The sequence below is a fragment of the Lampetra fluviatilis genome, chromosome 49 (genome assembly GCF_964198595.1).
Source record: "Lampetra fluviatilis chromosome 49, kcLamFluv1.1, whole genome shotgun sequence".
Lineage (NCBI taxonomy): Eukaryota > Metazoa > Chordata > Hyperoartia > Petromyzontiformes > Petromyzontidae > Lampetra > Lampetra fluviatilis.
In genome coordinates, this window is record NC_136323.1 from 5,285,122 (window position 1) to 5,404,869 (window position 119,748).

Sequence of the window (119,748 nt, forward strand, 5' to 3'; positions counted from 1 at the left end):
ACCAGGCAAGTCCTCCTGGGGGAAGCTGCGTGCGCCCCTCCGGTAGAGAAAGCGCCGATCGCGAAGCCACCGTTGTTCACATTCCAGTTTAGTCATTACAATTACATTGCAATTGTCCAATCGGCGTCATGTCAAGGCGATGAAGACACTTCCGTTGAGAACTCTGGAGCTAGCGGTGCATCACCCTGTGTCGGGGAATACCCATCCCCCCTCCCCGAATATGATATCACAGACCTACTTCCGAAGTCACTTCCAATCGAACTTATTGCCCACACGAGTGGCAGACTGTATACATGCCCTGCTCAGAGTGAATTTGGCAAGTGAATCACGCAAAAATGTTCTTGTTTTAAATCTCAGAGCTTGATTTTTTTTTGCCACAGAAAATTTTCGAAATCAATTAAATGTTTGCGTGTGCAGGCATTTCTATCCAAGCCAAAACCATCAATCCTTTCCACTTAAGGCTCCAGTACAATCTCCGACAGCTGCTGAAACCCAGATCCAAACCCCGGATTTCAGCGTTTCGGCGACCTGACCATCGAGTCCACCCACTCATCTCCCATTCCAGATCTTTCAATTAATCCGCTCGCGCAAGCCACCTGGGGCCGGCAAACCCAAGCTGGAGTTTGTTGCCTCGTCAAACTGGACCTGCGAACCTTCCTCCACTGCGAAACCGCCTGCCACCCACAAACACAGGGCTAAGCCACCTTGCTCCGATGACATTCGCCCAAACACTATTCACCGCGCACGTGAAAGGTTGCGGCTCCCCGGGTGTAGATAACGAGGTATGATATATAGATGTATAAAAGAAGGGCGGCTTAGGAAGTAGTTCCGTCACGACATCTTCTGGGGACCGTTCTCTCCGACACGGGGGTGGGTGGCACTGCCAGCCGGGGGCTGGCACAAGCTGCGACGGCAAAACCCCGGGGAGATGAGCAGAGCCGATCGTCGGGGGCTCTTCCGCCGGTCTCTCTCACGAACGCCGATCGAATCTTCTGCTCGGCGCGAGCCGGGGATGTCTCAGCCGGGGCACCCTCCGCATCGCTCGGGTCCACTCGTCTGCCCCCATGGTAAAACCCATGGTGAGAGCCAGGGCTTGGGTCCACACCCCCCCAGCAGTTTTACGCACGTGCGCACGCAGGCACGCACTCGTTTCAAGTTTACCGGACGTCAATACGGTACACATCCGGGTTGCGGGCGCATTACCGTTTTTTTTTTGGGGGGGGGGTCCGTCAATGCAATTCTGCACGCGGCCGCCAATGTCTTTGCAAGTTTTTTGTTTGTTTACAACACACACAGGGCCACACAGAGCCGGGCGAGGGCGGGGGGATAGCTGGGGGGGGGGAATTTGCTTCCAGCCTCACACAAAAGAGCTCCCCCCTCCCCTCCCCTCCCCTACACAACGGGCCTGTAGACCCCCCCCCCACCCACGTGGCATTCTGCTGCAGGGCCTCCAGGAACCTCTGGGAGGCCCTGGACACACACACAAAGACAAAGATCCCCCGCATAGCCTTTAACAGACTGTTGGCGCAAGTGCTGTTAGCGAGCACATACGAAGGCCGGCACGGCACACGAGGGGGTGGGTGGCCAGCACCACGCACGGCCGCCTTTGTCTCCCCAGTGGCGATGCTTTACACACCGCACCAGGTACTCATTTGAGGCTGAGTCGACCGAGGGGAGGCCCAAGACCGGTCCAGATAATCGTGTCGGAAGGCTCTGGACATACACACGCGCGCGCACACATGGAATGCTCCACAAAAATCAACGTGTGCATGTCGCTGTTCAAGCCATCGATTTGTGCATGCATTCGTCCGTCGTGAAACAAGCGCAACGAGCGCGCTGTAAACAACAACAACAACAAAACTACGCGCGCGCATTTCAAAACGGGCCGCGCGGTACGTACAACGCGCGAGCGGGTGTGTTGCGGCACGAGGGAGGCAGCGTCGCCTATGACATGCGCACACGTCGACGATGACGACGACAATTTACACTTGACACGATAAGGCTCATGACATAATGAACGTCTCAGGAGCACAGGATTAGCGGAAGAGTCACCGAGCAAGGGAGGGAGAGCAGAAGGGAGCGAGCTCACTCACCAACCCACACGCTCACCCACCCACACGCTCACCCACCCACTCAAATGCTCACCCACAGACTCATCCATCCACCCACCCACTCACCGACACTCTCATTCACGCACTCGTCCACCCATCCACTCTTTCACCCACCCACTCAATAGAAGAAGCAACTCACCCATTGATTCACCCACACTCTTACTGACCCACCCACCCATCCACTCTCTCACCCACCAAACTCACCCACTCACGCACTCAAGCGAAGGAGAGAAATGAAGCAATGTAGGGGATCTCTGAAAGTGTGGCATTGACAAGGAACATTTTCGGGACAGCCTTGAAGGCAGTGAGAGAGGGAGAGAGGGGACCGGGCTGAGTTGACTTGAGCTGAGAGTTCCAGAGGATGGGGGGGGAGGGGAGCAGTGGCTAGAACGACGTCCACCAGTGGTGGAGCAGCGGATCCGGGGAGCGAGGAGTCCGGAGTCAAGATGGTTTCGCCTAGGACTATGTTCGGTGTGACACGGCGTTGCTACGAAATATCGTTCGGAATAAGATCCAAAGATATCGGATGGTTCGTTTTGCAATTTTTTTTATCATTACAGCTGGCCGTTTTTTTGTTCGTTCCTGACGTGTTTGATGGCTTGACAATGTAGTTACTGCAATTGCAAATCAATAGATAGATATTATCCATGAATATGTATTCTTTATGAGGTGGGGACCCAGCTTTACAGCCTCCTGCCAAAACGAATCGGGATGGGAAAGTCTGTGGCGGACAATTTCTGCTTCTGCAGCAACCAGAATCATGCCTCATCTCACGCTCGCACCTCACCCCACCCCTCCTCACACCTCATCCTCCCCTAACAAATCATCCCACCCTCACAACTCATCTCATTTCAACTCCGTCCATCGGCCAAAACCCTGCTAAAGTGGCACCGAATTGTGTGGCTCCGGAGAGACGACATGTCACGAACCTCGACCAATCCGGATTCTCTTTTGCGATGTAAAGGCCGTAACGCTCCATCTCAATTGCTCTTCCGCTCCCAAACCGGATTCTCTGCTTGGACATTCTTTTGGGGCGGTCACTCTAAGCTCTGCACAGATGGATTCCATCCTCCGATAGACTCAACTACCCGACTCTATATATATACAAACTGAGCCCCTTGCTGTACTACCATCTCCTGACCATCTAGCAGCCCCACGCCGCCTGGCTCGCGCTCGTTGTCACACCATCAAAGCGGGGAGCAGGCTCGCCCCACCCGCTTTGCTTTCCGAGATCCGACGAGGCGGGATGCAAGTTAGCGCGATGGTGTCTACTGTGATCCCGCAGCAAAAAAAAAAAACACCACCCGGTTCCCCACCGTGGGACCCCCCCCGGCGTTCGCAAACTTTGAGCAGCACCGGCAAAAAAGGTTCACGCCGCGGTTTTTCTGTCTTCCCGTCCGACGATCGTGGCGTCCCTGGCGCAGCATCGGCTGTCGGCGAACGAGCGCGCAAAACCGCAACCTCCGGTCCGTTCCGACGGAACAGGAGAGCAGCTTCGGTGGGGGAAGGGGAGGGCGGGGGGAAATAATGGTATTCATTATGGTAACGGTGATGTAAACGGGAGATGTAGGCGTGGAGAGAGATGGTCGCGCTGTGGACGTTCGTGTGCGCAAAAAAGTGTTCCAAGTTGGTTCCACAGCGTTTCCGGATCATCCGGCGCCAATATTCTGGATTAGTTCCAGCGAGGTTCGTATGTTGGCTGTCGACACAATTTACAGGCCTGCCACAGCATGCACGACGGCCTCCCCTCCACCCAATGGCCAGTTCGTTTTACCGCACGCCGCATCGTTGGCACGGGTCGGTGAACAGTTTAGAACGTCGCTCTAGCCACCGATGACGGCCCGACACCGCCGCACCGCTACGGCTCCACCACCTACAGCCGCACCGACAGCCGCACCCCTCCGCGTCGACACGTCGCCGCGTCGAATGACGACGGCTCCGTTCGCTCGGCGGTCGCCGCGCACGACCCCCCTCCCCAGCAGCTGCATTCGCTAACGCTGCACTATGCTGCTGATGTCGCGCACGCACGCCAAGAGGCCCAACGGCGCCGGGCACCCCGAGTTGCCGGCGGGCGCCCCCTGGAGTTCTCGGAGGCCCGCGTCCAGCCTGGCGACGGCTTCGCGGAAGGCGAAGCGCTCGCGCGACTGCGGGATGTGGTCGGCGTAGCGGCCGCAGCACTGCAGGAGGTGCGCGACGCACTCGAGCAGCGCGCCCGCGCCGCTCCCGGCGGCGGCCGGCGGCTGCTCCTGACGGCCGGCGCCGAGAGCCTCGCGCAGCGAGCGCAGGCGCTCGAGCACCACGTCCTTGGAGACCTCGTCGCCCGCGGCGCCGCCGCCGCCGCCGGTCCCGCCGGTCCCGCCGCCCTCCCTCGAGTCGTCGTCGCCGCCGCCGCAGCCGGCCGCGTGCCGGGCCCGCCGCAGGGGTGTCCGCGGCGCCGGCTCGGCGCCGTGCGGGGAGCAGCCGGCGAACGCCGAGGTGGAGGGGGAGGAGGAGAAGCGGCGCGGCGTCGGCGCGGCCTCCGCCGCGTCGGGAGATTCCGGCGCGTCGCCAGATCCCGCCGCGGGCCCGTCCTGGCCGCCGCCGCCGTCGCTGGAAGAGTCGCCGCCGCAGCTGTGCCGAGACGGAGACGGGGAGCACCCGGCCGCCTCTCCGCCCTCGCGAGACGCCGCATCCCCGCAGCCGGGACTCGGCCGCTTGCCGGGAGCGGAGGACGTCTGGGCGAGTTTGAAGGCGAGTTTCACGCCGGCCGGCGACGCCGATGCCGGTGGCGTCGTCGCTTTCCCCGGCTTGGTAGGCGGCAGTAGCGCGACGCCGCCGCCGCCGCCGCCCTTCCGCTTGTCCACCGCCCCTTCCGAGGCTCGCACGCCCATCACGGGGATGCTGCGCGGCTTCGGCGTCTGCGCGTCGGCCGGGAAGATCCGCACGCTCCCCGCCGGCACGCAGTCCACCTGGCGGACCAGCGGCCAGCACTGGCGCTGCTGGAACACGGGCGAGTCCGACGACGAGTCGACGCTCCGCTCCGCCGGCGCGCGGCCGCCCGCGCCGCCGTTCTGACCGGCCCGCCCGGGCCTCGACACCGCCGGCCTCAGCCTCTCGGACAGCATCGTCCGCTCAAACTCGTCGTCCGAGTCGTCCGAGTCGTGCTCCTCGTCGCACGACGATGACGGAGCGGAGAGGAAGCTGCGCAGCACGACGGGCGCACCGGTGGCGGCGGTGGCCGTGTTCGACAGGCTCCGCTTGTCGTCCCGCAGCAGCAGCAGCCGCCTGGAGAACACCGAGATCTCCGGCACCTCCGCGATGGAGGAGGCGGCCGGGTCGCCGGCTCCCGGGCGGCCACGGGGTTTGAAGGGGCAGCGGTTGTCGCGCATGAGGCTCACGGTCCTTCCGACGGGGAACTCGGCGCCCGACTGCGCCGAGGACGCGGAGTACGAGCGCGTGATGACGCCCTGCTGCTGCTGCTGCTGCAGCAGCAGCAGGGCGTCTTCACGCGTCATCACGCGCTCCTCCCGCTTCAGCGCCAGGTCGCTCGCCGCGACGCCCATCGGCTTCTTCATGAGCCGCGGCGTGAACAGTCCGGCGAGGACGGCCAGCCTGCTCCCGCCGGCTCCTCCTCCGCCGCCGCCGCCGCCGCCCGCGTGCCCGTTGCTCACGCCGTTGCCAGAGTTGCACCGCGCCCTGCCCTTGCCGCAGCCGGCACCGCCGATTCCGCCGAACGACGACGGCTGCGGCTGCTGCGGCTGCGGCGGCGGCGGCACCACACTCACGTGCACGAAGCCCTCGCCCGCATCCGTGCCGCCACCGCCGCCAACCCCCGTCGAACCATCCCACGGGCCCCGGAAGGAGCTGCTGCGCTTGGGCGGCGCCGGCGTCGGGGTGCAGCGGAGGCGGCGGATGAACGAGCCGAAGATCCAGCTGCTCTTGCGCTGGGGCTGCAGGCGCTTGCCCTCGGGGCTGCCCTGCCCGTTCATCACCGAGCTGCTGCTGCTGCTGCCCTTGTTGTTGTTGTGGGCGGTGGGCTTGCCAGCATCTCCCTTGGGCGATGAGTGGTCCGCCTTCCCTGCGAGCGGTCGGGAGGGGAGTTTAAAAAGTTACGTATTTTTTTTATTTTGACGATTGATTAGCTGAAGAAGGCCTCGTTGAGACTCGACTGGTTTTTTCAAGAGGGTTCAGCCACGATTTAGCAGTAGGGGGCGATCTTGCTTTGCATGTGATCCGCACTGAGTAACATTGCAGGGCATTTTTCAGCATTGGGATGTTTGGCCCAATACTAGTTAGGTTTTACGGATTTTTTTTGCTTTTGGGAGGAAACCGGAGAACCCAAAGGAAACTAATGCAGAACAGGGAGAAGAACATACAACTCCATACAGGAAGGCGAACCGGGTCGGGAATCGAACCCAGGCGCTGTCAGGCACATCCTTGCCGCCCAAATGAATTAACGGCTCATTGTCAATCCTGGCGGCATGAGATTGATTCCCATCCCGGGCTAATAATATGACTGGCGAGGCAGATCTGAATTGGTCCTGTGTGTCCCGCCTACACCCTCCAGCACCGATCAGCAAAGCGAGCTGATCGGTGTTTGTTAGCCATATACACGTATGTTGGACTTCTTTCGCACCATACATATCCAACTGCAATAATTGGAGGTGCGGGGGAAGGACAACAAACTAAACACAAAAAAGAAGCTACAATGAAATTACTTTTCAATCGAAATTTAAAAGTGCACAGCTCCAGTGGCTTCCTAATATCACAAAGAAGAGCGTTCCAGACGGCCGCAGAAGCGCATCTGAAAGCGCTGCGAGCATGACCAGAGTTTGCGTGAAGGTCGTAACTTTCGTAGCTCATCGGATTTCTCCAGGGTAAATAAAGATTCTGATTCTGCGCATAGTGCGGTCAAACATCCATCTAATGTCGCACGCAGCTTGGCAATTAAATGATAGGGAGGGGGGGTCAAGTTTATTAACCACCCCGCCCCCCACCACCACCACCTCTGTCTGCCCAGTTTGTTGTCCTTCCCCCTCACCTCCGATTAGCATGGTTGGCTACGTACGGTGCGAAAGAAGTTCAACATAATACAAAGAGACCCATAGACTCACACAGAGACCCATAGACTCACACAGAGACCCAACGTTTTCTTGTCCTTTCCCCGCACCTCCGATTAGCACGGTTGGCTACGTTCGGTGCGAAAGAAGTTCAGCGTACATTCGTGCGTACAACCCCACACCGATCACATCTCAAACGAGCATAAATGGGCACGATTGGCAGGCTGCGCGTGGTGGGGTATAGTGTGGGTACTCCAATGTGTGAGTAGGTCAAACTCTCTCTCGAGAGAGAGGGGGGGCTGAGGTGGGGAGAGGGATGCTTACTCTTAGTTTTTTCGGTAAAGTCACGTAGGTAAAAAAAATGAAATTAATTCATACAATTTTTTTTTATTTTTATTAATAAATAAAATAAAAATTATTTTTTATCTTTATTAATTTTAATTTCATTTCAAAATGAAATTAAAATTTATAAAAATAAGAATTATGTTTATTAATAGATAAAATACAAATTCTTTTTATTCTTATTAATTTTAATTTCGTTTTTTTTTTTACCTACGTGACTTGCACCGAAAAAGCTAAGAGTATGAATCCTTGCAGTCACGAAAGCTTCAAATCTAGAGAGGGATGCTCTCTAAACCCCCCCGGCCATCCCACACCTATGTAGTTGCCCTCACTTACGGAGCTCGGAGTCGACCCTGGCCTCCAGAGAGCACTTGTCTCCCTTCTGCTCGGGCGTCCGCCGCGACTTGGTGGGCAGCACGGGTGCCTGCAAGTCGCTCGGCTTCTTCTTGCCGAGCTCCTTTTCAACTTCTGTCAAGTGAGACGGCGTCGGCGGCGAGGCAGGTGCCCCGGTGCGGTTGGGGAGATAAACAAAAAAGCTGGTGTCTTAGCATTCACAATTTTTTTTTACCGTTCCAAAACTATGCGTGGTTTTGTGCGATTAAGAAAAGCTCCTTCTTCGACCGACGCGTTCACCGAGGTCACGTTTAAGTAACTTTTCCCCGCGTGAAGGCAGAACAGAAAAAGGCCACCCCGCCCACTCCCCACGCACGCACAACAGACACGCATCACAGGCAAAGATCCCACCCCCGCCTAGGCTTCAACAGACTGTCGTGGCAAGTGCTGTTAGCGAGCGCCGTTGAAGGCCGGAATGGCGCACAAAGGGGAGGGTGGTCAGAGTCGTGCCCGGGGCCGTGTTGGTCTCCCTCGGGTGCCGATGTCGTTTACACGCCGCACGCGGTCCTCGTGTGAGGCTGAGTCAACCTAGGGGGAGGCCCCAGCACCGGTTCAGATAATCGTCAATGATGTCGGTCGTGATGCTGGGAATCGAACGCGGGTCGAATCTCGCGCAGTGACGTGGTCAGTTCGCCGTGCCGTGAACCCGGCGACCAAAGTTCGATTCCCGCTCACCACCAATAATTAAGTGGCGGATATTTGAACCGATGCTGGGCCTCCCCTAGGTCGACTCAGCCGTATAAATATAACTGCTGTTGCTGAGTGTAATAAACATCAGCGCTGGGGGAGATAAATGTGGCCGGGCATGGTGTAGGCTGCCCCGTTCCCCCTCGTGTGCCGTGCCGGCCTTGTTAATAGGTGCTCGCGAACAGCACTTGCCCCAATATTCTGTAACGGCTATACGGGGTGGGGGGGGAGGATCTTCGTCTTTGTTTTTAATGCATCGGTGGTGCAGGCTGTGATGTTTGGTGGTGCCAAACGAACCGTCTGAAATGCTCGAGTCGTAGAACATGGTCTCGAAGGCCTGGTGGGTCTCGCTGAAGGAGAGGCGATCCTGCGGGTTCCACTGCCAGCCTGGAACACAGCGAGCCAATAAACACAATCGCCTACCGCACAAGCGCTGTCGGGCGAGTTATCCTTTAATTTAAATAATAATACATTCAACTTGCTACGCGCCTCCGCACCGTGATTGTTCGCCCTCGTAGAGAGGCAGACGATTAGAATCAGAATCTTTATTTAGACCGGGAAAGGAATCCGATGAGCTATGAAGCCTCTTTTTTTTAACCGATGTCCAGGACGGGCCACGGGGTCAGCGATTTACAAAAATACAAAAATACAACAAAAAAACAACGACCGAGGTGAAAGGGCGAAACGGCAGACAGGCGGAAAAGGAAGCTAGGTGGTAAAGTTGGCACCAACTCTTGCCCAAGCTCTGCCGATATTGTACATATCAAGTTGTTTTCAGCAAATCATTGAGTTGTCTCTGCGTGTGGGGTGAATGGGAAGCACCCGGAGAATAGCGAGGGGGCAACACTATCCCTCCGTGTACGGATTGGAAACAGATGGTCGATGAGTCATCTTGGTGTACTGCCGTCTCCTGGCGAGCTATGGTGGCGTGGTGTGGCGCCTCGCCACCCACGCAACATTTGTGCGATCCGCCAACCCTCGCCGCCTCCGCAGCGATGGATTGTAGGCGCGTGAGTGGCCGCCACCGCCCTGCGAGTTCTCAAAGGGCAGGCGTGGTGCGCAAGGCCTTGGCGTGGACTAGTCTAACGTCCAGCCGCCCCCTGTGTCCCAAGTGCTGCTGTGTTCACGTAGCACCCGGCACGTGTCTAATGTCGAGTCAGCCTAGAGGCCTACTTGTTCCCGGCGGGTCAGATGTCTCGGAAGGGATGGGAGTACCGCACCACTTGACCTCGCCGCGCACGCACGACTTGCTGATTCACGAAAGTTTACACGTCGGACAAAAAAATAAAAGCAGCAGCGGTCAACCACCCTCGCAGGCAGGACCCTCTCTCGCGGGAGCCTCGAGACTCATCGAAGCTTCGGCAACTCACATGAGCGCATGAGCTGGTAGACCTTTGGGGGGCAGCCCTCGGGCTGCTCCATGCGGTAGCCCTTCTCCAGGAGGTCGTACACCTGAGTGAGGTCGATGCCCGGGTACGGCGACATCCCGTACGTCGCAATCTCCCACAGGAGCACGCCGAACGCTGCGCACACGCACGCACACGTACGCACGAAAAGACAAAGATCCCCCCCCCCATAGCCTTAACAGACTGTTGGGGCAAATGCTATTAGCGAGCACCTATGAAGGCCAGCACGGCACACGTACGCCGAACTTATTTCACACCGCACGTAGCCAACCGTGCTAATCGGAGGTGTGGGGGAAGGACAACAAACCAAACACAAAAAGAAGTTGTAAAGAGATAAGTTTTCAATCGAGAATTAAAAATACATAGCTTCAGTGGCTTCCTAATAGAACGCACTGATGCCAGGTTGTCATTTAAAACTAAGGTAAGGCCCACTGAGCGAAATAGTTCTTTTTCAGAAGCGACCTGGACACAAATGATAGCTCAATTAAGTGGCTCATCATGTAGAAATTTAAACGCACGTTTCTAAATGTGGAGGGAAAACCCAGAGGACCCGGAGAAAAATCCACGCCACCACGGGGAGAGACACACGCAAACTCCAAATATAGAGCAGCAGGCATCAGGGTCGGGATCGAACCCACGACCTCCTGTATACCAGGCGAGGTAGTTAACATCTCCTAGCCACCGTGACGATGATGAGAGGGAGAGACACGCAAACTCCAAATATACAGCAGCAGGCGTCAGGGTCGGCGTCAAACCTGCTACCTCCTACACACCCTGGGGTGGGGTGGGGAGGGGGCAGTGGGAGGCCCAGCACAGGTTCGGACATTTCGAGAGAGACGCAGCGTGACGCACGGACTCACCCCACACGTCGGACTTGATGGAGAACTTGTTGTAGGCCAGGCTCTCAGGCGCCGTCCACTTGATGGGGAACTTTGCGCCGGCGCGAGCCGTGTAGATGTCACTCGTCATGAGCCGGCTCAGCCCGAAGTCGGCCACCTTCACCAGGTGGTTCTCCCCGACCAGACAGTTGCGCGCCGCCAGGTCCCTTGGAGCCACACGGAGGGGGGGCGGGGGGGGGGGGACAGAATTGGACGGAATCTTGATTTGGACCAGAGGAGCGGGTAGGGAAGGGAGGGAGGGAGGGAGGAGAGGGAGGAAGGAAGGAAGGAAGGGAGGAGAGGAAGGGAGGGAGAGGGGGGGAGGAAGGGATGAAGGGAGGATAGGAGAGGGAGGAATGGAGGGAGAGAGGAGAGGGAGGGAGGGAGGAGAGGAAAGGGAGGGAGGGAGGGAGAGGGGGGAGGAAGGGATGAAGGGAGGATAGGAGAGGGAGGAATGGAGGGAGAGAGGAGAGGGAGGGAGGGAGGGAGAGAGGAGAGGGAGGGGGGCGGGCGGGGAGGGGAGGGAGGGATCCGATGAGCTGCAAAGCTCTTCGTCACAGGTGACCTAGCAGGGGCGGCTGGGTCAGCGAGTCACAATGTACACAAAACGATAGGAGTGTAAAATAGAGAAATTGTGAGCAAGTCTCTAAAAGTAAATAATTACAAAATATGCAAGGGATGACACGGACCACGGCGCGTGACAGAGCGGCCACCCGGTGAAAACCTCTCCAAGCCGTACTCCGCTCAGCCAGGATTTTAAGGTCAACCGGAAGGACTTTTTTATTTTTTCCCCAAAAATAAATGAGAAATAGATGAGCACGGTCGGCTACGTACAGTGGCGAAAGAAGGTCAACATACATAGAAACAATTGAGAATTTATTAAAAAAAATTTTTTACAAATCATAATAATTTTTTTATCGGTGATGCTCACCGGTGGATGAGGTTGCGCCTCTCCAGGTACTCCATGGCGGAGGAGATCTGCGTGGCCATGTACAGGAGCACCACGGCCGTCACCTCGTCGCGGTCGCACTCACGCAGGTAGTCCAGCAGGTTGCCGCGCGGCATGAACTCCGTGACGATGTAGAAGGGCGGCTCGCGCGTGCACACGCCTGCGGGAGATGGAGCCAGCCTCACCGACTGTCCCTCCGGTCTGGCCGCTAACCCCCCCAAACCACACCACTCTCACCAATCCCAGCGATTCGATGATTCGGTCGCGTTTTGGGGGTTTTGCGATTCGATTCGAGGGTGGAACCGATCGCTTTGCGTAGGTTTTGTTTGCCCGTTGTTGTTAATCTCCACCACGCTCACCGTTGCAATGAATGCCCACTCATTGATTCACTGCGGCCACTCGCTCACCGACAGGCAGTCACCTTCTCATAGCTCTTCTATCTCTACTATCGTGGTCAACGATCCCACGAACTTCACCCATTGATTCCTCCACCCCTACCATACTGACCGTTTCGCCTCACCTTGCACCGCGTTAAACCACCACCACCACCACACCGCATGTCACAACAACACACTCACTCAGTCAACCACTCGCTCACTCTATCATTCAGTCAACCACTCACCCATTCATTCACTCACTCACTCGCCCACCCACTCGTGTGGTTCCCGACGCTCAAATGGCTCCGCTTCGGAATTCCCTTCCCTATCCGCACACTGCAGTGGCGCAGCAGCGGTTGGCAAAGGCCCTGGGTGCAACGGATGAACTGGGGAGGCCTCCTCCCGTCCACATTGGGCACCACGGTGGCGGGATGTTAACTACCTCGCCCGGTATACAGGAGGTTGTGGGTTCGATCCTGAGTTTGTGTGTCTCTCTCCCCGTGGTTGCGTGGATTTTTCTCCGGGCCCTCCGATTTTACCCTCCATATTTAGAATCAACGTTTTTGGCCACTATACGTTTTCCACGTGATAAGCCACTTCGTTGGGCTATCATTTGTGATCGCCAGTTCACTTCTGAAAAAGGGCCTTACCTGGCAAAATAAATAATAGTTCATAGTTGTTGTTTAACTTCCCCACCTCTTTGCAGCCCGGCGCCCGGACACACGCGGCGGCCACTCCACTGCCGCACCGCACGCACCGCACGCACCTGATAGTGGATAGCGTTCGCCTGCCCGGCATGTCGAGGTGCGGCACTAACCCAAGAGCTGCACGAGGTTCGGATGTTTAATCTCCTTCATGACGGCCGCCTCGGTCAAGAATTCGTCCACCTCCATCATGTCCTCCTGTGGAAGGCCACACCACGCCAGGGGCATAACAATTACGAGGTGCCGCCCCGTGCCGGGCAGGGCCAGCCGCCACTGGGGTGGAGGGGGTCCCCGCTTGGTTCGACTGCAGCAGTGCAAGGGGACGGTTGACTTCGAGGCATATAAGCACACGCGCGGATCCCTCTCCCTCCGAACGCGTTATTATGCAGCTTACAAAACAAGCATTTTAATTCATTAAAAATATCAGCAATGCGGAATATAATGAACATACGAGCCATGTTGTCACGAAGTATATCATGTATGTTAAATGCTTTCGAATGTCACATGGTGTATATATATGAAATTGATGTTACATTGCACTAGAAGAGGAACTGTGGTGTCCGTGCGCACTGGCATACCGGCACCGATTTCGCCTCTCCGCTATGATGCAGGTGCATTGGGCAAAAACCTCGCCAATTTTCGAACAAGAAACAGTTTTCCCTATAGGCCAGTTGATACGTTGACTGTTTACACTTATTTACCCAGTTACAGCCTCATCGCCGTCTACCGGACGTTTGTGAAGAGAGAGCATCGTGGCAAATCGGATTTCTCCAGGATAAATGAAGATTCTGATTCTCAGGACTTGTGTCCTTGAGGCTGTTGCCAGACTTATGGCGGCAGGGGGGCGGGCGATCGCTACGCGCAGTGCGGTATATTCCTTCGTTAGTCACCGCACTCGCTGTACGCGATTCTGCCGATCCGCGAGTCGCATCTGGAACTCTACGCGACTGCATCGAGAGAGTGACGAGATAAAGCGACGAGAGGGAATGCGACGCGAGAAAGTGATGGAATGAAGTGATGACAGATAAAGTGATGATAAAGTGATGGGACGCTTAAACTGGTAAGAACCTCCTGGTTACACCAGCCCACAGGAGATTATTGTGTCCGTCCATCTGTCCGTCCGTCGTGCATCCAAAAATGGGAGGGGTGGGGCTGGGTGGGGAGGGGAGGGTGGGGAGGGGCTGGGTGGGGAGGGTGGGGAGGGTGGGGAGGGTGGGGATGGGCTGGGTGGGGAGGGTGGGGCTGGGTGGGGGGTGGGAGGGGTGGGACTGGGTGGGGAGGGGCTGGTCACCCCGTGGTGCCCTTATAAAACTCAACGTTTAACCTACTCACGCCGGCTTGTGCCCGCCCGCACAGTCGGCCAAATTTGCGGAATACACCACGCCGCTGTTGACCCTGGCCATTGACCGAGCAACCCAACGTTCCTACCAGCTCCCTCTGCAGGACAATGTGTTCACGTATTCAATATCGTTTTTATTTAGGGTCATTCGTGGGCCAATACGGTAATCCACGAAGTTTGCTACTCACAGGCATCTTCGGAACGTACATCCCTCGTGAATAACCATTGGCCGCTGACCAACCAACACTTGAACCTCCGCTGATCATCGCAGCAGGAGCGGCAGTGGATTTTGGCTCGCCGTCGAACACAAGACGGCGGCCGAAATCGCGTGCAGCGCTTTCAGATGCGGTTCTGCGTCCATCGGAAACGCTCTTCCTCCCGATATTAGCAAGCCACTGGAGCTATGCCACTTTTGAACCATCTCGATTGAAAACGCATTTCTTTAGGGCTGCTTTTTGTGCTTAGTTCGTTGTCCTTCCCCCGCACGTCCGTTCAGCGTGGTTGGCCATGTACAGTGCGAAATAAGTTCAACATACATACATAAAAGGTTTTTGGGTGAGATCGCATAAATATATAAATGTGTCGTTAAACTCGCCACCACCCGACACAGACAATTAGTAAAAGTTTGTCACGTAAACAAAACGTGCCAATTCGTTACGTGGTGGAGAGTAAACCCACAACTTTTACAATTCGAGTCTTGACGTGTTGCCGGTGATTACAACTAGCACCATCGGGCAGACAGCCAGAGTTGTGGAGAAATTCTCCCGTTTCGGTCTTAAATCGAGGGCTAAATGTGATGTCGTCACTTGCGAGCAAATCAGGTGCGAAGGCCGGGATGGGGGGTGGGGGGTAATCTTTACATTTACAAGCAAATTTCTCTCTCCCACTCGCACTCCCCTGCTCGCTCCTACATTAGCATGAGCTGCCCCGTCCATCTCTAAACCTTTATCAACAGCCTGCCTCAGCAGGTTCCCCCTCTATGCTTGTGTGGCGATCGAAACGTCGTGATCTATTCTTTTTTCTATCTACGTGACTTTACCGAAAAAACCAAAGCGTATGGGGGGTGGGGGGGGGGGATAATGTATAGATATAAATTACAACGGATATCCATTACCAGTTGTGTCGTTCACATGGTAATCAACATACATGATGTTTTTGGGTGCAAAGAATTTTTTTTGCAACATCCGTTGTCATCTGCTCACAGTTCAACATACGTACGAACATACAACGCACACACAACGTACACACAACGTACACGCAACGTACACGCAACGTACACGCATCGTACACACAACGTACACACGCGCCCACCTTGAGCGTCTTGACGGCCACCGTGAGGTTGTACCTCCTCCAGTGGCCCTCGTAGACGTCCCCGTACTGGCCGCCGCCCAGCCGGTGGCGCATGGTGATGTCCGTGCGCTCCATCTCCCAGCGGTCGTGCGTGGGTGACACGCCGTACACCGTGGGCTTGGTGAGGCGCGGCGCCGGGTAGTGCAGCGTGGTGACGAGGCCGTCCGGCACGGCCGAGTGGTGGTGCACCAGTTCGGCGAGCGTGCCAAAGCGGCTCTCCGACGTCACGTACACCTGCGCCGCGCGACGGACGGGTTACGCACGGCAAGGTGTTGCGGTGATCTCGTCAGGGAGCAGAAACCGAACTCCGGTCGTAGCTCGCGGCGGCGGCTTTTTGGCTGGCCGTCGCACAAAGACGGCAGTCACCGCACCGCACGGCGCTTTGGGATGCGCTTTCGCGGCCGTCTGGAACGCGCTTCCGTCCGATATTAAGAAGCTGCTGGAGCTGTGCACTTTTAAATCTAAATGGAAAACTCATTTCTTTCAAAATGCTTTTATGTTCTTAGTTTGTTTTCCTTCCCCCGCACCTCCAATTAGCACGGTTGGCTAGGTACGGTGCAAAAAAAGTTCAACATACGTACGTACAGTCATGGACGGGCCGACCGACTGACTGATCAATCGACCGATCGGTTCCCTTAGACCAGTGTTGTTCAACTTTTGCCGATGAGACTTTATCAGTGTGAGGGCCACCACACATTTGAAACCATTGGGTTTGGCAGCAGCACGATGATGATGGGGCGTTTGAAACATTTGTTGGGTATTGCCGGGGGGGCGGCACGTGAGGGGCCGCACTAAAGGCCACCAGAGGCCGCCAGTGGACCCTCGCCGGCCTTGCGATGAAGAACTCTGCGCACCTTGGAAGCTCTCGGCACGTGGGATGGAACGTCGGACGTCGCGAACCAACAACGCACGACGCAAAAAACCGACGACGCATCGGGAGTTCCGCTCGTAAAAATCATCAAATCCGTCGTCGTCAAATCGTTCATTTGGTGTCCGCGCCGTTCGTACAGCACGAGGCCGTCACAGCGGCGCCGCAGTTCCACGTCGCCTGCAGTAGTTTCACAACGGGAGGCGATGGATTGCCGCGCGCGAGCCCAACTGAGTGACCTGTGTGGAATCGTTTTTCACGTTTGGCAATATGGAACATTACGCCGGTATGCACGGCCCCCAGCTTTTTTTCTTCCGATAACGTCACGGGATCTTTAGCATCCGCCGCAAAGTAGACGCCGCGTATTTATGGTTAATTTACTGTTATTTTTATTTCACCAGCTAAGGCCCACTGAGCTATATAACTCATTTTCAGAAGTGACCTGACCACAAATGATAGCTCAATGAAGTTGGCTTAGCACAATTCATAGCAGCCAAACACTCTAAATGCACGTTTCTAAATGTGGAGGGAAAAACGGAAGGAACCAGAGAAAAATCCAGGCGATCACGGGGAGAACATGCAAACTCCAATGAACAGGCATCAGGGTTGGGATCGAAGCCACGACCTCCTGTATACCAGGCGAGGTAGTTAACATCTCACCACCGCAGGGCTCCAATACAGTATTAACCAGGGCGGCCGCCGTGCGGTTTGGCAACACGCGGCAAAATGCCCGACCGCCACGATACCGCCCCCAACTCATGCCTCTTGCCATGAGGTGTAGAGGGGAGGTGTAAAAAAAAAAGTGTCGCACGCTGGCACACGGGCCAAGCTGCTTCTAGGAAACGCTGCTGGCCGACGGTTATTTTTGGGCGAGAAATAAACCTCCGTCGGTAAACACGAGTGACCTCGCGGTCACATTGGTCCCATAGCAAACAAAGAAAGGACAAAGATCCCCTGTATAGCCTTAATGGACTATTGGGGCGAGTGCTGTTATCGAGCAGCACCTATCAATGACGCTGGCACGGCACACGAGGAGGACGGGCGGCCAGCAAAACGCCATGCTTTGTCAGTTGATTAAATTTGTTTCATGTTGTTCAAAAAGCTGGCAGAATGGGCACCTTCTTTAACCGTGGTGGCGATTGCAACACAATCGTCGCAAACACAAACAAAAGTAATATTAATTCCCGACTATAAAAAAAAATCATACAAATCGCGCTATTCCCCCCCGCCCCATCTACCTTTTAGGCCCCAATTACTCCAGCAAAAGAGGGCATTTGAAGAGAGGTGACATCAGAGAGCGAAAGAGAGAAACGGCCGATGATTAATGCCAGGGTCTTGGGCAATTACCCAAGGGCTTGATCCCATCACCCGATATCCGCTCTAGTTTTGCTGGCAGCGAGTTGTGGCCGGGTTGGGTGGGTGGAGAGGGAGTCGGGAGGATGTGGATGTGCGGGGGAACGGGTGGCTGCAAAGCCTGCGTCTAATTTATATCTAAAGATAAAACACCCGGGGGGGGGGGGGGCTATGCTCTCTATTCGTGCCGCTAGCGAAGGTCGGGGGGTGGGAAGTCAAACTATAAACTATTTTTTATTTGACCAGTTTCCACTGCGCCGTGTAGCTCTTTTTCAGAAGCGCCCTGGCCACAAACGATAGCTCAACGAAGTGCCTACTCACGTGGAAATGTATATCAGTTAAATACTCTAAACGCGTGATGTTGACTCTAAATGTGGATGGAAAAACCGGAGGGCGCCATAAAAAAAATCCACGCGACCACGGGGATAATACGCAAACTCCAAATATACAGGTGTCAAGTTCGGGATCGAACCCACGGCCTCCTGAATGACAGGCGAGGCAGTTAACATCATCGCTCCCCCCCCCCCCCCAGCGCTTGCGCAACAGGAATCTCTCGTGTGAGACGATCCGAGGCGTCTCGACAAGCCGTGACGTAGAGCGGTCACGTTGACCGGTGATCCAGCGGTCGATCAGTCGCCTCCTTATCCACCTTCTATTGCTACTACCGTGGTTCCTGTTCCCATGTGTGTATCTATGTACGTTGCGCTTCTTTCGCACCGTACGTAGACAACCGTGCTAATCGGAGGTGCGGGCGATGGACAATAAAAACTTGAACTTCACTCGCTGATTCCTCCACCTACGCTGGGGGTTCGCTCTCCTAGACTGACTGTTTTGTCGAATCCACCGCACTGCAGCTCATGCCACTGCTCTTTCCGCTTGTTCTCTTGCACCGCTCGACTTTGAAATTCCCCGCCATGGCAGCAAACCCCTAGGCCGGAGTCGTCGCCACCAAAACTCTGCGCGGAGGCGACGGGTCGCGGAATTCGCTGAGACAGCGGTGGCGGCGTCAGGTGACAGGCACCTTTGCGTGTGAAGGAGAAGTTGAGAAAAAAAAACACGCGCATACACACGCACACACACGTAAACCCACCAAACCACGTACGCGATCTCTATCTCTCAGGCACCGCGGATCAATGGATCGGCTTCGCATGCAGCAGCCAGCATCTTGATGCAGTGCTCGATAGCGCCGCGGTAGGAGGGGCTTTGAGGGTGGGACGTTGAGTCTGTGTTCGCTGAGGCTTGCCATGCAGCGTGTAGCTGGCAACGCTTTATGTGTCCGGCCTAGCTCAGGAGGCTCTTAACGGCCGGACGGACGGATGGATGCATTCACAGAAAGACGCAGGGACAGATGAACAAATGGACAGATGAACAAATGGACGGATGCAGGGGCAGACACACGGAGGGATGAACGACGGACAGATGCGTGGACACAGATGGAAGGATCGCTGGACAGAGGGGATGGACAGATGGACAGACGGACGTGAAGACAGACACACAGGCGTGCGGACAGACTGATGGATGGAGGGACATGGAGGAAAGGATGTACAGACAGCGGGACGGAGAGATGGACGGATGAAATGCCGGACGGACGAGCGATGTTCACGACGTCACTTGTTGTTGGATCGAAGCTCTTGTACGAGAGGCAAACAAGGTCAAGATGATCGGCAATAGACAGAAAGGGAAATCAAGTAATGAAATGCAACAAATGAACATGAATATTATCATCATCAGCAATGATCTATCTACGTCTGGAATAAAGCATCGGCGTGCTGGAGCAATATCTCATGGTCCTGCGATGCAGCTGAACTCAACGTTCTCTCGGGAATTCATCTCTCCTTTGCCTGCCGATCCATTGTTAGTCTCGACCATCGTCGCTTCGGTTGCCGTACACTTACATTTCTCAGCTTACTGAATGTACTTCTTCTGTCTACAAACTAAGGCCTATCAGGGCCCCCATGATGAAAACAAGAGCAGTCTCCAACTCTCTCCATCTGTCTACTGCACCTCCCTATGTATGTGCCATGAAGAAGGGCCGTTGCCCAAAACGTCTCCAATTACACATTTGTTTTTCTTTTAAGGCCACACACGCCATGTTGTTACTGACGAATGTTTAGAGTTACTCTCCTTAACAGTCAATATGACGTCCATAAAATTGAACACCTAGGCTTTCCCTACCAATATCCTGATTCTCGATTGATTGTTCGCTCTGTAGTTTTCTGACACGGACGATGGGCCCCGTTTAGCCAGCTGTCGCCCGGGCTCTTTTACACGGGAGATCCTTGGTGCGTGAGCATAGCAACGACAAAAAATGTCAACATTGCAGATCATGAGCGCAGGGTTCTTTAAGGAATGTTTCACAACGGCACCCAACGCTGGCTATTAATAAAGTTAAAACGATAAACTATTTTTTTTACCAGTCAAGGCCCACTGAGCTCGACAGCTCTTTTTCAGAAGTGGCCTGGCCACAAATGATAGCTCAACGAAGTGCCTTAACATCATTTGGAAATATATAGCAGCCGAATACTCTAAACGCACGTTTCTAAATGTGGAGGGAAAAACCGGAGGACCTGGAGAAAAATCCACGCGACCACGGGCAGAGAGAGAGACATGCAAACTCCAAATATACAGCATACGTCAGGGTCGGGATTGGTCCCACGACCTCCTGTATACCAGGCGAGGTAGTTAACATCTCGTAGCCACAGCGGCGCCCAAGTTAAATGCTGCGCATTGCTCTCCCACATTACCGGTGCCGCTGCCGCTGCTGAAGCAGTAATAAACTGGCACGTTTGTTCATCACGTGACAACTTTATCAATCGGCCACGTCGGGTGGAGGAGGGTGTACGACACACATTCTGCTAATGCGGCGATCTGACCCAAAAAAAAACCATCATGAATTAAAATGTCTCGAACGTTCGTATGTTCTCTAATCTGTGTGTTCTTCTTCCCCCCTTTCTCAGCGTAATTCGCTCTGGTGAACATAACAACATTATTATTGTAATTGTGACCTCGAACATTAATGCCCTTGTTGCATGCGTATGCATTCCTTTCCGCTGGGGGCTGGGATGCAGTGTAAACTAAATTCCCGATGAGTTTTCTCTCGCTTCTTGGCTGCCTGGGTGGGTTAGGCTATTCCCTAAAATCATTAACCGCTGTAGGTTTACGCCACTTTCCCACAAAGCAGCAGTGTTTACTGATGCTGATTGGACGGCTAAAAATTAACTGACATGGGGGGGGGGAGACACTGCTGCAGATATTCATCAATGCCTCATGACAAGACAAAGATCCCCCGTATAGCCTAAACATACTGTTGAGGCAAGTGTTGTTAGCAAGCACCTATGAAGGCCATAACGGCACACAAGGGGGTGGGTGGGCAGCACCACGCCGGGCCGCCTTTGTCTCCCCAGTGCCGATGTTTCCTCCACACCGCACCAGGTACTCATTTGAGACTGGGTCGAACTAGGAGAGGCCCAGGACTTGTTCAGATAATTGTCAGTTATTGGTCTTCAGCGGGAATCGAACTCGGGTCGCCGGGATTGTAGCACAGTGCGCTAACCGCTACACCACCGCTCTCCAAAGAACACGCATGACAAGAACACACACGCACATGAACGGTTTGGAATGTATGTTGAACTTATTTTGTGTACGTACGTAGCCAACCGTGCGAATCGGAGATGCAGGGGAAGGACAACGAACTAAACACAAAAAGCAGTTCTGAAGAAATGAGCTTTCAATCTGGATTCAAGAATTACTGTCTGCATTTCCGTTTGCGTTGAACAGAGCCAAACATTTTAGACTTCACTGCTCTCGCCAATGACCATCTGGTAATCTGACAGCATTTGTTTAACATTTAATGACTGTGCTGATGAGATCAAGAAGGTTGAAACAGGTCCAGATGTTTGCTTGCTTAAACCAAAAAACTGCCGCTTGATAATATTCATCTGTAAAGGCAATATGGTGATGGACTAAAAATACCTTTTTTATATTTCACTTGGGGTAACAAAAGCTAATCCGAGCATACATAATATATATAAAACAATTAAATTATGATCGCTTCCCTCTGGCAATGGAGGGAAGGGAGGGAGAGAAGAATGGGGAATGGAGGGTAAGGACTTAGCCCACACAGCATTGGAACAAAAACAGAGAAGTTCCAAGCAGTCTGGGAAGACTCGGAACTTTGGGCGTTACCGTCGTCATCATCGTCATCATCACCGCTGCTCGCTTTCGCTTTGTAATTACCGACGCAATTTAGGGAGCAGCCCATTAAGTGCTGCATAAACAAAAACAAACAGGAAAATCAATGGTGAAATGCACCAATTTAAGCAGCCTCCATTAGCATGCCGGCGGGAGTCTCAACACAGTTTCTCAGTGGAATTGCGTTGCGTTAACGATGCACGCTGTCCATCACGCGTTACTCCGAAACGGTGGGTGAGTGGGTGGGTGTGTGCACGAATGGATGGACGGGTGGAATGGTGGCGTGTATGCAATTGAGCGAGTGAGTGAGCGAGTGAGTGAGCGAGCGAGCGAGTGAGCAAGCGAGTCAATACATGGGCGAGTTGGAGAATTATTGTAATGGTCGGATGGACGACTAAGTAAATAAGTGGGTGGATGAGTAGCTGGGTGGGTGAGTGGGTGGGTGTGTGCACGAATGGATGGACGGGTGGAATGGTGGCGTCTATGCAATTGAGCGAGTGAGTGAGCGAGCGAGTGAGCAAGCGAGTAAGCGAGTCAATACATGGGCGAGTTGGAGAATTATTGTAATGGTCGGATGGACGACTAAGTAAATAAGTGGGTGGATGAGTAGCTGGGTGGGTGAGTGGATTTCTGGATGAATGGATGGGTGTGATGGTGTTGAGCGCAAGTGATTGGATGTAACTCATTTCTATGGAACTGCTTTTTGTGTTAGTTTTTTTGTCTGGTTAGCTACGTACAGTGCGAAAGAAGAAGAAGCTCAACATTTGTAATGGTCAGTAACGTTGGTGGATGAGTGATTGGCTGAAAGAGTGAGCGAGCGAGTAAATTAGTGGCAAGATGAGTGGGCGGATAAACTGCTGCCCTCCATACCAGCTTCTCCCACGCAGCTTCCATCTCTGTGGGATACACCAATCTGCCGGCAACATCACCTGACGTGGCCCTCAAAGTTGAAACCACTTACGGTACGTCAGCTTAAAGAAACGCCGTTATTTAATGCGAGTCCAAAAGGCCCACACCGTAGGCTGACTGGACATGAACAAAACAATAATATTGTTGTGCAGCAAGAGAGACTCTCATACGTTTGAGTTTGACCGTATGCAAGTACACGTGTTACAGCACTTTTGTTAATCCACTGCTGGATTAGGGCATCCCCATGCTGTACAAGTGTTGGGAGGTCATTTGGCCGTTCTCTCGCGAGCGATTCGACAAGACACGCGATAGCGGCGGTGCGCATCGCCCATGCCACCGGAGCCGCCGAAGGAGGGCGGATTTTTAACGATTGCAAGCGATAGGCCCTTGAACGGCGACGGTCGAAAGGTGGTGGTGACATCACCCGCTGCCGGGGGTCGTTGCCCCACGCTGGCGAGATGTTCATTTCATCGCCTGGTATGCAGGAGGTCGCGGGTTCGATCCCGACCCTGACGTCTGCTGTATATGTGGAGTTTGCGTGTCTCTCTCCCCGTGGTTGTGTGGATTTTTCTCCGGGTGCTCCAGTTTTTTCCCTCCATGGGGAGAACATGCAAACTCCAAATATACAGCGGGTATAAGGGTCAGGATCGAACCCACGACCTCCTGTATACCAGGCGAGGTAGTTAACATCTCCCAGCCACTTTGGCACCCAGAAAATCAAACGCTCCCAAGCTCAGGCCTCAGGGCTGGGCCTGGGCGAGACATTCCCCTCATTGTCAAAATCGCTTAGAAGAAAATAAAAATAATAATCATCATAATTACATGAAAAAGAAAAAAACAACGCTGAGACTTGAAATCAAGGTTGAGCGTCGCCCCCCCCCTCTCTGGGTTCCCTAACGCTCACGACGACAGATGTCAAAGGTCGCGCTGGGAACCAGGCCCCCTGGACCCCAATGGGTGGTGGTGGGGGGGGGGTTCCTCATCCCACCCCCCATCCCCCTCCCGCTGTCAATTCACGGTAATCCTCGTGAGATGAGAGAATGCGAGCAGAGATACCGGCGTGAGATGGAAACGTATTGAGATTTAGAGAGAATTCAGGAGAATCGTGGACAAACGATGAACCGAGATGGCGTGAGGCGTGAGGCAAGGGATACAGACGAGAGACGGATATTCCCAGTGAGGTCATGGACAGAGGGGATGTAGACAAGAAACAACTGGGCAGATAAGATGTGCAGTGAGATGAGAGAATAGAGATGCAGAAGGGACAGAGATGAGAGAGATTCATCGGCTCGCTTATGCAAACTATTTTGTTACGTTCAATCGGGATTCGAATCCGTGCTGGTATTCGATGCAGCCCTAGATCCATTACGATTCCTGGCCACGAACATTTTGCTTTGGCCAAGCGCCTCCGCCACAGCCTGAACCGTTAGCAATCGCCCCGGCACCAAAAAAGACAAAGATCCCCCATATAGCCTGAACAGGCTGTTGGCGCAAGTGCCGTTAGCGAGCACCTATGAAGGCCGGCACGGCACACGAAGGCCAACACCACGCCCGGCCGCCTTTGTCTCCCCAGTGGCGATGTTTAGACACCGCACCAGGTACTCGTTTGAGGCTGAGTCGACCTAGAGGAGGCCCAGGACCGGTTCCCAATATCGTCACCGGTGTTGGCTGTGAGCGGGAATCGAACTCAGGTGCCGGGTTCGGAGCGCAGCGCAACGCAGACCGCTGCGCCACCGCTCGCGATCGCCCCGCCACCATCGTCTCCACACCGCCTCCCCGTGCCGCGATGCAGAGACGCCACTCCCCCTTCATCCCTGCGGCAAAAATCCCTCGAGTGACGTCGCCGGCACCACCACCACCGCCGCCAAAGACAAAGAGCCCCCGTGTAGCCTTAACAGACTGTTGGGGCAAAGTGCTGTTAGCGAGCAGCGCCTATGAAGACCGGCACGGCGCACGAGGGGGTGGGTGGCCAGCACCACGCCCGGCCGCCTTTGTCTCCCCAGTGGCGATGTTTAATACACACCGCAGCAGCTACTCATTTGAGGCCGAGTCGACCTAGCGGAGGAGGCCGACGACAAGTTAAGATAATCGTCACCGGTGTTGGCCACGAGCAGGAATCGGACTCGGGTTCGCCGGGTTCGTAGCGCGGCGTAGCGCTCACCGCTGCACCACCGCCCCCCCCCCCACCCCCGCCGCAGTAAAAGGGCAGTGCAGTGGTCATCTCACGGGGCCACTCCACGCGGCTTCCTTCGGGAGGCGCAACCAGCGGTGGCGCTTCGGCACCGGCAAATTAACGCAAATGCTTAGGGCCCCCTAGCAGCTCAGAGTGGTTCCCGGATTCGTGAGGAATTTAATAAATGAATAGGGGCGATGCGAACGTCGTCTTCAATCCAAAACGTCGTGGACATCAAAAGCCACTCATCATGAATGGTCATATTGTTCTCACTCAACTCCATCATCTGGTGTTCAGCAGCTCTCTTCACTCATCTCACTCCATCTGTCTATTGTCCACATCTCTCTCATCTCACTACATCTTTATCTGCTCTCTGCATCTGTCTCATCTCACCAGATCTCTGCATCTTGTCCACATCTCTCTCACGTCATTACATTTTTGTCTAGACGGAACATCTGGCGGCGGCGGCGGTGTCGCCGGTCGGCACCGGCGGTGTAAACGTGCCGTCGCTCGGAGCGCGCGGATCAGCCCCCGCGACCGCGCGCGAAACGCCAGGGTCCGGCCGAAGTGAGGCCCTTGACAGCGACACACACAGCGCATTCTCTCGACAGATCCGTTACATCCGGCGCGGAAGCAGGTGACGGGGGGGGGAGATGTCTACACCCCCCTCCGGGGAGGAGGAGAGCGCAGATTTACAACGCCCCCCCCCCACCGTGCCTCCTGCGCATTGCAGTCTGCCGCAGCGCTGCCACGAGTCCCATTGATAATTTTAAACGATGACATAATGGGCGACGCACGGGGGGCGATTTAAGGAAGTCAGGTTTAAGATTCTTTCTTCGACCCCCCACACCCCACCCCCCCCCCCGGTTCCCCCCCTCCTCACCTCCCCCCCGTGCCACGTGGGTGGGCCAGTGAGCCCCCCCAGGTCCCTGTCGCGTCGAACTCGGGGGGGCTGCTGCACGCGGAATTTCTGACGTGCCGGCGGGTAATGTCTCTCACCTTGCCCGCCGCTCGTCGTGTTGATGCGGCAGTGGTGGCGGTGGCCTCACCTTGCCACGGCTCACCGTGTTGATGTGGCAGTGGTAGCGGTGCTAGTGGCGGTCGTGGTAGTGGCAACGGTGGTGGCGGTAGTAGTGGCGATAGCGGTAGTGGCGGCCTCACCTTGCCACGGCTCACCCGTGTTGATGTGGCAGTGGTGGCAGTGGTAGTGGCGGTTGTGATAGTGCTGGCGGTGGTGGCAGTAGTAGTGGCGATAGCGGTAGTGGCGGCCTTACCTTGCCACGGCTCACCGTGTTGATGTGGCAGTGGTGGTGGTGGTAGTGGCGGTCGTGGTAGCGCTGGCGGTAGTGGCGGTAGTAGTGCCACGGCTCACCGTGTTGATGTGGCAGTGGTAGCGGTGCTAGTGGCGGCCGTGGTAGTGGCAACGGTGGTGGCGGTAGTAGTGGCGATAGCGGTAGTGGCGACCTTACCTTGCCACGGCTCACCGTGTTGATGTGGCAGTGGTGGTGGTGGTAGTGGTGGTCGTGGTAGCGCTGGCGGTGGTGGCGGTAGTAGTGCCACGGCTCACCGTGTTGATGTGGCAGTGGTAGCGGTGCTAGTGGCGGCCGTGGTAGTGGCAACGGTGGTGGCGGTAGTAGTGGCGATAGCGGTAGTGGCGGCCTCACCTTGCCACGGCTCACCATGTTGATGCGGCAGTGGTGGCGGTGGCCTCACCTTGCCACAGCTCACCGTGTTGATGTGGCAGTGGTGGCGGTGGTAGTGGCGGTCGTAGCAATGCTGGCGGTGGTGGCGGTAGTAGTGGCGATAGCGGTAGTGGCGGCCTCACCTTGCCACGGCTCACCGTGTTGATGCGGCAGTGGTGGCGGTGGCCTCACCTTGCCACAGCTCACCGTGTTGATGTGGCAGTGGTGGCGGTGCTAGTGGCGGTCGTAGCAATGCTGGCGGTGGTGGCGGTAGTAGTGGCGATAGCGGTAGTGGCGGCCTCACCTTGCCACGGCTCACCGTGTTGATGCGGCAGTGGTAGCGGTGCGAGTGGCGGTCGTGGTTAGTGGCAACGGTGTTGGCGGCAGCAGTCGCGATAGCGGCAGCGGCGGCCTCACCTTGCCGTCGCTCGCCGTGTTGATGCGGTAGTGGTAGACGCGCCCCTCGCAGCGCAGCGAGATGGACAGCTGCCCCGGGCTGCTCTCGGACTCGCGCAGCAGGAAGGAGCCGTTGATGCCGCTGCTGAGCAGGTACTCGGCGGCGCTGCGCGAGATGGGGCCGTGGTACCACGCGTGCTTCTCCAGGCTGTGTACCGGCGTCACGTAGTTGCTGGGCACCCATCCCTGGCCGTTGCGTGTGCGCGCCTCGCACCACTCGTGGTTGTGGTTGTAGCCGAGGACGCGCAGCTTCTCGCCTGCGCCCACCGGGAAAAATGAAAATAACGCGGCAATTTATAGCGTCATCTGGTCCAACACCATGTGAGACTAGCTCTAAGGAAAGCTGACTCGGGTGTGGACCAATAACTTCAAGGACAGTGCATACATTATCAGAGTTATGTTTTTTGTTTGCATTATGGCTGCAGGTATTGTGGTCTATGCAAACATGACTCCTTGTAAAAAAGGTGTCAGTTTTGTTGCCAGATAGAAGGGTAAAAAAACAATTATCATAACATGTTTTTAGTTTTTTTTTTGTGCCGATTGCTATTTACTTCATTGCTGGACTTTGCGTCGTGAAGCCGGCCCGCCCTCGCTTGTAGAATCTTTGCATTCATGGTGTGAATACATGAATATTGTGCGTTTAAAAAAGAGTTTGCTGACACACGAGAATATGAATTGCACGCTCCATAAATGTTTAATGAGCTTATCTTGTTTCTCCTATGTATCATGTAGGGTGCATCCTATCTGCACATTGATTTTCATTTCATTGCACACGGTTATCATTTATGGGATTTCATTTTTTTAAAGTGCCCTGCGCTTTGGATTTAAAGGAAAGTGCTCTGAAAAAACTGGCATCTACGTAGTATGTTGAACTTCTTTCGCACCGCACGTAGCCAACCGGGCGAATTAGACGTTTGGGGGAAGGACAGCAAACTAAACACAAAAATTAGTTCAAAAGAAATTAGTTTGCAATCTAGTTGATTTAAAAGTGCATCGCTCCAGTGGCTTCCTAATATTAAAAGAAAGAGCGTTCCAGACGGCCGCAGAGGCGCATCAGTAAGCGCTATCATCCCCAGACCCCCGTCTTTCCCAGAGCCCCACGTGCCCCGGATCCCCGCCCCCTCGCCAAACCTTTGGTGATGCTCAGGGTGTTGTCCCCGCTGGCGACAAAGTCGTAGAGCGCCACGAAGAGGTTGGGGTCGTTCTCGGGGAGCCCCAGCGAGGAGGGCCCCTCCTCCAGCGCCAGCCCCTCCGATTCCGGCACCAGCGGAAGCGGCCGGTGCAGCGCCTCTGTGACATCATCGCAGCACCGGCAGAGGAGGAGCGGGGGGGGGGCGGCAGTAATGGCCGCTTAGCGATCGGGTTTGAAATGGAGGGTTGGCTAGGGGGTAAAGTGTTTAGTGAGCGTGCTGATGTATTCATTTGTCGATTGATGGAGTGAGGAAAAAACAAGTAACGTTGGGGAAAAACGAGACAAAGTAGAATTTGATTCTTGAACTATAACGCAGCCAGTATACGTCAATGTGTTTGGATGTTTGTATGTATATATGAGAACAAGTGCGTGAATGTGTAACTACGTATAAGTATGTTTAAATTGACGAGATGGGAAAAGAAGTCCGGTCCGTGTGCAGAAATTTGATAAATTATCTCAGTTATCGTGGCCCCCCTGTTGCGGACAGACACACAGATGGACCGGATCAAGCCACGGCATTCACGTGTTTGAACATTATTTGGAAAGCATTAAGAATAGAGTCACAAATCAGAGGCACATTTCGGAGCTTTTGTTCGAAAGAAACTGATGCCCCCGCCAAGTTCCGTTCCCACCAGGAGGACGCCATGGATGAGTGGGTCCCAAGGTGAGAAGGGAAAAATTAAAAGCGCCTGCCTGCCTACGTTTTTGGGGTTACGGTTTCTGGGGTCACGGTTTGACCGAAGAAGCCATCAGGTTTTCTTGTCAAATTTTGTTTCCGTCAATCTTGATTTGAAGCTTTCGTGACTGCAGGAATCCATACTCTTCGGTTCTTTCGGTAAAGTCACGTAGGTAGAAAATAAAATAAATCACGACGTTTCGGGCGCAACACAAGCGTCTGTCATCAGATGGGAAAGCATGATCCGCTGCTGAGGCAGACTGTTTCAAAAGGTTTGAAATTCCCGTCCCTCCGACGCGCCCCAGAAATTGCGCGCCGCGTGTTGCTCAGCGCAACGTCCCGACGTTTCGCTCCGCGTGCCGGCAGCCTCGCATTGGCAGCCGGGTTTTTTTCTCTCGGAAACTTCCCAAGGTGAGCTTCTTCAGTTCCTTGAAGAAGCCCCCCCCCCCCCGGCCCGCCGACACACACGGAGCGAAACGTCGGACGCGACGTCGAAAGACGTGCGTCACAACCTGGAAGCGCCCGTGTGCTGAGCAAGCCGTGCAACGGCGCAAAACCGCGAAAACCTCCGCAGTCGTAACGCACCAAAAAACGAAATCTTCGGGAGGACGCAACCGCGTCAAACGTCCGCTGCCGAGGCCGCACCGATTGGCGGTAATGGGAATCACATGGCCGGAAGGGAGCAACTAATTTGCCGCTAAAACACATCCAGACTGCGTGCGGAGGAGGCCGCTCGCAAGTGGGAGGAGGCGCGAGCGATCCCGGTGCGGTTACGGTCAGGGATGAAATGGCTCCTAAGTCAGCCAATTACTGGGTTGCAGAAGTTTTGCTCAGTTTAGCTGCCAGAGTCACATGTTTATCTGTATGAACGTAACTGCATTTAGAAACGTGTTTGTGTGCGTGTACTGTAGTGGGCCCTCAGGCGTGGTGCTGGCCACCCACCCCCTCGTGTACCGTTCCGGCCTTCATAGGTGCTCGCTAACAGCACTTGCCCCTACAGTCTGTTAAGGCTATACAGGGGATCTTTGTGTGTAGTGGGCCCATGACCAAATCAGCCAGATTGCGCTCGATCTCACCAGATCTCGGAAGCTAAGCAGGGCTGAGCCTGGATAGCGCTTGGATGTCATCGAGCCTGTTTAGGGTTTACGTGGTAGGTTGGGAGAGGGCAATGCAGCAACATATATCGTTGTACCGTACTTCTATATCCCCACGACTCAAAAATATTCTCGCTTTCACAGCCAGCACTGCCCCAGCAATGAAATGCACATCGGGGGAGGTGCTAATTGTGCAATTAAATTTACGAAACGGCTGTGATCGCACGGGCACGAGACCACGGTGATGTCTGGCCAAGCGCGTGCACGGTTCGTTTAGAGTGCAACGGGCTCGCAATTTCGAAGCTTGCGAGTTTAAATCCCAGCTGCGTTTGACTCTTCCTCCAACGTGGACACCACGACTACCATGCGGTGAATTTCGATTTAAAGCTTTCGTGACTGCAGGGATTCATCTTCTTGGTTCTTTCGGTAAAGTCAGTCGACAGACCTGTTCTCCACCTGAAGACGGCTGCTTGCGTTGTGGCCGAAACGTCGTGAGAATAATTTTATTATGTTTTATTTTTATTATTTTATTATTTTCCTTCTACGTGACTTTACCGAAAGAACCAAGAAGATACCATGTGGTGGTTTATTCCGCGGGTGGACTTCCCGCACACACCCCCGTCGCGGTAATGTGGAGTTGACCCCCACTGGCTTGCCGGGAGATGATCAGGAAGCCGATGGCATTTTTTTGGCTTTCGCCACCACCGCACTCTTGAACGAGGCCCATTAACACCTCATTAGGAATGGGGCGGCGAGACCCAAAACAAAGCCTCAAACGTCGCGCGCCGCGACCCAGCAAAAGAAAAAAAAGCGGACCCCAGTTGGCACAACTCTGCGGCGTCTTTTACCCAAAACATTCTGACCTCAAATACGCGCGCGAAGATACGCGGGGATCTATTATAAAACATACAGACGCCTCTGGCCACTGCCGCCACCACCACCACCGCCGACTATTGCCATCGCCGCCACCACCACCACGGCCGTGCTTATAAATAGCCTGGCACTGTGTGAGCACGGTGGTCTGGCCGACCCAACGAGCCGGCTTAACAGCTGAGCGGAGGCTGAATCTTGCCCCGGCAAGGGATAGTGTTTGCCCTGCGGGGAACGGGACACGCATCTAGGGCGGATGAGGTGGCTGGTGGGGGGTGATGGGGGTGATGGGGGTGAGGGGGGAAAGATGGATGAGAGGAGAGCGAGAGGGCTGTGTTATCAGGGGCACGTTACACACTAGCGTTCAATACTGCGCAGTTAAGGGGAGTGGTGTGTACTCATGTGTGTGTGTGGCCGTGCGTGTGCGCGCATTATCGCCAGATTCATAGCGCAGTGCAATAACTACTGCACCGCCACTCCACCCACGGGCAAAGACAAAGATCCCCCCATGTAATTTGAACAGACTGTTGGGGCAAGTGCTGTTAGCGAGCACCTATGAAGGCCGGCACGGTGCACCTATGAGGGGGTGGGTGGCCACCCCCTCTGTTCACACACCACAACAGGCACTCATTTAAGATTGAGTCGACCTACGGGAGGGCCAGGACTGGTTCAGATAACCTTCATCGGTTGTTGGTGGCCGTGAGCGGGAATCTAACTCGTGTAACGGTCTGAAAAATGTTGTGGGTTTAGTCTCCAACACACCGGTGTGCCGAACTGGTAACTAATTAGCGCATTTTGTTTAAATGACAAACCTTACTAATTGGCTGTGTCGGGTGGTGGCGGGTTTAACGACACATTTATATATTTCGGCGATCTAACCCAAACAAAACCCCTCTATTATCCACTGCACTACCGCTGTCAACTCATACGCACACACGTGCTCATGCCCACACATGTACAAGAATAGGTGAAGGTGCAGCCCTGCAAGTGCCTTCTCGTGGCACTGCTGGTGAAAGGGCCTCCCGACTATAGATAGCACTCGAGAGCCTCTCGAGAACAATTTGGCCTCCTCCTTTTCCACCCCGGTCAGATGTCTAGAGAGAGAAGTCGGAGTACCCACACTTTACACTGCTGCATTCGAGCTGCCAATCATATAGATGCAATGCACCTCATAATGTAGTTGAAGATTATACATTTAAATATATTTATTCACATTTTTTTGTCCAACTGCGCTATCACATCGCGTGATTGCCAAGTGTCCTTTTGGAGCTCTCATTGGGCGGTGTTCGTAAACAGCCCCGTGGAAGGAGATAACACAGAACTACTTCTGACATCCCTTGAAGTGGCCTCTAATCCACAACAGGGGTGCGGGAAATTTCCCATGTGCCACGCTGGAGCGATGTCATCGCGTGGCGGTTAAATGGGAAGAATCTTTTTCCACTTTCGTTTCAAAGCTGGAAGTTTATCCCAATCGAGCGGGGAATAAACAATTTAAAAAAAATGTTGTACAAATTAATTGGTGACTGTTCTGAGACCATTGACTCGCTATACTTGAGACACCGATTTAATCACGGGCAAGTGGTTGAATAAGTAATATATATAAAAAAAAAACTTTTTTTAAAAACACGCTTTAATGAAATGTGCCGTACTAGTAATGGAAGAACTCCACGACTCCAGGAAGTGGCCCCGAAGCTTGCCATAACGTAAGGGGCCGTGGTGATTTACAGCCAACGTCAGTTAAGCGTGGACAATTAGACCCAAGCCGAAACATAACATATAAAAATAATTTTTCGCAATATTTTTATTTATAGAATATAGTACTGTATTGTAATCAGTATGACATAAGTATACCAGTTTGTAGTCGATACCACATTGGGAAGTGGGTTAAAATTGAGTTACAAGATTTGAGGATACAACAACAACAGAGTGAGTGTAAAAATAAAATATTTAAAAATACTTTTTTTTAAAACACGCTTTAATGAAATGTACTATCCGAGCTGCCCGTACCCCTGCCCCCTTCCCCCATCGCCCCTCCCCTCCTTCCACATCCCCCGCCCCCTGGGCGTGGCTCCCCGAGGCTTGCCGTGACGTAAGGGACCGTGGTGATTTATAGCCAACGTGAGATGAGCGTGGTCAATTAGAGCCGTAAAAAAATTGTTTAAAATTTTTATTTTTTATTTTTAATGATAGAATATAGTATTGTCATCAGTATGACATATCTATACCAAGTTTGCAGTCGATACGACATTGGGAAGACGGATGAAATTGAGTTACAAGATTTGAGGATACAACAACAGAGTTAAATAAAAAAGCGTGTAACATGTTTAAAAATATATATTTTTAAATTTTAATGATACAATAAGTATACCCAGTTTGCAGTCAATAGCACATTGGAAAGTGGGTAAAAATTGGGTTAGAATTTTTTTTGAGGATACGACAACAGACGGAGTGAGTTCAATAAAAGCGTGTAATAATAATAAGGGACTTGAACCTCTCTCGCCAGCCGGCCACCCACTGAAACCAATCAGCACTCACGTGAGCGCTGTACGGTGAGCGGTGATTGACGACGATTCAGGTGATCGACAAGAGAGTGCCACGTCACCCCATGCAATGGGACCGGCTGCCCCGTCTAGTTGATCACCGTCTGTCTGGCTGATGGGACGTGTAAAAATACGACTTATTTTTGTGTTGTCTGCGGAGGGACTAATACGAGGAGGAGGTGCATAGTCTGCTTATTTATTGTGTTACTTATGTTCTGCACAATTAGGCTAAATATTACTTTGCGTTTGTGTATTGCATAGTTTTGCATCTAACTAGGACCCGTTTGCCAGTATCGAAAATGATGAAAAATAAAGAATTGGTTTTTACCCTTTCGGGCTACAGGATGTGTTAAGATGTTCAAACAGCAAATAGACACCGACTGCAGAGCACCAAGTCTGCATTAGCCACACATAGCTGTGGCACAACATGCAAAGAAACAGGCTCTGCAAAGACCGCATTGCCTTTGAAACGGGTCAGTGTCACTAAAATATGTGGCAGCATTGGTGCGAGCACGCTGACGAGACGGTGAGAGTCGAAAACCGGTCCAGACATTTGCTTGCTATTGAACCAATTTGTGCCGCAAAGAATTCTCTCCCGGAAGATCGTGGCGGCCGATAAGACGTGCAAAAAAATTAACCCGTAAAAACAAAGTTTTTCACTAAAATCCTTTATATGCGTGGCGGCTAGAGTCCTCTCGTCCTCTGGCTTGAGATGGCTGCCACCTATGGGTCAGATGATTGCCTGCCACTATTAAGCAATTGGTAATTAAATAGAATTTATTTTTTCCTAAAAAGTGTAAAATTTTGGAAAAAAAATTTCACGAAAATAAATTGTCACGCACAACGAGTCTGTGTGCAACATGTCAGCTCGATTGGATCACGGGAAGTGGGTTAAAAAACGACCGGAAGATTTGCACGGTCGTAAGCGCGCAAGCAAGCAAGCAAGTGAACTTAATATAAAGGATTTTAAAAAAATACTTTCGATGTGCAGCAATTTTTTTTGTCCGAAGGGGCGTTCTGTGCGTCGAAGTACCCCATATGCGGCACAAACACCACGATTTAGCCGGGCAGCAAGCGAGCGCACGAGGGGGACCCACATTTACGCGCCCCACAAAATGAGTCTGCCCGATCTGAGCCGATCGTTATCAGATGTGCAGGGGAGGGGGGGCAGCTAGATGAGCAATGCAAACAAAAAAAATTGTAAATAAAAGAATCGGCAGCTAGCAACTGTCCTTATCTCTGCCCAGATGTAATCCTCACGAGAGCAAGAGATGTCACTCTGCAATGCAAACAAAACCACTCCACCCAGGATGCCCCCCCCCCCACAGTGCAATAAAACCCACGTCTGTCTCTGCGTGGCGCCGGCCGCGGTGGCTCTTTAAGAGCAAAGTGTCTCAAGAGGAGACGTGGGGGGGGTGGTCAGAGATGCTGAGCCGCCAACACCGTTGAGACGCTAGGTTCGAATCCTGCAGAAGGGTCGGCTCTGAAATTGCCTTCCTGTGTCATCGTGCCTCTCTCTCCCTTTGGTTGTCCACCGCATTCTAGATTTGAAGCTTTCGTGACTGCAAGGATTCATACTCTTAGTTCTTTCGGTAAAGTCACGTAGGTAAAAAAATGAAATAAAAAATAATAAAATAAAACAATAAAAATCACGGAGGCAACACAAGTCTCCGTCATCAGGTGGGACCGTCACAGCCAGATTAGCTGCATCAAGTGATGCAGACTTGTGTTGCCTCCGAAACGTCGTGATTTTCATTCTTTTATTTTATTATTTTTTATTTCATTTTTTTACCTACGTGACTTTACCGAAAGAACTAAGAGTATGTCCACCGCATCTCTCCTCGCTCTCTCTCTCGCTTTTAAAAATAAAATACCAGGTAAGCCCCACTGAGCTAAATACCGCAGCTGATTTTCAGAAGCGACCTGGCCACAAATGACAAGCTTAACAAAGTGGCGTATCACGTGGAGTTTCATAGCAGCCAAATACTCTCAACGTATATTGATTGTAAATGTGGCGGGGGGGGGGGGAACCAGAGGACACAGACACATTAAAGCACACAACCACGGGAGAGAGACAGGCAAACTCTAAATAAACAGCCATCAGGGTCGGGATCGAACCTACAACCTCTTGTATACCAGGCGAGGGAGTTAACATCTCCTAGCCACCGTAGTACCCTTCTCTCCTGCCGCCTTGCACGACAGCTCACGGTGGAGCTCTCCGCAGCAGCAGTCAACCTCGTCTCTACGACAAGGACCTAGACCAGGGGTGGGGAACGTCCGGCCCGCGGGCTGTATAAGGCCCGTGATATCATTCCGTGATATAATTTGGTCTGGCCCTGCCAAGGCAACCGCAGGCGGGACTCGAAATTCAATAAATCTAGGATCAAACCTGGAAAAGCAGTTGTGAGTTGCAACATCATCAATACCAGCTAACATCACACGCCTCGCTAAAGAGAAGCAGCTCCAGCCATCGCATTAGGGGCGAGTTAATTAAATGTTTGACCAAATATAATAGGCTAATTTTTTCAGTTGATAATTTTGTATGGCCCGCGAATGATGTTATAAATATCCAAATGGCCCTTGCCAGAAAAAAGGTTCCCCACCCCTGAGTCCTAGACCGTCACTACCGCGGGCATCGTTTCTCCGTGGCAGCCCCCCCACATCTCTCCTTGCTCTCCTGTCGCCCTGCACTGCATCTCACGGTCGAACTCTTCGCAGTGCCACTGGCAAGCCAGCGGCTAACGACCTCGATGCCCACGGGGGAAGGGGGGGGTTTCCAGAGGTCGCAAACGGGTTTTGATTCCTTACCCGTACCCGGCCGCACCAGGGTCGCAAACGGGTACCCGTACCCGGCCGTACCCGTACCCTACCCGGCCGGGTACGGTACGGGTATCGGGTACCTGATTGCGACCTCTGGGATGAAGCCATGTTGCAGGCGCGGGTGGGTTGATTCTAGGAACTTGAATTGTGAGAAGAGACAAGACGTTGGGTAACGAGTGACAAACAGTTACTCACCGGTGACTCACGGTCTACCCTTACCCGTACCCGGCTGCACCAGGGTCGCAAACGGGTACCCGTACCCGTACCCGGCCGGGTACGGGTAGCCGGGTATCGGGTAGGGTACGGGTATCGGGTACCCGTTTGCGACCTCTGGTTTCGCCACATTCGTGTGATCCGCCAACCCTCGCTGCCTTCATAATGGTGGATTACACGCGTGCGTAGCCACCAGCACTGCTCAATAGCGAGCTGCCTGCCGGAGACAGGAGGTCGACTGAAGGACCTCAGCAGTGGTTCTGTGACGTTTCTTTCCCAGAGTCGTTCTACGGGCGCATGGCGATGGATGTTACTCCGCTGAACGCTCGGGGTCCGAGTGGAAATCTCTTCATCTCGTGACACGAATCCGATAGCACAATTGTAATGTAATTAAGATGGGGGAGGGGGGGTAGTGGAGTGGAAACTAACAGCCAGCATTTGAATTTATTTTTGAGATTGGCAACTGCCCTTGTCCACCTCGGGTCATTTGCCAGATTGCCGCTCACAGCCAACACCAGCGGCGATTATCTGAACCGGTCCTGGGCCAATCATAGGTCAAATCAGCCTCAAATGAGTACCTGGTCCGGTATGTAAAAACATCGCCACTGGGGAGACAAAGGCGGTTGGGCGTGGTGCCGCTAACGCACCCCCTCTTGTACCGTGCAGGCCTTCATTGGTGTTGCACGCGAACATCACATTCCCCAACAGTCTGTTAAAGTCTTCTTGGTTCTTTCGGTAAAGTCACGTAGAAGAGAAATAATAAAATAATAAAAATAAACCAATAAAATAATTCTCACGACGTTTTGGCCACAACGCAAGCAGCCGTCCTCAGGTGAAGACCAGGTCTGTCGGGGAGACAGCGTCTGACGCTGTCTCCCCCGACAGACGCTGTTCCCCCGACAGACCTGGTCTTCACCTGAGGACGGCTGCTTGCGTTGTGGCCAAAACGTCGTGAGAATTATTTTATTGGTTTATTTTTATTATTTTATTATTTCCCTTCTACGTGACTTTACCGAAAGAACCAAGAAGATGAATCCCTGCAGTCACGAAAGCTTTAAATCGAAAAGTCTGTTAAAGGTTAGACGGAGGATCTTTGTCTTTGCAACATGAAACACAGACACACACATGCAAGATTTCTACCTTCGTTTAAATTAGTGCTCACTGTGTAATGTGGGACGCAATAACAACAACGGTGACATCACCGCACCGCACGTGCCAGACTAGGTGTACTTTGAGGCCATATAAAGTGAGAAGGCTCGTTGGCAGGATGCCACGCGACTGAATCTGAACAATAAACAAGGACACAGATCCCCCCCATGTAGCTTTGACAGGCTGCTGGGGCAAGTGCTGTTAGCGCGCACCAATGAAGGCCGGCACAGCACACGAGGGGGTGGGTGGCCAACACCACGCCCGGCCGCCTTTGTCGTCCAAGTGGGGATGTTTATGCACCGCGTCAGGTACTCATTTGAGGCTGAGTCGACCTAGGGGAGGCCCAGGACCGGTTCGGATATTCCGTCACCGATGTTGGCCGTGAGCGGGAATCGAACTCGGGCTGCCGCTCCCCATGCTGCTATATAAAAACACGCACACTCACGCAAACTACATAAACTATACACAAAGCGTGGTTCAATCCCCTTGGGCCCCCTTTATAAAAAAAATGGTGTTAGGGTGGTGCAGTGGTAACACTCGTGCCTCGTAGCCGCAAATCCCTGGGTTCGACTCTCCACTGAGCCGCCAATCGGCGTGGAGTTTGTTATTGCTCTACACGCATGCTGCGTGGGTTTTCCTGTGGATTCTCCGGTTTCCTCCCAGAGCTAAAACAAAAAAAAACCGTGCAATGCAACTGGCATTGGCCAGAACATCCCCAACGCTGAAACATTACCTGCAAATCCCTCGGTTGGGATCACACACAACTGCAACATCGCTAGCCCTCCTCCTGCTAAAAACTTACAAGGACCTTCCTGAAAAATAAAAAGTCTTGGGCCTCTACTGGGTGAACACCCGTCAGAATATCACAGAACACAATTATAAAACTCGCAGCGACACCCGTCACCCGATGCTCACGAGGGGTGGCGGGGGGTCTGTTGGGAAGGCGAGTTGAGTTTACTTTGTTTAAACGAGGTGAGCACTCCGGAACTGGACCGGCGTGTAAGCGTGACCTCGGTCAGCCGAAATGACAAAGGCGAAACAAACACAATAAAGCAGAGCGGCTGGAAATCGGAGCAAAAAAAACAACTGCGTCAAGGAGGAATCGAACATTTTTTGCGCGATCGCAATTCGATGTGAAATTATTCATTTCCCCGGAGCGAAAGTCGGCTCGGGCAGATTTTTTTTTTCGACTGACCGTGGCGCAAATTACAAAATTTAGTTCCAGACACATTGAACAGAAGTGCAGGCTGACTATTGTACCAATGTGTGAACAGACGGGGGGATGTACGAGTCAAATGCAATTGCAAAGGAGGAAGACGCGGAGGTCACGTTCGGGTCGGTATGATCCTGCGCAAACAGGAAGGCAACTTCTACGGCGAGCAAACTACAGGGGGTGGAGTGGGGGAGGTGACACAGAGCGCCCCCGTTTAGCAGGGCTCTGATAACAGAACGGGGTTCTGATAATAGAACAAAACAGAAACGTCTGACCCTCCCGCCTGCGCAGCCACCCGCAGCTACGGGACGGGTGACTCGGTTTCGCGTCGTGGGTCGCGATTCGATTCACTTTAACCAAGGCCGTAGCCATGGAGTCAACGTTGGGGGGGACCAAATCTTCCAGGGGGTCTGGGGTCCCCCCCCCCCCCCCCCAGAAAAAAAAATCTAAATTTGAAAACGAATTTCCTGCCTAAAATATTAAAAAATTCACTCACACATAGGATGGACTTTTTTTTTTACAAAAATGTCTAATAGTGTACTGTATTACATTGCTCTGTTTTTTTTTATCGTATCTTGCTTCATTGTATGTAAGGGTTTAATAAAGTACAACCATAACCACAATCATATAAACAGAAATCTATTTTATAGCAATATATTGGGGGGGACATTTTGAGCATATTTGAATATTGGGAGGGGATGTGGCCCCCCCCCAATATATATTATAATTACGGCCTTGGCTTTAACGACGCCCCGCAAGTGAATCCTATCCCTGGCAGCGGCCAAAACAGGGGTGATAAAGAACCGATTACAACTTTCTGTCTAAATCAGCCGAAGCCTCGGCGTAAATCTCCCGGCTTCTGTGTGGCCACCCTCACTCTGAATTCCACCTCTCTCATCGATATATCGCCCTGTCTCTATCTAAATAAACCAGTTCAAGCCTCCTGTAAACCACGTGACTTCCGTGTGTGTCCACCACCGCTCTGAACCCCTTTCCCCCTCTCCCGGCCACTGCCCACTGTGAAAACAGACGCCACTCCTCCTCAGTGCAGCAGCTCCCTTCTGCCTCACTCTCATTCCTTCTCTCTTCTCCCTCTCTTCCCTCCCTTCTCAGCATCGTCATCATCACCACCCTCTCATCATCATCACTACCCTCTCATCATCATCACCCTTTCATCGTCATCATCATCACTACCCTCTCATCATCATGACCCTCTCATCGTCATCATCACCACCCTATCATCTTCATCACCATCCTCTTATCATCATAACCACCCTCTCATCGTCATCATCACCACCCTCTCATCATCATCATCACTACCCTCTCATCATCATGACCCTCTCATCGTCATCATCATCACTACCCTCTCATCATCATGACCCTCTCATCGTCATCATCACCACCCTATCATCTTCATCACCATCCTCTTACATCATAACCACCCTCTCATCATCATCACCACCCTCTCATCATCGCCATCATCGTCACCACCACCATCTCATCATCATCCCCTACATCTTGGCCTGGTCATCCCTCCTCCTCCTCCTCACTCCTCCCTGCTGCTGCTGCTCATCTGGATCAGTGCCCACCTCTTTGTCCGTCTCGGGGACTTCCGTGCCGGCTTTCCCTCTTCCCCTCCTTCCCTTCCTTCCCTTTCTCTTTGTCCATCCATTACATCCTTGACTCTACTCCCCTCCGCACGGTGCGTGCCACGTCTACACAGTTTTACGTAACATATACGAGCTGTATCGTGAGATTGACCATCGATTTATGGATTGTAGCTTCACAAGACGGCAGCAGTGAGATGGATTTGTCGGCTTCACGAGAGAAGGCGCGGATGCATGGAGGCCTTCATCCAGCAGTGGACAGACCATGGTTTAAGATTATGAGGATGATCATAGCAAGCGGTCTGATGATACTGCACTTGGGCCATTGGCATGAACAAAACGAGGCGCTGTAAATAATACAAATGAGACAATAAAAACGAGACAAAAAAGATTGTTGATCATCGAATAGCGTCGCAAACCTTGATCCTCACAATCAAATCGCTAGGAGGGGCTGGGTGTGGATCAATATATGCCTCCCACCCTCGCCCCTCCTGCCACCCCCCCCCAAAAAAATATCAAAATATTTAAGCAGTAGTGGGTAAACCAATCTGCCACCGCTCTCCACTTACACACAGACAAAGACCCGCACCGCGTAGCCTTATCGACTCTTCGCGCAAGTGCAGTCAGTGAGCAACTATTGCAATTCGCGTGCCACGCAAAGGAACTCAAGGTCGAGCTGGCCTTGGGGAGGCGGCGCAGAACAGATTCTGAGATAAAAAGTTGAATAACGCGAAACAAATTTTTTGACACAGCGATGGCGAAGTTCGAAGGGCCGCGACATTTGAAGCGCGCCCCCCGACCGCCGTCAGCTGACCGTGCGGGCCCCTTGCTCGCCGGTCAGCCGACGGCCGGCAAAGCACTGGCTCTCGATGAAAAAAGAACACGACACATCGGTGAAATAAATATAAATCAAATTTTTTTTATTTATGGTGACACGAATGATGCTGCAGTCAGAAAGAGCCGTGTGCTCGTGAAGTGGGCTTCGAACAACGCACGGCAATCTATAGATAAAAAATGGAAATTTGTGAATGTTTGTCTGTTCAAAATGTTTAGCATACTTCCCGACATGCAACAAACTTGAAATTTGGCATGTGGGTAGCTTCCAGACTGTACACAATGAAAAAAGTATAAAAAAGATACTTTAGTATTTTTTTTGGGGGGGGGGGGGGCACAATAATGGATATATTTTGCACGGCAAGTGAGCGGTGACGTCACATCTGTGATATCACCCGCATGCGGCAGTGTCACGCAGTGTGCCTGCTGACGTCTCGCATCCCCCCCCAACCCTCCGCGTAGGGCCGTAGGCCGTCTATTAATCAAGATTCCAAGTCTCGGGCGAAGCCGGGTAGTAAAGCTCGTGTGGTATAAATAAAAGCACGCGGCCCCTCCCCTCCGCGCGTTGTTTTCTAAAAGAATCAATCGGCAATCGCAGAAGAAGTGCACTGCGGTCAACTCTCGTTTTCGGGCCACTGTCGCAAAATAATTGCGCGCAAACGTGACACTGGTTGGCAGCAGCAGTGCACGTATGTGATCCGTCGCCTCCTTATCACTCTTCTATTGCGACTATCATGGTTACCGTTCCCATGTATGTATGTACGTTGAGCTTCTTTCGCACCGTACGTAGGCAACCGTGTTGATCGCAGGGTGCGGGGGACGCGGTGATAGACAACCGTGGACCGGTTTCGTCTTCATCGGCGCGGCACAGTCACCGGGGTCTCACTGATGCAAAGTAAGACAAGCGAGGCGGCGCTGTGTGCCTGCGCGTGACCTTGGGAGAGAATTCGCCGGGAGGGCGAGCGAGCGAGATTAAATAAAACATAATATCGATTACTCCTCCTGCCTTAGCGTTCGGCATCCATAATATGACCTGTTGTGATGACAACGATGCTGATAGCACATGTTTATTTCGTTTAATCTGGTGACAACTCAAAAGTCCAGCATCGGTCGCATTTGCGAGGGTGACCTGCAGCATCAATCTGCCAGCCGGGGCACAATTGTTGCTCTGCGTGATTCCAATTGTGTAATTTGCGGTGTGATTTTAGAATTTGGCAAATTTGGATCCCGACTCCAGCACACCATGGGCATACTCTTGCGAATATCATGGGATATTTAACGTCTTCTGTAAAGCAGACGGTACATATATTAAAATGATTAATTATGGTTGTTACACACCGCAGTATTAACCAGGGCGGCCGCTCGACTCGAACCGTGAACCTCTGCAACAAACGGCGGGATGCTATGGTCCTGCCAAACAGCGTCACCAAGTCCTGATGATCAAGCACTCAGGATTTTCCGGGTCGTCAACTTTGCTGGCAGGAAGCCAACGGCCACAGCGAGATGCGACAATCATCGTCCACTGAGATAACGACAACGAAAATAAGAGGCAGCGGATAAAATGGTGCAGCCCCTGCAATTTCTTGCTTGCTCACACTGCTGACGGACAGGGCCTCTGTGCAAGCACGAGCTCTGGAAAGCCCCTCGATGAAAGAATTTGGCCCAATCGTCCACACCGGCCGGGCGTCTCGGAAGAGGCGGGAATACGCACACTTTACCCCACCACACACGACTTGCATATTGACTAGTACCCATTTATTCCACTGGGTGGTCAGGGGCGGAGTGATTTAAGAAACTTGCGGCATCGTTTCGACCCCTCTCTCACAGGGAGATGAAATCGAACCGGCGACCTCTGCATTTAGAAGTCGTACGCACTAACGGTTTAACCACGACAGTTTCCAACGTTTAGTGTTATTTAAAATGACCTAATGCCGTACTTAAAACGTTGAATTTTATTGGCAGTGTTAAGAGTGTTTGTGCCTTGGAAGGGCATGTGTGACACGTCTTCCTGCATTCGGATTTTTAGCTCTGTTAGGCGACCACGTGAGCAGCGTTGACGGTTCAAGGATTTTATAATTCTTATAAACAGGTCGCTTGCACACGATGACCAAAAATCACTGCTCAGCTCAATTGAGCGCAGACACACACGTGCACACACGTGCGCACGCGTACACACACGTAAGCCGAGCAGAGCCACAAATCCGTTAGCATCTGCCCATACTTGCTGGCCACTCAATCATTGTCTGATGTGATGGATTATCCAATGACATTGAAAAGAATAAAAACAAATAGCGGAGTGACCTAGCAATCTGTTCACGTATTCGCAGCAGCACTTACTCTCATTAGCGCTCACAGCTTCGTGTTTTAGGGTGGCAAGTGTTTCCCAGAACCAAGCACCTCATTTTTTTTTAAACGCTGATGATACTCTAATTTATTCATCCGAGAAAGACTCCCCCACCCCCTCGAGTCTAAAGGCCAGTGCTTAATTTTATCTGGAGCTGTCTGCGGCTGAGTTCCACCCGGGACACCACATCCAGTATTCCTCGCACTATGGCTGTGGCACCGCCACCACCACGACCACAACCACCACTGCCAACGAGCAGCACTGCCATTCCCGCCACCACCACCGTCGCTGCCAATATCGCTACCACCACCACCACCACCCAGGTCCCCGCGACCGCCCAGAGGGGTCAGCTATTTCAGACACCAAAGCGTGGGCCTTGTTGCTCGCTTCCTCCCGGTCATAAATCTCGGAAGCGCTTTTCATCGCAGGCCAGGAAGCAACGAGACGAGAGGAATTAGCCGGAGACGAGGGCCGTTCGGATGGTCCCACGACACTGCATCGGGATTGGACCTTCTTTGACGGCCAACTGGTCCAATTGATATTTGCCTACAATCAAACCGCATAGGATTCCGTGTAAAATCCTAGTGCCAAGCCACAAAAACACGGAACCACTTTGCGCCAGCCTACATCAAACACACGCTGCTGCACCCCCCTCCCCCTCCCTCTCATGAGTCCCGTCCAGGTCCTTAAGATCCGGGGGGACACAGATCTTCTCCCGAGTTCCCCAGGTCACAGAGGCTTCGGTCGACGGGCGAGCGAGCTGGTCACCCACCGCCCCCGTGTAGCAGGGCCCCTGACTCTGGAGCGCTCTGTGTGTGTCTCTCTCTTTCTCTCCCACGGGATCTCAGGACGTCGGAGTATGTGGACGTTTGCAAAAAAGCTCATCGTAAAAACTCACCGATGCAGTTCTGTTCATTCACCTTTGAGCAAATTCATAAAATGGCTTTTAGCATTTTAATTTTTGTATTTCGGCATTTCTTAGCGCTTAGATGTACGAGTTACCGTAGCGCTATCGGGTGTCTGCTGCTGCTGCTGCTGCGTCTTGTACAGTGCTTTGAGATCCTTGATGAAAGGCGCTTTATAAATAGAATTCTTATTAAATAACTTCAAAGGAAAAAACATTGTCGGGCAATGTGTGCAAACTCCCACCTCGAACCAAGACGCTTTGAGATAATTTAGATTATTTTGCTGCTATAAATGTCCAAATGACGGGCCACTTTGTTGACCTATCATTTGTGGCCGGGTCACTTCTGAAAAATAAGTTGATACCTCAGTGGGCTTTGCCTGCTAGGATGGGGATGGTTTAGTTGCACTTGTTGGCGTTTGGGCGATTTGTTTACCTTTCTTGTTCTTTGCACTACCATCGTGTCTTTGTACTGTTTGTTGTTGAAACGTTCCTACCCGCCCTGACTGGACATCTGTGAAAAAGAGCTTTACCACCCATCGGATTCCTCCAGAGTAAATACATATTCTGATTTTGATCTGGTCAGTGTGGAAGATCGGCCAAAAAATTCCCCCCTAAAAGGGGGGCTTCTGTTGAGAGCTCCCTCTAAGTGCGAGCCCCTTCCACCGGCGTGTAACATGAGCGAGCAGTTGCAGGGCTTCACCTTCGCCCCGCTGATTAGTCCCCAATCAGACGGCCGCCCCGATAATAGGCGGCGTTTGTCGCTGGCATTCCCCGCGCGCTCGCTCGCGGCTATATTTAGAAACCGAGCTAAAAATTTGCGAAGGTGAAACAGATTAAGACCCCCCCCCCCCACCGCCGCCCCCCCGCCGGTGTTTTATTTAAAGCCGAGAGCAAATGGCACAACGGACTCCGCAATCCGCCCGTCGTTTACGTCGGAACGGGGGGGGGGCGGCACAACAAAATATGTTCCTAGGTTTACGGCATGTTCCATTAGGATTAAAAGCCTCTTAGATGCGCTGGACCATCACAGCGTGTGAGTGTCTGCGTGCGCGTGTGTGTGTGTGCGCGACCGCGAAGCTTGCGCGTGGTTTATTTATAGCGCGCGCGTAGTACATGCGCGTGCGTGAATACACAGGCACCACTCTGTGGCCCGTGTCACGAGAATAACTGACGACAGACGGGCAGAATTGACTACCCCGGCGAGTGGAGACCGAGAGAAGGGTTCGAGAGAAGCGAGAGGGGCGACCGCGGAACGGACAGCGGTGAGGCGACATCGCGGAGTTCGGAGGCCCCGCGACTGGGCAAGGGGCCGCTGGGGGAAAATTGGAAGGAACGGGAGAAAGTGAAGGGAGGCATTCGCTCACCGAGTGGAATTTACCGGCTGACAACAAGCATCTGTGTGGGAAGTCAACGGCAGTTGTCCTCTGGATAAACTCGTCCCCCTGCCGTCACAGGAATGCGGAATTTCCACCAGCGGCACGTGACCCTCAATAAATACGAACATCGGATACAGAAACAAGTAAACCCGTAAAAACAAAGTTTTTCACTATAAATCCTTTATATGCGTGGCAGCGAACTTAATATAAAGGATTTAAAAATATATTCGCCTGTGGAGGATGCGGGGATCGATCCCGCGACCTTTGGCATGGGAAGCGAGGGTGCTACCAACTGCGCTACTCCGCCACGGCCTGTGGAGGGGTTACGCTCTGGGCTCTTATACTGTGACGTTCAGCTAAAGCCAAGAATGAGTTCTATTTGAATATATGTCAAGTATTTTTTTTTTGCCTAAAAAGTGTAAAATTTTTGGAATTTTTTTTTCACGAACATTAATTGTCTGTCACAACGAGTCTGTGTGGAAAATGTCAGCTCGATTGGATCACGGGAAGTGGGTTAAAAAACGACCGAAAGATTTGCACGGTCGTAAGCAAGCACGCAAGCAAGCAAGCACGCAAGCAAGCAAGCATGCGAACTTAATATAAAGGATTTAAAAAAATTCGATTCAAATCTCATTGAGCAGATCTCACGTTGTATAAAAGGATGAAGGTCCCAGACACACATAGCCTGTTTTTTTTACAAACTGTTGGGGGACAGGTGCTGTCAGTGAGCACCTATCAAGGCCGGACATGGCACACTGGGGCTGCTCTTCGTAATCGGTGTGCCGGGTGTGAAGTCCCAGGTGTAGCGCGCCACGGTGTTTGTGGAATCACTGGCAAAGAAACAACCTTCCACCCGTGCCGTTCAGTGGCCGATCCAACCGATCCAACACCCACATCCTCCCCCTCTCCCCCGCCTCCTCTTCATTGGTCGCAGCCGTAGTATGCAGACAGTCGTTAGCCTCCACCTCCGGCCCTCTTATCTCCCACCCTGGCGCACGTGAATTTTTTGGGTTTGGTGTCCTATGAAATGAAAGAGGTTGGGAAGCGTTGCCCGAAGGGGGGGGGGGGGGGTGGGTGGGCGGTGAGGCCAGCACCATACGATGTTATGTTATTATTTTATGCCGAGTCAACCTAGGGGAGGACCGGTTAAGGTATCACTCGCCACTGATGTTGACCCTGGGTGAGAATCGAACTCAAGATCGCTGGGATAACAGAGCAATGGGAGGATCATTGCGCCACCACTCCCCACACACAAATACAAAGATCCCCCGTATAGCCTGAACAGACTGTTGGGGCAAGTGCTGTTCGTGAGCACAAATGAAGGCCGATACGGCACACGAAGGGGTGAGTGGCCAGGACCATGCCCGGCCGCCTTTGTCTCCCTAGTGGCGATGCTTTTACACACCGCTCCAGGTACTCATTTGAGGCTGAGTCGACCTAGGGGAGGCCCAGGACCGGTTCAGACAATCACCACCGGTGTTGGTGGCCATGTGAGGGAATTGAACTCGGGTCGGCAGGTTCGTAGCGCAGCGCGCTAACCGCGACACTACCGCTCCCCACACACACACACAATCACACACACACATGCACACAAAACCATGTGGTCTATTTTCTGTTTGCTACGACAACCAGAATCGCACAAACAACGCGCCGCATTCGCAATACGCAGCTTAAACATCAAACGCCTAAAAGCTTGTAGAGATTATCCGAGACTAAGACCAAGCCCCCAGTGCATCTCGAAATAAATTGCTGGGCACATTACGAATGCCGAGTGTGTCCGAGCCTTGTCACATTAAGGTTGATTTGGCGTAACCAGGTGAGAAGCTACAGAGTCCAGGATGAGTCTCATTCACATGAGTGACCTGGGGCATCGGTATGCCGGCCCGGGGGCGATGATGGCTAATCGTCATCTCCGTGTAGTTTTCGAAATTGGAAAACTTGGACCCTGACGCCGGCCGGCCGGCCTGCTCTTGTGAATGACATCAGGGGGATCCTAAACGTTCACTGTGAAGCAGACGCCACACGGAGTTGAATTATCGTGGTTGTTGCACACCGCAGCGTTAACCTGGGCGGCCGCTGGGTTTGAAAAGCGAGGCTTCTGCAACAAGCGGCGATCGCAGCGCTACCGCTAGGCCGCGTCACCGCCCGAACAGACGACATTGTGAACGCAACGGGTGGAGGATCGCTTGGTCAGCTCCTTTCTCAGCGTTAACAGAGCCTGAGCGTCACAGCTCCCGATTCCTGTTCACGCGGCCGCTTTTGTTCATAAGTTATTGTGTTTGTAGGCATCATCGTCGTCGTCATCATCACCAATCCTCATTGTCGTTAGACATGATCTCACCACTGATAGAGGCCTCCCCAAGCCATCATCATCTCTCATCGTCCAGCGATGTGACAATCCAATGTTGAACTTTTTTCGCACACCGTACGTAGCCAACCGTGCCCATCGGAGGTGCTGGGGAAGGACAACAAACTAAACACAACGTTCCATCACTACATCTCCTGCGGCGCCAGTCCTCCGTTCACCCATTTGCCTGCCATTCCGTCGTTAGTCTCGACCACTAGCCATTATCACAGAATTCTATTTTCACGACGGTTTAGCACATCCGCATTGTTGTTTTATTCCGGTTAACAAACAACATCAACCACAGTCGTCTACGTCGAGCGACTCTCGCGCTCTCGAGCTTCTCACCTCCGCGGCTCCTCCTGCCGTGTCGCGCCGCCGAGCCCCGTCGTGGCACGGCGGCATGGTCGGCCGGCGACGCGTTCCCGTTCGGCATCGTCTGCCGCCGCCGCCGCCGCTACTGCTCACTCTTCCGCAGAAGAAAAGGGGGCTCCGGGCCCGCACCCCCGGAATCCACCATAGAAGGGGGCTCCGAGCCACCCCGGATTCTTCGCGCAGGTTTTACATTTCGCACACCGTCCCCTCTTGCCTCTCCAACGGGTTTACGGCAAAATTGTGACGCTGAAATTATTATCCAGCTCGGAACTTATTGACTGGCGGCGGGCTGGGGGGGGGGTGTGTGGAGGGGTGGGGGGGTGTCCATGCTTATTCGGCTCGACAGTAATAAACAGTCATCATCGACTGTGTGTCGTCAATCAACACACCAATCCCAAGAGTTGCGATGCCGTGGGTTTGCGCACGCCCTATTTTCTAGCGCGTGCGGTTCCATCGCAGCGGGACGGCTGCTCGGCAAGCCTCACCTACGGCGGGGCGCATGAAAAAGCTCGCAGGGTAAGAATACTCGCGACTGCGGAGTCGCGAGGGATCCCCACGTGGGATGTGTGCGCGAGCGTGCGTGTGTGTCAAACACCAAAAGCAATTCAATATCCCTTGTTCGGGCCAGGTGAGAGCCCATTCAAAGCGCAATCTCATTCCATTTCCCAACAGCTACGACAGCTACGAATTGCCAGAGCTCACATCATCACCATCCTCATTAGACATGACCAATCCACTGCTGGATGAAGGTGTTTCCAAGCCGTCGCCATCTGTCACGATCCTGCGATTTAACAATGCAGCTCGCGGCCGCACACACGAGTGGACTCCATCTTTCGAGGACATGAAACGTAAGCAATGAATATGTTCGGAGCACAACTGCCCCACAATCAGGACATGAAGAATGACGTGCGGCCACGATCAAATGAAGACAACTGTAGTTCTGTGGGCATGACTGACATGGGCCCTGCCGCAACAAATCAACTGGGCCTCCACCGGCCTCCCCCATCCAATTTCTCTTCCTATTCGTAGCCCCAGCACCTGGGCCGCTCCGGTTTGTGGTGCCGCCCGGTGCAGTTGCACCGTCCGCACACTCGATAGCTACACGCCACTGCCGGCGATTTATCCACGCTCGGCGGACAAGGCACAGAGGAGGAGACGAGAAAACATTCAAACGAAATAGGGCGCCACAAGAAGGAAATGTGTGTTGAACCTCTTTCGCACCGCACGTAGCCAACCGTGCTAATCGGAGGTGCGGGGAAGACTCCGATTGAGAACGTTGGAAATGAAATGGGCAGCACGGACGATAACGAGCTGATCCGCGAGGCTGAGGACTGGGGCACGGTGGACGACCAGCTGGTTGATCGTTGCCAACGACCTCGTCGTTAGCCCGGTCATGGGGGGCGAGCGGACAGAGGGATTGTGTGGTTGGAAATGGATGGTTATTGTGATAGGTTTTTACCCTTTCAACTGGTACAAAAATTGACACCTTTATACAAGGCATCATGTTTGCAATAACCACAACACAAACAGTCAAAATACAAACAAAAAGAAACAACTCTGATAATGATATGCACTGTCCTTGAAGTTGATTGGTCCACACCCGAGACAGCTTTTCTTAGAGCCTAGTCTTCATTGGTGTTGGACCAGATGACGCCAAAAGGCATAGCTTGGTAGACACGCCAAAAGGCGTCATCTGGTCCAACACCAATGGAGACTAGGCTCTAAGAAAAGCTGTCTCGGGTGTGGACCAATCAACTTCAAGGACAGTGCATACATTATCATTATCAGAGTTTCTTTTTGTTTTCATTTTGACTGCTTGTGTTGTGGTTATTGCAAACATGATGCCTTGTATAAAGGTGTCAGTTTTTGTACCAGTTGAAAGGGTAAAAACCTATCACTATATTTTGCCACTGGTACAGGAGATGTCTCATAGTGGATGGTTTTTATTAACAAAAGCGGTAAAAACACATCACAATTTACAGCACAGTTGCGGACGCCTTCCAAATTTTCGGCATCTGGGCTGCGACGCCGCCACACAATGGCCCACTCTTGTTGGTGACGTCACGGGGTCGTTAACGTCCACTTGAGAGCAAGCGGGGGCATTTCACTAATTCACCGGTTGGAATTGCTGGGCAGCTGCGAGAACCACGCTGCCAACCCCGTAAGATTCTGGCTCAGAGGGTGGGCGCTAAACGCCAGGCCGCTCCAGCTGCCCTTTCTGCGGAAGGGGATTGCTGATCCCTTCTTACAAAGGGTGTCTTTGTACACGCCCCCCTCCCTCCTCGTCCCACAATGGGATTAGACGCCCTGAGTGAAAAGAGGGAAGGATAACAAAAAACACTGCAGAAACAAAAAGACCAATAGGAAGATGGCAAACACCCGGATCGAGTGAGCGAGCCGCCGCTGCGCACACGCCACCCAGGTGTTTGCATAGGACACGGGGTCAAAATCCCCTCCGTGTGAATACGAGCAGATGATCAAACATCAAGCGCCGTTGAATCTTTTTCGAATGGATGTTTTTTTCTGTTTCTCTTTCGCTGATAAATATTTTTCGCTGAGAGCATGTCGACACAAGTAGAACGGGGGGGTTTCTGCGTGGTGTCTGCACACAAATAAACAATCTATTTTAAGTCCAGCAACCTTCTGGTCTTTGGGACCAATATTATCAAGAGGTCTATAATAATAATGATATCAAAGCGCTAGACACGATAGAGTGGCAGACACGCAACACGACAATCGCTCACGAAACTAAAAACAAATATAATGAAATAAATACTGAAGGCCATTAGCTGAACGAGCCAAACGTTTATCAAACCGAATAAGATTTCAGACGAGCTTCAACAATATCCTGATACCTCGGGCAGAAGAGAGTTCCAAGAGCAACCTCCAGACTGGTTTCCACCTTCTGGGTCTCATCGGCAGAGACACGCTTTGGTAAACAAATGCTGCTGGGTTACCAGATTGTTACCGGCAACAGATCTCAGTTGAAACTGTGACTCACCTTTTTTGCTCAGTCCTACCTGTCCTGGTTGGTGACACAACCCTCAAAATATCTGGGACAACGGACCCCAGGCCTTGCTGGAAGGGCCCAGGGTCCTTATCCGGCCACTGCGGCCGGCTTGCCAGTGGTCATGGAAACACAGCGAGGCAGTCACCGGAACCGCGAGAGAATCGGACTCTGATGAACAACAATTTCAACCTGTTACGCGCCGCACGGCATTCGGTTACTCTCGTAGGGAGAGAACGACGCGAGGGACCGCAGATAAGTGGAAAAGGCAGCCAGGCGGTGAGCCGGTGGCTAATCCCTCCCCCCCCCCACGCAAACTCTGCAGTCCTCTATGTATGAAGATGCTATCGGACAACTAAAGAGTGTTTACACGTGAGAGGAAACCGGAGCGCCTGGGGAAAGCACATGCGTGCGAGGGGGCAACACTCTATCCCATCACGTCAGTCACAGGTGGAGTCCACGTTTATCTGTATCACTTCTCCTGGCAAAGCCAAGGTACGGTTCCTCCTTGACACTCACGGGAAGGGAGTTTCGGTACATTTTCCTCGATGCGCCAACCCACGCTGCCTTCAAGTGCAGGATTACAGTTCCCGTGCGCAGCCACCACCACCGGCGGTCCGGCAAGCTTCCTGCTGTGGGTGTTGACACTGGACGGGCATCGTGCGGGACACGGCAGGAGACACCGTCTGTGTCTCTCCATCATCAGACAACGTGGAGACACAGCCAAGGTGGGAGGGGAAGGGGAACCCATAGCAGCCAGGAACCATTTCGATATTTCCCACTGATTGTGCTGCGCGCCACTTTGGTTATTGGGACATTTTTATTTAATTAACTGCTCAGGCGAGGAGGATTTGCACCGTGACCTGAAACACGACCTCTCGGAGACAATGGGGGCAAGGGTGCAATTGTGTTTTTGAAAAAAAGCTGCAAGGGAGGAAAATGCTTTTGGAGGAAGGAAGGATTCTCAACAATGCTGGGTCATTTTGCAACCAGTATTTGCAATATTGCCACGATAATGGGACTCGCTGTTCGTACGTGGATCAGAGCCGTTGACGTCCAAACATGAGTGTGGAACAAAAGCATGCAAAGGAACGTAAAGAGTAATAAAGGTGTTTTGGGTTAGATCGCGTTATTTATAAATGTGTCGTAACCCTCCACCACCCGACACGGCCAAACAGTAAAAAATGTGTCACGCTTACAAAAGACAAATATGATGATGCTGGATGTAATTACCAGCGAAACGTCGTACTACTCAAAATTGTAAATGATGTTGATTCACTCTTCAACACACCGGTGACACATTTTTTACTGATTGGCCGTGTCGGGTGGTGGAGGGTTACGACACATTTATAAATAACGCGATCTAACCCAAAACACCTTTATTATTAATAATGTTGGTCGCGAAAGCCCAACGTGTTAAACAAACGTAGAGAGGTACACGTTTGGAATTACACAGAGACAGAGAGGAAAACAACAACATGGAGGAGAATAATAAGAATAATTGAGTGCATTTGGTATTCACTCCTTTCTTAAGAGCACAAGGCTATCGCGAAGGAACTATGTTTCACAGACACAGCCTGCAGTAGTTCGAGAGCAACATACGCACGTTGGTGAACACGTGTACTGTTCAGAAAAGTAAGCAAGCTTGGGGCAGGACACGTCACTGGAAGGGATAGTCGATTGTCAAGTACAATAACGGAGTAGCAGCCATGCAATGGAACGCAGCTGACAGTCCGTCCAACGAAGAGACGGAGAAATTAAATTAGGTTGTGTGCAGACGCCGGGTGGATCATTACATCGCGGGGATTGTGAGACGTGGCGGCGGTGGCGGCAGATTGGGCAGACCTTCATCCAGCAGTGGATTGACCATGGCTGGTAATAATGATAAAGACTAATTTTCGAAATCGTCCCAGGTTCTTACTGTGTGTATTTGAAGAGGTCCATTGTAAATAATCGCCTGGCACCTTAAGTGGCCTGGCTGACAGCATCTACATACGGGCTTACGAGGCCGTGGTGGCGCAATGTTAACTACCTCGCCTGGTACGCAGGAGGTCGTGGGTTCGATCCCGACCCTGACGCCTGCTGAATATTTGGAGTTTGCGTGTCTCTCTCTCTCGTCATCATCACGGTGGCTAGGAGATGTTAACTACCTCGCCTGGTATGCAGGAGGTCGTGGGTTCGATCCCGACCCTGACGCCTGCTGCTGTATATTTGGAGTTTGAGTGTCTCTCTCTCCCCGTGGTCGCGTGGATTTTTCTCAGGGTCCTCTGGTTTTTCCCTTCACATTTTAGAATCGACGTCACGCGTTTCGAGTATTTGGCTGCTATACATTTCCACTTGATGCCATGCCTTTGAGCTATCATTTGTGGCCAGGTCGATTATGATAAAGAGCTATACTCTATAGCGCAAGTGGGCCTTATCTAGTAATTTTTTTTAATAATATAGGTTTTTGGGTTAGATCACATAAATATAAATGTTTCGTTAAACCCGCCACCACCCGACACAGCCAATTAGTAAGGTTTGTTACGTAAACAGAACGTGGCCAATTCGTTACTAGTGTAATAAACGACTGGACCACGATGTCTGTCCCAGTGTCCTTTATTATTCGGTTCGTGCTGTACACCCACACGGCTGTCTTTACTCTGTAGCTTCTCCACGGTGCTGACTCCAATGTCGGCCCGATCCACAACAGCAGCTCCGCTGCTGTTTCTCTCACACAGCCCCCCTTGGCTGTACTCTCTGCTGCTCTTCTCCCTCCGCAGCTCTCACAGCTTCTTGCTCTCTCCCTCTCTCTCCGCAGCTCCTCCTGGCAGCCACACCGCTGCCTCTAACAAGCAGCCCCCTCTCTCTCTCTCTCCGCAGCTCCTCCTGGCAGCCACACCGCTGCCTCTAACACGCAGCCCTCCTGGCTGTCTCCTCCCCAGCTGCACACCACTCCGCAGCTTCCTCTTATCTTCGGGGTTGGCTCCCGATCGCCGTCGGCGCCCCCCCTCTCCACACTTGCCCGCGTGGCCTCACTCTTTTCCGCTCACACCCCGACTACCTTCCCCTTCCGGTTTACCCGCTTAAAGCCCCGAACCTTACCCCCACGTCACATGACTCCACCCCCCGTGACGTCACCTCCGGAAGGTCGCTTACGCCCGCATTACACCACCCTCCCCCGTAGAAAAATCCCAGCCGACCTCGGCTGACCAATAGCAAATCGTAATGCGGCGAACCGAGCTTCCCCCCCTAAAGGACACTAAGCATATAATGTAACAACAAGAACAACAACAACGCAATGAACATCAACGATCGTACAAAAGCATGCAATAAATACAACTGTAAGAAAAAAATAACAAGACAGCAACAATCAACGAAACGTAAGCGATTTGGAACGTGTGCGGGTCGCCGGCCCGTCCCGGACGGTCGGCGGCCCACTCGCAGAACGGGAACGCGATGAAAGTCGAGGAATGACAGGGGGTAATCCCCCTGTCGCAGCTGGAAGTCCACCGACGTCCCGTGTCCCTAAAGAGTTAGTCTTGGGCTTGTCCTGTGACCGTGCCCGCAGCTGGGTCGGAAGGGCTGCAGGGCTCGAAGGTCCCGCAGACCTGGCAGGCGTCCTCCGAGCAGGGCCCCTCGTCCCCCGCAATGTCACGGCCGGCCTGTCTGGAACAGGTACGACAGGCGCTCCAGCGAGATCAATGGACGCAGGCAGGGGAGAGTCATCAGCAACAGACCCCGGCAAGGCAACATTGGGGGATGACGCATCATGTAAGGGAGCAACATATGGTTTCAAGCGCGACGTATGCACAACCCAGCGACGAGACCCAATCTGGACGCGTGCTGTCTGTGGGTTGGGAACCGCAATGAGGCGTACGGGACCATGCCAGGGTTTGTGCAATTTCGGCGAGGTCCCCGGACGTACCTGTGGACAATGAAGCCAGGCTAGGTCCCCAACCTTCCAAGGGCACTCCCCCTCAGACCGTCGCGCATATCGCTCGTTCCGGGCCTGGGCTTTGGCCGTAGCCACGCGGGCATTCTCCCGCGCCTCCGTGACTCGGCGAACCGTGTCCTGAATGTATTCAGGAAGTGGTTTACGAGGTCCCTTCACCCCAGTTCCCAATTGCACATCCACCGGCGGCACGTTTTCCCGACCATACATAAGGTAAAACGGCGAATATCCTGTAGCCGCATGAGGCGTCATCCTGTACGCCGAAAGCACCCCGGGGATGTGCAGATCCCAATCTGATTGTTGTTCACTCACGGTGTGGCAAAGCATGGCAGACAATGTCCTGTTCAGCCGTTCAACCATACCATCCGTCTGCGGATGGTATGGGGATGTCCGTACTTTCTTAGTCCCAAGGCCCGCGCACACTTCCGCCAATAATTTAGAAGAGAAATTCCTGCCCTGGTCCGTGAGGAGTCTCTCAGGCGCCCCCTTATCCATAATATACCCAAACAAAAAGGCGTCGGTAATGGCCGCGGCCGACTGATCGGGCAACGGCCAGGCCATCGGCCAACGGGAGAGGTACTCAACCCCTACCAGCAAATATTTATTACCCCTCGCCGATGGTGGAAAAGGTCCCAATATGTCCAGTGCCACCAATTCATTGACTCGAGACACCTGAATCGACTGGAGAGGCGGCACGTAAGGATGTTTCGGCGGCTTACGTTGTGCACACGCAGGGCACGCGCGCACGTGCCCTACGACATCTGTCGCCATGCCGTGCCAAAAATAATGACGTTGCAACGTCAACAAGGTCTTCTGCACCCCTAAATGTAAGAGAGTGTCACAATGGAGGGTTCTAATCAACTCGAACCGCAAGGACGTTGGTACCACCAGGCGCCAACGTTCCTGGAACCCCTCCCGCCACATAAGCAGACCATCTCGGAGAGCGGTTTGCGGCCCCACAGCCGTACTCGGACTCCCATCGTCCTTAGCAGACCGCTTCCGCAAGGACACCAATGACTCATCCATCATCTGTTCCCGGATCCAGACAGACCGCGGCAGATTCAAAACCCCGTCAGCCGGTCCCGGTTCCATCGGAGTGTCCGACTTCTCGACGGCCAACGTGAGCGGCTGAGGGGGGTTTGGAATCGGCGAACACCTATGCGTCCCCGACTCACATTTACAAGGGGCGCGCCGCGGTAATCTGGAAAGTGCGTCAGCGTTCGCATGGCGCACTCCCTTCCGATGTTGAATTTGGAAGGAAAATTCCTGTAGCGTGTCCAACCAACGTGCCAACTGTCCGGATGGCTGGTCAATTTTAAGGGCATATTGCAAGGCCGCATGATCCGTACGCACAATAAAAGAACGACCGTAGAGGTATGGTCGAAATTGCCGTAGGAAAAAAACAACCGCCAATAGTTCTCTGCGAGTGACACAGTAGCGGGTTTCCGCAGGAGACAAGACTCGGCTACCATACGCCACGACACGCTCTACACCCCCTTTAGACTGTGATAACACCGCCCCAATACCTGTGTCACTCGCGTCCGTATCAAGAATGAATGGGTGATCGAAATCGGGATAATCCAATGTTGGGGCCGTGGCCAATAGATCACGCAGACTCCGAAAGGCCGCCTCCTCCGGCTGTCCCCAAACAAACTTCCGTCCTTTACCCATAAGGAGATGCAAAGGCCTCGCAATCGTCGCAAAACCCGGCACGAATCTTCGGTAATACGAGGCAAATCCCAAAAACCGCCGAACATCCCCCACGGTGGCCGGAGTCGGCCAATCCCGGACGCACGCCGTCTTTTCCGGATCCGTGGACACTCCCTCAGCGCTCACAATGTGCCCCAAATAGCGGACGGACCGTTGCAGTAGGTGACATTTCTTTGGTTTGAATTTCAATTTGGCAGAACGCATCCTCGTGAACACTGTCTCCAGCCGCGTCAAATGTTCATCGAATGTGCGGCTGAAGACAATGATATCGTCCAAATATATAAGACATGTCTCCCACTGCAACCCCGTCAAAACGAGCTCCATCAATCTTTGAAATGTAGCAGGGGCCGCATTCAATCCCATCGGGAGACAGTTGAATTGAAATAACCCCTGCGGCGTACGGAATGCGGTTTTCTCCCGTGAGGACTCGTCAAGGGGAAGCTGCCAAAATCCCGAAGAGAGGTCCAGTGTGGAAAAGAACTTAGCCCCCGACAATGCGTCGAGGGAGTCATCCATACGCGGCAGGGGGTACGCATCTGCCACCGATATCTTATTCAATTTGCGGAAATCAACACAAAATCGCAATTTGCCATCCTTCTTCTTAACCAAGACGACTGGAGCGCCCCATGGGCTGTTAGATGGCGATATAATGTCCGCAGCCAACATGTCTTCCACTGCCCCCCGTACGTGTTCTCGCTCCGCAGGACTCATCCGATGCGAATTTAATCGAATAGGGGCAGCATCGCCCGTCTCAATGTGATGGTAAAGCAAGGAAGTGCGGCCCAAATCCAAATCATCGGAGCTGAACACGTCGGAATATGTCAACAACAATTTACGCAGCGCACCACGTTGCTCCATGGACAGGGAAGAATTTTCGTCACATAATTGAGCAACCCAACGATCATCCGAACTCCTTGGCTCGGAAACCCCAGCAACAACTCCCCGGCTATGTGGACAATCATGGGTCGCAAACGCCGTAGTGGCATGTGCCACAACCGTACCGGCCGGGACACGGACGTTTTCTCCCCCCGCATTAAGCACCTGTAAAAACGGTAATTGATCCGGCCGGACGATGGTCTGTGCCCCCACTAACGCCAACCCGGTTGTTATCGTGGCGGACGGTGACAACAAGACCCCTACTGCTCCTAGCCGATCAGGCAGGGGCTTCCGATACCGCAAGGGTATAAGCATCTGTGTACCAGGTGGGATGTCCACAGATGCGACGGACAGCGCCTGCACTTGTACGGCCGAAGCAGGTCGCCCCCAGGGCGACGGCAGAAACGAGATTTGACGGCCCCCCGGCAGTTCAATACAATTCTCATTGATTTTGATCAAAATGGGCATCTTAGCCAAAAAATCGGTGCCTAACAAACAAGGAACCGCCAAAGATCTCGATATCAACACAACACCCGAGGCCGACACATCCCCAATAGATATCTTAGCATCCACCTGACCCACGATACCCATGCTACCCCCGTTCGCAGCGACGCACGACCCATAAACCGGACGCACAGCCCGCGACGGAATGCCCAACAGATGGAAAATGACATCCGATATAATAGTCGCAGACGCGCCCGAGTCGACCAAAATGCGCACGTCCACACCTTGTATGGACCCCGGTACAGTGGACGAACCCGTAGCGGCCGCGACAACTCTCCGTGCCAATTTGCGCCACTGCGTAACTGAATGACAAGGCCCCGTCGATGGCCTTTCTTTAACAACAACAATAGGATCGCGCAACACAGGTGGTGGGTGAGGTGGAAAGCCTTGCCGAGTGTCTGGTGCGTGCCGACATGCCTGTTTCGGAGGATCTTTAGCCGACTTGACCGGTGGCGAGGCCTCCTGCTGCGGCGGAGCCGGGAAGCGGGCCCAGCAGTCTCTGGCGTAGTGGCCCCTACGCCCGCAGCGGAAACATTCGGCCTCGTTGCGCCGAAGCGCAGGCCTCGCCTCCTGACGGCCCCGTTCTGGTAGCACCGCGCGCGGTCTCGGCCCGCCGCGTCCCGTCCATGGAGCGGAGGCGGGCGTCAGTTGTTGAGGGCCCCGGTCATCCGGAACATAGACGGCCTGCGCAGGGTTCCACCCCAGCGCCTCCTCTTCTTTGACGGGCTCCCCCGTCCACGCCATCACTTGTTTCCAGCGACGGAGGTTGAATTGCGCATCGAGACACTTAGCAGCCATCCGGGAAGTTAGCTTCTCATGCCCACACACAGGCATGGGGATCCCTAGATCCCGAGACAGCTCCAACATTTTCCCTAATATGAGAGGCTCCAGCAGGTCCTGTGGCGTCTCAGGATAAGCTGCCATGGCCAGCTCCAGCACCGCACCCCTGAACGCCACGGGCGACTCCTCTGGTGCTCGTTGTCGTTGAGCGAATCGCCGATGCGCATCATCTGGTGGCTCATAAGCATCGGCCATTTCTTGAAAAACACCACATAAAGTTGCCTTCTTATCGGTCGCTATGGAACGGAAGAATCGGACAGATTCGTCGTCCAGGTGAGTCGGCAACACCTCCAAAGCCTCCGCATCGGTCCATCTTGCTGTGCGTACCGCCGCCAAGAAGCGGCAGGCGAACGCGCTCCAGTCCCCACCGACGGAAAATTCTTTAACTGTTGTAAGGTGGCGACTCCGACTCCTCTTCCCGCCGTCTTCCAATGGTGGTGGTTGTGATGGCAAATTCAAAATGGCGTCGGCCCGCGGCGTGGCCAAGATGGCGGTTTGGCGCCACGGAGCGCGCAAAATGGCGGCCTCTTGCCGCGTGGGCAATGGCGGCGGCAGGACAGGCAACGTGGCGGGCCGCGGAGCACCACTTGCATCATCCATCGTCCCTGGCGCGACGAGATGGCATAAATGCGCCAGGACGTCCTTAAGTGCCTCCAGTTGTACCGCCATCGCTTGCCATCGCTGATCCGCGTCTGATGATGTCGACGGACCCGCCACCGCGCCAACATCCTCCACTCCCGTTCCCGTGGTCTCCTCAGCCGGGCTCTCCTCCACCACCCCAACAGGATCCGCGGTTGGAGGGAGTTCGTCGTCGTCGGACGAAGAAGCCGATGCAGGCGCCGGATTAACTTTCTTCCTCACTTGTTTCGACATGCCGTTGCACTTCCGACACCAGTGTAATAAACGACTGGACCACGATGTCTGTCCCAGTGTCCTTTATTATTCGGTTCGTGCTGTACACCCACACGGCTGTCTTTACTCTGTAGCTTCTCCACGGTGCTGACTCCAATGTCGGCCCGATCCACAACAGCAGCTCCGCTGCTGTTTCTCTCACACAGCCCCCCTTGGCTGTACTCTCTGCTGCTCTTCTCCCTCCGCAGCTCTCACAGCTTCTTGCTCTCTCCCTCTCTCTCCGCAGCTCCTCCTGGCAGCCACACCGCTGCCTCTAACAAGCAGCCCCCTCTCTCTCTCTCTCCGCAGCTCCTCCTGGCAGCCACACCGCTGCCTCTAACACGCAGCCCTCCTGGCTGTCTCCTCCCCAGCTGCACACCACTCCGCAGCTTCCTCTTATCTTCGGGGTTGGCTCCCGATCGCCGTCGGCGCCCCCCCTCTCCACACTTGCCCGCGTGGCCTCACTCTTTTCCGCTCACACCCCGACTACCTTCCCCTTCCGGTTTACCCGCTTAAAGCCCCGAACCTTACCCCCACGTCACATGACTCCACCCCCCGTGACGTCACCTCCGGAAGGTCGCTTACGCCCGCATTACACTAGTACAGCCAGATTTGTGGGATTATCCACCTGTTTCATTCCTTAACATTTTTTTTTTGTTCAATAGATCGCTGCACACGCAGCTACCGTCCCTCCGTCGCTACGGGACGGCGACGCGCTTCTTACGCACGGGGCTCACGCACGTTGTCGCATTGCTCCCCGTGGCAGGCGGGCCCATGGCGTGCCGTAAGTCACGTTGGATTTTTTTTTATCGTTCTCCGAACGCCAGGGTCTCGAGTCACGGATAATCACATCAGTCCGTGGCGCTGCGCCAAACCAATGCTCCTCCTCCACCCACCAGCCCGGATTTTCTCCTGACAAGGGGAGAGGCGTGGGTGGGTGAGTGGAGCGTAGCGGCGTTTCACGGAGGAAGTCACACTGGGACAGCTTTTTTGTTGTCTTCAAATTGGGGGGCGAAACGTCGCATTGCATCCACCGCAGTGTTGATACTCGATCTTGGAACAAATTGCGACGCTGGATTTTGTGACAAACCATCCATCGAATGGGCCGGGGGTTGCGGGTGCTCGGACCATTTTAACCAAAGCCGATTAATTAATTAATTAATCAAATCAATGACGTGGCTGTGGAACGGTGGGGCGGCGCTTAGCGCGCCGTGGAACGGTGGCGCGGCGTTTAGCGCGTCGCGAAACGAACCCGGCGACCTGGGGAGTTGGATTTCCAGCAACGACCTACGTCGGTGGGCGAGCGACATCTGCACCAGTCCTGGCCGTCCCCTGCGTTAACTCGGCCTTAAGTGAATACCTCGCTGCGGTGTGGAAACATCAGCGAGCCGCGCCTGCCGCGCCGGCCCTCCAAGTACGCAGCGACGACCTTAATAGGTGCTCGCGAACAGCACTTGCCTCCAACAGGGGGATCATCGCCCTCGGTGGTTGGGCGACGAAGGTCCTCAACCCTACCGCGTGAGATTGATGCGGTGCGCTCACGTGTGCCCTGCCTGCCTGCCCCAGCTCACCCACCCAGTATCGGAGTTCTTCCCCACGTAATTGAATTTCCCCGACATGGCACGCTGTCACGAGCGGGGGGCAACGAGCCATCACGAACCGCCGGGCTACGAGCACATTTGAATAATATATGGACGCTTGTACCTACACGCGTACGACTTCTCACTGCGCGCACGCACAGAGACAACGATCCGATGTAAGGGGCGCGTCCATTTTGCAGGGGGCAAGGAAGTGTTGTCAGCGGGCGCTGTGTAACAGGACGGAATGACATTCCACGGCAAAATGAATGATACATTATGTTAAGATGTAGGGCAGAGCCATGCACAAGCCCTCCATATATGGGATAGAAAATTTGACGTAATTTATCATTCGCTCCGTCCAGCGCCTCCGGCGAAGTCGGCGCTCTACGTATGTACGTTGAACTTCTTTCGCACCGTACGTAAGCCAACTGCGCTAATTGGTGGTGCGGTGGAGGGACAACAAACTAAACACAAAAAAGTGTTGGAATGAAATTAGTTTTCAATCTAGGCGCTGGTGGTAGCCAGAACCATGCCCAACCAGCCTGCCCGTATTTGTCTCCCCAGTCCTGATGTTCGCAGGTACATTACTCATTTTAGGTTGAGTCGACCTAGGAGAGCACCAGAATTAGGTTCAGACACGACTGGCCACAGGCATTAGCAGTGACCGGGAATCTATCTCAGGTTCCAAGGTTCGTAGTACAGAGCCGACGAAGCCAAAACACTTATTAAATGCTACTGGCCAAACGATCTAATGCAGCATCTTCATGTAAAAGGAATCTCCAGACTGCGGTGATGCCAGTGCCGGGTGAAGCTAGTGTGGGCCTGTAGCATATGTTGTTATAAAGGGGCCCTAAATAAAATAAAAAAGCCATAAATATTAAAACATAAATTTTTTTTACATGCATTTTAAAGTAATTGTATTTTTTCATTTCATATACGGCCAGACAATACGAAAAAATCGCTAACCTTAAACACCCAGTCGTTCATAAAAGTTGAAGGCGATATAGTACTATAGTAATAGAGCAAGTGCAGAATCACCGGAATGGATAGAGGGGCCATTTTACTACGAGGATAATCCGGCACTGGGTGATGCTTTCTTGACTAAACCAAGGGCACGACTAAACACATTCCTGCGGAGGGAGCTCGTAAGAACGTTGGGTTGCTCGGTCAATCGCCATGGTCAACGGCGGAGTGGTGTATTCCGCAAATATTCCCGACTGTGAGGGCGGGCACAAGCCGGCGTGAGTAGGTTAAACGTTGAGTTTTATAAGGGCACCACGGGGTGACCAGCCCCTCCCCACCCAGCCCCGCCCCTCCCTCCCACCCCCCACCCTCCCCACCCAGCCCCTCCCCACCCTCCCCACCCAGCCCCTCTCCACCCTCCCCTCTCCACCCAGCCCCACCCCTCCCATTTTTTGATGCACGACGGACGGACACAATAATCCCCTGTGGGCTGGTGTAACCAGGAGGTTCCTACCAGTACCAGGAGGTTCCTACCAGTACTATACTCCTTCCGTTACGGTCTCGTCTCACCGTCAGTCAGTCAGAGGCTACGTAGCAAGATGAGAAAAAAAATCCGAAATTGATTCACGTGAAAAATAAAAAAAAACCCAGCACACAGAGAGCGAGTGACTCACTCGCTCACTGGCTCGCTCACAACACAGCGCGCATATTGATGCAGGTTTGGGGTGGAAGACATGCTAATGTGTATCTCGGACGGTTTGGCGATCAATCAGGTCCATTATGAAGCCGGTGGGTGGCGTCTCGTGGCTTTGGGCCAGAGGGCGGCTGAGCCACCCCCCACAGACACCCCCACCACCACTGTTTCTCTAAACATTGCAAAGAGAAAGTGAGAGAGAGAGAGGAGAAATAGCTGTATGGGACGGACGACGATGATGATGAAGAACGCGTCCTCCCTCCGCCTCGAGATGATATCAACCCGAGCCCCTCAGGAGGGACGAGGCGTCTCTTTGTAAGGGGTCGGACTAAAGGGCCGTTCATAAATGACGTCACGCGATTTTGGATGATTTTTGACCCCCCCCCCCCTTCGTCACACGGCGTCACGAAAAGTCAGACCCCCCCCCCTCAAATATGACGTCACAAAGCTCTGCCCCCCCCAAAATAAAACATGCTTCAAATCGCTTTAAACTATTGTCATTGTCGTGCGTATTTAATGTGGCGCTGCACATGTTGTAGGAGACAACGTTTATTAAAACCTATATTTAATTAAGTAGAACGTGTTGTCTATACAGTATTTATTTAAAGTTGCGCATTTCGATGTGACGTCACATTCCTCAAACCCCCGCCCCCCTCGTCACACATCGTAACAAATGTCTGACCCCCCCCCCCCTAGGTGCGTGACGTCATTTATGGACGGCCCCTAACGTGGAAGCGGGACTCGGACGTGACATTTCGCTTTCAACACCCGACGGTTCGGGAACAACTCAAAAGAAGTACAATTGCAAACAATGTACTCCCCTCTCCCGGATAAATTACTTTCTTATTCATGATACAGGTTTCTAATCCCCTCCCTCCCAAAAAAATAAACATGTATTATGGATGATATTGGTCGTGAAAGCCACAACTACTTTGTTATTCTTTCTGTTACTTTCAACTTGTGACTATATCGGGCTGGAAAGTTGCGGATCTTATTGGGCGTGGGTGTCACGCTCGACACCCACGCACAGACAACCATTCTCGCAAAACGAGAAGTTCCACCTGTGGCACATTAAGAATGGACCAATCTTTTGAAAAAGTCCTGATGTGCTGTGCAATACATCAATGCACGTGTGTACACCAGCATGTGATGGCTGAGTTGGGCCTGTGGGTGGGTTGGCTGGCAGGGTTATTGATTCACCGGAAGTGTACACTAGTCACCAGAGGTGTGGACTCGAGTCATGTGACTTGGACTCGAGTCAGACTCGAGTCATGAATTTGATGACTTGCGACTCGACTTGGACTTGCATAACAATGACTTTGTCCCACCTATGAGATGTGGACTCGAGTCATGTGACTTGGACTCGAGTCAGACTCGAGTCATGAATTTGATGACTTGCGACTCGACTTGGACTTGCATAACAATGACTTTGTCCCACCTCTGCTAGTCACGTGGTTAATGGCGACTAGGTGAAGATTGCTGTGTGTGGCACCACGAGCTGTTGCATCTTACAGATTAACCACAATAAATGTTTCGATTTAAAGCTTTCGCGACTGCAGGGATTCATATTCTTGGTTCTTTCGGTAAAGTCACGTAGAAGGGAAATACTAAAATAATATAATATAAAACTATATTGTTTTATATCTATATTTCACAATGTGTTTGCCCTCGATTTGGAGCACCTGCCCACGTCCTTAATTTGGAGTGTGCAACACACCCCAAGGGATTACTTTCTCTCTCCAGGTGATCTGTTTATGTTAACGGAATAAATTTGAACATTTAAAACAATGCATCTTAGGTGTTACGGGCCGATGAGGTGCCAACTTTGTGAGCAGCACAGACAAAACACATTGCACTGTACGCCCACTGTACACCCACCATACTGTACTCTCTTACTGTACTCCCGCCGTACTGTACGCTCACTGTACTGTACTCCCACCGTACTGTACCACCCGCACTGATCAGCGTGGCGATGGTGAAGTATGGTCAAGTAACCAACGCGGTTGTGGGAACATCCTCATCCAGCGGTGGATTGACAGAGGGCTGTTAAATGCATTGAACGTTCAGAGGCGGGCATCAGCATCATCGTTGGTGTCTGTTGGCCTCAATGCTGCTCGGTGCACTGGCGAGGCTGCATGAGTTTGTCCCTTAGCTCGTTGGGGGAGTCAGCCCTCTGCCCCCCCCCATCCCTTTACATCCCTCCCCCCCATCCCTCTGCCTCCTCCCCCCATCCCTCTCCCTCCTCCCCCTCATCCCTCTCCCTCCTCCCCCCCATCCCTCCTCCCCCCATCCCTCTACCTCCCTCCCCCCATTCCTCTGCCCCCCCCATCCCTCTCCCTCCTCCCCCCATCCCTCTCCCTCCTCCCCCCACCCCTCTCCCTCCTCCCCCCATCCCTCTCCCCCATCCCTCTCCCTCCTCCCCCCATCTCTCTCCCTCCTCCCCCTCATCCCTCTCCCTCCTCCCCCCATCCCTCTCCCTCCTCCCCCCACTCCTCTCCCTCCTCCCCCCATCCCTCTCCCTCCTCCCCCCACTCCTCTCCCTCCTCCCCCCATCCCTCTCCCTCCTCCCCCCCATCCCTCTACCTCCCTCCCCCCCATCCCTCTACCTCCCTCCCCCCCATCCCTCTACCTCCCTCCCCCCCCATCCCTCTACCTCCCTCCCCCCCATCCCTCTACCTCCCTCCCCCCCATCCCTCTACCTCCCTCCCCCCATCCCTCTACCTCCCTCCCCCCCATCCCTCTACCTCCCTCCCCCCCATCCCTCTACCTCCCTCCCCCCCATCCCTCTACCTCCCTCCCCCCCATCCCTTTACCTCCCTCCCCCCATCCCTCTGCCTCTCTCCCCCCCATCCCTCTACCTCCCTCCCCCCCATCCCTCTGCCCCCCCCATCCCTCTCCCTCCTCCCTCTCCCTCCTCCTCCCCATCCCTCTCCCTCCTCCCCCCCATCCCTCTCCCTCCTCCCCCCCATCCCTTTGCCCCCCCCCCATCCCTCTCCCTCCTCCCCCCACCCCTCTCCCTCCTCCCCCCCATCCCTCGCCTCCCTCCCCCCAAGGCCACCCAGGTTGTCTGACGCCCCCTTTCCTTCTCCCGTCAATCGTGCCGCACTCACCACGCCTCTCTCTTATTGAAGCTCTCCTCTCAGTACACTGGAATTCTTCGTCTTCTTCTACTTTCGTTCTCTTTGGGGCATAATCAAGGCACTTTTTGTCGTGTTTTTTTTCTTACCGCGCCAACTCTCAGCGCCCGTTATTGCAACGTAAACCCCTTCCAACAAGGCGCGTTACGCAACGCTAACGCAGCCGGCTTTGATTGATGAGCCAACACTCGCCTATTCACTCCGCTCGCTCGCTGGCAACGGTCAGCCGCCTCCTCGGCACTCTGCTATCGCTGCTGCTATTATGTATGCTCACCGCATCCAATGACTTTCGCTCGTCGATTCCTCCCACTCATGCCGAGGCTTCTACCCACTCTTTTGACTATTCAACCACACACTCACCCACTCATTGACCCATTCACTCATCCGTCCACCCATTCACATATTCAGTCACCCACTGACTGATTGACCCAATCAGCCGACCACTCACCACACTGCAGGTCACAACACTTCTCTGTCTGCGTCTGTCCACACGCCGCTCGACTTGTTTTGGAACTCTTTCCCACCATCATCTCTCTTCTCTCGCAAAGCTCTTGACAACTCTTGCTCGATTCAACTAAACAAAACTAATTAAATTCGTATCTGTAACAACTGTGAATTAAAATGGAAAAACATTCAAGGCACTCGGAGATTTGGGGTAATTAGCGCGGATTTTGACTGTTAACATATCGTCACGGTGGCGAGACGTTAACTACCTCGCCTGGTATACAGGAGGTCATGGGTTCGATTCTACCCCTGACGCCTGCTGTACATTTGGAGTTTGCGTGTTCTCCCTGTGGTCGTGTGGCTTTTTCTACAGGTCCTCCGGTTTTTCCCTGCATATTTAGAAACGTGTGCTATGCATTTCCACGTTATAAGCCACTTAATTGAGCTATCATTTGTGGCCAGGTGACTTCTGATTAAGAGCTATATAGCTAAGTAAGCTTTACCTGGCAAAATAAAAATAGTTTGGTTTAGTATAGGACAGGGGTCGGCAACCTGCGGCTCCGGAGCCGCATGCGGCTCTTTTGAACCTTGACCGCGGCTCCGGGGCGGATGCTAGCGAGGGAGGAGGCGCACTGTGACACCTGCTCTGGCGTTGCCGCTGCTGACAGGTCGCCGCTCCGCTCCACACTGCCCGCCCGGTGACAGGCAATAACGTTGCCGTTGCTTTGTCACATGTTTGGAAGAAGTAAAAACCTTCCTGGGCAGCAAAGAGCTCACCTTTGCTGAGCTGGAACAGCCAGAGTGGCTGGAAAAATTACATTTTATGGTAGACATGACAGCACATCTAAACACGCTAAATACAACCCTTCAGGTGAAAGGAGGCACAGCCCTGCACATGCTGGAGGTTTTGGCATTCGAGCGCAAGTTGACAGTGTTTGTCAAAGATTTACAGAGAGGTACACTGTCTCACTTTCCCTCTTTGAGAGAGTTCAAACAAAGTCATGATACGATAAATTTGGAATATTTCAAGTCTGCAATCACCACAATGCAAAGTTCGTTTGGGAAACGATTCTGTGAGTTCAGAGAGGAAAAAACGACATCCTTCCCTGTCACTCCCCTGGCGATCGATCCATCCCTATTGAATATGACTGCATTTGCAGGTGTAAGTCAACCTGATCTTGAGATGGAACTGGCCGATATAGCCGACAAAGATATATGGGTGTCCAAGTTCAAATGCTTGACCGCTACTCTTGAGGATGTTGCCCGTCAGAAGGCCATTCTGGCTCAGAATCATAAATGGAGTGATATTGAAAACCTTCCCAAACAGGACAAACTTGTATTCGAAACATGGAATGCCATCCCCAACACTTATATAAACATGAAAAAGTATGCATTTGGAGTCCTGTCGATCTTCGGCTCCACATATGTATGTGAGCAGGTCTTCTCCAACATGAACTATATTAAAAACAAACATCAATCACGCCTCACAGATGACAGCTTGCAAGCCTGTGTGAAAATGAAGGTGACGTCTTACAGCCCTGATGTGCAGACACTGTGCACTGAGGTTCAGGAGCAAAAATCCCATTAACCAGGTAATTTAGCTATTAATTTGCAAAAATATATTTTACATTGTTAAGTGAAAAAGTCCTTTTTTTATTCAGATTGACAGCTGACTGCACGATCCTGTATATAGCAATAAGGTAAGAAACAATATATGCAGTGTTATATTTGTTTTAAATGTTGCAATGGTTTTGCGGCTCCCAGTTTATTTTTTCCTTCGGAAACGGGTCCAAGTGGCTCTTTATGTCTTAAAGGTTGCAGACCCCTGGTATAGGAACATAAAAATGGTTTAGTTTGTGTGCTTCGGTGATGAGTGGGTTTTACGACAGGGTTTAAAACTCACCGCGTGATGTTATTTTTAACCGGCGTTTTTTGCGTCAACTTCCTCGGCACAGATTTTATATTTTCATTGCGATGGGGCAAAGTCCCAACAGCAGCCTACCCTCCTCACTCTCAATAGTTTTTTTGGGGGGTGGGTGGTGAAAATGAATTCACAGCAAGTTGTTACACCACCGATTCCCAAACGCATTGTGTGCGAGAAACTAAGCAAAAAACTTTGTTTACATTTTTGCTGTTATGAAATGAATGAATAAACAGAGCTACTTTCGACTAAAAAAATATCAAAACATTTTTTTGTCCATCTCCCTGCGGGATTTCCAGAGCTATATTATCAACTTAAAAGTTCGTTTGAACAGGAAAGCTCTGCACCGGTTTCAACCTCATTGGCAGAGGTGGGATTCTAATAATATAAGAAAAATACACACGCTGCAATGGCCAGGAAGTTATTCGCAAGAGCACTGCGTCTATGAGACGGAGGGCCCTTATTCAACGCAAGCAAAAAACACAATAATGATGCTTTCAATGAAGCTGCTTTCATTTTTGGATCAGGCATACAAGACATCAGCTGGAATGCATGCGGTCTCGTCAGACTGGAAGCCAAGCAGCGTTGAGTCTGGACAGTGCCTGGTCAGTGCCTGGATGGGCCACCCCCATGCCTAAACAAATGTTGTAGCCCATGGGGTTGCATGGTGGGAAGCAGAGGGTAGTGCAGAAACATCAGTTCTTATGCTCTACTTCTAAGCTCCCCACGTTTATTCTCCCTGTTTTCAGTGACGTGTCACCAGAGGTCGCAACCGGGTACCCGTACCCTACTCGATAACCGGCTACCCGTACCCGGCAGGGTACGGGTACCCGTTTGCGGCCCTGGTGCGGCCGGGTACGGGTAGGCCGTGAGTCACTGGTGAGCAACTGTTTGTCACTCATTTCCCAACGTTTTGTCTCGTCTCACAATTCAAGTTCCTAGAATCAACCCACCCGCACCTGCAACATGGCTTCATCCCAGAGATCGCAATCAGGTACCCGATACCCGTACCCTACCCGTACCCGGCCGGGTACGGGTAGGGTACCCGTTTGCGACCCTGGTGCGGCCGGGTATGGGTACGGGTAAGGAATCAAAACCCGTTTGCGACCTCTGCGTGTCACTGGTTGAAATAATGGGAGGAGCAATGGCGACTCAAGTTCGATCCCCTACCACAGGTAACATCAGTGGTGAGTGATATCTGAACTGGCCCTCATTCTGGACCCCCCGCCCCACCCCTTCACCAATCGGTACCGATTAGTGTAGTGAAATATGGTGAAATGACCTCCCCCCCCCTTCCTGTCAGCACTTGGGTCTATTATCAAGACTGCCACGCATACCGTAAAACAGTTCAATCTTGATTAAAACAGTTCAACTCAATACCACCGGTACCAGATCTCGGCATAATCGATCCCTGCCGCCTGAACGTGGATTGCCAATTCCCAGTCTACCGGGTCAAACCCGGACATCGGGAGGTTTCGGCCGTCCCTCGGAGGCTCTCATCCAAGCAGTGTGATTGACTTAAGAGGGGAGTAACATGCCACACATATACACATACAAGACCATCCATCACCGGCGCCGTGTGCATATGTCAGCTGGATGACAGGCAAGCTAAATGCCCCGTGCAATTTGGGGAGTTCAGACGAACAATGCCCCGTCAGAATTAAGTGGCATTGTCCCGCACTGACAAGGATGTCAGGACGCCATCCCACACACAAACACACACACCGTGTGAAGATGTCCCAACCGCATGTCGTTCCCCATTCTTGAGGTTTGCATACCACTGCGGCAGCTGCTACGCTTTTTTTCTCTCTCTCTCGAGCCTACCCCTGAAGAGCACACGCCAGGTTCAGATACCACCGCTATCTGTCGTCGGGAATCGAACTCAGGCGCCACCAGGTTCGCAGCGCTCTGCCCTCGCCGCCCACCTGCCGCTTCCACCTTCAAATGGTTCTACAGTGATCCCTCGTTTATCGCGGTTAATGGGGACCGGAACCCTCGCGATAGGTGAAAATCCGCGAAGTAGGATTGGCCCCATAGGAATTTCCGTATATGTGTGTGTGGGTACCAGAATGTTTAAAATATGTATATTTATATTTTATATATATATTTTACTTAAATCTATTTAATTGTAAAACCTTAATATTATACATTCTCTCTCTCTCTCATACGATACGTATTATGGTGTTCTACACTCACCAATGACAGTAGTATCTTGAGACTTGACTCCAGTAATGACGACGACGACGATGACAATGACGATGACAATGACGACGATGACAGACCTGTGCAGTTCGATGAATGTGATGATGAATGATGATGATGATGGTGTTACTGCACAGGTATAATGAGGCCTTTAAATCAATTCGAAAAATCCGCGATGCACTGAGGCCGCGAAACTTGAACCGCGAAGTGGCGAGGGATTACTGTATACTGCTCCTCCAACAACAACAAACAACAGCCGACATTCTCCACTGAGTGGCGGTAACGTCACCGCAGCCCTTGTGCCAGGCTAGGTGCACTTTGATGCGATCACGTGAAGCGTGAATGGCTCGCTTGCACGAAGTCACCCCAAAAGCAAACACACACACAGAGCCCATATAGACGCCTGAAACGAGTTTTTGTTAGTGAGCACCAAATTAAAGTTGACAGTACACAGCGCTTAAACACCAAACCAGGTGCTCACTTAGGGCCGAGTCAACCCAGGGGAAGGCCAAGCTATGGTCAGACACCACTTGCCACTGATGTCAACTGTGGCCAGCAATCTAAGTGGGGATGCCAGATTGGTAACGCAGTGCACTAACCACTGCATCGCCAGTCACATGCCACCCATCCACGCGCACGCAGACGCACGCAACCGCGCCCGCCATCTGAATAAAACATGCGGTAAGTGCACCGCTCTATGCAGATTTCTACTTTGCGTTTACGCAACATTCAATAACAATTAGCTTCATCTTAATTATTCATTCGCGGTGATCATTTGAATGCGAGGAACGCTGGGGGGCGGTGGGGCGTGCGAGCGCTAGGGGGCGGGTGGGGGGTCACATCGGAGCACTCGTGGTGGTGGTAGTGGTTGTGGTGGTGGTGACGGTGGTGGTTGTGGTGGCGGTGGTGGTGGTTGTGGTGGTGGCGGTGACGGTAGCGGTGGTGGTGGTTGTGGTGGTGGTGTCGCGTTTTTTCATTGTCAATCGCGCTCATGGCATCACTGCCAATGCAGCAGCAGCAGCAGCGGTGCGCAATTTCAAATGAGAACGATCGATCGGCGCGCGCCGGCATCCGATTGAAACCAACGACGCAAAATGCGCCACAATAACAAAACAACCACAACAACAACAAACAACCGCAACAACAACAACAACCACCACCACCGCCGCCGAGAAGCAGGAGCACGCATGACGTCAACCCTTCGCTCGCTCGCTCTGACAAACGACCTTCCCCGGGCCCCTCCCGACTCGTGAGCAATACATTTTTAATCGCATTTCGGCTCGCGAGCCGCTACACGGGACCACTCCTGAATTCGTAATCGTCGCACGAGAGAGAGAGAGAGGAGAGCTCGAAACGCGGGGGCGCGCCGTGCGTGCTGCGATCTGCATTATGCATGCCCTTCCCGATTCCCCCCCCGCAGCAAAACCTTCCTCGCTCCCTCTCTCGCTCTCCGTCTTCTGTGCAGCGTTCAGAAGCGTCACAGTGGAGCAGGAGGGCGCGTTTGGCCGCCTCACTGCCCCAGTGCTGAAGCCCGGTTGAGCACTATTAAAATTATAAATAATTAACCCGTAAAAACAAAGTTTTTCACCATAAATCCTTTATATGCGTGGCATCGGTTTTATTTTATTATTCATTTCTGTTTTTCTTGAGTAAGAGTTTCATTTTTATCACATTGGTATTTTAAATTAAATATGAAACAAAAATTTCCCTAAAAAGTGGAAAATTTTGGAAAAAAAATTTCACGAAAATAAATTGTCACGCACAACGAGTCTGTGTGCAAAATGTCAGCTCGATTGGATCACGGGAAGTGGGTTAAAAAACGACCGAAAGATTTGCACGGTCGTAAGCGCGCAAGCAAGCAAGCAAGTGAACTTAATATAAAGGATTAAAAAAAAACTATTTCAAATTAACCAGGTAAGGCCCACTGAGCTATGCAGCTATTTTTCAGAAGCGACCTCGCCACAATTGATAGCTCAACGAAGTTGCTTATCATCGTGTGGACATTTATGACCGCCAAACACTCTAAACGCGCGATGTTGATTCTAAAATGCGGAGGGAAAAACTGGAGGACCCGGATAGAAATCCACCCATCCACGGGGAGCGAGAACATGCAAACTACAAATATACAGCAGGTGTCGCAGTCGGAATCGAACGCACGACCTCCTGTATACCAGGCGAGGTAGTTAACATCTCACCACCACCAAAGCCGGAGCTCCCTTTATCCCGTCGTGCGCTCTCGCGAAAACTCTCAACCCACGGCAACGGCCGTACCAAGAAGAAAGAACGCTTTGCGCAGTAGTACACTACACTCCAACATCCCCTCGAATTCCCCGCCCAAAGGCATCTCCCCTCTTCTTGGTTCTTTTGGTAAAGTCACGTAGAATGGAAATAATAAAATAATAAAGATAAAACATAATAAAATAATTCTCACGACGTTTCGGCCACAACACAAGCAGCCGTCCTCAGGTGAAGAACAGGTCTTGCGTTGTGGCCGAAACGTCGTGAGAATTATTTTATGATGTTTTATTTTTATTATTTTATTATTTCCATTCTACGTGACTTTACCGAAAGAACCAAGAAGATGAATCCCTGCAGTCACGAAAGCTTTAAATCGGCATCTCCCCTGTTCGATTTCCCTCCACGACGGCACCGATGTCATCCCTGGCTGGGAATCGAACTCGGGTCCCCGGGTTCACAGCGCAGTGCGCTGACTGCATTGTGACTGCTCCTCCTCCAAGCACAAAGATCTTGAGCTCTCTTCCTCGTTGCTTCGTTGTTTAATTTCACCCTGTGATGTTATCTCTCACCTGCCGGCCTGTCTCAAGTTCCCCGCCTAAGGGCAGGACCATGGCTCCGACTGCCTCACTCACACCAAATGTGGCGTTTGACAGCTCCTTTAAAGATTGCTTTTGCTGTGTCATCATCACCACGTCATGGCGTTTGGTGCCTTTGGTTGCTTCGAGGTCACGTTAACCTGATCCTCCCCCTTCCTGCACACATCCCACCATCGTAACCTCCTCTTCCTATTTGCACATATATACATATTTCTTAACAACAATAATTATTATCTGAAATCTATTTATAGACCGATGCCAATGCACTGTGTCAGTCAGTGTGGGTTGCCACAGATGGGCGGAGTGGGGTGTATTATTATTATTATTCCGTTTACCCAGAGAGAAACCTCACCGAGTTTCGTGACTCTTTTTCGGAAAGATTCCTGCCAAACGTTGGCAGGAGAGGGCAATTATTGCTCTGTATAATTCCAATTGAGTAATGGGCGGTGTTCTTCATCGAACTTTTGACCCTGGTCGCCGGCACACAATGGCTTACTCTTGTGAACGACGTCACGGGATCTTTAACGTCCTCCGTGAAGCGAAAGGCGCGTATGTATTTTACGGTTCAAGCACAGCGATAACCCAGGACCAGTCCAGACGGCAATTCAGCCACGTAGGCCCGTGGCTGGCAATTGAATCCGAGGTTGCTGGCTTCAAACAAACCACAGCGCCACCGCTCTACCTGCAGAACACACCTCGCATTAGCACGGTTGGCTACGTTAGCAGTGCGAAGGGAGTTCAACGTACGTACACACGTACAACACTTTGTGGCGACGCCGCACAGGAACGTACGTAAAAACAAAGCGAGGCACCCCTCGCACGCTACGCATTGCAACGAAGCAAAGGAGCACGCAGATGTGCGTTGTCTGGAACACACTGGACATTTCGATTTAAACGACAGACCTGTTCTTCACCTGAGAACGGCTGCTTGCGTTGTGGCCGAAACGTCGTGAGAATTATTTTATTATCTTTTGTTTTTATTATTTTATTATTTCACTTCTACGTGACTTTACCGAAAGAACCAAGAAGATGAAACACTGGACATTAACTCGAGGCCGTAAGCTCGAGAGAAGGTTCTTATCCTCCTCCCGCTGCTTTGGCAGCCGGCGCCAAGAATCTGAAAAGGCACAGAAATATTTTTTCTCCAAAAGCCGCGCGCCAGCAGACAGCCTAAGTAATGGGGGGGGGGGGGTGACTAATGCAATTAGCAATCAAAGAGAGAAGTCTGAAAGTTTGAATTGGCGGTCCGTCGCGAAATACATTAGCCAGACACGTGTTAATATCGCATTACCAAATACCATTTCCCACGAACGTGGCTGCAATTAAAACGGAGCCAGCGACCGCAAGCAACGGCTCAGTATGTGCACCCTGCCACTAATGATGCCACTTGCCGTGCAACGTTATCCCGGAAGACTCGGGCACCGTCGGCGGTTGTACGTTATGCCGAATACAATTCGCACGACGATGACATTGGGGCCAAATCCACGTTACCTTACGGCTTCAATGCTACGATCACGTGTGTTATGGTTGGCAGTGAGGAGGAGGTCGGGGTCACTGGAGAGGTAGTCCAGGTTTGAGTCCTGGTCATACACACCTCTGGGAGCTGGTATCTGAACGTGTCCTGGGACTCCCCCGTGTCAACTCAGCCACAAGAAGAGTACTTTGCGTGACAAGAGAGATGAAGGCAGGCCAGGCGTGGCGCCAGCCATATCAACTCCATTGCATGCCGAGCTGTCCTCAATAGGTGCTCGCTAACAGCATACTACACTGACCATGGATTATTGTGTAATATAAACACGTGCAAGGATCCATATCGCTGCTGCGCACGAGCCGATTTCATCGCTCCATCTCTGCGGTGGATGTCCTTTTCGGCACGCACCCTTTCTTTGACCGCCGCTCTTGAGTTGCTCTCGACCACTCCCTACCATCCCTTTCAATGACGTGGCCTGCCGAAGATCACGTGGTTCGACAGTCAATATGATACCTCTGGATTCGAAGCTTTTGTGACTGCAAAGGTCCATGCTTTTTTTTTTTCTGTAAAGTCACGTAGGTTAAAAAACTAATAAATTAAATCACGACGTTTCAGTAATTTTGCTGGAGCAGTCAACACCTGATGACGGTTGCTTGTGTTGATTCTGAAACGTCGTGATTTAATTTTATTTGTTTTTTAACCTGCGTGACGATACCTCTGATTTGCATGCATTCTCTCAACTATGAGTTCCGCTCCACTCTCGCCTGTTGGAACACTTTCCAACATGGATCTCGCCAAACATACTTGTGTAACTTTCAGCTCAATTACTGAACGTTCCTTGTCAACTTCGATGTCTGCGATCCTGATCAACTTACGCATGGACAGCTTCTCCATTAGCAGACACGAGGTTGTAACCAAATGTATATATTTAATGCCCTTACAATATCTTGCTTTAAATCATTCACCTATCCACTTCTGAAGTAAAACAAACAACACGTGGGCTATCTGTCACCACCACCGCCCCCCCATGATGCTTTTCCAGATCGCAACCTCTACCTTACACGAAACAAAAAAGAGGTCACATTCCACGCGGTAATAGCACCTGATGGTGGCTTCTGTGTCCCAAAATAGCTCTGCCACAGCACGGAGCCCCGCTGTCTGGACCCTTCACACACTCGTGGGCCGGTGACAAACGGGGGGGGGGACGGTGGTGACGGAGGGACACGAAGGCAAAGACCCCCTACGAAAGCATGAACAGACTGTTGGGGCAAGTGCTGTTATCGAGCAGCACTTGTGAAGGCCTGCACGGCACACGAGGGGGTGGGTGGCCAGCACTCACGCCCGGCCGCCTTTGTCTTCCTCGTGGCAATGTTTTTGCACATTGCACCAGGTACTCAATTGAGGCTGAGTCGACCTAGGGGAGGCCCGGGACCGGTTCAGATAATCGTCACTGGCGTTGGCCGTGAGCGGGAATCGGCGTGGCACGATATACGGAGAGCGAGGCTTGCACCACGCTGCGTCGCTCGCTGGATTATTACTCTCGTTTGTTCCTAGCCTGCACGCACTTCCCTGTCAGATGACTTTCACATCATTTAGGGAAAGCGTTCAAATGGGGTTATTGTTGCCCTCAGGGGACGGTAAACAGGAGGGAGCTTTGATCCATAATTGATATTTTGCGTTGGCCCACGTAATGATCTGACCATATTTGTGTCATTAAGAAGCCTCCAAATAAATTAAGAGCCACGCGTGCAAGCGTTTAACAACGCACCAATTAGCATCGTTTCAGCTCACTCACCGGTGAGTTGGAGAACGATTCTCACAACAAAAATTTGTTGGAAATGGGCTACGCAAATTTAAATCAATTACAATATCGGCAGCGAAAAACATCCGTGCCGAGTTACAAACTTTCCCCGGTTCAGTTCCTGGCGGAGGCGCCTGGCACGTGGATAGGAACGCCGGCTCCACACGCGGTACAAACCCGGCAGCAGAAATCAGAGAGAGCTACACGGCACATTCGAGCGTGAATCACGGCTCTTATTACCGCCGACGACGCCGCGATGGTGCTGGTGGTGATGGCGGCGGCGGCGGCGGCCGCCGTTGGCTCGGCATGAGCTGCGTGCCGACCCGAGGTCTTGAAGCCCGGATCTCGGTTGCAAGCGCGCCGGCACGTTCGGAGGCGACAAATCGTGGAGTCCCGACAGACGGGACGGGACGGCGCGTCTCGCCGACTTTTATTTCAGACCGCGCTCGGCACACTCTGCAGCTCTCTCCGTTTGCGCCCCGATGCCCGTGCACCTCCGATTAGCACGGTTGGCTACGCACGTTGCAAAAGAAGCCCAACATATATATCACGTGTGCAGCCTTTATTGTCAATCGACTGTTGGATGAGGACCTCTTACACGACACAACTAACATGTTTTATTACACCATTGGAACCACATTTGCCAGTAAAAAATATGATAATTGTTTTTTTACCCTTCTATCTGGCAACAAAACTGACACTTTTTTTTTTACAAGGAGTCATGTTTGCATAGACCACAATACCTGCAGTCATAATGCAAACAGTTTTGTTGCCAGATATAAGGGTAAAAAAACAATTCTCATATTTTTTACTGACAAATGAGGTTCCAATGGTGTAAATGTTTACCCCGAGCTCTCATACTCTGATGGTGCATTGTCTTGAGTTGTGCGCCTTTTGGCGTCATCTGGTCCAACACCATGTGAGACTAGGCTCTAAGGAAAGCTGTCTCGGGTGTGGACCATTCAACTTCAAGGACAGTGCATACATTATCAGAGTTGTGTTTTTTGTTTGTATTATGACTGCAGGTATTGTGGTCTATGCAAACATGACTCCTTGTAAAAGAGGTGTCAGTTTTGTTGCCAGATAGAAGGATAAAAAAACAATTATCATAACATGTTTTTAGTTTAGTATTTTGTGCCGATTGCTATTTATTTCATTGCTGGACTTTGCGTCGTGAAGCCGGTCCGCCCTCGCCCCCTCTCCCCCCGTCGTGAATCCTCGTGGGGGGTGGGGGGGGGTGGGGGACAGGTCGGCTAAATGGACAGCGATAAAACGACGCTAAAAATAAATCAACGAGCCCCCATCCAACGGTTATTTGACCATACTTCACCAGTGCGGGGAACGTTGCGCGGTTCAACAATGGGTGTTGCCGCACTGCCTGAATGTGCTGATGAGACCCAAAAAGTCGAAACCCATCCAGAGTTCGCTCGTTGGCACGAATAATCCTTGCTTAACAACAATTGTGCATGCTATCACTGACCTCCGTTACATCACAAGGTTGTGCATATGGTTTATTTATATGAACATCTGTGACGGGATTTTTTTTGACACTCCTCTTTGATTTGTATTTAGGCACTATTCACCGTCTATCCTGTTTGCAGAAGGTTCTGACGTGGGTTTCGCGGAAATCATTTGACGTGGTTGTTTTTTCTCTTGTTAGTTTGTACATTCCCACACTGTTAATGTCCTGTCACTGCCGCCACCACTGCTGACAGCCCTGGGCTGTGGTCATTCTTGTGACAGAGCTGCTTAGCTTAATGGGGCCTCACCGGCTGAAATAATAAAGTCTGAGTCTGGACTGGAAATCCGATTGATGGATGGAAAAAAAGATATTACATTTTTTTGTGCGGTAGGACAAAACAGAGACCTGTTTATTTAATCTATAGAGGTGTTCGCTTTGTGCCCTGGGAATTCCTTTCGCTGTGACCAAAGTAAAGACACACCCAGGTAATAAGTGTGACAGAAACACAGATTATGTCCGTATCGGCACGTCCTAGATTAGCAGCTCGAGTGTTGCGCGTAGCTGCGGTGAGGATGTGTCACCATCCAGCGGCATTGCGATGTGACTGGGGGATGGTTTGTCCCCCATCCTCCCCGTCCGCCGTAATTTTGCCCGAATACGCGGCTGCGAGCAGCGGGGATCGTTGACTTGAACAACCCGCGTAGGAATGGCATGAACACGACGTACAGAGAAGCCTGTCCGTTTCCCACCGCGCGGCCGTGCACAGGTAGAAATTAGCGGGCGTGAAATAAAATAAATGATTATATCCCATCGCGATTCAAAGGAATGTGACGATACGGATGCCGCAAATCCAGTAAAGAAAATTCATATTTTCCGCGGGACTTTGGTGAGCGTAGCTGGCCCCTGAGTAGTCACGTGACCTATTACGACACATGTGAATTGAAAAATAATCGATTACACAACGGGCAACTCGATGCAAGTGCCGGGAGGTGGGGGGAGGGGTGCAATAATCGGTCAACCGAAGAATCAACGTTTAGTTGTAAGTCTAGAAAATGCTTCATCGCGTTCAGTCCCGTCGATACTGCGAACCCCTCAAAAACGAAAATCAGCAAAACGAACTTTACAAAGTTTGATCTTATAAAACGCTTTTACCCAAAGCGTTTCACAAGGGTTATGGATGGGGTATGGGGAGGGAGATTTAGTGGATACCGGAATTACGGGGTGTGCCTCGGGATGGAGGGAAGGATGGGCCAGTGAGAAGATGTGTGGGTCTTGAGCGAGGAGCGGAAACTCGACAGGGAGAGAGGGGTGCTTCTCGCTGAATGCAGAGTGTAAGTTTGTTCCAGTACAAGGGGGCGAGCAAGGAAAAGGAGCAGAGACGGTGATTGTGCGCAAGGAGAGGTGGGGCGGGGGGGGGGCGGTGAGGAGTAGGAGAGATTGAGAGCGGGCGGGATGGTAACACGAAACGAGACGAGGGAAGCGAGGTCACGGTGGGGCGAGGTGCCATGAAGAAATTTAAATACCAGGGTAAGGAGCTTGAATGCCCGTAGTAGATGGTGAGCCGGTGCATATCTAAAATAAGGGCGGAGGTGCGGGAGCAGTGGGGTAGGTTGTAAATGAAACGTGCGGACGCATTTTGCATCTGTCGTAGTGGAATGAAAGGAGAGAGTCAATAGATGTCTCGAAGCCAACCTTATTTATGATTGTTATGGTTGTTTACTCACTGAGTTTCATGATTCTTTTTCAGGATGGTCCTGCCAAGGTGTTGCGATTGGGGGGGGGGGGGGCAGTGGCGATGATTGCCAGCTACTCCTCTGTGCGATCCCCCACTGAGTAATTTTTCAAATCTGGCAAAAATTTGGACCAAGATGTTGGGCATTCTTTTTTGCGAATGACATCACGGGACATTGAACGACAGCTGTGTGGCAGAGAGCACCGTCGTGGTATTGTAACGCTCAACACACACCTGCAGTATTAACCAGGGCGGCCGCTGAATATCGAACCATGAACTTCCGCAACAAAAGCGGCGATCGCGCTCCCACTAGGCCGTGCCACCGTTTCTAAAGTCGTCAAAAAATATCACGAGACGATTTGCTAAGTATCATGGATGGCGGTGGCTTGCGCAGGTCTTCATCCAGCAGTGAATTGACCATGGCTGCTATTGATGATGATGATACCGACACGGGAATCCTGAATAAACACGTGGGAATCGCTGCTAAACCCGCGTAAAAAAAAGTCCTTGTGACAATTTAACACGAGGGCTTTCGCGACCAATACAGAATTACGATACGTAATCCATACTATTCGTAAACCATATTGCCCCAGCCCACATCATTGACACGCTGCACCCATATGTCCCCTCAAGGTCTCTAAGATCTGGGCATGATGCAGATCTTTTCTCGAGATTCCCAGGTCGAGGTTTCGGTCTATGGGTGACCGAGATTTTATTATTGCCGTGTAGCCCCCAGGCTATGGAATGCTTTTCCACGAGATGTCAAGGATCTCTGAGTCTGTGGACATTTTAAAAATGCGCCTTAAAACCTATTTATATGTTTCCGCTTATTAAACTTTTATTTCATGTTGTAAATTATTCAAAAAATGTATTCATAGTATCATTTTTATGCTGAGTGTCTGCTGCTGCCGTGTCCTGTACAGCGCTTTGAGATCCTTGACGGAAAGCACTATACACATGTAATTATTATTATTATACGATTCTGGCAACAGCCTGCTGATCATGATGATGATTGTAACTATCAGCGAAATGTCAACAGCCGATTGTTAATCGTGCGTGGATCGCTCTCACACAACAGCACGAGTGGTGCTGCTGAAGCTGTAACAAGTCAGCCACGTCCGTCCAAGTGACGGCTCGATTCATTGGCCGTGTCGGGTGGAGGAGGGCGCACGAAACACATCGTACTCACGCGGCGAGCCGACCCGAAGATCCATCTCGCGACAAAATCGCCGAGTCGGCCACACTCCTGCAGACGATTGGTTAAGTCGCGGGCGCACGTCTCTTTATATAGATAACTCCAAATTTATATATTCTTATAAATACGTACACACGGCGCTATATTTATAAAACACACGCGTATAAATACACACACACACAAAGGACGGCCTGGCTCGTTTACACACACACAGACGTAACATGCCCGTGCGTGCGTGCATGCGTGCGCGAGCGTGCGCGTGTGTGTATATGTGTGCAAGAGTGAGTGAGTGTGTGAGTGTGTGCGCACGCACGCACGCACGCCTGTCACGTTTGAGCCGCAGCTGCCATGCCCCTGGCACCACCACCGCAGCAGCTCAGACCCGGGTCTGGCGAGAAGCCAGACCCGACACGAAGCAGCCCCCCTTCGCAGACATACCGAGGGGAGCCAGCTGTCGCGTACTGTATTCGTGTCCAGCCCTCACCAAAAAGCGAGCTTGGCCCTGGAGCGTGCCCGCGCGCGTCCGTGTTTTTGTTCGGGGGGGGGGGGAGGTGGGGGGATGGTAGCGTGGCGGGGGTCAGCTGCCGCTGCACCGTTGAACCCTCGCGACCCGAGGTTCGATTCCGGCTTGCAGTCCACATCGAATATCTGAAACCGGTCTGGGGGGGGGGCTTATCCGACGTCGACTCGGCCTTAGATGAATACCCGGTGCGGTGTGACAACGTCAGCACTGGGGAGACAAAGGTGGCCGGGCGTGGTGCTGGCCGCACCACCAGCTTGTGCGCGCCGGTCCGGACATCACAGGCGCTTGCTAACCGCTCTTGCCTCAACAGTCTGTTTGGGCTATACGGGAGATCTTTATCCTTGCATGAACATGAGAGTCTCTGGCTGTCAAGGTGCATGTCTAACCACAAATGAGTACCTAACACGGTGTTTATGCATCAGCACTGGGAGACAAAGGTGGCGAGGTGGTGGCCACACCATCCTCTTGTGCGCCGTGCTGGCCTTCATAGATGCTCGTTAACAGCACTTGCCCCAACGACCTATGCAGGCTGTACGTGGATATTAGCCCTTTGCTGCGTGTGTGGATCCATGGCGATGAATGGGTTTGTGCGTGTGTGTCTATATATGTCTGACCTGTCGGTGACCCCTCGGCACTTCACGTGACCTCGAAGTGCACCTCGCCTGGCACGAGCCCTTTGGTGACGTCACCGCCGCTTAGTGGCGAACCGCTGCCCCTATCCCTGTACGTGTGCACGTTGGACTTCTTTCGCACCGTACGCAGCCGTCCGTGCTTATCAAGCGCAATGTCTCCAACAGCGGAACAGCAATCCCAGCAGAGGCGTGGCCGTCGGCCGTGCGACTGCACCAAGACCCACCAGAGCCCATGCCGACCACGCTACGCCGCCGAATCCCAGCCTGCTTTGCATGTCAAGATGACGTCCACCCGTCCCTGAGCATGTTCCGAACCACACGTTTGTGTGTTTGCACTTCGCGCGTTACGCAGCGAGCGAGCGAGTGAGCGAGCGAGCCAGGCAGCGGCGAGACACGTGGCAACAGGACATCGCGTGCGGCTCGTGTCATTTTCAACCGGTGGTCCCGTCACTCGCGGGAATCCTATGGCCGTCGGTTCCTTAAGCTGGCGGCCACCGGGCAAGGACCACAGGGCCGAGAAATCCGTTGTTGCTGAGCGCCGCCACCGCCACCGCCGCCGCCACCACCGCCGCTCTCGCGCGCCCGTCGCACGACCGTGAACCGTGTCCTAGCGTCCCACGCGCTCTTTAGCGCGCGCTCGCAACAACAACAACTCCAGATTGCCTCTCACTGTGGCTGTCGCTGCGGCGTGAAGAGGCGCCACAGGTAATCAGTAGTCACAATCCTTTCAGCAATGATTTTTTTAATATATATATAGTTTTATTAAAACGAACCCTCTCCCATTCCATTACATTTGGCAAGTAATGATGCACTGAGTCAATTTCGATATAATAATTTTGCAATATATATTGTTAACACCCCCCCCCCATCCTAATTATATTTAATAATTTTTTTCTCTCTTTGCTTTAAACTGTTATGAAGATAAAGTGGGGTTGGCAAGATGTTAACTACCTCGCCGGATATACAGGAGGTGGTGGGTTCTATCCTGACCTTGGCACCTGTATATTTGGAGTGTGCGGTGTCTCTCTCCCCGCGGTCACGTGGATTTTTCTCCGGGTCCTCTGGTTTTATCTCCACATTTAGAAACATGCGGACGGAAGCTTGTGTTGCCTCCGAAACGTCGTGATTTAATTTATTTGTTTTCTTTTTTAACCTACGTGACTTTACCGAAAAAAACAAAGAGTATGCGTTTAAGAGTATTTTGGCTGCTATACGTTTGCACCTGGTAAGTCAACTTCGTTGAGCTATCATTTGTGGCCAGGCCGCTTCTGAAAAAGAACTACACAGCTCAGTGGGTTTCACCTGGTAAAATAAAAATAAAAAACATCGCTAGAAGGGTTGATGGGCCAGTGGTCAAGACTAATGATGAAGCAGTGGATGTCCACCACCGGATATGGAGTGGCGATGCGATGAGCTGATGTGCAGGCACGAGACGGATGACCTGTGGCATCGTGACACCGCGAGAGATCGTGATGACGTGGAGAAGCCTTCATCCGGCAGTGAATAGATGTCTCATGATGTTGATAATATTAAAATCGTGATATCAACAAAGTGTCGTGGACAAATTCCCATTGGTGGTGCAGCACGATGCGTCAGAGAATGGCCCGGAAAGATGACATTGCAGAACTACGCCCTAAGTCAATTCAATATTACTCTTTACACGTATGCTGTGCACGCATTCCCATTTGCATGCACGGCACAAGTCGATAAAACCAAAACGATTAAGTCTCAGAGCTGGATTTATCCACATTTAAGTGAAATGTCACATTTAATGTGACTTGCTCTGTGTGTGTGTGTGCAGTTTGACCCAAAAAAATACGACAAAATGTAATAAAAACATTTCTAGTTCACGTTTTTTCACGATACGGGCATGGGATTGTGCATGGTGAGAAATCCATCATTCTTAACTTGGTGCACATTAAAACGCGCAGTTCTGTTTTGGCAACGTTACGTTGCGACAAATAGAGCCAACAAAATCATAATAATCCGACAGACGGAACGAACGAGGAGCAATGCAAACGAGACGGTGAAAACGAAGCGAATCACAACCTCGAGCAGCGGCAATTTATCGAACCGCTTTGATTGGCGGCAACATCGTTGCGTGCCCTGTACACATTACGCGGCTACGTGTCGCGTCTGTTGAGATGAAATCTCTACACTCGCGCTTTTCCCGCTGTGGTATTTTTCACAGCAGCAGCATCATCGCAGCGTTTGTTCACTGCACCTCCGGCGGATCTGCCAATGAACGAGAGACGCCCCCCCCTCCCCCGGGCCAACGAGACCAGCATCTACGTCGCGTCACGCCAGCGGCGTTGACAAGAGAGACTCGTGGGCTGAGCAGGAGACAGTTGCAGAGGAGACGTCTTCATCCGAGGAGGAGGAGGAGAGTCTAACGAAGCTCTCGCATGGACGTGGCGATACATTTTTAGGAAGCTTTTCATCGCCAGTGGCCCTTTAGTTTATCAAGTGGATAGATCGACTTGAGTTGTGACTGATTCGAAGCCCATTAGGACCAACGTCCCTTCTTCTGAAGGCAGATTTGAGCTATGGGAATAATAACATTTAGTTTTATACGGCGTCGTCGTTCACGCAAATTGCATTTCACGATCGCTCGGGAGCCACAGATGAGCTGGGAGGTAAACGGCCGGTGAGCGGGCATCAACAATTGCCCAAGCTCTGCAGTCCTCGATATATGAATGTGTTTTCAGACAATTATCAAGTGTTTATACACGTGTAGGGGTGTTAGAGAGAGAGCCCGTTATGCATGGCAGCCTATGGTAAACAAACACAGTAGGCGGGGCTACATGTGTGCACGAGCAGGTGCCCTCTGCGACGTCCGCGCCAGACACCCTGGGGGGTCGATTCGGTCATTATGATCCCCCGGGGCCCCACCCCTCAGGGAGGGGTTGGGTATAAAAGGGGAATGTATCGAAGGGCTCGGGAGTGTGGTGTTAGCTAAGAAGAGAAGACGGAAGACGTCCTAGATAGAGCCCTGGTCTCCCCCTGGCACGCCGTCCTTATCAGGACCGCGCAGGCTCGAGCCAGTGGCGTGGTACCAGAGCCAGAGCCAGTGCTGGTCTGGACTCTGGGTACCGGGCCCGACTGACCAGTGTCGGGCCAAGATAGCCTCCCCTAGCCCATTAGAGGAGGACTCAGAGGCAGGCTAGGGTTAGCCTAGAGGTGTGTCCTCAGATAGACGGGTGAGGGGGCCGATACCCCCTCAGTGTGTATGTCACAACGTGTGGTGTTAAATAAACAAGTGTGCCTCCAACTCCGGTGTGAACGAGTCATAAGCGTTACTACATCTGGCGTCAGAAGTGAAACAAATTACGAACATGGATACACGCCGGACGACTCGAGTCGGAGTACCAGGGGCGGAGGACACCGCTGCAGTTGGAGAGCCCGAGACGGCTGAAGATGCCATCGAGCAGCCGGGGCTGGGTGCATCCACGCCACAGCAGCTGGAGGAAGGGGAGCCGTCGACGGAGGGGCTGAGACAGGCGCACGCGAAGCTGGCCGAGCTGCTGTACGCCGCAGCCGCCATGCTCGATAACATCACGCGGCTGGGGGCTGCGGGACCGCCACGAGGCGACAGCAGCCAACGACCACAGCGCCTTCCCGCCATTTCAACGGAGCAACATTTTAAATCTCCCGCCATCGCCGCAGCTGCTGTTGAGGGCGTGGCCGCTCTAAGCATCGCGTCCAACGGCGGGAGTACAGTACCTGCCGCGTCACCACGGGTGCGACCGGCGATGCCATCGCTGCTTCGGGCCGACGCTGAGTCGAGTGAGGGAGACGAGGGAGCGCGATCGTCCTCTGCAGCCGCTGCCTTACATCAGCGACTGCCGCCGCTCAAAGAATTTGTGGGCGAGGAGGGCGACTGGGGCGGCTTCCAGCGGCGCTTCCTCGCTCACCAGGAGATGGCACAGTGGACAGACGCCGAGGCTCTCCGAGCACTGCCAGCACTCCTCGACAGCGACGCCCTCGCCACACTAACATCGGCAGCGAAGGAGAGGCGTTCCACGCTGCGGAAGGCGATGCAAGTGCTGTCCGCTGTGTATGGGCCACCATCGGACTGTCGTCAACTCTTTTACGATCGCCAGCGGGGGGCGAAGGAGTCGCCCCTGGCGTACCGTACAAGCCTCCTGGCGCTGGCGAAGGAAGCCTTTCCACGAATGGACGACGAAGGGATCGACGCCATGGTGACAGAGAAGATACTTTTGCTGGCGGACGACTTAGACATCGTCATTGTCGCACAGGACGATGCAGAAATGTGCTTCCTCCAAGCGGCCCGTCTCCTCCACGCAAACCTGTCCTCTCAACGACGGAAGGCCAGCAAGGCGGCGAGCGGGCGCGCCGTCGCTGCGGCCACCCTCCCGGCGGAAGAGGTTTGCGCCGTCAACCATCGACGGCAGCACGGAGCGGGAGCGCGGGAGGACCGGGCCGGTTCGAGCCATCTACAACGTCCATCGTCGCCACCAGCGCTTCCACGCTGCTACAACTGCGGCATCCGGGGCCACGTCGCCTCGGGGTGCCGCTCTCCTCGGCAGCGCGGGACGACGCCTCAACGGGACGCTGGCCCTCGTCACAAGCTCCACCATCATAATCCGGCGAGTCGCGGCACCCCTCACGTTTGGCCCACGCACACGCCCGTCGCACACTCAAACACCGCAGCGAAGGGGGGGCCAATATCGCGTACCATGGCACCAACACGCACCGCTCTGGGTACTCACATTGAACCCAGCCAGTGGTCCGTGTTGGCCCATCGGGTTGTAGCCGCGTCGTCGGGGTCGTCGGCCGTTGTGGGTCACATCGATGGGGTGGAGGTGCGCATCCTGGTCGATACAGGAGCATCGGCGACCATTATTTCGGAGTTGATTTATAACATTCTCCCTGTCCAGAGCCGTCCTTTGATGCCTGTTAATGTGCCATTCTTTGCTGCTAACGGGGGTTCACTTGGCATCATCGGACAGATTCGAGCCCAAATTTGTGTCGGGGATATTAAATTATCTGGGCCGATTTTTGTTTCCTCCTCGCTGGCGGTTCCGTGCCTGCTGGGGACGGATTTCCTGGCCAAAATGCCGATTAGGATATTAATCGACCAGGGATGCATTGAGCTCCCATCGGGCCGACGCATGGCGTTTCTGCCATCCCCCGCTACGAGCCGGACGGCGTTCGCGACGGTGCCGGCGTTCGTAGATAGAACGGTGCGCGTTCCTCCGGGGGCGCAAATGTTAATTCCTTTGAAACTTCGGCGGCCCTTCGCTAAGGGCATTGGGGCTCAAGGGGTTCTGCTGGGACCGTCTAGGGCCGGGGTCAGTGGACCTAATTTACTCCCGGCCCAGACCATAGTGAGAGGGGAAGGAGAACCCTTCATCGCGGTCCTCAATGTGGGCTCACAGACGGTGGTGGTCCCACAGGGGACCGTGCTTGCTCACGCAACGCCGGTGCCCTGTGAGGAACCCGTCGCGAGTCATGTCGGCGCTGTCCCTGCACCGCGACCACATTCGGACAGCGATGAAGGGTGGCTCGAGGCGCTTTGCGCGGGATCGACGGACCTGTCAAATTTAGAGCGCCAACGTCTTAAGACACTACTGAGGGAATTTTCCGACGTTTTCAGTCGGGATAAATACGATTTGGGCTGCACTCATCTGCTGCGTCACCATATTGATACGGGTGACAGCGCGCCAATACGCCAGAATCCTTTTCGGTTGAGTCCCGCCGAAAAGGACCATGTCAAATCGGCTGTTGATGACATGCTAGCCGCCGACATCATTTCTCCCTCCAACAGCCCTTGGGGAGCGCCGATCGTCCTGGTTAAGAAGCAGGACGGTTCGTTGCGGTTTTGCGTTGACTTTCGGCGCCTTAATAAAATTACGGTTGCCGACGCATACCCGCTCCCACGGATGGACGAATCGCTTGACGCCTTGGCGGGAGCGCGATTCTTCTCCACATTGGACTTACTTTCGGGATTCTGGCAGCTTCCTCTGGACGATGATTCAAAGCCTAAAACTGCTTTCCGTACTCCGCACGGCCTGTTTCAATTCAACCGGTTGCCGATGGGCTTACACTCAGCGCCGGCAACTTTCCAGCGGTTGATGGAATTGGTTTTGGCTGGATTGCAATGGGAGTCGTGCCTGATTTATTTGGATGACGTCATTGTCTTTGGCAAAACTTTTGAGGAACATCTCCAGAGGTTGCGGGCAGTTTTCCTAAAGATGCGGGCTGCTAATTTGAAATTTAAGCCCCAAAAATGCCATTTGTTACGCGAGTCGGTGCGTTATTTGGGGCACATCGTGGGGCGCTCAGGTATTTCTACCGATCCCGCCAAAACGCAGTGTGTTAGCTCCTGGCCGACTCCCACCTCAGTGGGAGAGGTTAGGAGTTTCATTGGGTTTGCGTCGTATTATAGACGCTTCGTCGCTAATTTTGCGACTATCGCCAAACCCCTACATGCTTTAACATCTAAAGGGGTTCGGTTCTGCTGGGGTCAGGAGGAGGAAGCTGCTTTTTGCTCCCTTCGGGATGCTTTGGTAAACGCTCCCCCCCTGATTTACCCTGATTTTTCAAAACCGTTCTTGCTCGACACCGATGCGAGCAACACGGGTATTGGGGGCGTGCTCTCCCAGGTGGTTGACGGCGTGGAACGTGTGGTTGCGTACGGCAGTCGGGTGTTGTCTCCAGCGGAGCAACGATATTGTGTCACCCGTAGGGAACTGTTGGCAATTGTCCATTTCGTCCAACAGTATCGCCCATATCTGTACGGTCGGCATTTCACCGTCCGCACAGATCATGCGGCACTGCAGTACGCCCTGAGGGTTCAACAGCCATCGGGACAATTGTCCCGATGGTTGGAGGTCCTCCAGGATTACGATTTCCAAACCACATACCGTAAGGGCGTTCGCCACACCAACGCGGACGCTCTGTCACGCTTGCCAACCGCCTCCGAGTGTGCATGCCTCCTGGGGTCTGGACGTTGCAGGCCTCCAGGGGACACATCGGTACCTGTCTTGGCGGCCGCCAACGACGACGATGCAGTGGTTCCTAATTCGATCGAACAACAGGGCAAAGATTCCCTGTTGGGGTTGCCCGTCATTGAATGGGGGCGCCTCCAGATGGAGGATGTCTCCCTCCTCGGGTGGCGACGTCGCGTTGGCGGTGCGGGGGGGGGGGAAAGAGGTGGTTCCGACGCATGGGAAATGTGCCAAGGTCTGCTGATGCATTGGGACGGGAAGTCACGTCGACATCGGCTGGTGGTCCCTACTGGGTTGCGGGGTAGGGTGGTATGGGCCGCTCATGAGCGCCTCCTACACCTGGGGACCCAAAAGACTCTCGCCTTGTTGCAACTTGATTTTTATTGGCCTGGCATGACGAGGGATGTTGGGGATTTGTTGGGATCATGCCCTCAATGTGCACAACGCAAACCGCCGGCACGGGAGTCTAACCCGCCTTTGCAATCGATCAAGGTGTCCAGGATAAACGAGCTGGTCGCTCTGGACATTTTGGGACCATTCCCCGCCACCCCCAGGGGGAATAGATATTTGTTGACTGGTGTCGAGTATTTTACACGCTGGCCTATGGCCTGGCCTCTGGCCAACCAGTCGGCAGCAGCCATCGTGGAGGCCTTTGTTCAGGGTTATGTCCTGGACAAGGGTGCTCCGGAGAGGTTGCTGACCGACCAGGGCAGGAATTTTTCCGGTAAACTACTCCGACAAGTCTGCGATCTCCTGGGCACAAAGAAAATTCGGACCTCCCCATATCACCCACAAACTGACGGGATGGTCGAACGTTTGCATCGCACCATCTCGTCCATGTTATCACAACAAGTTTCGGACTCGCAAACGGATTGGGACCTACAAATTCAGGGGGTCTTGGCGGCGTACCGGATGGCACCCCATGCAGCTACGGGGTTTTCTCCCTTTTACCTCATGTACGGCCGAGAACCAGACCCGCCTGTTCGTGCCCAGTTGCGGATCCCCGTGCCGCAGGGAAAAACTAATCTGGCTGACCATGTTAAATTTAATCTGGACAAATTGACCGAGGCACGGGATGCTGCAATGCAAAACTCTGACCTCCGTCAGAAGGCGAATGAGCGCCTCAGATTGAGTCGAGCGCACATACTGCAGTGGAAGCCGGGGGACAAGGCATGGTTGCACTGCCCCCAGGTGCCACTGGCGACCTCCTCTAAACTGGTGCGGCCGTGGCGGGGCCCTGTGGAAGTGGTGGAGGTGTTACGTCCGCAGTGCGTGCGCATAAAGTGGGGGAAGCGGAGATGGTTCGTGCACCCCTCTAGGTTAAAACCCTTCGCGGGGGTACACAATCCCACTTCACATGCGCGTGGCCTAACGTGTGGGGGGTCGGCCGACTCGCTGGGTCCGTCTCCGTCGCTCTCACCAAATGCCTTGCCGGCTGTGCCACCTTCAGGAGCATCAGGAGTGACGGGCTCACGCCCGATCACCCCGCCTGCGGATGCCAAGGGTCACGCGGAGTCGGATGAATGCTCACCCCAAGACGGACATTCGCCACCTGATGGTCCGCCACGCGGGGTTACCCCATGTGAGGGGCCCGCTGCAAGGACGCGCGCTAAAATGCGCAAACTGTTGTGAGGCCGGCAAAATGTGTACATAGCTGTTGTGTTTATTGGGTGTTGTGTGGGTGGTGTGTTCCTCGCTCCTCGGATGTACATATGTTGGGTTCACCGTGTGTTGTGTGTGCGGGGTGGGTTCCCTGCTGATTGTATATAGGCTGTTTTTTTTACGGAATTCGTATTTATTCGGGGGGGTGCGACGGGTTGTTTCTCACCTTGCTGTTGCGTTCTTGTTCTGGTTCCTGTTATTGTTCAAAAATAGTGAGGCACACGCGCGGTCAGGGGGTGAAGGCACCTTTATTGTCAAATTTTTGTATGTTGGCAGCCGGGACGGCTGCATGCTATGCGGGGGGGAGTGATGTAGGGGTGTTAGAGAGAGAGCCCGTTATGCATGGCAGCCTATGGTAAACAAACACAGTAGGCGGGGCTACGTGAGTGCACGAGCAGGTGCCCTCTGCGACGTCCGCGCCAGACACCCTGGGGGGTCGATTCGGTCATTATGATCCCCCGGGGCCCCACCCCTCAGGGAGGGGTTGGGTATAAAAGGGGAATGTATCGAAGGGCTCGGGAGTGTGGTGTTAGCTAAGAAGAGAAGACGGAAGACGTCCTAGATAGAGCCCTGGTCTCCCCCTGGCACGCTGTCCTTATCAGGACCGCGCAGGCTCGAGCCAGTGGCGTGGTACCAGAGCCAGAGCCAGTGCTGGTCTGGACTCTGGGTACCGGGCCCGACTGACCAGTGTCGGGCCAAGATAGCCTCCCCTAGCCCATTAGAGGAGGACTCAGAGGCAGGCTAGGGTTAGCCTAGAGGTGTGTCCTCAGATAGACGGGTGAGGGGGCCGATACCCCCTCAGTGTGTATGTCACAACGTGTGGTGTTAAATAAACAAGTGTGCCTCCAACTCCGGTGTGAACGAGTCATAAGCGTTACTACACACGTATGATGTGTATGAATCCATTCATTCGTAAATTATAACGTGCACAAAATGAACTTACAAAGGACATTGAGGAGGCGTGGAAGAATTGTTTTAAGAATTCTTCAGAATCTGGCAGAGGGACTACACCAACACCGATGAAAGACGGTTCGGACAAACATACACACTCCCAAATCTCATTCATTAGGCGTCCGAGGAATGGGAACCTAAGAGCCAGTTTAGGCTGTATAGATGGGGGGGGGGGCAGCGGAACACCGACCGGACGACCGGCGATAACAATTGCCCACTTAAATTCGAGAGTGCCGCATCAGCGCTGGACGGAGCGTCCGGCCGGTGTGTTGCAAGGCTCATAAAAAAAACAAAAAATAACGGGGCGGCCACGAAGACACGAAGCCTTCCGAGCGCGCTCGCTCTCCCGTCTCTCCCGTCTCTCTCTCTCTCCGGGCTGATTCTAATCAACATTAAAACGGGAGGTCTGAACAAAAAACAGGCAGTGTGTGCTGTTGCCGCTCCTCCTGCTGCTGCCGCCGCCGAAGCTCAGAGGAGAAAGCGCTATTTGTGAAGCACTAAGGCGAGGTCAAATGCGAGAGAAAGAATTTCTCAAGTTCCCTGCGCTCCCATTCATCACGGGAGCCCCATTTACACAGCCGCCTCGTGTCTCTTATCTACACAGCGTGGCTCTTATCTCGTAGACCGTAATGCCCTAATTGACAGCAAGGTTGTTTTATACTGAACTAGTGGGGTAAAAGATGCACGCGCACACGTGTGTGTGTGTACGTCTGAATGGGTGTGCTACTTGCAGTTGTCCGTGCGTGCACTGCGCAGTGAATCCAGTAACCTGAGTTCAATTTATGGTCGTGGCATACATTTACATGGACTTGCTCCTGCTTATGTCTCATCTCGCTCTACTCCCCTCCACGCGCTCCCCTACCTCTCCCCTCTCATCTCACTCTACTCCCCTCCACACACTCCCCTACCTCTCATCTCACTCTACTCCCCTCCACGCACTCTCCTACATCTCCCCTCTCATCTCACTCTACTCCCCTCCACACACTCTCCTACCTCTCCCCTCTCATCTCACTCTACTCCCCTCCACACACTCCCCTACCTCTCATCTCACTCTACTCCCCTCCACGCACTCTCCTACATCTCCCCTCTCATCTCACTCTACTCCCCTCCACGCACTCTCCTACCTCTCCCCTCTCATCTCGCTCTACTCCCCTCCACGCGCTCCCCTACCTCTCCCCTCTCATCTCACTCTACTCCCCTCCACGCACTCCCCTATCTCTCCCCTCTCATCTCACTCTACTCCCCTCCACGCACTCTCCTACCTCTCCCCTCTCATCTCACTCTACTCCCCTCTACGCGCTCCCCTACCTCTCCCCTCTCATCTCGCTCCACTCCGCTCCACACACTCTCCTACATCTCCCCTCTCATCTCGCTCTACTCCCCTCTACGCGCTCCCCTACCTCTCCCCTCTCATCTCACTCTACTCCCCTCCACGCACTCCCCTACCTCTCCCCTCTCATCTCACTCTACTCCCCTCTACGCGCTCCCCTACCTCTCCCCTCTCATCTCACTCTACTCCCCTCCATGCACTCTCCTACCTCTCCCCTCTCATCTCGCTCTACTCCCCACCACGCACTCTCCTACCTCTCCCCTCTCATCTCACTCTACTCCCCTCCACGCACTCCCCTACCTCTCCCCTCTCATCTCACTCTACTCCCCTCCACGCACTCCCCTACCTCTCCCCTCTCATCTCACTCTACTCCCCTCCACACACTCTCCACCCCAGCAACCAATGCTCTGCGTCAAAGTCCCCAGTCCAACTTTCGCTCAGTGGGAGGTCGCCCATTCTACTCTGCTGGCCCCATGGTTTGGATCCAACGCTTCCCAGCATAAACCGTGCTGTCAATTACCCACACGTTGTTGGCAAGAGCACTCCGTATAAACTACGGGAACTCCGTCAAACGAGTCGGCGTGAGGTTGGGTCAGACTGGTACCGAAAGGGTGCTAAGCACCAATCACTCACCACGTACACACACACAGTACTTGTTTAACTTAACTGACACGAAGTCCAAGCTGACCAGTGTCCGATTTCCTGACCCCTACTTGCCAGTTGAAAAACAGCTGTCTTGGGGGAGCCGGGGGTAAAATGCCACCTCCCCATTGGCCATGTCTACGCCACTGGCAACGCAAAATCTAAACTTAGAGCGGCAGTGCATTATGCCCGACAGTTCATCAGCATTGTCGTCGGACATGGTCTATCCACTGCTGGATGAAAGGCGCTATTACCGCGGCGGTCTGGAACGCTCTTCCTTCCGATATTCGGAAGCCACTGCAGCTATGCACTCTTAAATAATCTAGATTGAAAATGAATTTCTTAGGAACTGCTTTTTGTGTTTAGTTTGTTGTCCTTCCCCCGCACCTCCAATTAGCATGGCTGGCTAGGTTGGCTATTCTAGATTTGAAGCTTTCGTGACTGCAAGGATTCTTATTCTTAGTTCTTTCGGTAAAGTCACGTAGGTAAAAAATGAAATTAAAATTAATAAAAAATAAAAACAATAAAATCACGACGTTTCGGAGCAACACAAGCTTCCATCTTCAGTTGAAACTGTCACAGCACTTGATACAGATATTTTGCTGTGACAGTTTCACCTGAAGACGGAAGCTTGTGTTGCCTCCGAAACGTCGTGATTTTATTGTTTTTATTTTTTATTAATTTTAATTTCATTTTTTACCTACGTGACTTTACCGAAAGAACTAAGAGTAGGTTGGCTATGTACCGTGCGGACACACACACACTGCCACTGCTGCATCAAGGCCTCCCCAAGCCCCCGTCGCTGCCGCTTCCCACAATCCTGAGATGCAGCAATCCGCCTAACCACCTGCACCTGACCAGATGTTATCGCTCCATCTCCTTCTCTCGGTTTTGACGTCCTCTCGGATGCTCTCCATTCCTTTGGCAGTCACATTTTAACGTTACCCCGTGGAAATATGTCAACAATATCCTTGATTTTGTTTGACAAAAAACAAACCCAGGAGGGTCTAATCTCCACAGAATATTTCCGGTGTTGTTTGAAGTTGACACAAAAGTTGACACAAAACTGCTTTTTGTGTTTTCAGTTTGTTGTCCTTCCCCCGCACCTCCGATGAGCACGGTTGGCTCGGTACAGTGCGGAAGAAGTTCAACGTACACACGTACACACGAAGCCCTTGCGAGCGGAGGACCTTGCGAAAGCAAACTAAACGCAAACGCTTCGTGCCCCGTGCAGCTCGGGGGAGAGGAAGTCATGGGCAGCATCTGGCTTATGGGCCATAGGTCCTTCACCCCCCGGCTTCCGCTCGACGCTCAGGGCAAACGCTCCAATGCCGCCGCCACGCACGTTGCGACGGGAGGGCGCGTCGTCAGGATTCCGCTAAAAACGCTCGCCGCGCCCGCATTTAGCGGAGTCGATGCGGGGTTGCTTTCGCAAAGGGAGACGGATGTTCTGCTCGCGCCACCGCGTCTCCTCCCGATGAATAATGGACGGCGCAGCCCGGGCGCAAAAAGCTCCGAGTGAACGCGCTGAAATCAGCGTAAGTGCATCCTAACGATGCCACCGTAGTAAAAAAAAAAATCAGCGCGGCCGCAGAATGCGTCACGTGAGCGGGGGGAGCGCTTTGCCTGCGTTCCGGACGCGTGCGCTTCACTCGCTCGCTCTTACACGCGTAGAGAATGCGCGCGCATACGCACACAAAGGCAAAGATCCCCCCGTATAGCCTTAACGGACTGTTGGGGCAAGTGCTCTTAGCGAGCACCTATGAAGACCGGCACGGCACACGAGCGGGTGGGTGGCCAGCTCCACGCCCGGCCGCCTTTGTCTCCGTAGTGCAGATGATGACACACCGCAACCAGGAATTGATTTCAGGCTGAGTCGACCTAGGGGAGGAGGGCCAGGACCGGTTCTGATAATCATCACTGTTGCTGATCTCAAAGTGTACATTTAAGTGACCATTGTTATATGCCACGTGAATGTTGTCTAATTTTAGGAAAAATGTCCATGTGCCATTAGGACGCGCCACTGCCTGAAACGATTATAGTACGTCCACTCAAACGGCAACACCATTCCTGTCTGTTCGTGTTAGTCAATTGTGCGTGCATCGGTGCGCTGAGATATTGCGCAAATACAGGGAAGAGAGAGACTCGTATCCGACGCCCTGTTACCCATGACTGCTGTCCAGCGCGGCGACCCCAACCGAATCGATCGTCACAAAAAAGACTTAAAATCACATTATCCGCGAACTGATTTATTACATTTTATTATTGTTATCACGCGCATATTTTTCCGCAGGAAAAAGAGGAGCGGCCCAAAAGTGACGCCTTCATCGCATTGTTCCACGTATAGTGACGGAGAAGTGTCCCTCTTCTTGCATGCGCTCGATAAAATCCGAATCGCCAACGCACGTCTTTCCTGTGGATAAGGAAAATCCACCCAGAAGCGGTGGCGAAAAAATTCTACGTTTTTGTTGTCATCGTCATCGTCGTCGTCCGTGGGCATGAATGAATGACAGCGTGCGTCTCGGCAGCTATATGCACGTTAAGGACGACTGCTGAAGGGAGGACCCACCAACAGCATTGCCACCGAATTGACGTGGACAGGGGGGGGTGGCGTTGTAATTGCAAAACATAGGCCACATCACTTACCCGAGGTGTGTGGCTGGAACAGTGAAAGTATTACGACGCTTACTATATATATAAATACACATGCTGTTTTGGGTATTATTCATGATGATAATAATAGTAAAAATGTTTGTCTCGTCACGTAAACATTTTTATATTTATTTAAATGGGCCTGCAGCATGTGCTTACGCGAGCACGTGCCCGAAACGGTGGGCTTCCGACGTTTCGGGCTGTGGTAAGAAAAACAACAACCTTGCATCAACCCCTGCGTCATGTGAAACACCGACGCACGGTCAACAACAGCCGGAGCGACGGTGCCAAAACGTTCTCGCCCGGGCGCGCGACACACGCGGCGCGGAAGATTTCCCAAAACTCCTCTCCCGATGCCAGGCAGCGCGCTGGTCCCCCCCTCCTCTACCCCCCCCCCCCTCGGGTTTCCCCGATGTGTGCGTCACGAGGGCCATCAAAGCGTTGCAATCGCTTTCGTTTTGGTAACATTCCGATCCATTTTACTGACGGAACCGCTCACCCCAACAGCCACCCGCCCCCCACGAACCTTGCCGGGCCTGTAAACGCAAAGTGCTCGGCGCTATAATTTTTTTGCCGGGATAAATATAAACGCTACCGATGTGACGCTTGAACGTGCGTGCACGTGCGTGCGTGTGTGGGGGGGGAGCAGTGGTGCAGCGGTTAGCGCCACGCTGCGCTACGAACCCGGCGACCCGAGTTCGATTCCCGCTCACGGCCAACATCAGTGACTATTATCTGAACCGGGCCTCCCCTAGGTCGACTCCGCCTCAAATGAGTACCTGGTGCGGTGCGTAAAAACATCGCCACTAGGGAGACAAAGGCGGCCGGGCGTGGTGCTGGCCACCCACTTTCTCGTGTGCCGTGCCGGCCTTTATAGGTGCTCGCTAACAGCACTTGCCCCCAACAGTCTGTTAATGGCTATACTGGGGATCTTTGTCTTTGTCGTAATGAAACACTACCTTTCACCATCGTCATCAGCAGCCATGCTCATTCCACTGCTGGATGCAGGCGTCCCCAAGCCGCTGTCGATCCCCCCGCGGTGGAACAATCCACCCGGCACCTGCTGCTCATTTCTAGATTTGAAGCTTTCGTGACTGCAATGATTCATATTCTTAGGTGTTGTCGGTAAAGTCACGTAGGTAAAAAATTTAAATTAATAAAAATGAAATAAAAATCACGACGTTTCGGAGGCAACACAAGCTTCCGTCTTCAGGTTGAACCGTCACAGCACGATAGCTGTATCTTACTTGATATCTTACTTGATACAGCTATCGTGCTGTGACGGTTCCACCTGAAGATGGAAGCTTGTGTTGCCTCCGAAACGTCGTGATTTTTATTTTATTTTTATTTTACTTTTATTAATTTTAATTAAAATGTTTTACCTACGTTATCTTACCGGAAAAAAACCTAAGAATATGAGAGCTCATTTCACTGCTGCAGCTCTCTCCCGGCGGACGGTTCTTCTGCATGCGTTCAAAGTCTCTGTTAATAAATCTTCGTATTCACAATGAAGTGTTAGGAAGCCGCGCGATCCGAGTTAGATTCCTGGCCACGGCGAATGTCAGTGGCGAGTGACGTCCGAACCAGCCGGGGTCAACCCCCCACCCGCCCCAACTCGGCACAGGGTCGCAAAACTTCCGGAATCGAAGAAGCTCCCGGCTTACCGAGACTATTTTTTGCGTGCGCCTAGTTCGTTGTCCTTCCCCCGCATCCCCGCATAGCATGCTTGGCTACGTACGGTTGCATGTGGGAGCGACGCGTCGGACGCCGTGCCAAAGAACACGTGGGTACAGCCCGGAAAAACACAGCTCGCTCTTAGCGGTTCTTCCGCAGTAGAGAGCTTTCTTGTACCTGTACCGAACTTTTTCAAACTACGCTTGCACTGTTTGTCATTCCCGTGCATTTCGTTTCCGGTTGTCAAACGCCTCGTTTGTAAGCCGCGCGACGTTCCTCAAGGACCCTGCACTCGCTCGTTCTCTGCAATATCGACGTTCCTGTTTGTTCCCATTGCTACCGTGCTCACGCAGCGCCACGCATCTCCCTCGTGAAAATAGCAGCCGGGCAACTGGCTACACAGGGCCATCCGTGAATCAAATAAACTTAAACTTCTACAATTTCCCCACCCTTCTCTAAACTCAGGCGCACTGCGTTTGGGGCATATGCCCGCGGAGTTTCTGTACCCTATCCCTACGTCGCGGTTTGTGCTCTGTTACCAGGGCTCCTATTGAAATATAATAATAATGCAAACTTCTACAGTTTCCCAATTTCTGAGTCCCGAGTGGAGCCACATCGAGTGCCGTGCCCGAGTCCACGACCCCCCCCCCTCCACCTGTCCTTCACGGGCACCCGTTACCCAGGGTGCAGTGCCGGTCGCACGTTGACGAGTCGCCCTTGTCAAAGGTAAATGCCGATTTGTCGATGCGGGGTTGGGGGGGGGGGACCCTCTTCACGTTGTCCGGCCCCGCGAGATGGAAAAGATTACGCGGCCAGATCACAGCTGCGGGCCGGGTGTCGCTCCGGTGGTGGGAGGGGGGGCAGCGGCGAGGACGCGTGTGACGCCCCTCCATCGCGATGTGCCACACGGTGCCACGCGCGTCGAATTCCACGCTCTCCCCCACCCAGGCCCCCCCCCCCTCACCCGTGCCACATGGAATGTCAGCCTCACGCACACGTGTGCGTATGTGCGTGCGAGCCGGGATGAACGACTGGAACTGGTGAATTATTTTTTAAGGCGGACGGGATGGTGGGGGGGTTGTCGATGTCGCTAGCGAGTGTGTAGGTGGTGCAACTGCATTTGGGGGGGGGGGCACATGGGCCACAGGGACCGAGGTGCGGTGGAGAGAAATAGTTGGACACAGAAGGGCCCCCCATTTCATCCCTTGCACCGGAGTCTTAGTCAATGAACGCCATGCCGCTGAGACACACACATTCACATATATATGCATTGGATGAATATGTATGTTGAACTTCTTTCGCAGCGTACGTAGCCAACCGCACTAATCGGAGGTGCGGTGGAAGGACAACAAACTAAACACAAAATTAAGTTCTAAATAAATTAGTTTGCAATCTAATAGAGACCCACAGGCTCACATAGAACCCCATCGACTTACATGGGGCCCATAGAACGACAGAACGACCCACAGCCTCACATAGAAACCCATGGCCATCTCACAGTCCAGTAGTTTTGGAAGTTCCACTTTTTTTTTTACGCAATCCACCAACCCTTGTTTCCAACACGCTGGTTCGCAGGCGTGCAGCACCATAGCCATCTCAATGTACAGGACTGTGGTGCAGTATAACACGTGTGCAGAACAGCATACCAACGACTATTATTGCACAGTGGGTCGCGCATGGGGCTGAGAACACGGTGACCCGAGTTCAATTCCCGGTTACGGCGAAGTGATATACGAACCGATCCTGAGTGTCCCGTTCAGCAACTCGGACGGACCGGCATGGTGAAGTATGGTCAACAAACAAGCCTCATGGACAATACGGCGTGGGGAGGCCTTTGTCCAGCCGTGGATGTGCGTGGTGTTCACGCCTCGGTTAAAAAGCCATCAAAACAGGAGGAATGTGACAGCGCACTGGGATCTACGGATGAAATTGCACCTTATAAATGTTAAATATTATTATTAGCTAAGCTGTCCTGCAGTTTATGTCAGCATGAGATGCGGTCGAATGTGGAAAGTTTATACATCCAAGCTGCATTTATAGACATATTGCACTCTATTGTTTATAAGAAGCCGTGTGAAAACATTCGCAGCAATGCCCAAGAGGCTACAAATGGGGAAGTTCAAGTTTCAAGGGTAATTTGTTTAACCAGGTGAGAACGTGAAGAGACCAGGCTATCGTCTCATATGCAAGAGTGAGTGAATGAGTGGGTGGATGGATGAGTGACTGAGTGAGCGATGATTCTGACCATGCTTGTGGTTTATTTTGTCGAACGGATGCATGAGTCACATGTGTAAAGAGTGAGTGAAGAAGTGAATGAATGAGTGAGTGATTATGCGTGCGTGCTTAATTTTTGCCGAACCAGGTGCATGAGTCACGTTTGCAAGAGTGAGTGAATGAGCGAATGAATTGATGAGTCAGTGAATTAATGAGTGATGATTGCTGATGATGCTGCGTGTGTCACTTAAGTTTATTTTCAGGTAATATAAATGTATCGTGTTGTTCTTTTGTTGAACCAGGTGGACGAGTCTCATTTGCAAGAGTGAGTGAATGAGTGAGCGGATGAGTGAGTGATGATGATGATGCTGATAATGCTGTGTGTGGTTAGTTAACTTTACTTTGTTTAACCAGGTGGACGAGTCTCATTTGCAAGAGTGAGTGAATGAGTGAGCGGATGAGTGAGTGATGATGATGATGCTGATAATGCTGTGTGTGGTTAGTTAACTTTACTTTGTTTAACCAGGTGGACGAGTCTCATTTGCAAGAGTGAGTGAATGAGTGAGCGGATGAGTGAGTGATGATGATGATGCTGATAATGCTGTGTGTGGTTAGTTAACTTTACTTTGTTTAACCAGGTGGACGAGTCTCATTTGCAAGAGTGAGTGAATGAGTGAGCGGATGAGTGAGTGATGATGATGATGCTGATAATGCTGTGTGTGGTTAGTTAACTTTACTTTGTTTAACCAGGTGGACGGGTCTCATTTGCAAGAGTGACCCTCGACGGAGGTCACCACGAAGACAAAGGCAAACACGAATAGGAGATCAAATCAACAAGAAGAAAACAGCAGCGTTCAGCGATGAGGAATTCAAAGTATTGCACGAAAGTAATTTCCCCGCAGTGCAAATCAGCTCGGGGCAGATCACCTCCAAGTGGATTCACGGCACAAACTTCAAAAGGACACTACAAAAGCGTTAAACATCAAAACAGATCCATAATGGAGTTTTTTTTTGGGTCAGATCGCGTAAATATATAAATGTGTCCTTAAACCCGCCACCACCCGACACCAGGTGGACACATTTATATATTTACGCGATTAAACTAAAAAAAACCTGTATTATGGATGATATTGGTCGCGAAAGCCTACGTGTTACACCAAAACAGATATGGGGGTGACCTTAGCGCTAACACGTAAACAGACGAGAGAAACACGAGTCTATTGCAACTGCAAGCGAGGTTATCACAAAGAATCGACGGTTGAGCGTCAATTTAAATGTGAAGGGAGTGAGGGTGGTGAGGGAACTGTGTGCCTGTGGGTTTTTTTTTCTTCTGTCAGGATAAAGCATCTCTGTTATTTTACGCCGCGACCGTTTCCAGCGCACGCGATGAAAGAGAAACCCCACTTTCTCTCCTGCGCCGACACTTGCGGATGATTCCTCTGTTGTTGCAAGAAATCAGAGGCTCTCTATGCCCGGCTTTTCTTTTCAACCTCCTCCCCGCCCCCCACCCCCCGTGCGTGCAAGCTCGCGCTCGGCAAATGTGTGAGTGTGTGTGGGTGTTTTTGGTGTAATAACAATGCGCTTCGCAACGAACACACAGGAGCTCCACTTTAAGTCCGACTCAAGTCTACCTACGCAGTGCCGCCCGACTCACCCCGACCCCACCGCCACCACCAATTTTTTTTATTTTATTTTACAAGGTAAGGGCCCATGGAGGTATTTCGCTCTTTTTTAGAAGCGACCCGGCCCATCAAAGAATGTTAGAACCAGTGAAGTGGCCGTTTTTCATCACGTGGAAATTTACCGCAGCCCAAGCACTCGAAACGCACGTTGATGTTGATTCTAAATGCGGAGGGGAAAAAACCAGAGGACCCGGAGAAAAAATCCACGCGACCACGGGGAGAATGTGCAAACTCCAGAAATACAGGCATCAGGGTCGGGATCGAACCCGTGACCTCCTCTTGCCGAAGGCTTTGCACCCACCCCTCGAAATTCTTACTTTTTCTGCCAAGCCAGAAGTCTCATTACATTCCGTCCCACGATTCACATTTGTTTAAAGCCTTTTCAACAGCGCCCGACTGTGTCGTGCACCCCCCCACCACCACCCACCACCGCCTCTCTTAAGTTTTCGTACGAGCACCTCCTCGGCCCCCCCATCCGCCCCCTAACCTCCCACCATTAAAAGAAGGTCACGCGACGGCGACATGGGCCAACCGCCAATCGTTTTGGGTAAGGCGCTACTCTCGGAGGAATCCCAACTAAAGATCTCCCTCCGGTGAGATTCTCAGATTCAGTTTTCTTCTGCCGCGTTACTGATCACCTTTACGACGGCCGCTGTGCATCGCTGCCCCGCGGGGGGGGGGGGCGAGGGGGGGGTAATTGAGACCTGACCACAGGAAGCTTCGCGCGCATTACTCCTTGCTGCCTGTTTAACGACGCGCGACGTCTAAGCATCTGTCGCGACTCTCCCGATTCCGGGAAACACGAAAAATATTTCACGCATTTTACCCGCAGAATGTTTCCAGTTGGAACGGCGTGGTCATACACAGATCGATAGATCTGTGAATAAATACCTAAAACGGCTACTCTGAGCATCTCATAACGGAGGGACCTCTATGTGCTACCCATGGATGTGGACAAAGGAAATGTGGTAGGAGCTGAGCGGTGAGACTCCGACGCTCCGATATTGGGGACATTGCAGAAGAAGTTCTGCGCCAATGTCTTTTCAGGATTGCAGCGGCATGCGCCGTTCAGCACGACAATGCCCGACGTTTCGCTCCATGTGCTCGGAGCTTCCTCTGCGACTACAATTTGTGGGAAACGAAACTTTGGACAATCGTGCCAAACAGCAAACGGGGGGAGTGGGGGGGGCTACAAAACCCCAGAGTCACCGTCAGAGAGAGATGCTTGGCACGAGCGTGGGGTTTTGGAGGCTGGGAGCCATCGCACTGGAGGCTTGACTCGGGTCTCTCTCTCTTGCAAAAGACATTGTGCGTGCGAAATGTTTAGTCTTGGCAAGAAACAAAAATGTCGCAACTTTCTTTTAAGCACATACTACATCCTAGTCCCGAAAATTGTCCTGGGGGCTTTAAAAGCAAAAGGTGACTCAGGCCAATTTGTATCTCAACCGCTGTTTATCGGTGTGTGCGTGTGTTTTTTAATGAAGCCATTCAATCACAACAGCCATTCACCGGTTCATTAGACGATATTGAATAAAAGACAACGAACTGAATGGGAAATTGTTAACATCCTTCGGGCGGCTGAAACACATTTGCAGAATTTTTGCATTTGATCACTGCCAGCGTTTCTGCTCTCGTCTCGACCCTGAGCCTGATTAAAAGCATACTTTGTTCCGCAACGCTTTGCTGATACGCGAAGAATAATACGCTTCCATCAGCTGTGGGACAACACCTCCACAACAGACGCTACATGTACGGGGGCATACATAGATTATAATCTCGCGGCAAACCTTCAACAAGTAATCACTTCGGCTTTTATCGGAGCTGGATGCGATTTGCCCCTTAGCTATTGTCAAAGGCAACGTATTTTGGCTTCCGCCAAACCGTTTCACTCAACTGCAGCGTGCGTTTCATCTGGAGTCTAGACCATGTGGATGTTTCCAGGGGGCCCCCACCCCGCTCCCCCACACCCCACCCCCTCGACACCCCTCCCCTTCACCATCCCTGCCAACGATCCGGGGGCATTAAAAGCCGACCTCTTCCTCCGACGCGATGCCGCACAAGCGTCGGTAGCTCTAGCGAGCTCGATCAGCTCGAAAAAGATTTAGGGGGAAAAAAAAAACCACGTAGAAAAAAATTCCCGCTCTCACCGCATTCGAGGTTAAACACCGCCTTCGTCGATTAGTTAGTTCATTATTTTCATCTCCCCCCCCCCCTTTTCTCAATTAATTCCCTGCTGTGTGGAGGCCTTGCTGGAAAGAACGCATCACGGATGTATTCATTTCCCTCCCGCTACTATAGCGTAGTTGGTCTCGGCGACCAGACATCATCCCCCTCAAGCGACATGCCCCCCCTCCCTTCTCTCCCCCCACTTACTTTTCATCACATTCAATGCGATGAGTCTAACTTGGGTATGTTCTCGCATCCAGGCGCTCCTCTTCCTGTCTCTGCGTGTTAAACTAATTTCTTTAGAACTGCTTGTTGTGTTTAGTTTGCTGTCCTTCCTACCGAGCCTCTGAATAGCGCAGTTGGCTACGTACGGCGCGAAAGAAGTTCGACATCACTTGCATAATTACGAGCATGTTAACACTGCACGCTTATTTGCACACCTTTCAAGTTGAATCTTCTCGATAGATGTCGACGTTCCTAACTCCTAGCAGGGGAATATTAACACCGATTGAAGCTCCCTCCATCGGCACACTGGAACGTTGCGTTTCATTGCTAATTTAAATATAAAACAAACATTTCCAATACAACTCTTGGCCACCTCTTCACGTCATCACTTTGATCCCGGTTCACCGCCAGGCGGAGTAACCCTCGAGTACACGGCGAATCGGGGCGACCGACCCGGGCCCTGCGTTTCGATATCACTCTTCTGGTTTAGTCTGAAGGCATGGTGGGGTGGGGGGCCCACTGTGGGATTTGGCCCAGACCCCGCACCTCCTATGGACGGCCCTGATCTCACAATCTCTGTCGTTGTACATCGCAGCACGTGGAGGTTCAGGCGGAAGACAAGTCTGCACGATAGCACCTTCATACCACCAACTGCGCATGCCTACGGTGTCATCAACCTACCTACAACTGCTGTGATATAAGTACATCATATTTATTTAAATAACGAACGATACTTTTCAACAGGCACCCCATATTTTCAAACTCGTCGTTATTCACGTGCCACACCACCAAACCTCGTCACAGCCCAGGCCATCGCGGACCACGAAGACCAACTACGCTGGCCACGCAATAAGCAACAGATGTAATACGTCTTGCCGAAAGCACACATCTTTGTCTCGGGCAGCGGCGTTTTTTTTTTAAACGGGCAGCTGCACACACTGTCGACGGCCCCAGCGGACAATGATGTAGACAGGAACACCTGCCCCGAACCCTCTTGCCCAGCGACGGCATGGCATTGCATATTGCCGGGTCAGTCAGTCCCTCCGTGTGCGTGCCGTGCCAGGCGAGCGCGAGTGCCGAGAGGACGGCGGGGTTCAACGGGATGGTGTATGGCGATTACTGTATGCCGTGATGAAACTATCACGATGCCCTCTCCTCCTCTTGACGCGCAGACGCGCGCCGGACTGACGACGTCCATGGAACGTGAGGTTACCGCGCCTGGCCACCGTGGAAATGACAAATGACCTGCTCCGAGTGAACGTTGCTACCGGTCGGGCGGGCGGAATTCAGAAACTCTCCACTCTCTCTTTCTGCCGATCCACACTCAAAATATAGCTTAGCCTACGCGCCTGGCCACCGTGGAAATGACAAATGACCTGCTCCGAGTGAACGTTGCTACCGGTCGGGCGGGCGGAAATCAGAAACTCTCCACTCTCTCTTTCTGCCGATCCACACTCAAAATATAGCTTAGCCTACGCGCCTGGCCACCGTGGAAATGACAAACGGACCGCTCCGAATGAATGTTGCCACCCAATTGACTGAGGGTTGTCGGGCGGGCGGAATTCAGAAACTCTCCACTCTCTCTCTCTGCCGATCCACACTCAAAATATAGCTTAGCCTACGCGCCTGGCCACCGTGGAAATGACGACGAGCATTGCCACCCAATTGGCTGAGGGCATGCGGGTGGGCAGAATTTAGAGACACTTCCTTCAACTGTCTCTTTCTGCCGATCCACACTCGAAATATAGTGAAGCCTTGGTACTGGGCGCACGGCTTGAGCAGTCCATCAGTTACGCAACCTGGCATCTGGGAATTCCAAACGAGACTTAGTCACACGTGTAAACCTCCGGCCGGTTTCTCAGCTCCACTGATAGGGACATTGCCCCAGGCCCACCCGCATTATTTTTCTGTTGCAATGTTAGTGTGTTATATATTTTCCTCGAGTAAGGCAATGCATTCCTATTATAGATATGCCTCGTGTTTCCGAATTGCATTTCAAGATGCAGTCACATTTAGAAGGTATGTGAATTCAAACTGTTCTGTAAACGCGATTGAAATAATGACAACGTGGTCGGGTCATTGCCCTAAATGTCAGCATAATATGTCACACATTGTCCTGCGGAGGGAGCTGGTAGGAACGTTGGGTTGCTCGGTCAATGGCCAGGGTCAACGGCGGCGTGGTGTATTCCGCAAATATGCCCGACTGTGAGGGCGGACACAAGCCGGCGTGAGTAGGTGAAACGTTGAGTTTTATAACGGCACCACGGGGTGACCAGCCTCTCCCCACCCAGCCCCACCCTCCCCACCCAGCCACTCCCCACCCTCCCCTCCTCACCCAGCCTCACCCTCCCCACCCAGCCCCTCCCCACCCTCTCCTCCTCACCCAGCCCCTCCCTCCCTACCCAGCCCCTCCCCACCCTCCCCTCTCCACCCAGCCCCACCCCTCCCACCCCCCACCCAGTCCCACCCTCCCCTCCCTACCCAGCCCCACCCTCTCCACCCAGCCTCTCCCCACCATCCCCTCTCCACCCAGCCCCACCCCTCCCTTTTTTGGATGCACGACGGACAGACGGACACAATAATCCCCTGTGGGCTGGTGGAACCAGGAGGTTCCTACCAGTATTATTTTGTTATGAAGACAGTGCGAATGATGATGGTGGTGGTGGTAGCTCAGGTCTTTTGCTTCGGTGAGCTCTTAATTCATAATTGCTATAAAATCTCACTAATTATTAATATACGAGAGATATCCATGGTTAAATCATCTTGAATGCCCCCCCCCCCCCCCCGCTCTCGTCAGACATAGGTGGCTAAGCATGTTTGAGCCTGGATAGTGCTTGGATGGGTGACCACCACCCTGCATAAAACAGGTTGTAATAGGCTGCGGGGATGCACGGCTGATGTACAGTATTTCTAGGCTGCCACGAACTAATACATTTATTAATCAAGGCTGGAATTTAATTACGTTAAGTGCAAAACCGAATTCATTATGATGGGTTTTTTTCCTGTGCAACCCACTGTCAGCTCACCACTGCGCTTGATAACTAGGTAAATCGCAGATGGTTTAAACCTGGATTCAAACTCAAACCCCAAGAGCTCAGTGGTGCTGGCTCATCAATATTAAATAGTGGGGGGAGTGGGGGGGGAGTGGGGGGGTGGAGTGAGGCAGTGTGGGTTAATCATTACGTGCAACTGGACATATTATAACAACATTTGATGAAGCAGTGCATATAAAAACAAGCGGCACGCAGAGATGTATGCGAGCATGAAATTTAATTACCGACAATTCAATTAAGACGGTGGGAAAGGCCTCCTATTTTTTACACTGAGCGTGGCAAGCCAGACAGATTAAAGAGGAGTGATTTTAAATACATGGAAATTTTCCCGGCACCGCGAATTACAAATTGACGCCCAACAACGCAACTCGATTTAATTAAGGCAAGTAGCAAATGAGCTGTAAAATCAGCTGATGTGGTCAAAGAACGCAAGAGCACGACTCACAGCGCTGGCCAGCCTTGTCAACAGCGCAACTCATATTTTACGACTGAAATTTATGACTGAGAGCCTGTGTAATGCAGTTAAAACGAACATGCGTTTCGTATCACTCCGCCGTATCGCTGCACGCAAACGCAGTAAATTGTAGCTTATCTCTCCTGTGATCTTTGCTTTGCCACGAGTCTGAAAATAGACAGTATAAAGTTGTTTTCGCGAAATCCATTGTGTACATTCGACGCAGCCTCTGGCTTGCGTTTTTAATTGTGGCCTATTTTTTCGCTCTTCCTATTAACCGCATTTAAAATTATCTGCTACCCTGCCACAAATCGACCTGCCTATAATCCGCACAAATGTTAGCGCCTATTTGCGGATAAGAAAAGTGATGGAAAATTCTTCCTAAAATCTGTGATTTGCAACACTTATGCGAATATGAGGAACAAAATGGGCAGGTTGGTGGTTATAATAATAGCATGGGTCAACAGTGCCACCATATCAGGCCATACAACGGTCTCTCTGTGTATATACTTTACTTCATGGAGAATAAGAGCCTCTTCAAACGACTTTTATTTTATTTAAAACGGCTAACTTCATCATCATTATCAGCAGCCATGACCAATCCACTGCCAGATGAAGAACTTACCCACCGAGACTGTATTAAAAATAAAGTTTCAAAATACTTCGTAGAATGGAAGTCAGACATGGAGACACCGCGACCGCCAACCTTATTCGAAACAACAAACTTGTCGCGGTAAAAGAAAAAAAAGTCGAAAGCCTTTGTCAATCCACTATTGAATGAAGATACGGCCACATTGGTCGTGTGGGAGGTGGGGGTCGTTTGACCATACATCACCGTGGCTAGCTCGCGGCGCATTTGCGAAGGCGGTCACTGGGGTTTCAAAACTCGGTGAGCTAACCGCTGTCCCACCGCTCCGCTCAGAACTCATTTCTGCCGAGTTATAAAAAATAAAAACATTCGTCGAACAATAATTTTCCAGCAGCCCCCACCCCCCAGGCCCAGTTCAGCAGCTCAATTGTACGTTGCAGCCCAAGGACTGAATACGTGCTCATCTCTGTAACCCTGGATACGAGCCCATCTGCACATGTTAAATGTTTGCACATTGCGAGGCTAAACATCCCCCCCACCTCCTCCCCCCCCTATTATTACAACAAAGAAGCCCACGAATCAGTCGCCTATTCTTGTGAACAATGAAAAAAGGAGCCTTTCTTAGAAGGGGTTTCCGCTTTACCCACTTCTCAAATGCTTACAAAAAAAAATCACTCACCAGCAATGCCGTTTTTGTTATCAATACATCCGACAAACGCACCACATAAAATTTTTAAACCTAACCAAATATTTGTTTCTCAGCTTCACTTCGGATGCCACCTTGAAAAAGACAAATATATATTCCGGGATGTGTACTTATGAAATGTTACGTGACCCGAGTTGAAATACATCAGGTCGACGTTATCCACTCCCCGAGTGCCATCGATCGATCGACGCTCTGCAAATTCACGGAGGCACTCAGTTGGTTTCCTGGGAGATAGAAAAAAAAAAGTCCTTACGTCCAAATTGTAAAGCACATTAAAGTGATTGCCAGAAGGTGGTTGAGCAAATATGGACCCACGCCCCCCCACCTGTTCTCCGTGTGTATGGGAATAGAGTGTTTCCCCCTCGCACGTGTGGGTTTTCTCTCCGCTGCTCCGGTTTACTCCCATATGGAAACACCCATTCATTGGCCTAAAACACCTTCATACATAAAGGACCACAGAGCTTGGGGGAGGGGGCGGGGGGGGGGGGAGTTTGCACCAGTTCACCGCCTGACTGCTGCCTCTCTTCATGGCCTCTTTCTCCGCGAGCCAGAAAATAGCGGGCACGTTACACAAGCTGGAATTGTTGTTAGAATCGCGTGGGACTCGTCTGACCAGAGAGTAAACCCAAAGCGTCCCTCACCGTCCACTGCTCGCCATTTAACGGAGTGAGCTGTAGGTCAGAGTGTAGCTTGTGTTGACAGCAAGATACATTAGGATTGCCTTTAGAGTTAGGGGGAGTCTTTGTGGTGCAGTGGAGAGCAAATTACACGGGTCATCTAAATGCCACCAAAACCTTATGGTGATATTTACCTTTGAGGAATGATCAACTATTTCCTCTGCTTCTTGCAACAAAAGGTTAGGTTTAATTGCTTTGATCCGGCAATCACCTTTTAGTTACTCCTAAATATAAATAGAGTATGAATATTTTCCCCAGGTGGTTATATGGCACAGGCATCATCATATGGCAGAGTGCAGCAAAGACAAGACGTCATTTTTCACCCCTTTTCCACCAGCACATCCGTGCCACGCCAGTTCAGGGCTGGCGTGGCTCGGATGTGCCGAGCCACGCCCAAACCGTGCTACACTGTTCTCACAGGATGTCTCAATCTTAATTAAATCTGCAAACTTTTTTTTTATTTCAGCACTGAGCTATTTAGCTCTTTTTGAAGCAACCTGGCCACAAATGATAGCTCAACGAAGTGGCTTATCACGTGGAAATTCATTGCAGCCAAATACCCCAAACGCATGTTTCTAAATGCGAAGGGAAAAGCCACAGAACTCGGAGAAAAATCCAGTGTGACCACGGGGAGAACATGCAAACTCCAAATATACAGCCGGCGTCCGAGTTGGGATGGAACCCCACGACTTCCTGCACACCAGGCGAGGTAGTTAACATCTCGCCACCGCGGCACCCGAATCTGGTACTGGACGAACCAGGGTCAGCAGCGGACGGTTCTTACGACCAGTCCGTTGCGTGCAACATCACCGCGTCACCTACACACGTGCGCCTAGACTTGTTCATTATCCGCGCGCAACGTCAGCGGCACGGCTCAGCTCCTGCAGTAGAAAAGCAACCGGAGCCGCACTGGCCTGGTTTGACGCGGGCCCCCGAAATAACCGCACCTCCGATTAGCACGTTTGGCTACGTACGGTGCGAAAGAAGTTCAACGTACATACACACAAACAAAAATACACTTAGCTCGGAGTTACAGTGGTGGGGTGGTGGTGGGTGGGGAGGGGTACGACAGGTATGAATACAGCACGGGTGCAGTATGAGGAGAGAGTGAGGCATCATAATCCCTACGATGGCACGAGTTGCCCACACTGGGTGGCACGTGTGGAGGTGCAGTTGGTAGTGCGGCATGGGCAGCGCAGAGGTACCGTGCTCGGTGAAGACATTGCAGTGCAGCCCGTGTCGAGAGAGCTCCCTCTTGACGCCACCTTTGCTGTCGGGGAGGATGGACCACCTGTGCTCCCCGAATTTCGTTTGCTGCTGCCCCATAAAATCGCTCCACCCGGACCACCACCCACCCCCCTCACCTGCAGGCCTGTTGCGTTTTCCACACGTGTGTTTGGTGTGGAGTGTGTGTGGAGCGGTGTGTGTGTGTGGTGTGTGTGTGTGGGGTGTGTAGTGTGTGCGTGTGTGGGTTGTGTGTAGTGTGTGTGTGGTGTGTGCGTGGTGTGTGGGTGGTGTGTGTAGTGTGTGTGTGTAGTGTGTGTGCGTGGTGTGTGCGTGTGTGTGGAGTGTGTGGTGTGTGCGTGGTGTGTGTGTGTGGTGTGTGCGTGGTATGTGGAGTGTGTGTGTGTGGTGTGTGTGTGGTGTGTGTGTGGCGTGTGTGGTGTGGTGTGTGTGCGTGGTGTGTGCGTGTGTGTGGAGTGTGTGGTGTGTGCGTGGTGTGTGTGTGTGGTGTGTGTGGTGTGTGCGTGGTATGTGGAGTGTGTGTGTGGAGTGTGTGTGTGTAGTGTGTGTGTGGTGTGTGCGTGGTGTGTGGGTGGTGTGTGTAGTGTGTGTGTGTAGTGTGTGTGCGTGGTGTGTGCGTGTGTGTGGAGTGTGTGGTGTGTGCGTGGTGTGTGTGTGTGGTGTGTGCGTGGTATGTGGAGTGTGTGTGTGTGTGGAGTGTGTGTGGTGTGTGTGTGGTGTGTGCGTGGTGTGTGTGGAGTGTGTGTGCGTGGTGTGTGGTGTGTGTGTGGTGTGTGTGTGGCGTGTGTGGTGTGGTGTGTGCGTGGTGTGTGTGTGTGGTGTGTGTGGTGTGTGCGTGGTATGTGGAGTGTGTGTGTGGAGTGTGTGTGTGTGGTGTGTGCGTGGTGTGTGTGGAGTGTGTGTGCGTGGTGTGTGTGGTGTGTGTGTGTGGTGTGTGTGGTGTGTGGGTGGTGTGTGTGTGTGGTGTGTGCGTGGTGTGTGTGTGTGGTGTAATGTGTGTGTGTGGTGTGTGTGGAGTGTGTGTGCGTGGTGTGTGTGTGTGGTGTGCATGGTGTGTGTGGCGTGTGTGGTGTGGTGTGTGCGTGGTGTGTGGTGTGTGCATGGTGTGTGTGGCGTGTGTGGTGTGGTGTGTGCGTGGTGTGTGCGTGTGTGTGGAGTGTGTAGTGTGTGTGGTGTGTGTGTGGTGTGTGTGGTGTGTGCGTGGTGTGTGTGGAGTGTGTGTGTGGTGTGTGCGTGTGTGTGTGGTGTGTGTGGTGTGTGTGTGGTGTGTGCGTGGTGTGTGTGGTGTGTGTGTGGTGTGTGTGGTGTGTGTGGAGTGCGTGTGGTGTGTGTGGTGTGTGTGTGGTGTGTGTGTGTGTGGGTGGTGTGTGTGTGTGGTGTGTGTGTGTGTGGGTGGTGTGTGCGTGGTGTGTGTGTGGTGTGTGCGTGGTGTGTGCGTGTGTGTGTGGTGTGTGTGGTGTGTGTGTGTGGTGTGTGTGTGGTGTGTGTGGTGTGTGTGGTGTGTGTGGAGTGCGTGTGGTGTGTGTGGTGTGTGTGGTGTGTGCGTGGTGTGTGTGGTGTGTGTGTGGTGTGTGTGGTGTGTGTGGAGTGCGTGTGGTGTGTGTGGTGTGTGTGTGGTGTGTGTGTGTGGTGTGTGTGTGTGTGGGTGGTGTGTGTGTGTGGTGTGTGTGTGTGTGTGGGTGGTGTGTGCGTGGTGTGTGTGTGGTGTGTGCGTGGTGTGTGCGTGTGTGTGTGGTGTGTGTGGTGTGTGTGTGGTGTGTGTGTGGTGTGTGTGGTGTGTGTGGAGTGCGTGTGGTGTGTGTGGTGTGTGTGGTGTGTGCGTGGTGTGTGTCGTGTGTGTGTGGTGTGTGTGGTGTGTGTGGAGTGCGTGTGGTGTGTGTGGTGTGTGTGTGGTGTGTGTGTGCGTGTGTGTGTGGTGTGTGTGGTGTGTGTGTGCGTGGTGTGTGTGGTGTGTGTGTGGTGTGTGTGGTGTGTGTGGAGTGCGTGTGGTGTGTGTGGTGTGTGTGTGGTGTGTGTGTGTGGTGTGTGTGTGGTGTGGGTGGTGTGTGTGTGGTGTGTGTGTGTGTGGTGTGTGCGTGGTGTGTGTGTGGTGTGTGGGGGGGGGCGGTTAGTGGAGTTGTCGGCACGCAGCGCTACGAACCCGGCAACCAGGGTTCGATTCCCGATCATGGCCAACACCGGTGAAGATTATCTAAACCGGTCCCGGGCCTCCCCTAGGGCGACTCAGCCTCAATTGAGTAACTGCTGCGGTGTGTAATCATCCCCCGTGTAGCCTTCACAGACGTTTTGGGATGTTTGTACATCACAGCACGTGATAACTTTAGGCTGAGTCGACCTATGGGAGGCCCAGGACCGGTTCAGTTACTTGTCATTGGCGTTAGCCGTGACTGGCAATCGATCTCGTGTCGCCGAGTTCGTAGACTCTACACACAAAGACAAAGATCCCCCGTATAGCCTTAACATACTGTCGGGGCAAGTGCTGTGAGTCAGTGGCACCTATGAAAGCCGGCACGGTGCATGCCACTCACATTCAGATGTTCACACAGAGGCTGCATTGAACATTAAACACGCGCTACAACATACACACAAGATACAAGTCAAACACACACACGCAATGCATTCCAACATACATGACCACGTTCATTCTCACACGTTACAGAATGCGGTGCATTCACAGTAATGTGTCCACGTGTGTGAACATGCGTTGTATGTGTATGGCTGTATGTGTTAGACCGTGGAACCGTTATCAGCACACGACATTTATGTAGTAATAATAATGAATTTACATGAGTGTGTATGTATGTTAAACGTCCTTCGATGCAGCGAGTGTATGTGGCATGCGTGTGTGTGCAATAGTAAATGCAGTGGTTTAACGCGTGTGGATGTAGCCTTAGGTGCTTAAACATAATGTCAGACGAACGTACGTGTGTTAACATGTCTGCATGTACTGCATGTAAAGTGTTGAACTCAGTTGCGTGCGTGTAACATATGAATGCGTGTAACGGCGTGTTTTAGTGTTGTGTGTTAGAATATAGTGACGTGTGCTTTAAGCAGAGGTGGGACAAAGTCATTGTTATGCAAGTCCAAGTCGAGTCGCAAGTCATCAAATTCATGACTCGAGTCTGACTCGAGTCCAAGTCACATGACTCGAGTCCACATCTCATAGGTGGGACAAAGTCATTGTTATGCAAGTCCAAGTCGAGTCGCAAGTCATCAAATTCATGACTCGAGTCTGACTCGAGTCCAAGTCACATGACTCGAGTCCACATCTCATAGGTGGGACAAAGTCATTGTTATGCAAGTCCAAGTCGAGTCGCAAGTCATCAAATTCATGACTCGAGTCTGACTCGAGTCCAAGTCACATGACTCGAGTCCACATCTCATAGGTGGGACAAAGTCATTGTTATGCAAGTCCAAATCGAGTCGCAAGTCATCAAATTCATGACTCGAGTCTGACTCGAGTCCAAGTCACATGACTCGAGTCCACATCTCATAGGTGGGACAAAGTCATTGTTATGCAAGTCCAAGTCGAGTCGCAAGTCATCAAATTCATGACTCGAGTCTGACTCGAGTCCAAGTCGCATGACTCGAGTCCACATCTCATAGGTGGGACAAAGTCATTGTTATGCAAGTCCAAGTCGAGTCGCAAGTCATCAAATTCATGACTCGAGTCTGACTCGAGTCCAAGTCACATGACTCGAGTCCACACCTCTGGCTTTAAGTATGTGTAACAGTTTACATGTGTCAGTGTGTATGTAGTGTGTCACATGTATGAAGTGTGTAATGTGTAAACAGTTTACATGTGTCAACGTGTGTGAATGTAGTGTGTTACATGTATGAGTGAAGTGTGTGTAACGTGTAAACATAAGAGTATCGTGTCTTGAAACAGTTACATACATTCACACAATATTCACACACACACACTAAATGAAAGCATGTTACACAAGCTACATTTAAACACATTTCACACGCATTCATATACAATAAACACGCACTACACACACAGCACACACTACGCTACGTATGTTCAAATACACGGGGCATACTTCTGTCATGTTAAACGTATGTTACACACACATTGACATGTTACACCACAATGAAACACATTGACACGCGTATACCGTTCACGCATTACACGTGCTACATTCATACATGCGCCATACGTGTCGTAGCGCTTGAATGTAGTATGCTACATGTAATGTACATAGCGTATACATGTATGTGGACATGGCGTGTATATGTACATAGCACACGCACATGCGGTATGCCAATGTCGCGTGTGTTACATGAATGTAGTGCATGTGCACACAGCACATGTACAAGTAGTATGTGAATGTCGTGTAGGTGTATGTATTGCACGTGTGCGTACGTAGCGCATGCGCTGTACACGTGCATGTGTACGTACAACACGCACAAGTAGTGTGTGTGTGTGTGTTTGTTTCACGTATGAATGCAGTGCACACGTGTGTACACAGCGCGTGCACAAGTCGTGTGTGTGTGTTACGCAGCGTGGAAAGTGGATAGTGATTGAGAGACCACCACGTGTGTCTGGATAAGCGAATGCGTACGTGCCAGTCAGCGTGCCCAGGTCGCTTGCGAATCCAACAGCGATCCCGTCTCCCCACAGCCACTCGCGACCCCCTTCAATCTCGAACCCACACCGCCGCCGCCGCCAGCCAACCTATCACTTCCCTTCACTATCCTTCGTTGCCTTATTCCTCTTGAATCAAACGCAGACCGGACGCTTAGCCCGGCTCCTGGTCGCTGCTACATCATCCCATGAGCGGGTGCGGAGGCACATCTCCCCGAACAAGAAGTGTGATGATGATGGTGATGATGATGACGGTAGTCGGAGCGGTAAAGCTACCATCGTTCCACTCGTCTCTTGAACTCGGAGCAGCGCTAATCTCTTCTTCCCGCTCTCTCTCTCCTCCCCACCCCTCCCTCGCCCTCTCGCCTCCCAGAGTCCATCCTCCAACCCTCCCCTAGAGAGAAAAAAAACCTCGCCAGAGCTTACAAACTCCCCCCCCCCGCCCTCTCACCCCAAACGCAAAGCTCTGGCCACAACACAAATGTGAATACGCGCCTTGGTTGTGTTTTTTGGTGTTTTCCCTTGGTTCAAAATGAGACAACAACACCAGCAAGAGTGGGCCAAAGCCATTCAGGCCGGCGACGTGTGTTTACTTCATTTAGATTCTGTTCTTGTTGTTGCTGCTGCTGCTGCTATATTTCAATAGCACTCGATTTAGCGCGTGCATCATGCCTGTCTTGATCTAAGTTAGACTGATGTTCAAAGAGGGATAGCAAGCTGAAAATATTTACGTAACTATACAGTTGATTTTGTGGTTATAAATAGAAACATATGGTTGGTTTTATTTTTACGCATTTGACCTTCCCGAATAGTTTAGGACCAACAACAAAATAACAAACTTATTTTATGGGTAGTTAAATAAATAAAAATCTAGAGGTTTTCAACGTTGCTAAATCCACGTGCAGTACGCAATAAGATTAGAAAATAATAACATCAAATGTACAAAAGAATTGTAGCTCCCAAAAAAAATCGAGACAAAGTCATAACACGTGCTGTGCGTTTGAATGTAGAGCTATGCAAGTTAGTATCTGGAGGTTTTTGAAGGGTTGCTGATTCTGAACACAAGATGTTAAAATTCTAAAATAATATAGGTTGTCCCCTATCCAATAGTGAACGCTTTTGTGCTTCAGCTTAGGGGGGTGCCCATAGTTTGTATCTGGACATTTAGCGGGTGCCGAATTCAAAAATGCGCTGGTAATCAATGAATGAAACGCATTTAAACACCTCCAGAAGAGGAGACGGAGCGATGCGTTCAGCTCGTGTGCAAGTGTTAAATCGTAGGATCGTAAAAAGATTGCAAAGGCATGGGGAGGCCTTCATCCGGCGGTGGATTGATAATGGCTGATCATGAAGATGAATTCAAATATAAAATTAGAAGATGTTTTACATCTTAATTATTCAGAGAAAAAAAGTGTGACCTTAAAGCCATACAGCGCGGCAAACCTTCTACTGATTACTATAACAGGAGATTTGTATTCTGTGCACCCAGGCATGATTTCAATAACGCGCAGACTGTAATCAATGTCACATTTATGCAATAAATTTCAGTGATGTTGTGCAGTGGTCTCCCCTGGTATGAATGGGTGTTCTCTGGACATTCCGTTATCGTCCCACGCAAAACCAAACGGAACAAAGGAAATGTCAATCAAAAGGGTGAAAGAATTACGCTCAAATGAATTTGGGTAAACAATGTCGTAGCTTAATTGGAGAAAAATAGTGGTGGGGCTCAGAGGTCAGAGATGACCGGGTGGGCTCAAAGGTCAGAGCGTTGAGCTGGCACCGCTTTGTAACCAGGTTCGAATCCAGGTTTCGGCCGGCCTGTGATTTAATCACGTTCTCAAATGTAGTGTGAGAACGGTCACCAATTACCGCAAAAATGAAATGTAACTTGATTCTGCACTTATTTTTGGAACAAAAAAAATCAGCTCTCAGAATTCACAATATCGGATTAAGTGTCAGTAGCAGGGGCGGGTGGGAGAGTTTTGCCCTCGGCTTGTGTGGTACAGAGGTCACATGAAGGAATGTCACGGTAGTTCTGTGGTATTCACTTCCGCGGGCCGTTCGCTAAGACGAAAGGATGTAATTGGTTTTTCGCGAGATCCCAATAGTTGCTTTGTCTCCGGAAATAACACCGCTAAAGCACAATGGCAATAAAGTTGTGGAGGGAAAAAAATGAATGACACTGCAGGGGAAAAACATATTCGGCCAGCATTTCAACAACAAAAAAAGTTGCATGAAATAGTTTTGGCGTAGTCAAACTAGTGTCAGCCTAGTTTATATCACTGTTAATAAGTTTGTTTAAAACGGAGGTTTTAGGTTGGATCGCGTAAATATAAATGTGTCGTTAAACCTGCCAACACCAGACAGCCAATTCGTAAGGTTTGTCACGTTAACAAAACGTGCCAATCCGTTACGATTTCAGCACACCGCTTGTGTGTTGGAGAGTAAAACCAAAAACCTCTTATGGTTAATATTGGTCGCGAAAGCCTTAGTGTTAAACCGAAGTTTGTGTTTATATCATCATCATCAAACTCCATGGGCAAAGAGCCCATAGGTGTCCATTGCAATTTTTGTCACTTGTTCACACTGCCGTATATCCTGTGCCAACATGCTGAAACTATATAGACACTGAATTTGCACCATGGGAACCTCATTTGCCAGTAAAAATATGATAATTGTTTTTTTACCCTTCTATCTGGCAACAAAACTGACACCTTTTTACAAGGAGTCATGTTTGCATAGACCGCAATACCTGCAGTCATAATACAAACAAAAGACATAACTCTGATAATGCGCTCTGTCCTTGAAGTTGATTGGTCCACACCCGAGACAGCTTTCCTTAGAGCCTAGTCTCACATGTTTGTATTATGACTGCAGGTCTTGCGGTCTATGCAAACATGACTCCTTGTAAAAAGGTGTCAGTTTTGTTGCCAGATAGAAGGGTAAAAAACTAATTATCAACTATGAATTTGCTTACGCGTTAAATTGTATAGTGGAAAACAATACAGAATATAAACTGATCCCCCCATGCCGGCTCTTGACGACGGGCGCCACCTTGTGGCAATATTGAACAATTGTTATCACAATTATATTTTTCAGCGTTTTTACGCTCTGCCATGCTGTCTGTATGTTTAACGTCTTTCGCAC

The 119,748-nt window shown here is 52.2% G+C and overlaps 1 protein-coding gene and 1 long non-coding RNA gene across 3 annotated transcripts; both read right to left on the reverse strand.

The window, feature by feature from the left end:
• Positions 1 to 1,380: 1,380 nt before the first annotated feature.
• ABL1 (ABL proto-oncogene 1, non-receptor tyrosine kinase) lies at positions 1,381 to 116,930 on the reverse strand. Of its 2 annotated transcripts, none has more exons than XM_078878009.1 (12): positions 116,583 to 116,930; positions 111,971 to 112,137; positions 28,339 to 28,497; positions 27,169 to 27,464; positions 15,537 to 15,809; positions 13,000 to 13,084; positions 11,788 to 11,965; positions 10,839 to 11,023; positions 9,943 to 10,095; positions 8,870 to 8,959; positions 7,829 to 7,960; positions 1,381 to 6,168 (listed from the first exon to the last, which is right to left on the reverse strand). In XM_078878009.1, exons 2-12 carry the CDS (start codon positions 112,089 to 112,091, stop codon positions 4,103 to 4,105), a joined length of 3,738 nt encoding a protein of 1,245 aa, XP_078734135.1. In that variant the 5' UTR covers positions 112,092 to 112,137; positions 116,583 to 116,930; the 3' UTR covers positions 1,381 to 4,102. The 2 variants fall into 2 exon arrangements, with proteins under 2 accessions (XP_078734135.1, XP_078734134.1); XM_078878008.1 differs by having other exon boundaries at positions 116,579 to 116,930.
• On the reverse strand, positions 86,455 to 91,645 carry LOC144948492 (uncharacterized). The gene is made up of 3 exons (XR_013640167.1): positions 91,509 to 91,645; positions 87,848 to 87,949; positions 86,455 to 86,575 (listed from the first exon to the last, which is right to left on the reverse strand). It is a non-coding gene; the product is annotated as an uncharacterized LOC144948492 (long non-coding RNA).
• Positions 116,931 to 119,748: the final 2,818 nt, after the last annotated feature.

What these genes read in the sequence shown, in the direction of transcription:
- ABL1 (XM_078878009.1), bottom strand. Translation starts at nt 112,091, where the DNA reads ATGGGGCAGCAGCAAACGAAATTCGGGGAGCACAGGTGGTCCATCCTC. An exon ending in CACCCTGAGCATCACCAAAG is followed by an intron (nt 27,465 to 28,338) that starts GTTTGGCGAGGG and finishes CGGTGGGCGCAG; the next exon opens with GCGAGAAGCTGCGCGTCCTC. An exon ending in ACACGGCGAGCGACGGCAAG is followed by an intron (nt 15,810 to 27,168) that starts GTGAGGCCGCCG and finishes CGCGCGGCGCAG; the next exon opens with GTGTACGTGACGTCGGAGAG.